General features: G+C 38.9%; 4 protein-coding genes across 6 annotated transcripts; 3 read left to right on the top strand and 1 right to left on the bottom strand.

The window, feature by feature from the left end:
- The first annotated feature begins 8,849 nt into the window (after positions 1-8,849).
- Positions 8,850-15,092, top strand: LOC117296421. 3 transcript variants are annotated; one of them, XM_033779328.1, is made up of 5 exons: positions 8,850-9,295; positions 10,685-10,815; positions 11,751-12,576; positions 12,791-12,929; positions 13,350-15,092. In XM_033779328.1, exons 2-5 carry the CDS (start codon positions 10,758-10,760, stop codon positions 13,701-13,703), a joined length of 1,377 nt encoding a protein of 458 aa, XP_033635219.1. In that variant the 5' UTR covers positions 8,850-9,295; positions 10,685-10,757; the 3' UTR covers positions 13,704-15,092. The 3 variants fall into 3 exon arrangements, with proteins under 3 accessions (XP_033635219.1, XP_033635218.1, XP_033635217.1); XM_033779327.1 differs by having other exon boundaries at positions 10,682-10,815; XM_033779326.1 differs by lacking the exon at positions 8,850-9,295 and having other exon boundaries at positions 10,513-10,815.
- On the bottom strand, positions 13,911-18,794 carry LOC117296419. Its single transcript, XM_033779325.1, has one exon. It carries the CDS (start codon positions 18,003-18,005, stop codon positions 15,906-15,908), a length of 2,100 nt encoding a protein of 699 aa, XP_033635216.1. The 5' UTR covers positions 18,006-18,794; the 3' UTR covers positions 13,911-15,905.
- Positions 18,795-42,154: 23,360 nt separating this feature from the next.
- LOC117296757 (dynein gamma chain, flagellar outer arm-like) lies at positions 42,155-52,115 on the top strand. The gene is made up of 7 exons (XM_033779801.1): positions 42,155-42,700; positions 44,991-45,142; positions 45,616-45,789; positions 46,291-46,495; positions 46,891-47,121; positions 47,733-47,904; positions 51,844-52,115. Exons 1-7 carry the CDS (start codon positions 42,155-42,157, stop codon positions 52,113-52,115), a joined length of 1,752 nt encoding a protein of 583 aa, XP_033635692.1.
- A 1,691-nt stretch (positions 52,116-53,806) lies between these two features.
- LOC117296409 (dynein heavy chain 5, axonemal-like) lies at positions 53,807-137,663 on the top strand. The gene is made up of 79 exons (XM_033779314.1): positions 53,807-54,029; positions 54,742-55,015; positions 55,229-55,349; positions 55,993-56,297; positions 57,091-57,175; positions 57,582-57,783; positions 58,464-58,591; positions 59,209-59,476; positions 59,662-59,971; positions 60,503-60,723; positions 61,363-61,655; positions 62,212-62,387; positions 63,129-63,285; positions 63,873-64,085; positions 64,559-64,672; positions 65,093-65,224; positions 66,106-66,215; positions 66,518-66,614; positions 67,058-67,232; positions 68,577-68,758; positions 69,218-69,417; positions 69,901-70,180; positions 70,704-70,838; positions 72,277-72,501; positions 72,947-73,055; positions 73,238-73,365; positions 81,050-81,217; positions 81,743-81,880; positions 82,368-82,591; positions 83,357-83,443; positions 85,468-85,619; positions 85,799-85,941; positions 86,448-86,652; positions 87,297-87,553; positions 88,741-88,935; positions 89,369-89,455; positions 89,725-89,789; positions 90,117-90,320; positions 90,773-90,926; positions 91,556-91,670; positions 92,430-92,528; positions 92,682-92,932; positions 93,609-93,854; positions 94,206-94,358; positions 94,554-94,667; positions 94,986-95,152; positions 95,659-95,845; positions 96,532-96,639; positions 97,450-97,589; positions 99,997-100,128; positions 100,620-100,821; positions 101,755-101,894; positions 102,435-102,688; positions 103,673-103,818; positions 104,320-104,563; positions 105,997-106,041; positions 108,884-109,093; positions 110,197-110,435; positions 113,645-113,850; positions 114,632-114,869; positions 115,717-115,899; positions 116,171-116,326; positions 117,439-117,648; positions 118,129-118,274; positions 118,696-118,881; positions 119,829-119,940; positions 121,355-121,528; positions 122,068-122,303; positions 124,459-124,681; positions 125,804-126,001; positions 126,401-126,595; positions 127,369-127,585; positions 128,635-128,765; positions 131,793-131,910; positions 132,658-132,821; positions 133,479-133,595; positions 134,164-134,379; positions 135,017-135,178; positions 135,734-137,663. Exons 1-79 carry the CDS (start codon positions 53,993-53,995, stop codon positions 136,058-136,060), a joined length of 13,863 nt encoding a protein of 4,620 aa, XP_033635205.1. The 5' UTR covers positions 53,807-53,992; the 3' UTR covers positions 136,061-137,663.
- The last annotated feature ends 987 nt before the right edge of the window (positions 137,664-138,650 follow it).

Here is a 138,650-nt window from a genome sequence, read left to right as displayed (position 1 = left end):
TCAAATCTCCTTCAAGATGGAGATAGGTGCATAAATGCTCGGGAATACTGTTCACCATTTTTGCATGTGGAACGACATTGGTTAAAACATGGGGGTACTTTGACTCCATTCCAAAAGGGGCTGGACTAATTATTGCCAGTGCATGGTCTTTATTTAAGGACACCTTCTCTGGCTGTCCATTTTTTTGGAATAATATCTTAAAATTACCATGTCTTATTCCACGCCTATTGATATTAGCTTCTAAGTTACCAACTAGGTCATCCAAGCTTAGCTCATCTGCATTTTGTGCTAACTTGTGAGAGAGCGACACAATGTTTTCAACCTCTAAAGTAATAAGTTTTTCCACGCATCTTGTGACCCAGTGCAATATACACGGGACAATGTTAAAACCTGCTAATTCTCACTCACAAACATATGACTCAGTTCTAAGCTTATTGCCTCATAAACCATTTCACACCATAAAGATGTTCAAAATTATTAGAGATAAATTATCTCAGAAAAAATTATTAACAAGTAGGCATACTTATAAATGATTTTGGAAACAATTGAACATATTTATTTAAACTGCTTGTCACAATAAAAAATGCGAAAAAAAACCCAACAAAAACATTGCTATGAGTTCATTGCATCTGGACTGTACTGTACTGTTGCGTTTCAACTCTGGTTTCACAAAAAAACATGCCCGGTAGGGAAAGTTATTTCAGAGTGTGAAATACTATAGGGTTGGCCTATACTCTATGCTATAATTAACAAAGACAAAGAGCTTAACTATTCTGATCACTTTATGGGGAATCTCTCCATGGTTATTAACTTTGGAGAACAATAGCTCCCTGATTATCAAAGTCTATATAACCATATAACCAACTATAAACAATAGGTTTTCTTGTTGTCAGTCATTTTTCAAGAAAAAAAGGCAGATCTACGTCTTCCTTTATTTGTGAGTATTTGTTTATGTTTTATTTTTCGAGAGGTCGCGGGTTCGAGTCAGGCACCAGCCAAATTTTCTTTGCTCATCCAAATTAATATATATACATATATATGTGGATATAAATTGGGGTGAGCAAAGAAATATATATATACATTTTTTTATTTTTTATAATTGAGACTGGTTTTTCAAAGTTGAAAACAGCAATTCGTAGCATGTAAAGATGTTGAAAAAGTTGGAAGGGTTGTAATTCATTGTTAAAAAGTAACCAAACAATATACTTATCGATATAGTTTAGACATAATATTAAATGGCAATAAACATCATGTGAAGTAATTTCATCGGAAGTGACCCCGTTTGTGAGAAAACCAAAAATTAAGTCTTCAGTGTAGAAGACTTTTACAATGAAAGTACTGCTCTGACAGTTGTTTGCTGTTTTCTCAGTACACCCATGGCCACATGTATTATAATTGTCTACGATATTATTTATTATATGTCTACAATATTCCTGGATATACAATTTATGTGGTCCATTTTATAGCCAAAACATGTTCAAATATCACTTGAGTGATTTTCAATTTGGAGGCTTTTTAACATTAACTGCAAAATCAAAATGCAAACATTTGATTAACATTAAAATGCAAAGGAGACACGATTCAAAACAGTAATGAAGACAAAAGAAAATAGAAAATAGAAAAACAAACAAACAGTAAAAAATAAAGGGAAAACAATTCATTCATTAAGAACAAAACTCAGTAAATGATTATTTACAAATTAGTGCCCTTATATACTAGGTGGCTATACTGGCTAGATATATTTACAATAGGCCTTTTCGTAGGTATTTGTTCTAAAGAATTATTATATAGATATTATACATTACTCACGTCTTCTCTGCTCCTCTATCGGTGGAACTGGATGCCGGATTTCCTGCCTATTGACCAATCGGTCCCAATCGGAGTTCCAACCCGGGAATACAACGAGAATTTCATTTTTGTCAAAGCCAATTTCTTTGACCTTGGCAGCCTCCCACCTCCCTTGTTCATCAATAGCCCGCACTCTACTTCCAATGATGATGTTTTCAACCATGATCAAACTTGGGTTTAGCAGCACACATTGGCAATTGTCAAGGGGAATGAAATTACAACTTGACAATGGAGATTTAGCCTATTTTAAGTCCAAGCACATCCCATGGTCCAGGGGGTGAAGCCCTGTCACACTTGGGCAAAAGTGTTCATACCTCACGAACTAAATAAAGCTTTTCACATTCAACACACAGTACTTGTGGGTTTTGTCAATCAAGACGCGCTTTTTCTACTTTGTATACAGACAATCATTAAAGTTTGACATGTAATTTTAATAAAATATGACCATTTAAAAAATGTAGGCCCAAGAAGCCATATCCCTACGCTGCCAGTGACGCCCAGAGGGCAGTGGGGGAAGACAGAACAACTTGTTTATAGTTCTAATTGAGCAACCAAAACATTTCCCCACCTAGAGGGCTTTTGTGGTCACAGGCTTTCGCTTGACTGCCCTTACAAAGGAGTACCGCATTAGGCTTGTTGTACCCCACTTGCTCTTTGGCAAGTGGGGTCGCCGACGCAAGTTTTTTAATGGGGTGTTCACGGCATCAATATAATATTCTATTTTTGTCATTCTGCTGATGAGTGCCCTGTGGTGCCAAACAGTATGTCCAGAAGAAAGATATGACAAAGTTTGATTAGCTTTTATTTTAATATGTTAAAGCTCTACATAAATGTATCGAGCACTGTGAATTATGATAAAATACGATATTCTTTAATCACAATAATATGTATAAATTAAGTTAAGGAGAGGGCATTTAGTTTTCGATCCAAACCGGACCTTCTTCAGAGGCATAAACAAGTACAAACAAAACTGCATCCTTTATAGCAAAATCTCAACTGTTACTAATACTCGTGTTTCTAAATTAATACTAAAAAAGAAATGTCCACACGGGAAAAATAATCCCCAACAGGAATGCACACTCTGGGAAGCGTTACGCGGTAACGTTTCTCAGATTAAATTTGTTTGAGCTTAACAACTATTGTCTTTTTACAAAATCACATTACTTCAAAGTGAAATGTTTCTCTTATTGTTTTATTCTATAAAACACTACTGTAGGCTTCATACCAAAGGTTTTTGTTACCATTCATTTTCAGGGTAATTATCAAACGTATGCCTTCCCTTTAAAGGCTTTGACTGGGTACTGCATTTCCAAAAGATGTGCAGAGACACAATAGTTTACCAATAGTAACCAAACTGTGACGTCATAGGTAGTTAGGTTGTATTAGGTTGTGTCTGTTGTATTATAATCGCTTATATTGCACTTTGCAAACAAGTTGCAAATCTGAATCATCGATAATTCACGTTCAATGATTAGAAAGCACTTTTCCTTCCGTCGGCCAGCCGTTGAATCTACCGCCCTCTACGTCATATCACTGATTGATAACTCACAGAGGCAATTATGACTGGTCTTGATGATATTTACCGTAGGGTATAAATGTGTAGGAAAACAAAGACTTTTGACAGACAGGAAATTGGAAACGTAAGAAGCAGTTTCATTTCAAACGGGTATTTTGTGGAATTGTGTTCATTCACAAGCCCAAACAAAAGACAGGCACATAGCACGTGGTTCAAATCAACACATTGAGATGCTCAAGGTTACGCAACTCTACAGACTACATCTAAACAAACCGAGTTACTTTTAATGCTTTATTAACGGTTATACTCTACTCATATTATTACAATTAATTTAACAATTAATTCTTACAAAACAAATATAGCCTTCATCAAATTATTTAGTATTTAATAGAATCATTCGCAAGCAGAACTAATAAAGTTTTTAACAAAATAACTAAAATACAACTTGGAAACGACACTGATCTAAATGCGGCAGAATCGCAAATTTTGAGGTCCGAAATCCATCATCTGAACAGTCTACCTGCAGTACACTAATCCCCATTGTTATTTATCTACAGAGATATGCGGCGTTTTTCATGCGTGACCTCGGTTTCAAACGAAACAGAATGGTTTTCTTGCACGGGTGATTGGCTGACTATGGCATCATCAACTGATAGGGCAGCATGCTGTTTTTCGTTGGCATGGTACCTTGACCACCAAGCCTAAGTTAGTCAATAACAAAAGCGCCCGTCTATACCATGGGCTGAATGATGAGCATTCAGCCCATGTAACAAAAGCGCCCGTCTATACCATGGGCTGAATGATGATTCAGCCCATGGTATAGACGGGCGCTTTTGTTATTGACTAACTTAGGCTTGGTGGTCAAGGTACCATGCCACCGAAAAACAGCATGCTGCCCTATCAAGGCCGGTTTGTAGTCGGTCGCGCGATGGTCGCCCGATGGAAATCTTGCGCGCAATCCTAAGACTGAGGCCTGAAAACTGTGTCTTTTTATGATCGCGCGTCAAGATTTCCATCGCGCGACCATCGCGCGACCGACTATAAACCGGCCTTCAGTCGATGATGTCATCGTCAGCCAATCACCCGTGCAAGAAAACCATTCTGTCTAATAGTTGACTTTTTCGTAATATGAGATTTGGATTAACGGTGGAAATCGCTGTATCCTGACTGGACTAGGAACGATCCGGTCTCGGTTTAAACATTTATAGGTAGAATATGAAATAATCTATCCATACATACTAATTGGGGACTGTTGCCGACATTCATAACATGAAAATTTTCCGTGTTTTGTGACTTGTTTTCTCTGTTTTTGAAGCCATTTTTTACGTACAAATTTCTCTTTTTAAAAATTGAGTTGCACCTAGTTTTTTAATACATAACGACAGATATGCTCTTTGTCTTAATTTACTGGTACATTATTTTGGTTGAGACTTTGTACTAATTAGTATTCAAACCGAGGTCACGCATGAAAGATCACGCCTACTCGCGCAGATAAATGACAAAGAAGGCTCATTAAATCGAGTGTTCTGCGGGTGGACTGTGAAAGCACATAATTCCGTGTGACAAGGGTGTTTTTTATTTTTTTATTATTATCTCGCAACTTCGACGACCAATTGAGCTTAAATTTCCACAGGTTTGTTATTTTATGCATATTTTGAGATATACCAAGTGAGAAGATTGGTCTTTGACAATTACCAATGGTGTCCACTGCCTTTAAAAATATCAAGTACTACGGTTAATTCAATTAACATTTATTGGTTATCCTAAATAAAAAAAATTCAAAGTTCAAAGTGACAAAATGCAAACTGGAAACCTAAGTTTCAGTAACGAAACAGATACAACATTAGAGTCAAAGAAATACATTTTGTAAGCTTATATCACATGTCACACATTTACTGTAGTTATTCACTTTCCCCATGCTTTTGTTAAACAATGGGTTGCGAGTTGTTCCAATACTATGTTGTTGTTGTTTTATTCTTTTACAATATGACGGTGTTTTCTCTAAGAAAAACAAGTTCTCAGTTATATTAAAATATAAACAAACACTTTTGCCTTAATATTATGTAAAGACGATTAAAAAAGTGGCAAACTAGAGGAAATAGCATTACTTTGATTTAATGAAACGTTGAGGGCGCTAGGCAAATGTAGCTTCACTTTGGTTGTCTGTCATTTGTTCCTAAGACCTTCATTTGAACAATGGATCGAAGTCATTGATACAAGGTTCAGTAAAATTCAATTGAATGTTGCCTGCAAAAGTAACAAACATATTGGTGTGATTTTGAGATTCGGTGTCAAAGGTTAAAGTATACTCTGGTATCCTCATCTGAAAGCGAACGTTATCGTACGTGATTATGACTGGTACCCCGATGCAGTTCACGCCATACTTATTCCGAGAGTTTACTTTGGAGCCAGATGCATAATAGGCGATTTCAACATAATCATCATGCAAACCTATATCCAAGTAGTTAAAAAATAATAAAAATATCATCAATTATTATTAGTGTTTAATCGATATCAAACTATGGTGGACAGGTCAGAGTGTGGGTTCGAATCCCGGTCATGACACGTGTGTCCCTGAGCAAGATACTTAACAATAATTGCTTCTCTCCACCCAGGGGTATATAATGGGTACCTGCGAGGGTAGAGGTTGATAATGTGAATGAACAAAGCTTTTGGAGCGCTATCTTGTTGCTCAGGTTTGTTCGATATGTTGTAAATGCTTTGATGTGTGTCACGTTTACTCACGGTATCGGTAATAATCGTTGTCGGTTCCAGGACCACTCGGGGAAAGATACAGGTTTGGTTCATCCTCCGTAACTGTAAACGCTAGTCGAAAGGGTGACGTCATCGGGAGCTGAAGCTCCATGCGACCTCTAAACCGATGCGTATTACTTTGAGGGCAGAAAGAAGGCCTCTCGGATGTTGTCCCTGAAATGAAGAGGGAGTTGAAGGCACTGTACACTATTGGTTTATTCCAAGTAAGTGTTAGCATACAAACTGAAAAACGACGTTCGTAACACACTGTGTACATTTTAAAGCCGGCCTAAGGTCGACCTACGATTTTCTTGCGCCCGCAACAAACCGTCGGCAACGCGCAGACAAAGTATGCTCAGTTCACAACAACTTAGAAATCGTACGCGTGCGACTGGTTCCCGACCGTCGGGATCTCGTCGTACAAGTTGAAATTGATCTACTCTTGCGACTGTTATTTTTTTTTCCTAGCGGCGACTGGTTCAGATTGTCTTAAAATCATCGCAGTTACGCTCAGGTCGTAAATAATCGCCGACTGAAAAGTTCCCGAAGGTCTTAGCTCAGGCGCAGTGTGATCCTGAAAAGTCAGTCGCCGACTGTTTTTTGTTGACGCAAGGTCGACCTGAGGAAACTGCAATTTAGTAGTCATTAATCTTGTGGCGTTTCTGTATTAAATATATTTATGATATTTTGGAGAAAGACATGAAAGAAAGCATGACTTACTATTTTTGGGTGACTCTCTGCGACAGCTTGATCTAAAATTGGAGACCGCTCTTTTCTGTAAAGCTGACAAGTTGTCCCCATGAACTGCAGAGGTCATTGTAGAACACATCTCTCCATTCATGGGCAGGACGTAGAAAACCACGGCCAAAGTGAGTGCCAGAATAAGGGAAACCATACTACGCGAAATTTGCTTCACCATTAATTCCACTAGAAGTCACTATAAGATCGAAGAAACAGTCATTCGCAATACACAAACACGAAGCGTGCAAGCGGTTTCCTTTATCTGATCTGTTTAGGATAGCTACGCTCTCAGTTGCCTACGGAAAAGAGTGCGGTGTCAATAGCAACCATTATAACATCACACTGGATTACACTTGGAGAAAATGCTGCAGCGTTAAGAAGGAGAGTGCTGCAGCGTTAAGAAGGAGAGTGGTGCATCAGGCCGCACGTTTTCTAATTTCTTAGCGGTAGAGCCACTAGACTTGAAAACGTGACCTTCACCGACAAAGCCGTGTCTGGTTGTCACCAACCTAAATTATTTCAATTAGTTTAGCAAAATACTCCATGACAGAATGACATAAGAAACCATGGGAACGTTACTGGGCCAAAAAAGGTGAGCTGGGGTTGTTAAGCGACGTATTAAAAACAGAGTCAAGGTTGCTGGCTTGTCAATTTGCTAATAGGTTGAAAACCTGGCAATTAGATCAGAACCAATTAACGAAGAGGTACTAGTCAGTGCGGCTTCCGCTAGCTTAACAGAATTTAATTAATTTCAGACAAAGCTCTGTTAAAGGACAAAATGAAACAATGGAAATGTTCGGCCGTGCCAGGAAAGGGAGAGTGTTTTTTTTTATTTAATAAGCCTCTATTTTAACTTTCTTTGAGGGATCGTCAAGGTTTAGTTGATACTTCAGGTTGCATAACGTCGCAATGGGAGACTTTGGAACGCTAGGTAGCAGCCGACCTACCATGTGCACATTACAGAGAACAATGGAACTTAGCAGGTAAGTCTGCTGCAACCAAGCGTCCCAAAAGTCTCCTATTATTGCCAGCACTAAAAGAAATTATTGTGTAAAACATACAAAATGGATATTCCATTATAAAAGAATGTACTTTGAATATTGTCCGTTTCTTAAATTGTCGCATCAGGAGATTAACTTGACAGTAATTCAGTTTACTCTTTTTGAAATCCATCAGAGGTGCTACTTTTCTATATTCTCTCAATTCAATTAATTTAATTCAATTCAATTTTTATTGGTCCTACCATGGAGGAAATTCATTTTGAATAAATGCAATACAGACAAAATTCATAAAGCACAATCAAAAATAAACTACTGAAAATACATAATATTATTGCCGATGTGTATGTATGATTTCTTTATCGTTTTTTTTTTGTACTTTGCTTTTTTACCTGTGAAATTAATAATAATAATAATAATAATAAAACAGTATTTATATAGCGCAATATGAATTGGCATTCCTCAAAGCGCTTAACAGCAAACTGAAAAGCATTACAAGGAAACAATACTTATAGGCCTAAATTCCCCAATAAATCCCAAAACAAATAATTAACAAATGAAAATGAAAAGTAAATGACAGAAAACCACAATGTTCTGTAATAACTCATCCTTTATAATCCATCGTAACATGGCGCCCCCTGTCACCCTTCCTGTAGTACAGCCCCCCCCCCCCCCGTGTTGCTACAACTTTTTGTCAATGGATAGACGCCCCACCCCACACCCCGTCCATCCCACAACCAGTAAACACTATGCTTTACCAGAGCTGTGTATTGAGAGCTTTGCGACATGGGGGGGGGACCAGTTTCCTTTGGTCACGTGGTTGCTGGACGCTTGTTGTCTCAAAATGCAGCACAACCTACTGGGCCGACTAGTCTGGCACCCCGCGTTCGCCCATGCGTTTCTTGTGGAACAAGATGGCATCTAACCGCGAGTTGTCGTAACTCTCCCAATAAACGGCTCCGTGCTTTACCACCACCCCCCCCCCCCTCACGCCCCTCACATCCCTTGGCAACCAATGAACATTAATCGTCAGTACTAGAACCTAACACAATACAGAGAGTGCAATTGGAGGGCATCAATTATGCCTCTATAGATGATGCGACTGGCCCCGGCTTTAGTAAAGCTACCAGAGCAAGGTCGTTTAAACATTGAATTACTAAAGAAAATTGTTGTATTAAGGGAGGAGTTGAATGCAAGCTTGATTTTCTAGACTACAGTGTTTCAAGGCATACCCAGGTCATCTTGGCATAGCTTCAATTGTACTTATAATGGGAGGAATTGAATGCAAGCTTGATTTTATAGTCTGCAGTGTTCAAGGCACCCATAAATACCCATGTCATCTAGGCATAGCTCCAACGCCTAGCCCGGTTGGATGTGCCTACATTCCTGATTTGACTTGGAGCCATGCATAGAGGACATCAGAGTGAATAATATTTGGGTGAGTCATAAGAATTGTTTATATTTACTAAGGAGAAGACATCATTTAGAAATGGCAAGACAGGATCAGGTATACGGGACTGCTTGAAATTATTAGCAATGCAGTGTAGATCAGACGTAACCTCTAAGTCTTGAATGGGATCTTAGATAATGGTTTGTTAGTCAATGATTTAACACATTCACATGAATTTGATGTATGGCATCATAACAAAAATAGTTATACTCAAATACAACACAATAAATACACAAGGGGAGGGAATTTGAGGTATTTTTAGTGACTGTTTGTAGAGGCAGGATATTATGTCCGTAAAAACAGGTTAGGAATGTGTGTGCAAAATGTAACACAGAAAATTGTAAATAATTATTGTGTTCATTGCTGGCATAATGAAGGAATCACTGGGTATTTTTGCACTGCAAATCATACCCATCCAATATACAATAACCATACTTAAAGAGCCATACCAAATATTCCCCTACTGGTAATTATGTTAATCACCGCCAATCAATTCTAACAGCTCGTCATATTAATTAGTCAATATATTCATTAAGTAGCTACACACATCACCAGTGTTTTTATATCGATTACCTGTGTAAATATTCACTCAATATCCACGTTGAAGGAAACACTTCAAGGTAATGTATGTAAAGGCTTAAAGGCACTGGACAATATTGGTAAACACTCAATTTGAAAATAATTGTTAGCATAAAAACTTACTTAGTAACGAGCAATGGATAGCTGTTATACAACCTTGTAAGAAACTGCTCCCTCCGAAGTAGTGTAGTTTTTAAGAAAGAGGTAATTTCTCACTCATATAATGAAAGACTTTTAGCTGAAGCCTTTTATTATGCATCTGAAAGCACACACAATAATGCATCCAGGGTGTCTTTTCTTTCAATATTTTCCTGCAAATTCGATGACCAATGGAGCTCAAACGTTCACAGATTTGCTATTTTATGCATATGTTGTGATTCACCAAGTGAGAAAACAGGTCCATGAAAATTACCAAACGTGTCCGGTGCCTTTAATTATTATTATGCAAATCAATGTCTATAGGCTATAGGTCGTCTGAGATTACATACTCAGTGGACGTCATTCTGATGCGGTTTGCCGAGTGGTATACATATAGGGCACTTTCTCACCACATAGTTCAATTCATAATGTATAATCATATGCTCAGCTACGTGAACAGACCAGAGGTCATGAATAATGTGTATAAACTGAGTCGATTCTATTCACACGTTAGTGGGGGCTTCATGATATGTAAATAATTGTTAAATATATGAATCAATCAAGTAAGAACGACAAACATGTGTTTTGGCATACCGGATTGATCAATAACTTGATAGGATTTGACAGGCGTTTATTTAATGATCAATGTGTTTTCAGGAGACTCAGTGACGGATTCGACTGATTGGAGAGTGGGAATTGAAGCCGATTTTGTTCAGCCAAGAGTAATATTGATATGGAAACTGAGAAGGCCTCAAACCCTCTGGCTGTACCGTATCCATGTTTAATAATTGGTAAGTAATCATTACATCATTTGCCATCATACAACGGGAGCAAGCATGTTGGTTGTACGCTTATCGGTGTGTATATAAGCACTGCATACTCAGTACTTTCCCGAGTTGTGAAAAAAAAATCACAGGCATGTTACTCGGATGGGGTTCAAACCCACGACCTTTGTCAAGTTAGAGGAGATGTCTTACAAATTAGACCACCGAGATTGCCCGGTAGCCGAGCTAAACAAAAGGGTGAAATTGTCTTGTCGTAGATAGTTAAATATACATTTTGTACAGGTCGTGCGTTCACTTACTAGTTCAGGTTTCCTGTGCGCTTTATTAATGAGTACTGGAATATTCTGCAGCAAGGGATCTGACTAGTTATCCCGTACAGCGTTTGCTTGGTTAATTTCGTCCAAGTGAAACTTGTTTTGTATAAAAATATGTTCTGTAATCTCTAAAATAAAATTAGGCTAAACAAAGACGATATGGTAACCTGGGGTGCGACCCCTTGCTATACAGCGGTTACGTTGAATGGCTTCTGACTGGTAGCCCAACAAAGCAGACCGCCAACATGCAAATTCCAGAGGTCGCTGGGTCAAGTCCACCTTTGGTTAATTCGTCTTTGTTAAACCCAAATAAATTTCAACATGTACCCAGTCAGTTTCCCATGTGGTTTATTACTTGTTCTCTATACGGGAAGCACCATTCGTCCTGCTTCTGAGTGATAATTATAGTAAAGGTTTGCGGTGTAGCATGTTATAATAATCTCCAATAATGAGTTGGGGTGGTTCTGAAAAGAACCGTTGGTTTCAACTCTTGGTTTTAACTGTTGAGCCACCCCAACTGATAGAGATTATCATTATTGTTACCTTAAACCTTTACTATATCGTATTTCCACCATGCAGAGTTTAAAATCCTACCTATGACTATTATTGTCTTATTCTTGTTCCAAGATGCAACATGGAGAGATGTCTTATCTTCAATGAAGTATCTCACAAGATCAGACAACCATCGAAATGAAAGCATTTCCAATCTCAGTCGAACATGGAACCCCGCCAACCAACCAAACCGTTTTATCCTACCTTGTCTTTGCGTCCGGTCAGCGTTTGATCTCTTCCTTCAAGCTCAGAACTATCCACCCGGCTCGGAGTTGATCATGACCGCCATAAACATCCCTCAAATGAAGGAAATTGCTGAAATCCACGGTCTCACCGTTGTTCCACTAGACGTTACCTCAGAAACTCTCGCACCTAAATTAAACATTCTACAAGAATTGATAAATGACAAGACAGTAGCTGTTCTGCTTGCACATATCTACGGCCGGTGGTCTGATATTGATGATGCTATCAACATTTGCAAGGAACATAATCTGACTGTTCTGGAAGACTGCGCCCAAGCTTTCTGCGGTCTTAAGAAAGTTGGACATCCCAAAGCAGATTTATCATTTTTTAGTTTTGGCAGCATTAAAACGAGTACAGCTTTTGGTGGTGCAATCGTCAGAATCAGAGACCGGTCTTTATTTCAAAAGATGAATCTATTACATAACATGTATCTTATTCAGCGCAGAACTGCCTACTTCAAGAAGATCTTGAATTGTTTCTTGGGGATTGTTGGCCTGAACTCTCCTTTAAGAATGAAATTCTTACTGAATGTCTTTCAGATGATGGGATGGGACCATCATAAGTTGGTGATTTCGATGCTGAGAGCATTTCCTATGAGCGATTTGAAGTTGCTTCGTCTTCAGCCTTCTACGGCTTTATTAAGCATGATGCTAAGAAGGTAGGAATCCGAAACAATGCTAAACAATAATTGCGCTAAATTTAATATCTACATTTATTTTAACATTCTATTAGGTGTTTACTGATAAGGAAAACAACTTCAAACTATATTTTAGGAAGTAAAGAAACTCTCCAAATTAATTAATTAAAATTATGGATCTGTAGTGATTGATTCGATTTTTATTCAAATTACCAATCTTTGTTATTTTTTTCAGGTTTCAAAACTTTGATGAAAAGAAGTTTGAGGATGGAATAAAGAAATGTGACTACGTCACGAATCGACTTCCTAAAGATGCAAAGATTGTGGGAAAGAAAGCAGAGATTAGGAACTACTGGTTGTTTCCTTTGATTGTGGTAAGGATCTTCTTAGGGGCGGGGCTAAGGGTTAGTAGGTATAATGGTGAAAGCTCCTTCAGTTTATTTATCTCACAGAAAAATAAATAAATTCGTAGGTCTTTTAAAATAGCTTAATCACAGGAGTCGCTTGAAGAGTATCTCAGTCCTCAAATTAAACCAGCACCAGTGTCCTCCTCTGTCCCACCTCGGCACAATCTTTGCCCCCCCCCCCCCCGCTTTGTTAATATTAGATAAAGAGGGGCTCCATCCAGTCTTAAATTCAAATTTGTAGCCCACTGATATTTCAACAGAGAGAATTCTGGACTTCATTCTATATGTTTAAGTTTAAAAAGGGTTTTGGGTTTATCCGCACATCGTTTAGTGTCATTCCCGATGCAGCTGTTACACAACTAATCATTTTCACTTTCCTTTTTTCAGGATGATCCAGAAAGAGTCTTGAAGGAGTTAAATAGGCGTGGCATTGATGGCTACCGAGGAGCAACTCAACTGACTTGTCTTAAGCCACGCCCTTGTCTTGAGCCACGCCCCAATTCTCCTGACGTTGATCACAGCGTATCGTCTCCTCCAATTGAGGCTCAGTATATATCTGATCACGTGATATACTTGCCAGTCCATAAGAAAGTGACGTATAACTATCTTGAGAAGATCTGTGTGATTCTTAAGGAGGTGATGAGGGAGATTACATCTTGCTCATTGACTAAGAATATCGAGACGGATGGTGAGATTACTTTGTTTGAAAACGAACGAGTCAAAACACAAAGTAAACTTTAACTGCTATTTCATGATTTCATTTTTGTTTTCTTTTTTGTTTTATGATTTTTCTATTAATTAATTTGTATGTTAAAATTATATTTATTTTATCTTATGTTTCCAATATTCAAACTGTTAATTTACCGTTGAGTTCGTACACATTTTTTTCGTTAAAAGCAAACTGAGACAAGGGAGAGGAAAACACAAATCGGATAACTGAAACAAAGATTATACGCAGATAAAACTCAAACAAATTCGAGCATTTTTGTATTATTGTTATTTATTTATTTGTCTGCTTACAAAAAGAAGGGCAAGTTACAACGTTCTGCGTAAAGACTATGATATTTGCCAATTACAATTTCCATTTCGGAAGTATTAAGAGGGGGCAACTCCTGCGAAAGCAGACGTCAAATGTTCATCTCATTCGCATTCACAGGAAGTATTATTCGGACTTATGTGTTCTGTGACAATACAAAAACAAAATGTTTATCCTATTCAATAATTGCTTTACTCTGACAGTGTCACAGCATTGTAGGTGGCAAAAAGGATGACACGTGACACACTTTCCACCCATTAATTTCAAGTATATGCGGGCGGTTTTGAACTGCTAATTACAAAATAATCCCTTCTGAGTTTACTGATTAAATACCGATATAATTAAGTTCTGCTACTCGATTCAAATTAAAACCCTATTAAAAAATTTTTACATTTTACCAAAAGCTGCATCCATTCTTCCGAATTGATAAATTTACATAACCATTTCATAAATATAACTTATTTAATAACGTTGAAGTTAAATTCCTTATAATTTGAGGGCTTTTTTGATTATGTTTTATCAGGTGATAAAGGTGACTGAATAAATGCAACTTTGTACTAAGTTTTAAAATTTTTGTTTTTAGTTTTGCGTTTGATATAACTGTGTGTAATAAAACTACCACGTCATTGTGAAAATCCGGTTTAGACCGGTTAGTCCGGTTTAGACCAAAAGCTGCATCCATTCTTCCAATTTGATAAACTTACATAACCATTTCGTAAATATAACTAATTTAATTTTGTACTAAAATATTTGTTTTGAGTTTTGCGTTTGATATAACTGTGTAGAAATACAAATGTATTTAAAGGATACATTTTCTTTTCCCCTCTCTGGTCTACCATTTTCGTAAGAATCTTGAAAACATTCTGTGATAAGATTAATAGAACTTTCTACATACACGTCCGAACATCTTGAACAGTTACACATAACACATTACTCAGTACAAAAGTATGTCAGACTGACATAAATAAAACAACAAATCGTCTTGGTTATTTTTGCAATTATTGTTATTTTATCACATGCACTTCCTGATTCAACATTATTCATAATTATATACATTCTGTGATTTATGTTCTGAATAAATAATGTCTATTCAAGATACTTTTCTGAAAAAGTGTCTTTACTTAATATTATTTACTATTTCCGGGTTCACATGTACTTCCAATGATCTGGAAATCTGTTTACGGTGCGTTTACAACACTCGTCACGATAATAAAAACATTAAGAATTTTTGTATTTTATTTACAGGGATCCTTTGGTTGTTTTGTAACAATATGGTTTGTAATGGTACAAATAATGAACCCCATGCAGCCTGCAAGTAAGACGATGATAAACTTTAAAAAAGCACTGAACAAATAGTCTTGAAATGAGCAAAACATGTTTGGTGGTGTTGTTTGCTTGGGTTTGTTGTTCGTTTCCTTTCTGTTTCTGGTTGTGTCTGTACTTTTCTGTGTGTTTCTTGCTGGCATTTTTGGGTTTGTTTTTTAGGGAATTTTGTTTTAACGTGTTTTTTTTTCTTTCTTAATATTGGTTAATCCCAAATAATTCAAATCTTGTATCGACACAATTTCACGGTTTAGTTGTCGGTGTGGGCGTGGCCTGTACCCCCCCCCCAGCTTACCCCACAGTCTAGTTCTTGTGTCCAATGTCATTATAAACCGTCTCCTCCTCCGTGTTGATGATTCTTGCCGATCCTTGCGATAGATTCAAGTCAGCGTAGATCAGACCTTCCACAATCCTCTGTCTTGGGTCATCCTTGACGAGACCGTCCTCGCCACGGTCTGCCGTCTGCTCTAGCCCGGCCTAGGCTTGGTGGATCATGGTGCTGGCTCGGCGTTTGGAGAGATGGTACGGAATGACGCGAGGGGGTTTCTGACCGGACGCGAAGCGTTCTGGTACCGGCAAAGCATTCACGGCGACGGTTGGTTTCTGACGCTCAGACGCGACGCGCCTGATACCGGCAAATCCTCAGAAGTGACGGTCAACTTCTGTTTGTCAATCCCGGTATTCATCTTCGATTCCCTCTCCCAAACTCCGGAAATGTTTAAAGAAGCTTCCACACTGACAATAGAGCCCATTGTCTTACCTCTGACGCGACCTTTATCCACCACAGCATACATGGACTCAAGATGAATCTGTTTATCTTTACGTTTCTCCACATCGTTGACTGGTCCAGCAGTTTCATCAGTGGACAGAGGTTTGTCCTGATCATGTAGTGACGAACTTTCACTGGAAATGGCGCCAAATGTCTTGCTTTTGGCGTGACTTTTATCCACCACAGCATACATTGACTCGGGTTGAATCTGTTTATCTATACGTTTCTCCCCATCCTTGACTGATCCACCGGTTCTAGTTGACTGTAGTTTGTCCACGATGTCCTGGTCATGACTTGCCTCTGTCTGTTCACTCTGTTGGTCTAAATCTGATGTTACTTCTATGATAACTGCTTCCACTGTGGTCTCAGGTGACCCTTCCTCTGAGCCTAGGGTCAAGTTATCTCCGGAAGGGGATATCTGACCGTGAAGTTCTGTTTCTTCTTCTCTAATATTGTCTTCTGCTTCGCGATTTGGTTGTCTACGAGTTTCCTTGCTAGTCTTAGACTTTGATTTAGTTTTCCCTCCAAACATAAAGAAGCAGAGGGAAGAGATGATAAGAAGAATGACGACAGTAATTAAAGCTGCCATGATTGGGATGATTACAGAACCATTAGAATCATCGTTAGGTATGACGTCATCAAAATCTAATTCTGAATCAAGGGAAGGTGTGCTGAAACTAAGATCTAAATCTGAATCATTGGATTCTGTGACGTCATCAGAATCTAAATCGTTATTCACTGTGACCGATAGAAGAAATGGTGTAGAAACAGTTCCAATGGAGTCGTTTGGTTGTGGGGAGATCGGGTCATGATTGTCTCTTGGTGAATATTTATCTACTGTGGATGAAACTTTAGTTTCTTGAGATGGGGTGGGTTCTGTGACGTCATCAAGATCTACATTCGTATTATCCGTGACGGATTTGGGAGATTGTGTAGAACCAGTTTCTATGGAATCGTTCGGTTGTGGAGAGATTGGTTCAAAATTGTCTCTTGGTGAATATTTATCTACTGTGGTTGAGCTTTGAGTTTCTTGAGATGGGGTTGACTCTGTGACGTCATCAAGATATGTTTGTGTATTCAACGTGGCCGATTGGGGAGATGGTGTAAAACCAGTTTCTATGGAGTCGTTCGGTTGTGGAGAGATTGGTTCAAAATTGTCTCTTGGTGGATGTTTATCTACTGTGGTTGAGCTTTGAGTTTCTTGAGATGTGTTGGGTTTAATGACGGCATCTGGTTGTGCGTTAACGATCAAATAACCTCCTTTACTGTACGTTGTGAAATATGACTTATTCCTGTACACTTTACACGCGTAATATGTTCCATTGTCACTTTGATTTAACTCCGAAATGGTGACCGCATTTCCAGTTGCAGATAAGTTACACCTTTCACTAGGTAGGCTGTTCCATGATTCATTTATATATCTAAACCAAAAGAATGTCATATTGGATATAGGTACTGGGTTTGTTCCGCAGGTAAAAGTAACCGATTGTCCTACTGTCTTTTGCTGATGGTCTGGTGTAACGGACGTATTAAATGATGAAACAATGGTAACTTTGGCCGAGTTGGAGAGCTCTGAGCAGGGTTGGTTTGTGTTAACTTTGTAGACGTAGCAGCTGTAGTATCCACTGTGTTTTGTTTGACTGTTTGCAATATGCAGAAACCATGTAAGATCGCTAGATGATACGGTGTACATGTCGTGTCCATCTCTTATCACCAAGTCAACTGAGTTAAATGCTTCAACATTGCTATAGATCCATACGAGGTTGTAGCTATTAATTGAGATGAAGTCTTTATTCTCGAGAGTGCAGTTTAATGTAATAGTTTGTCCTAGTATGGCGACGGTGTCTGATGGGTTGTCCTTGAAGAAACTGCGAGATCCACACACTGACACAATAAGAAGGAAAATGAGAAACATTGTAACTTTCTTCAAGTTACTCAATGGTGCTCCTTATTATGCTTCATCTGTGGAGCAGGCGACTACAAGCTTCTTCCAACTACGGCGATCTTGGGCAAGTGTTGAGCTTTGGATTGGTTGTATCATGCCTTCATCATTTTCAAACAGGCGTTGAACATTGTGTCAGGAATGATGCGCGATGTAAACAACAACAACACGTTGGGGGAAATTATTTTACAGTCTTCAAAAGTCTATGCTGTTAATTAAACTGCTGGAGTAGATGAAGTCACAAAAAAGACATCTTCGTAACTGCTGCTTCGGGTTGTTTTGAGGAAAGTCAGTAGTGAAATGATTCTGATTTCTGTCCGGTGTACTGGTTAAGGTTTCGTATGGTAACAGTCACTGGTCCCGTGCTTATAGGTGACATACATCTATTTCTATTTGAATTCTGCGATCTTTCTCCCTCGACCCCAGCGGAAATATCTGAACTAATATCCTGGTTTTGCTCATCTCCCAAGAAAATATTGCCTTAGCCCGGGGAAAACTGAATTTGGTTTTGATGCGTTTCTGGCAACATTTGGACACAAGCAGAAACCGGAAAATCCAGTTGTTTTAACTTTCTTAGATGGAGTATTTAGAAGTGGTGTTGTTTTTCAAGCTGTTATTTTTCCAATATTGTTTTCCTGTGTATTCTTGTTAAAGTGTTTTCATTTTACAACCATATCTCAATAACTCTTCAACAAAAACAAAAATATTACCAAAACGAGTAAGTTACCACATTTTAAACCCAACGAGGCTTGGTCCTTGATAATTTTACCGAGACGAAGTCGAGGTAAATTATCAAGAACCAGGCCTCGGCGGGTTTAAACCACTAGTAGAAAACCGATTCAACACACTTTGATTCCCATTCATTAATACCTTTTCGGTCAAAAACATCAACACTTTTGGTTAAAAAGGTAAAATAAATGCAAAACTTATAACTGTCCAATGATTTCTATCAACGCAAACTCCCCTCCAGATATGAAATGGTAAGACCCCCGGGTAAACATGGGAATGCATGGGAATATGGTAATGCTGTGCGCGTCGCGCGTATCACAACACTTTTACTGGTCATAAACAAAGGTTTATACACACCCACGTGACGCGCTCTCCACCATTAGGAATAGCGAAACTGTCTGAGGTTTTTATAAATACAACACAAATTTGTTCTTCCGACATAAAAAAAAAAAAAACATGAAACCATTTGGTGCAACAACAAATTACAGCAAAATAATGACATTTGATTTTGTTTCCCCGGTTGTGATTGACATTTGAAATGAAATAATAAAACAACCTTCCTTGTTCCGTATTTTACATCCTGTCTACTCTATTAAATAAATACTCCTGATTTATACTGGGTCTATTTTTAACATTTCTTGGATGATTTTACTTCTGGTTAATTACGTATTCATCAAATAAACAGTTTGATGTTTTGTTATCAATTGATTCAGGAGAGCGTAGTTTAGAAAATCAAGCTGAGTTTACACATCACAAACTTTAAGAAGACTGGGTATTATACGTCACAAGCTCAGAAGACTGTGTCACAAGCCATTAAAAGACTGGGTATAACCAATGCAAGCTCAGAAGACTGTGTCACAAGCCATTCAAAGACTGGGTATAACCAATGCAAGCTCAGAAGACTGTGTCACAAGCCAATAAAAGACTGGGTATAACCAATGCAAGCTCAGAAAACTGGGTATACACATCACAAACTTGGTACAGTGTCATCTTATTACTAACTGGGTATATACATCATAAACTCATGAAACTGGGTGTACCCTACATAAACTCATAATATGACTGGATTTATACTTCACAAACTAGGTACGGATAGGATCGTATTAGACTGGGTATATCCATCACAAACTGGGTACAAAGTAGGATCTTATCCGACTAGGTATACCCAACACAAACTCAGTACAGTAACGTCTTATCAATTGAAACATGTCAATATTTCATAAAGTATAGCATTTCAATATCATAAAATAATCAATTCCATACACAATTGGGAGGGGTTGTTAAAGAAAACTTCTCGAAATTACTTTCTTTCCCCATGGTCCATGACAACGTTTCTGTTAACAATCTGGTCGGATTCATCAATGTCTACTTTAAAATTTGTTTACACTTAAGTTTGTTTTGTGGACAGAAGTATTTAATGAGAAGTTTTCCCATCGCAAATTGTGTATGTGATCGCAGAAAGTGATTTTGATAGAGATATAACAATGGATGTGTTGTTTCAGCTGTTACTGATATTTTATCTCTATAGTTTGTATGAGGACTAGTAAACATCAGCCTCCCTAGGGGCGTGGTTTATGTACTCCCCTCTCCCAACCTTACCCTCGGTCTGCTACTTTTCAATATCAGCATAAGTCGTCTGCTCCTCTGGGTTGATGTTTCTTGCCGATCCTCGCGAAAGATCCAAGTTAGCGTAATGAAGACTGTCATCTGCGACGGTATCTTCCCCAACGCCGTCTTCATCCTGCTCTGGCGCGGCCTGGGCTGGGGTCTCGGTGCTGGCTTGGGTCTCGGTGCTGGCTTGGCGTTTGGAGAGATGATACGGAACGACGCGAGGGGGTTTCTGACCGGACGCGACACTTCCTGGTACCGGCAAACCCTCCACAGCGACGGTTGGTTTCTGACGCTCAGACGGACTGGAATAACCACTCGAGGTCTTAGAGGTGTCGGTTCCACGATTCAGCATCGATCCTTCCTTCCCACTTTTGAAGCCTTTCCAAGATGCCTTCTCAGTTGAAATGGCGCCAAGTGTCTTACTTTTGGCGCGACTTTTATCCACCACAGCATACATGGCCTCTGCCTGCCCGACGTTACCACTGCATACAGTAACTGTTTCCTTCGGGAACTCAACTGACCTCTCGCCTGCAGAGCTAGTGTGCTCATTTTCTTGATCACACCTCGGAGTGTCTCCGTGCAGTTGGGTTTCTGATATCCCGTCTGCATCACTTTCTCCTCCATCATCTTGAGGTGTGTGAGATTGACGTCTATCAATAGTCTTGGATTGAGATCGTCCTCTGAAGACAAGAAAGTACAGGAGGATTACAATGAGGAGAATGAACAAAACACCGGCTACCGGCCACCCTGCTAAGATGACGATAGAGTCTTGTGAAGATGACACTCTATCTTCAAGATGGGTTTTGATTGTACTTATTTGAGGAAGGTTCGTCGAGATTTCTGGCTCTTTGGATGGAGTTGGGCCTGATGACGTCACTATTTCTGGAGTGGCTTCCATGGCTTCCTCAGCTGGATGCACAAATAACCAGCCAATGGTGTATCTTGTACCTGTCAATGACAATGCTCCATTGTTCACTGAACATCGGACCATCGAACCATTCATCTCAATTCCCAACCTAGGCATTGTCAATTTATTGATATTTATGATATTGTTAAAGTCATTTCTAGCATTATATTCTAACAGTCGGTTCCAACTATAGCTTCCTTGAGTTTTCACATCCCAAGTGTAGCCCAGATGTCGTTGGTCGAGTGGTTGCGTGAGGCAACTGAAGTGGGCATTTTCACCAGCGTATATATCACTCCGCGACGGTGAGACTGTGGTGTGTTTTTGATCAACGATGGTCAAACTTGCTGCGTATGAAAACACATTGTTGATATAGCAACTGTAGTATTTTTCATCTAATGGTTCAACGTTCCAAATATTCAAAGTCCACGTACAGGCTATTACTGACACGGTGTATCTATCTTTACCGGTAAAGTTTCTACCATAATAGGTGCCGTTAAATATGGTTGTGTCAAGTGTCGGTGTACTTTTGGGCCCACGTTGCCAGTATAACATCAGATCTCCTCCACAAAATTCACTCTTTGGTGTACAAGTAAAGTGTACGCTTCCACCCAGCAATGCGATGGTGTCAACTGGGTGTGTCTGGAACAGTGTGGCCTGACCCAACCCCCAGATCGATGTCATAACAAGAATGAGCTGAAACATTGTGGCTGTTGATACGTGTAGAATGAGCGATGAAATAACAGCAAACTGCAGTCTCTTCAGTCTGAACTTATTTTATTCAAAGATTCTGAAATTCATTCACCAACTTAAAACAAACACTAAATCCGTAGTTACGTCTTGAGTGAACTACATATTTTATAATAAAACGAGTATTTTGAAGATTGCTTTTTATAAAAGATTTTTGTCTCTTCAACTTCCTCTTCCCTGTTTACCACAAAACCTTAAACTGATTTTTAAGGCTGATTGGTTGATGGAAAATAATGACGTAATGTTATACTTTTAATTCCCCATTTGACTATAAATCTATTATTTGGGAAACTTCACTTAACAAACAAGATTGGTTTCCTGTTAATTATTTGTCTGCGCAATTTCCTTATTGTTCTTACATTTCATTACGTCGAATATTAAAGGCAGTGGACACTGTTGGTAATATTACTCACAAAATTGTTAGCATAAAACCTTATTTGGTGTCGAGTAATGGGGACGGGTTGATAGTATAAAATATTGTGAGAAACGGCTCCCTCTGAAGTAACGTAGTTTTCGAGAAAGAAGTAATTTTGCACGAATTTGATTTCGAGACCTCAGATTAAGAATTTGAGGTTTTGAAATCAAGCTCATGAAAGCACACAAATTCACAGGTTTGTTATTTTATGCATATGTTGAGATACACCAAGTGAGAAGACTGGTCTTTGACAATTACCAATAGTGTCCAGTGTCTTTAAAGTGACTATTTTGTGTGAATCAATTTCAAATTAATTGTGCATCCTTGACGTAATTTTACCAGTGTGTTCGTCTCATGCTGGTTAAAGGATTGGACTGGCCGATCTTTAAAAAGAGCTAGGCCCTAAAATACCAGTTCTTGGTAGCTGGATGGTGATGTTTCTATATGGCCAGTAGAAGCAGCTTGCCCGTGTAGTTGGGTTTCCATTTCCTCATACGCCTCTGCATCTCCATATGGAGCTGTTTGAACTACACGGGTTGAATTAGGATCGGCTTTGGATCTTCTTTTCGTCAAGATAATGTACAGGAGTGACGCAATGAAGAGCAAGGTGGAGAAAGCAGCTAATGGCCATCCTACTAGGGTGACTGTAGAGTCCGTACATCCTGAAGAAGGGTTGTTACTGTCAGGATCGGGATCTTGCTTCTTGGTCGGTAGAGGGGATGGGGTCTGGGGTGTTGATTGGGTAAACTGTTGGTCTAGGACTGACGTAGTTTCCATGGCTTCCTCAGCTGGATGCACAAGCAACCAGCCGGTTTGTCTTGACCCTGTCAGTGACGATGCTCCATTGTTTACTGAACATTGAACCATTGAATTATTCATCTCTATTCCTAACCTAAGCATTGTCAGATTATTGATACTTTTGATGTTGTTGATGTTGTCTAAGTCAATTCTTGCATTATTTTCCAACAGTTCTTTCCACTCAAAGCTTCCTTGAGTTTTCACATACCAAGTGTATTCCACAAGATACTGGTCAAGTGGTCGCGTGTGGCAACTGAAGTAAGCATTTCCACCTGCTTTTATATCAATCCGCGATGGTGAGACAGTAGTGTTTACAGGATCAACAATTGCCAATCTTGCTACGTCGGAAAACCCATCGCTCGTGTAGCAACTGTAATATCTTTCATCTACTGTTTGTATGTAATGTATGCTTAAGGTTGATGTACAGTCCCTAAATGAAACATTATACCTCTCACTGCCAGTAAACCTTCTATGAATCACAGTGCCGTTAAATATGGTTGTATATAATGTCGGTGTCATTTCTGGACCACGTTGCCAGTACAAATATTCTCCATCACAGAATTCACAAGTAAAGTGTACGCTTCCTCCCAATATGGCGATGGTGTCAACTGGGTGTGTCTGGAAATCTGTAGCTTGACCCAACCCCCAGATCGAAGTCATAACAAGAATGAGCAGAAACATCGTAGCTGTTGATACGTGATGAATGAGCGATGAAATAACAGCAAACTATACAGTCCTCACATTGATAGGAAATCAAGTCTCAAAGTTGAACTTATTCAAAGATCGTAGAATAACGCCAAGCAACGTTAGATTTCGAATCAAATCGATTTCATTCAAACATTCTTCAATTCATTCGAAAACACTCAATCCGTAGTTACGTCTTGAATGCAGTACAGATTTTATAATAAAACAAGCCTTTTAAAGATTGCTTTTTATACAAGATTGTTTTCTTTTCAACTTCCTCTTCCCTTTTTTACAACAAAACCATCAACTGATTTTTAAGGCTGATTGGTTGATGGGAAATAATGACGTAATGTTAGACTTTTAATTCCCCATTTGACTATAAATTTATTATGCGGGAAACTTCACTTAACAAACAAGATCGGTTTCCTGTTAAATATTTGTCTGTGCAAGTTCCTTATTGTTCTTACATTTCATTACGTCGAATATTAAAGGCAGTGGACACTGTTGGTAATATTACTCAATAAATTGTTAGCATAAAACCTTATTTGGTGACGAGTAATGGAGAGAGGTTAATAGTATAAAATATTGTGAGAAACGGCTCCCTCTGAAGTGACATAGTTTTCGAGAAAGAAGTAATTTTGCACGAATTTGATTTCGAGACCTCAGATTTAGAATTTCAGGTTTTGAAATCAAGCTCATGAAAGCACACAACTTCGTGTGACAAGGGTGTTTTTTCTGTCATTATTATCTCGCAACTTCGGCGACCAGTTGAGCTCAAATTTTCACAGGTTTGTTACTTTATGCATATGTTGAGATACACCAAGTGAGAAGACTGGTCTGTGACAATTACCAATAGTGTCTTTAAGGTGACTATTTTGTGTGAATCAATTTCAAATTGTCTGTGCATCCTTGACGTAATTTTACCAGTGTGTTCGTCTCATGCTGGTTAAAGGATTGGACTGGCCGATCTTTAAAAAGAGCTAGGCCCTAAAATACAAGTTCTTGGTAGCTGGATGGTGATGTTTCGTTATGGCCAGTAGAAGCAGCTTGCCCGTGTAGTTGGGTTTCCATTTCCTCATTACGTATTTGCATCTTCATCTGGAGCTGTCTGAACTACACGGGTTGAATTAGGATTGGCTTTGGATCTTCTTTTGGTCACGATAATGTGCAGGAGTAATGCGAGGAAGAGCAGGGTGGAGATAGCAGCTAGAAACCATCCTACTAAGGTGACTGTAGAGTCCGTAGATCCTGAAGAAGGGTTCTTACTGTCTGGATCGGGATCTTGCTTCTTGGTCGGTAGAGGGGATGGGGTATGGGGTGTTGATGGGGTAGACTGTTGGTCTAGGACTGACGTAGTTTCCATGGCTTCCTCAGCTGGATGCACAAACAACCAACCAGTTTGTCTTGACCCTGTCAGTGACGATGCTCCATTGTTTACATCGGACCATCGAACCATTCATCTCTATTCCTAACCTAAGCATTGTCAGATTATTGATATCTTTGATGTTGTCAAAGTCAACTCGAGCATTATTTTCCAACAGTTCTTTCCATACAAGGCTTCCTTGTGTTTTCACGTACCACATGTATTCCACATTATACTGATCGAGTGACTGCGTGAGGCAACTGAAGTAAGCGTTTCCACCTGCTTTTATATCAATCCGCGATGCTGAGACAGTAGTGTTTACAGAATCAACAATTGCCAATCTTGCTACGTCGGAAAAACCATTGTTGATGAAACAACTGTAATATCTTTCATCTACTGTTTGTATGTAGTGTATGCTTAAGGTTGATGTACAGTCCCTAAATGAAACATTATACCTCCCACTGCCAATAAACCTTCTATGAATCTTGGTGCCGTTAAATATGGTTGTATCAAATATCGGTGTCATTTCGGGACCACGTTGCCAGTATAAATTCAGATTTCCTCCACAAAATTCACTTTTTGGTTTACAAGTAAAGTGTACGCTTCTACCCAGCAAGGCGAGGGTGTCAACTGGGTGAGTCTGGAAATCTGTGGCCTGACCCGACCCCCAGATTAATGTCATAATGAGAATGAGCAGAAACATTGTGGCTGTTGATACGTGTAGAATGAGCGATGAAATAACAGCAAACTGCAGTCTTTACATTGATATGAAAACCAGAGATACTTTCGACTCACTCGTCAACTTCAAATTAATTTGTATGAAAGATGGTCAGCTTAATAAAGACTTAATCCGGAAATAGTATCAAGTAAAATGAAATCTCAAGATGGCAGCCATTTTTTCCAAAAGTTTTTTATTATTATTTTTGAACTTCCCCTTCCTTTTCAACAAAATAATAAAGTTAAATATATTACCTCCAGAATTGTAACCAAGTTATTTAGTCAAGTCAAGTCAAGTTACAAGTAATCTTTCCACAAAGTGAAGTCAAGTCAAGTCAGAAGTAATTTTTGCTCAATGTTCTATTTCGAATTAATCCATTTGCGCCTCTCACAATAACAAGTGTCAAGCCATCCTAGATTATGAACAAGTCAAATTAATTGTTGTGAAAGCCATCAGATCAATCAGAGGCATTTAAACAATAGTGACAATCCTCATTTCAGACGAGTGCGTCACGTGACTGTTAAAGGAACACTTCGAAGTGGTAGAAAGAAATTATGTAATGTTCCTGTGTTATTTCTACTTATTCGGTTGAAATGCATCCAGACAAGCTTTTAGCTTTTAAGCAATTGTTCGGGCCTCCTAGTTATATTATTTTATATCTGAATAAATATATCTTGCTTGTAATAGGATCCGCTAAAGCTAAAACAATCACACAAAAAAGTAAGACATTTATAAATATTAATCACAATACTAATGTCATCTCAGTACGTCATCTAAAACGGATGGTTTAGTTATACAAATAATCGTTTAAGGAACCTCCGCTTGTTTTGTTTTTAAATTGATATTAAATTATATTAAAATTATACCAACTTACTCAAAACACAAAATAATCGTTGACAATAATGTCAAACATTAAGAAAAATTAATCACAACGTTAATGTCATCCGAGTACACCATTAAACATATTGTTTGGTTATTGAAACAATATCTTCTTTAACATACAATAAACTCACACAGGAGTAATTTGCCTGTTTGGGGTTATTTTTCACAATACTCGGGAAAGTACTTTTAGACCTTTATCATGTTGCCTTCATATTGGTCATGTTCCTCCTATCGAATAACAATAATGAATGCTAATAACCATTTTGTAATTAGGAACCAGACTATTTTGTTCCTTCAGCCTCGGTTTGGTAACATTGATATCCGGTTTAGACCAAAAGCTGCATCCATTCTTCCAATTTGATAAACTTACATAACCATTTCATAAATATAACGAATTTAATTTTGTACTAAAATATTTGTTTTTAGTTTTGCGTTTGATATAACTGTGTAGAAATACAAATGTATTTAAAGGATACATTTTCTTTTCCCCTCTCTGGTCTACAATTATCGTAAGAATCTTGCAAACATTCTGTGATAAGATTAATAGAACTTTCTACAGACACGTCCGAACATCGTGAACAGTTAAACATAACACATTACTCAGTACAAAAGTATGTCGGACTGATTTAAATAAAACAACAACAACTCGTCTTGGTTACTTTGGCAATTATCGTTATTTTATCACATGCACTTCCTGATTCAACATTATTCATAATTATATACATTCTGTGATTTATGTTCTGAATAAATAATGTCTATTCAAGATACTTTTCTGAAAAAGTGTCTTTGCTTAATATTATTTTCTATTTCCGGGTTCACATGTACTTCCAATGATCTGTAAATCTGTTTACGATGCGTTTACAACACTCGTCACGATAATAAAAACATTAAGAATTTTTGTATTTTATTTACAGGGATACTTTGGTTGTTTTGTAACAATATGGTTTGTAATGGTACAAATAATGAACCCCATGCAGCCTACAAGTAAGACGATGATAAACTTTACATAAGCACTGAACAGATAGTCTTGAAATGAGCAAAACATGTTTGGTGGTGTTGTTTGCTTGCTTGGGGTTGTTGTTCGTTTCCTTTCTGTTTCTGGTTGTTTCTGTACTTTTCTGTGTGTTTCTTGCTGGCATTTTTGGGTTTGTTTTTTAGGGAATTTTGTATTAACGTGTTTTTTTTTCTTTCTTAATATTGGTTAATCCCAAATAATTCAAATCTTGTATCGACACAATTTCACGGTTTAGTTGTCGGTGTGGGCGTGGCCTGTACCCCCCCCAGCTTACCCCACAGTCTAATTCTTGTGTCCAATGTCATTATAAACCGTCTCCTCCTCCGTGTTGATGATTCTTGCCGATCCTCGCCATAGATTCAAGTCAGCGTAGATCAGACCTTCCACATTCCTCTGTCTTGGGTCATCCTTGACGAGACCGTCCTCACCACGGTCTGCCGTCTGCGCTAGCCCGGCCTGGGCTTGGTGGGTCATGGTGCTGGCTCGGCGTTTGGAGAGATGGTACGGAATTACGCGAGGGGGTTTCTGACCGGACGCGACGCGTCCTGGTACCGGCAAATCCTTCACAGTGACGGTTGGTTTCTGACGCTCAGACTCGAGCCTGGTACCGGCAAATCCTCAGAAGTGACGGTCAACTTCTGTTTGTCAATCCCGGTATTCATCTTCGATTCCCTCTCCCAAACTCCGGAAATGTTTAAAGAAGCTTCCACACTGACAATGGAACCCATTGTCTTACCTCTGACGCGACCTTTATCCACCACAGCATACATGGACTCAAGATGAATCTGTTTATCTTTACGTTTCTCCACATCGTTGACTGGTCCAGCAGTTTCATCAGTGGACAGAGGTTTGTCCACATTGTCCTGATCAGGTTTTGATGAACTTTCAGTGGAAATGGCGCCTAATGTCTTGCTTTTGGCACGACTTTTGTCCACCACAGCATACATGGACTCGGGTTGAATCTGTTTATCTTTACGTTTCTCCCCATCCTTGACTGATCCACCGGTTCCAGTTGACTGTAGTTTGTCCACGATGTCCTGGTCATGACTTGCCTCTGTCTGTTCACTCTGTTGGTCTACATCTGATGTTACCTCTATGAAAACTGCTTCCACTGTGGTCTCAGGTGACCCTTCCTCTGAGCCTAGGGTCAAGTTATCTCCGGAAGGGGATATCTGACCGTGAAGTTCTGTTTCTTCTTCTCTAATATTGTCTTCTGCTTCGCGATTTGGTTGTCTACAAGTTTCCTTGCTAGTCTTAGACTTTGATTTAGTTTTCCCTCCAAACATAAAGAAGCAGAGGGAAGAGATGATGAGAAGAATGACGACAGTAATTAAAGCTGCCATGATTGGGGTGATTGGGATGATTACAGAACCATTAGAATCATCGTTAGGTATGACGTCATCAAAATCTAATTCTGAATCAAGGGAAGGTGTGCTGAGACTAAAATCTAAATCTGAATCATTGGATTCTGTGACGTCATCAGAATCTAAATCTTTATTCACTGTGACTGATGGAAGAAATGGTGTAGAAACAGTTCCAATGGAGTCGTTTGGTTGTGGGGAGATCGGGTCATGATTGTCTCTTGGTGAACATTTATCTACTGTGGATGAAAGTTTAGTTTCTTGAGATGGGGTGGGTGCTGTGACATCATCATCAAGATCTATATTTGTATCATCCGTGACGGGTTGGGGAGAGGGTGTAGAATCAGTTTCTATGAAGTCGTTCGGTTGTGGAGAGATTGGTTCAAAATTGTCTCTTGGTGAATATTTATCTACTGTGGTTGAGCTTTGAGTCTCTTGAGATGGGGTTGACTCTGTGACGTCATCAAGATATGTTTGTGTATTCAACGTGGCCGATGGGGGAGATGGTGTAGAACCAGTTTCTATGGAGTCGTTCGGTTGTGGAGAGATTGGTTCAAAATTGTCTCTTGGTGAATATTTATCTACTGTGGGTGAGCTTTGAGTTTCTTGAGATGTGTTGGGCATAATGACGGCATCTGGTTGTGCGTTAACAATCAAATAACCCCCTTTACTGTACGTTGTGAAATATGACTTATTTCTGTACACTTTACACGCGTAATATGTTCCATTGTCACTTTGATTTAACTCCGAAATGGTGACCGCATTTCCAGTTGCAGATAAGTTAAACCTTTCACTAGGTAGGCTGTTCCATGATTCATTTATATATCTAAACCAAAAGAATGTCATATTGGATATAGGTACTGGGTTTGTTCCGCAGGTAAAAGTAACCGATTGTCCTACTGTCTTTTGCTGGTGATCTGGTGTAACGGACGTATTAAATGATGAAACAATGGTAACTTTGGCTGAGTTGGAGAGCTCTGAGCAGGGTTGGTTTGTGTTAACTTTGTACACGTAGCAGCTGTAGTATCCACTGTGTTTCATTTGACTGTTCGCAATATGCAGAAACCATGTAAGTCCGGTAGATGAGACGGTGTACATGTCGGTTCCATCTCTAATTACCAAGTCAACTGAGTTAAATGCTTCGACATTGCTATAGATCCATACGAGGTTGTAGCTATTAATTGAGATGAAGTCTTTATTCTCGAGAGTGCAGTTTAATGTAATATTTTGTCCTAGTATGGCAACGGTGTCTGATGGGTTGTCCTTGAAGAAACTGCGAGATCCACACACTGACACAATAAGAAGGAAAATGAGAAACATTGTAACTTTCTTCAAATTACTCAACGGTGCTCCTTATTATGCTTCATCTGTGGAGCAGGCGACTACAAGCTTCTTCCAACTGCGGCGATCTTGGGCAAGTGTTGAGCTTTGGATTGGTTGTATCATGCCTTCATCATTTTCGAACAGGCGTTGAACATTGTGTCAGGAATGATGTGCGATGTAAACAACAACAACACGTTTGGGGAAATTATTTTACAGTCTTCAAAAGTCTATGCTGTTAATTAAACTGCTGGAGTAGATGAAGTCATGAAAAAGACATCTTCATAACTGCTGCTTCGGGTTGTTTTGAGGAAGGTCAGTAGTGAAATGATTCTGATTTCTGTCCGGTGTAGTTCTTGTTAAGGTTTCGTATGGTAACAGTCACTGGTCCCATGCTTATAGGTGACATACATCTATTTCTATTTGAAACCTGCGATCTTTCTCCCTCGACCCCACCGGAAATATCTGAACTAATATGCTGGTTCTGCTCATCTCCCAAGAAAATATTGCCTTAGCCCAGGGAAAACTGAATTTGGTTTTGATGCGTTTCTGGCAAGATTTGGACACAAGCAGAAACCGGAAAATCCAGTTGTTTTAACTTTCTTAGATGGAGTATTTAGAAGTGGTTTTGTTCTTTCAAGCTGTTATTTTTCCAATATTGTTTTCCTGTGTATTCTTGGTAAACTGTTTTCATTTTACAACCATATCTCAATAACTCTTCAACAACAACAAAAATATTACCAAAACGAGTAAATTACCACATTTTAAACCCAACGAGGCCTGGTCCTTGATAATTTTACCGAGACGAAGTCGAGGTAAATTATCAAGAACCAGGCCTCGGCGGGTTTAAACCACTAGTTGAAAACCGATTCAACACACTTTGATTCCCATTCATAAATACCTTTTCGGTCAAAAACATCATCACTTTTGGTTAAAAAGGTAAAATAAATGCAAAACTTATAACTGTTCAATGATTTCTATCAACGCAAACACCCCTCCAGCTATGAAATGGTATGACCCCCGGGTAAACATGGGAATGCATAGACCTTTTCGCAAATACCGGGGCGCGCGCGTAAAGCTTGGAATTAGGTGCATTGTTGTCCAGCTGGTATCCAAATTTGATCCATAACTATCCCACAATGCACCTCATTCAACAGTCTGCGCTTGCGCATTGGTATTTGCGATAAGGTCTATGGGCATATGGGAATGCTGTGCGCGTCGCGCGTATCGCGTGATGTGTCACAACTGTTTCAGCCGTTGCTTTAGACCAATAGGAATGAAGAAACTGTCGCCCATGTTTTCAACACTTTTACTGGTCATAAACAAAGGTTTATACACACCCACGAGGCGCGCTCTCCACCAATAGGAATAGCGAAACTGTCTGAGGTTTTTATAAATACAACACAAATTTGTTCTTCCGACATAAAAAAAAAAAAACATGAAACCATTTGGTGCAACAACAAATTACAGCAAAATAATGACATTTGATTTTGTTTCCCCGGTTGTGATTGACATTTGAAATGAAATAATAAAACAACCTTCCTTGTTCCGTATTTTACATCCTGTCTACTCTATTAAACAAATACTCCTGATTTATACTGGTACTATTTTTAACATTTCTTGGATGATTTTACTTCTGGTTAATTACGTATTCATCAAATAAACAGTTTGATGTTTTGTTATCAATTGATTCAGGAGAGCGTAGTTTAGAATATCAAACTGTGTTAACACATCACAAACTTTAAGAAGACTGGGTATTACACGTTACAAGCTCAGAAGACTGTCACAAGCCATTAAAAGACTGGGTATAACCAATGCAAGCTCAGAAGACTGTGTCACAAGCCATTAAAAGACTGGGTATAACCAATGCAAGCTCAGAAGACTGTGTCACAAGCCATTAAAAGACTGGGTATTACACGTCACAAGCTCAGAAGACTGTGTTACAAGCCATTAAAAGACTGGGTATAACCAATGCAAGCTCAGAAGACTGTGTCACAAGCCATTAAAAGACTGGGTATAACCAATGCAAGCTCAGAAGACTGTGTCACAAGCCATTAAAAGACTGGGTATAACCAATGCAAGCGCAGAAGACTGTGTCACAAGCCATTAAAAGACTGGGTATAACCAATGCAAGCTCAGAAGACTGTTTCACAAGCCATTAAAAGACTGGGTATAACCAATGCAAGCTCCGAAAACTGGGTATACACATCACAAACTTGGTACAGTGTCATCTTATTACTAACTGGGTATATACATCATAAACTCATAAAACTGGGTGTACCCTACATAAACTCATAATATGACTGGATTTATACTTCACAAACTAGGTACAGATAGGATCGTATTAGACTGGGTATATCCATCACAAACTGGGTACAAAGTAGGATCTTATCCGACTAGGTATACCCAACACAAACTCAGTACAGTAACATCTTATCAATTGAAACATGTCAATATTTCATAAAGTATAGCATTTCAATATCATAAAATAATCAATTCCATACACAATTGGGAGGGGTTGTTAAAGAAAACTTCTCGAAATTACTTTCTTTCCCCATGGTCCATGACAACGTTTCTGTTAACAATCTGGTCGGATTCATCAATGTCTACTTTAAAATTTGTTTACACTTAAGTTTGTTTTGTGGACAGAAGTATTTAATGAGAAGTTTTCCATCGCAAATTGTGTATGTGATCGCAGAAAGTGATTTTGATAGAGATATAACAATGGATGTGTTGTTTCAGCTCTTACTGATATTTTATCTCTATAGTTTGTATGAGGACTAGTAAACATCCGCCTCCATAAGGGCGTGGTTTATGTACTCCCCTCCTCAACCTTACCTCAGTCTGCTACTTTTCAATGTCAGCATAAGTCGTCTGCTCCTCTGGGTTCATGTTTCTTGCCGATCCTCGCAAAAGATCCAAGTTAGCGTAATGAAGACTGTCATCTGCGACGGTATCTTCCCCAACGCCGTCTTCATCCTGCTCTGGCGCGGCTAGGCTGGGGTCTCGGTGCTGGCTTGGGTCATGGTGCTTGCTCGGCGTTTGGAGAGATGATACGGAACGACGCGAGGGGGTTTCTGACCGGACGCGACACTTCCTGGTACCGGCAAACCCTCCACAGCGACGGTTGGTTTTTGACGCTCAGACGGACTGGAATAACCACTCGAGGTCTTAGAGGTGTCGGTTCCACGATTCAGCATCGATCCATCCTTCCCACTTTTGAAGCCTTTCCAAGATGCCTTCTCAGTTGAAATGGCGCCAAGCGTCTTACTTTTGGCGCGACTTTTATCCACCACAGCATACATGGCCTCTGCCTGCTCGATGTTACCACTGCATACAGTAACCGTTTCCTTCGGGGACTCAACTGATCTCTCGCCTGCAGAGCTAGTGTGCTCATTTTCTTGATCACACCTCGGAGTGTCTCCGTGCAGTTGGGTTTCTGATATCCCGTCTGCATCACTTTCTCCTCCGTCATCTTGAGTTGTGTGAGATTGACGTCTATCAATAGTCTTGGATTGAGATCGTCCTCTGAAGACAAGAAAGTACAGGAGGATTACAATGAGGAGAATGAGCAAAACACCGGCTACCGGCCACCCTGCTAAGATGACGATAGAGTCTTGTGAAGATGGCGCTCTATCTTCAAGATGGGTTTTGATGGGTGTTGGAGGAGGGTCCGTTGGAACTTCTGGACCTCGAGATGTTACTGGGCCTGACGTAGTTTCCATGGCTTCCTCAGCTAGATGCACAAACAACCTACCAGTTTGTCCTGACCCTGTCAGTGACGATGCTCCATTGTTTACTGAACATTGTATCATGGAACCATTCATCTCTATTCCTAACCTAAGCATTGTCAGATTATTGATATCTTTGATAATGTCAAAGTCAATTCGAGCATTATTCTCCAACAGTTCTGTCACGTACCAAATGTATTCCACATTATACTGATCGAGTGACTGCGTTAGGCAACTGAAGTAAGCGTTTCCACCTGCTTTTATATCAATCCGCGATGGTGAGACAGTAGTGTTTACAGGATCAACAATTGCCAATCTTGCTACGTCGGAAAACCCATCGCTCATGTAGCAACTGTAATACCTTTCATCTACTGTTTGTATGTAATGTATGCTTAAGGTTGATGTACAGTCCCTAAATGAAACACTATACCTCTCACTGCCAGTAAACCTTCTATGAATCATAGTGCCGTTAAATATGGTTTTGTTAAATGTCGGTGTCATTTCGGGACCACGTTGCCAGTATAAGTTAAGATTTCGTCCAGCACATAGTGCTCTTATTGGTCTACAGCTGAATGATACACTTCCTCCCAATATGGCGATGGTGTCAACTGGGTGTGTCTGGAAATCTGTAGCTTGACCCAACCCCCAGATCGAAGTCATAACAAGAATGAGCAGAAACATCGTAGCTGTTGATACGTGATGAATGAGCGATGAAATAACAGCAAACTATACAGTCCTCACATTGATAGGAAATCAAGTCTCAAAGTTGAACTTATTCAAAGATCGTAGAATAACGCCAAGCAACGTTAGATTTCGAATCAAATCGATTTCATTCAAACATTCTTCAATTCATTCGAAAACACTCAATCCGTAGTTACGTCTTGAATGCAGTACAGATTTTATAATAAAACAAGCCTTTTGGAGATTGCTTTTCATACAAGATTTTTTTCTTTTCAACTTCCTCTTCCCTTTTTTACCGCAAAACCATAAACTGATTTTTAAGGCTGATTGGTTGATGGGAAATAATGACGTAATGTTATACTTTTAATTCCCCATTTGACTATAAATCTATTATGCGGGAAACTTCACTTAACAAACAAGATTGGTTTCCTGTTAATAATTTGTTTGTGCAAGTTCCTTATTGTTCTTACATTTCATTACGTCGAATATTAAAGGCAGTGGACACTGTTGGTAATATTACTCAATAAATTGTTAGCATAAAACCTTACTTGGTGACGAGTAATGGGGAGAGGTTGGTGGTATAATACATTGTGAGAAACGGCTCCCTCTGAAGTGCCATAGTTTTCGAGAAAGAAGTAATTTTCCACGAATTTGATTTCGAGACCTCAGATTTAGAATTTCAGGTTTTGAAATCAAGCATCTGAAAGCACACAAATTCGTGTGACAAGGGTGTTTTTTCTGTCATTATTATCTCGCAACTTCGGCGACCAGTTGAGCTCAAATTTTTACAGGTTTGTTATTTTATGCATATGTTGAGATACACCAAGTGAGAAGACTGGTCTTTGACAATTACCAGTAGTGTCCAGTGTCTTCAAGGTGACTATTTTGTGTGAATCAATTTCAAATTAATTGTGCACCTTTGACGTAATTTTACCAGTGTGTTCGTCTCATGCTGATTAAAGGATTGGACTGGCCGATTTTTAAAAAGAGCTAGGCCCTAAAATACCAGTTCTTGGTAGCTGGATGGTGATGTTTCTTTCGTGCCAGTAGAAGCAGCTTGCCCGTGTAGTTGGGTTTCCATTTCCTCATACGCCTCTGCATCTTCATCTGGAGCTGTCTGAACTACGTATACACGGGTTGAATTAGGATTGGCTTTGGATCTTCTTTTGGTCACGATAATGTACATGAGTAATGCGAGGAAGAGCAAAGTGGAGACAACAGCTAGAAACCATCCTACTAAGGTGACTGTAGAGTCTGTACATCCTGAAGAAGGGTTGTTACTGTCAGGATCGGGATCTTGCTTCTTGGTCGGTAGAGGGGATGGGGTCTGGTGTGTTGATGGGGTAGACTGTTGGTCTAGGAGTGACGTAGTTGCCATGGCTTCCTCAGCTGGATGCACAAACAACCAACCAGTTTGTCTTGACCCTGTCAGTGACGATGCTCCATTGTTTACTGAACATTGAACCATTGAATTATTCATCTCTATTCCTAACCTAAGCATTGTCAGATTATTGATATCTTTGATGTTGTCAAAGTCAACTCGAGCATTATTCTCCAACAGTTCTTTCCATTCATAGCTTCCTTGTGTTTTCATGTACCAAGTGTATTCCACATTATACTGATCGAGTGACTGCGTGAGGCAACTGAAGTAAGCGTTTCCACCTGCTTTGATATCAATTCGCGATGGTGAGACAGTAGTGCTTACAGGATCAACAATTGTCAATCTTGCTACGTCGGAAAAACCATTGTTGATGAAACAACTGTAATATCTTTCATCTACTGTTGTTATGTTCTGTATGCTTAAGGTTGATGTACAGTCCCTAAATGAAACATTATACCTCTCACTGCCAGTAAACTTTCTATGAATCATAGTGCCGTTAAATATGGTTGTATCAAATATCGGTGTCATTTCGGGACCACGTTGCCAGTATAAATTCAGATTTCCTCCACAAAATTCACTTGTTGGTTTACAAGTAAAGTGTGCGCTTCGACCCAGCAAGGCGAGGGTGTCAACTGGGTGAGTCTGGAAATCTGTGGCCTGACCCGACCCCCAGATTAATGTCATAATGAGAATGAGCAGAAACATTGTGGCTGTTGATACGTGTAGAATGAGCGATGAAATAACAGCAAACTGCAGTCTTTACATTGATATGAAAACCAGAGATACTTTCGACTCACTCGTCAACTTCAAATTAATTTATATGAAAGATGCTCAGCTTAATAAAGACTTAATCCGGAAATAGTATCAAGTAAAATGAAATCTCAAGATGGCAGCCAGTTTTTCCAAAGGTTTTTTATTATTATTTTTGAACTTCCCCTTCCTTTTCAACAAAATAATAAAGTTAAATATATTACATCCAGAATTGTAACCAAGTTATTTAGTCAAGTCAAGTCAAGTTACAAGTAATCTTTCCACAAAGTGAAGTCAAGTCAGAAGTAATTTTTGCTCAATGTTCTATTTCGAATTAATCCATTTGCGCCTCTCACAATAACAAGTGTCAAGCCATCCTAGATTATGAACAAGTCAAATTAATTGTTGTGAAAGCCATCAGATCAATCAGAGGCATTTAAACAATAGTGACAAGCCTCATTTCAGACGAGTGTGTCACGTGACTGTTAAAGGAACACTTCGAATTGGTAGAAAGAAATTATGTAATGTCCCTGTGTTATTTCTACTTATGCGGTTGAAATGCATCCAGACAAGCTTTTAGCTTTTAAGCAATTCTTCGGGCCTCCTAGTTATATTATTTTATATCTGAATAAGTATAACTTGCTTGTAATAGGATCCGCTAAAGCTAAAACAATCACACAAAAAAGTAAGACATTTATAAATATTAATCACAATACTAATGTCATCTTAGTACGTCATCTAAAACGGATGGTTTAGTTATACGAATAATTGTTTAAGGAACGTCCGCTTGTTTTTTTTAAAATTGATGATATATATATTACGATTATACCAACTTACTTAAAGGTAGTGGACACTTTTGGTAATTACTCAAAATAATTATCATCATAAAACCTTTCTTGGTTACGAGTATGGGTAGAGGTTGATAGTATAAAACATTGTGAGAAACAGCTCCCTCGGAAGTGCCATATGTATTCGAGAAAGAAGTAATTTTCAACGAATTTGATTTCGGGACCTCAAGTTTAGAATTTGAGGTCTCGAAATCAAGCTCATGAAAGCACACAACTTCGTATGACAAGAGTGTTTTTTCTTTCATTGTTATCTCGCAACTTCGATGACCAATTGAGCTCAAATTTTCACAGGCTTGTTATTTTATGCATATGTTGAGAAACACCAAGTGAGAAGACTGGTCTTTGACAATTACCAATAGTGTCCACTGCCTTTAAAACAAACAAAATAATCATTGACAACAATGTAAAACATTAAGAAAAATTAATCACAACGTTAATGTCATCTGAGTACACCATCAAACATATAATTGAAACAATATCTTCTTTAACATAAACATACATTAAACTCACACAGGATTTATTTGCCTGTTTTGGTTTTTTTTTTTCACAATACTCGGGAAAGTACCGAGTATAGACCTTTATCATGTTGCCTTCATATTGGTCATGTTCCTCCTATCGGATAACAATAATGAATGCTAATAATCATTTTGTAATTAAGAACCAGACTATTTTGTTCTTTCAGCCTCGGTTTGGTAACATTGATATTAATGAGTAACATTCAAGATGGCTGCACCGTGATAAAGGTCTATAGAGTGCTTTATACACATTAGTATATGAGTAAAACCGAATAACTTTAACTTCTTGACCTATATGCGACGTATTAGATCATGTGTATGTATTCTGTATAAACAGACATCTGGAATATTTATTAATTTCAATTTGTTTTAATATTTGTATTACCGACCATTCCTTGATGGATAATCGAATCGAGAAAGACATTATTCAAATAAATGATAACTCATTAATGTTGATTTCTCATTACTCATTGATTTCTTACATACATTCTTAATAAACCAAAAGAGCGAGGCATGTTTTCATGAAAGCTTTCACACAAAGTTTGATTGCATTTTAGTAATGTTTTAACTTTCTTTATTTTTTCTTTGAGACAAGTTTATGACGTTTCAGACAAACAAAAACTCGCACTTTCAAATTATTCAAGTTGGGATAAGAAATAACTTTTCAGCTGTATGTATACTTCCAGTTAATGTTCAATTAAGTTGGTTAATAGTTAATATTATGGTGGAATAGTCAACCTAGCCTGTGACTTCTTAAAGGGCGTGGCATGAAGTCCCTCTCCAACTTACCTACAGTCTTCTTTCTTCAGATGTCAGCATAAACCGTCTGCTCCTCCGTGTTGATGATTCTTGCCGATCCTCGCGATAGATTCAAGTCAGCGTAGATCAGACCTTCCACATTCCTCAGTCTTGGGTCATCCTTGACGAGACCGTCCTCACCACGGTCTGCCGTCTGCTCTGCCCCGGCCTGGGCTTGGTGGGTCATGGTGCTGGCTTGGCGTTTGGAGAGATGGTACGGAATGACGCGAGGGGGTTTCTGACCGGACGCGACGCGTCCTGGTACCGGCAAAGCCATCACAGCGACGGTTGGTTTCTGACGCTCAGACGCGACGCGTCCTGGTACCGGCAAAGCCATCACATCGACGGTTGGTTTCTGACGCTCAGACGGACTGGAGTAACCACTCGAGGACTGAGCGGTGTCTGTTTCACGATTCAGCATCGACCCATTCTTCCCACCTTTAAAGCCTTTCCAAGATGCCTTCTCAGTTGAAATGGCGCCAAGTGTCTTACTTTTGGCGCGACTTTTATCCACCACAGCATACATGGCCTCTGCCTGCCCGACGTTACCACTGCATACAGTAACCGTTTCCTTCGGGGACTCAACTGATCTCTCGCCTGCAGAGCTAGTGTGCTCATTTTCTTGATCACACCTCGGAGTGTCTCCGTGCAGTTGGGTTTCTGATATCCCGTCTGCATCACTTTCTTCTCCATCATCTTGAGGTGCGTGAGATTGACGTCTATCAATAGTCTTGGGTTGAGATCGTCCTCTGAAGACAAGAAAGTACAGGAGGATAACAATGAGGAGAACTAAGAAACCAGCTCCTACAGCTCCTCCTATGATGACTGTAGAGTCCGTAGATCCTGAAGAAGGGTTCTTACTGTCAGGATCTGGATCTTGCTTCTTGGTCGGTGGAAGGAATGGGGTCTGGGGTGCAGGTGGGCTAGAGTTTCGATCTAATGGATCACTTCTTTGAGATGTTGTCATCTCACTTGTGGTGGTTTCCATGGTAACTTCGTCCTGATGCACAAGTAGCAATCCACTGGTAGTCTCACCAGTAACTGACATGGCTCCGCTGAACACCATACATTTCACTGCAGTGCCGTTGTCTCTCATTGTCAATCTCAGCATTTTCATTAATCTGTTTTCATCACGAAATAAAATGATGTTATCTTCCATCGAAACGTTTTGCCAATAGCGACCTTGATTTTTATACCAGGTGTATGTAAGTTTGTTTTTAATCACTGGTTGCGTTCGGCAACGAAATGTTGCATTCTGACCCACGTTTCTCTCAATCCGAGACGGTATGACGGTAGTGTCTATCGGATCGACTATAGTCAGTCTCGCTGCATTAGTGTCTTCTGTGGGTAGCGACGGAGTTTTGTACTTGTAGTTGTAGATATAGCATTTGTAATATCCCTCGTCATTTGCACCGACGTTCTGTATGTGTAAAGTCCACGTACAACCGCTTAATGCGACGTTGTACCTCGTGAAGGAATGATTATACAGAGTGATGCCGTCTGAAATGTGCAATAGCGATTGAAATGTAACAGTTCTTGAGTATTCCCAATACAAACGATATGTTTGATCACCGTAATCATTGCATGCTAGTGCGTGCTGTAGTTTGCAACTAAATGTCACATTTTTTCCAGTCATGGCGAGGGTGTCAGCTGGATGCCTCTTAAAATATGACATCCCACGTGACCCCCAGATCAATGTCATAACAAGAATGAGCAGAAACATTGTAGCTGTAGAATGAGCGATGAAATAACAGCAAACTGCAGTCTTCACATTAATATGAAAACCAGGTATCCTTACGATCACTCGTCAACTTCAACTAAATTTATATGAAAGATGCTTCGCTAAATAAAACCTCAACCAAGGAAATAATGTGAAGTAAGACATCAAGATTAGACAGACAGTCATTATTTCAGATGATTTTTATTTTGTTTGCAATTTCCCCTTCCTTTTCAACAAGATCAAAATCTATTATTACATCCTCTACAAAATAAAATGACTTTTGCCTAAATTTATTCACACATTATATACGGTGACTATTATTATATCCACAAAACGGGTATGCTGGTCACTTGATATTTGATCCATCCAAACCTTAACCTAAAGGTTGGGAAACTAAATAATTTGATTGATATACATAACTATCTCGACATGGAATCTTATTATGTTTTGGCTAGTATTTAACAATTATTTGGCGAATCCTAGAACTGGACTAATTAGATATTTATTTATTGATGTATTTCTTTATCCTTAAAACCTTCATCAGATTAAGAAGTTCCCCCCTGGGGCCCAGCCTGTGGTCACATGTAAGATATATATATTTCATAGCAGGACTACATTAACAAAACACCAAAATAATAGAACTACCCCTAAAAATCCAGCATAAAATACTACATGTTGTCTAACTATAGGCGGCGCCCTAACTAAAGTCATTGTGGTGTATGCCGTTATTTTAAGACTGCAATGTCCTTGATCAAAACTTGAGGAAGTATTTTGTCACCATTCTAGTTCCTTTTTGTTTTGATAAACATCTCCATTTGAAGAAAATAAAGCATCAGTAAACTGTTATCCGACTGTCTAAATAATACGCTTAACCTACGCCAGCCTTTTCCAGTTAATTGATTGGACAAAACGTCAAGGGTCCTGGGCGTACTGGTACTCGGCTTGTGTTAACTAACGAAGTGAATGTACAGCGAACCAGTGAACGAACGTTGAACCGCTAAACATCCGGGAACTTCGTAGTTCCTGACGACCGCCATCCAAAATGGCAGCCTACTGTAAACAAAATCGCGGGCTCGTTTTGTAGCTGTTACAAAAAACGTCTTATTTAACATGAAATTAAGCTTATGAGCTGAAGAAAAATAGTCACAATGGATGAGAGACATTGGTGGATAGCCACGAAGATCCAGGAATCGTTCCACATCGGCGGTTTTCATGATAACCCAACATTGTTGGAAGATTTCCTGTGCGAGTCACAAACACTCGAATTAATAAACCAATTTTTGGGTACAGGCGGACCGAATAAACTATTCTTCTACTCCGACCGACCACAGACAAGCACCTTGTTCCCGAGTGGTCTTCAAAGCACACGGCAGCTCCATGTTGTCAGCTCTTTAGCTACTCTAAAAGAGGTGAACATCGAAGAAACAACATGTCTGTATTTCCTCCGCCATCATGTCAACCACGATGTGGACCCGGTTCACATGGAGAAGGACATCTTCTGCGGAGAGTTGCGACACAGTGTGTTGGACAACCTCAATACTTTACTTTCGGACATTTATCTTCCTCTGCTACGAAGTCAGAAAGATTGGGGTAAATGTACCGATGAGAATGTTTCACAGTGTTTGAATAGTTTGGAGAAATATGCGGCTGCTTTGTCTGAAACCGTCAACGTACCTGCATCAGGGAGGCAGCAGGTAATGGAAATAAAACTGCAAAAAACAACAACAGAAGTTCAATATTCATCAATTAAATTGTCCAAGTTTTAGGAGCCTACTGTTAATTTGAATTTGATATTAAATGTTGTTTTAATAAACCTGTCAATCTTCTGTGATAAACTTTCCATGTCCTGCCATCATTTTGTCACTCATTGATTATGATTTTTTTTTTCTTCTAATTTACTCAAATGATATGTTTTTTTTTGCAAAAATGAGTGAATGAAAAGGTGGTGGCAGGATACAGAAACATTCCATTTGAAAAATGTTGTTTATTAGTTGCCATAATTGGAACATGGTATTCAACATCCAAAGGGTGCAAGCGTCAATAAGTTATTAACAGGACGGATAAAAGCATGTAATGTTATAAAACAACTGGAATGTGAGATGATTTTACTTTGAAAATTTCAATAAACAAATGAATACTTTCCCAAATGAGTTTCTCGAATCTTGGTCTAAATCATAATATTGTCTCTGATTATAAATTAATCAGTATCAAGTGTAGCTCCATCTCGGGGCCAAAAGAAAGAGATTGAAATTCATGTAAAGAAAAAAATAAGTAACTAACATTCGTTACATTTATTACAGGTAAACTATGACGTGGTATTTTTTAGGCTACCACCAATGCATCAATTTTTAGCTAGTCAGCATTGGAAGAATTTATAATAAAAAAATTGTATGGCATGCAAAGTCTTTTAAAAAAACTACTACCCATTGACATTTTGCTAACCAATTCCAACAACACAGAAACGGCGTCGACGAGTTCCAGTTGATTTGGTGAGGTCATATTTCCCAATTCATGCATGCATTGTCACTCATCTCATTGTCATATTGGTATGTGTGTATCATGTGTGATTTGTGACACTCTGTCCCCTGTTCTGTCCCAGGTCAACTGAGTGCAGGCTCTTCATATTATGGTAGGCCATAGTTGCGATAACGTAACCCTTGCCGTCGAGAGGAGGGTAGCGCTATCGCAACTCTATTGGCCACAACAATTTAGCGCGAAACTATTAGTTTCCTTGAATTTGTGAAAATTTACAAAGTGACTGGCAGTGAATCCTGGTTTCCCAACTCCCCGCTGCCCGAAAGCTCATCTCCAAGTAGCAGAGCCTCGGTGCCAAATTATCTGGCTCTGCTACCGGCAGGTTTGGGGGATAGGGTTTGAGAAGAGGGGAGTTGGATGGGAAAGGAGGATTGTTTGGGGCTGGGATCCGGGAGGGGATCCTCTGGTCAGGGGGTGTGGCAAACTTTTGAATGATAAGTCCCTGTACGATACATTTTGGAGTCTTAGGTTTTTTTTTTGTCATTAGTTGACAAGGTTGATGTTGGTTGTTAGAATACTATTCTATCTAGATTTAGATACCTGTAGATCATAGAGCATGAATCAATATTGACAAACAAATAAGGTGCATGCATTATATATCATGTGGAAGGCATTGTTCAGATTTGTAAAAGATAAGATCTCTCAGCGTTATTGTGAAGTTCCTATAAGTTTCCAAGATGGGTAAATTACTTCCTTGTGCAATGTGTTTATGAATGCATGGCTTGATGTTGGTGCATGTATTGGCCAGTGACTACATGTATCTTCTGACAATACTGTTATATTATGCGTGAATGTGAACATAAATATTACCGATTATACATGTATCTCCAACTAAAATATTAGGCTCTTTAAGTATTGATGACATTGCAGATCAAATGCTGTTTAATGTTCATTGAAGTTTTTATCACTTTGATGCAATTTCATGAAGCTGTTTTCATTTATTAAGCAGAATTTATTTGCAAAGCAAGGTGCATGAAACCAGCTCACAGTAAGTGTGTATTTTTGCTGGTAACCAATTCTGCTTAGCAATAACTTTCTGTTCTGAGTATGTTTTTTGACTTGAAAGCTTTATGAAATAGTCCTTTGAGTTTGATTAGATTGTTGAGAATCAGTATTTTTAGATTTGCTGTAACCATGGTGATACATGTAATTATAAAGTCTCATATGCACCCATGTTACCGTGAGTCATTCAACAAGTTCAAAATTCCAGTTTGTTGTATTTTATCGTACTGTAAATATATTATTTAATGTTTGTTTGCTTGGATGATTATTGCTTACTATTGCCTTGAGACCCCAGGACCCCTTTGTATTCGATTGAATGGTACAAGTTGAGAACCTGCAACCCCAACTAAGACCACCCTCAAGTAACATTGTGACATCTACATCTACTACTGATGATCTGAAAATATATTTTGTTAAGTTTGATTACATTTTGTTTTTAATTATCAGGTTCTGAGACGTCCTGATAACATGGTGAGTCAGGAGTTTAGTAAACATCGGACGACCTCTTATGATCACAGTATCATCTCAGAATATGAAGCTCTCGTATCAGAATGGATTGCAACGATTGATAACGCACTAGCGGACGGGGGAGACGAGAGGTAAGAATAAAAAATAAATAAATAAGCTGGCATAGCGCCTTTTCCAGAGGTTGCAGAGCCCTTTGATATCTCCGACACAGATCAACCCAAATTTAAAACAAAGATGGCCCGAAATAAAAATCACTCACTGTCGATGAACAATGAAACAATTGGGTCTTCAGCAGTTTCTTGAAAGAATGCAAATTTATGCAAATGATGGAAGAATGCCAAACGGACCTTGCAACCAAACAGGGCCCGATTTTATAAAGCATGTGTGGAGGTGCTATGTAAAGCACATAAAGCAACTAAGCACAAAACAATGTTGTTTACCAAAATAAGGTTACCGGCCAAACCATGACACATGAACAATTTGTGACTGGTGTCCTTCTAAATTTCTGATTAAGCAGCTCTATGAATTGGGCACAGGTCTCTCGTTGCAGGGTTTTAAAATGGCACCATTGAAACTAATCTATTTTCCTCTTTATTGCCTTAAGATTCATGGATCCAACGTCTGGTCCGATGAGTGAGTTAGAAAGATGGAGAAGACGTCAGCGGATGCTAGCAAACATCATGGAGCAACTCAAAGGCAAAGAATGTAAGACAGTGATTGGCGTTCTCATCACATCCAAGTCAAAGGTTCTTAAGAAATGGAAAGCCATTGATGCAAGGTTTGTAACTAATAATAATAGTAATAATAGTTTAATATAGTTCTTTTCACACCCAAGGGGAATCTCAAAGCGCTTCCAAGATTATTACCCCTTGTCACTGTGCCATTTAATTCATTCCTTAAACCTTCTCAACGCCTTTGGAAGTATACAACATGTGCAACAAATGTGCGCTACTCGGCTAAACCAGTCACAGAACCATCTCTGCCCTCTCAAGTACCCACTTACTCCTGGGTGGAGAGAAGCAGTTTTAAGTATCTTGCTCAAGGACACAAGTGTCACGACTGCAACTCAAACCCACACTCTGCTGAACAGAAACACCAGCGTATGTATAGTCTGTAAAAAGTAGTCGAACAATAAGCAAGGCCACTTACCGATGAACAAAATCTACACAGAGGGCATGAAGGCCATGCCTCTGTTGCCCTGATCTTTGCCTTGGTGCCCCTTAAGGAGTGAAGGCCAAGGCCTGAAATGAAATTCAATTGCCTCTCACTCTTCTTTCAGCATAACGGATGCAGCTAATGAAACAAAGGATAAAGTGAAATATCTAGAAGCGCTACGTCGTCATTTTGAGCATCTCTATCACGGCGCCTCACCCTCAGAGATTATCAACACAGCTCTTCCTGCCTTAGCAAACAGCGTCAAACAGATGGACTCTATTTCTAGATTCTATGCACGCAGCGGCTACTTAGGTCTGCTCTTCACTAAGGTAAGGGATCAAGTCTTGTGAATGTAAACAACTTGCTGCACTCATTCATTTTAAACTGCTGGTAAAACCAGAAGAAGCAACAATTTTCTTCAAGAACTCGATGTTCTGGCGTGTCGTGGCTGAGTGGACAAGAACACCACACTCGAGCCCTGGTGTTTCTGATCAGCAGAGTGTGGGTTCGAGTCCTAGTCTTGGCACTTTTGTCCTTAAGCAAGACACTCTCCTTTACTGCTGCTTCCTTCGGGTGGGGCGAAAAGCCATTAGTCCTGTGTATTGTGTAATGCACTTAAACGAACCCAGTGTAAACACTTTCATTTTTGCTTATTAATTTGCTAAGCTTGGTGGTAAGCCTGTTTTCATAACTGAAATTGAAAATTTTTCTTTCGTTCGTTTAGATTACCAATCAACTGGTAAATGCCTGCAAGGAATACATCACAGCAGAAACAATAACCCCCTCCCAAGATGACTTACTGTGGCCCAAGTTCTATGAAGAGATAGAGAGTCGGGTCAATTCCACTGATCAGCAGGGGAGAACAACTCGGGCTGGAAGACGGAAGGGGAAAGATCAGAAAGTTGAGGAGGATGAGACGCTGATTGGACGACTGAAGGCGTGTCTTCACCTCAATGTGAGTTTAAGGATGAATTTTATGATTATTTGTAATTTTGTTTATTTTAAAGTGTTATTTATTTTAATTTGATTTTTTTTTTTTCCTTTAATTTCTTATTTTTTTATTTATTGACCTAAACAACAAACAAGCAGCAATTTACAGGAAAACAATTACAATCATTTAAACATTTGAAAATGATAAATAACACTTATTATAAGCAATTAAAAATGACATACAGGAAATTGTGGCATAAGATGGTCGAGTGGCCAAGCGACTGAAATCAAGGTCTGGTGTTTCTGATCAGCAAAGTAGGGATTCAAGTCCTGGTCTTGACACTTGTGTCATTAAGTAAGACACTTAACTATTACCTACGTAAAGCCGTAGGTTTCATAAATTGTATATATGCACATCAAAGAACCCATTGCAACTATTGTAAGAGTATGGGGTTCGCCTCAGTGGGTTTGTTTTGAATGGTTAGTAGAGATAGAATAAAGGAGTCTCTATTGGACAACTTTGGTTTGGACAAAGGGAAATAGAAATAGAACATTTGTAAATGCAAATTTTGTACGACATCTTATGAAGGCAATAATTGACCAAATACTATGATTGTATTTTGATTTTATTTACAGAGTGTTTATCGAGACACGATTCGTACTCTACGAGACAGTCTAGGTGGAGCTCATACCTTGATGCAATTCCCATCCATCAGTTCCTTGGGTGCTCCTACGTCAAGAGTCCGAGCTCATTCCAGAGGTACCTTGACATTGATGGGGAAGGCTTCTAAGACACCATCAGTTGCTGGTAAGATTTTTTTATGTTTCCTCTTTTCTTGACTTGGCCTGGTAGATAAGAGCACCGAGCTCAGGCTCTTGTTTTATCTGATCAGCAGAGTTTGGGTTCGAGTCCTGGTCGTGACACTTGTATCCTTATGCAAGACAACTAACCATTATTGCTGCGTCCTTCGGTTTAAACATAAAGCAGTAGGTCCCATAATTTTTTATTTTTTTTTAAATTGTTATTACCAAATGTGTTCTTGCCAACTGTGATTTGCCATTTCTTTATTTTTTTGCCATGTAGCGACTCCTAGTCTCATAAGTAATCATTGCTGTAACTTTAATGACAATTATATTGGTTTTTCTAAGTGAGCGATGGTTGGTTTTCTAATCTTATCAAATTGTTTTTGTGCTCTTTTTAAGTTTATACATTAATATTTTTAATAGTAATGTTTTTCAATGACTTTTTTGTAAACTGTGCATTTCGGCTTTTTAGCCGCTGTATTGCAGTGTTTTAATAAATAAACCATGAATAATAATAATAATAATAAATGAACCCAGTGCGCTTAACTGCCACTTCCAGTCACGGTTGGTAAGAATAATAATAATAGAGTCTTGTAATGTGCACATATCCAGCCGTCGATTTCACAAAACTCTTTCTAACTTAGGACTAATCTTAGGACTTAGAACGAGTCCCAACCCCGCACTGTAGCATGCAGACCTTAAGATTGATCCTAAGTTAGGACGAGTTACTCGTCCTAACGGGAGATAAGACGAGTCCTAACTCTTTGTGAAATCGACCCTAGGGAGGGTAAACTTGAAGTAGTTCCCAGATGCAGTGGGGAGCCTTCCTGTTAAGTGCTTTGTGGACAATGAGCATCAGCTTGAAGATGATTCGTTGAGAGATAGGGAGCCAGTGTAGTTGTTTTAGAATGGGGGTTGATAGAACAGGATTTTCCAGACATTGTCACGATCAGGGATAGGGAGCCAGTGTAGTTGTTTTAGAATGGGGGTTGATAGAACAGGATTTTCTAGACATTGTCACGATCAGGGATAGGGAGCCAGTGTAGTTGTTTTAGAATGGGGGTGATAGAACAGGATATTCTAGACATTGTCACGATCAGGGATAGGGAGCCAGTGTAGTTGTTTTAGAATGGGGGTTGATAGAACAGGATATTCCAGACATTGTCACGATCGGGGATAGGGAGCCAGTGTAGTTGTTTCAGAACGGGGGTTGATAGAACAGGATATTCTAGACATTGTCACGATCAGGGATAGGGAGCCAGTGTAGTTGTTTCAGAACGGGGGTTGATAGAACAGGATATTCTAGACATTGTCACGATCAGGGATAGGGAGCCAGTGTAGTTGTTTTAGAATGGGGGTTGATAGAACAGGATATTCTAGACATTGTCACGATCAGGGATAGGGAGCCAGTGTAGTTGTTTCAGAACGGGGGTTGATAGAACAGGATGTTCTAGACATTGTCACGATCAGGGATAGGGAGCCAGTGTAGTTGTTTTAGAATGGGGGTTGATAGAACAGGATAATCTAGACTTTGTCACGATCAGGGATAGGGAGCCAGTGTAGTTGTTTCAGAACGGGGGTTGATAGAACAGGATATTCTAGACATTGTCACGATCAGGGATAGGGAGCCAGTGTAGTTGTTTTAGAATGGGGGTTGATAGAACAGGATATTCTAGACATTGTCACGATCAGGGATAGGGAGCCAGTGTAGTTGTTTTAGAATGGGGGTTGATAGAACAGGATATTCTAGACATTGTCACGATCAGGGATAGGGAGCCAGTGTAGTTGTTTTAGAATGGGGGTGATAGAACAGGATATTCTAGACATTGTCACGATCAGGGATAGGGAGCCAGTGTAGTTGTTTTAGAATGGGGGTTGATAGAACAGGATATTCTAGACATTGTCACGATCAGGGATAGGGAGCCAGTGTAGTTGTTTTAGAATGGGGGTTGATAGAACAGGATATTCTAGACATTGTCACGATCAGGGATAGGGAGCCAGTGTAGTTGTTTTAGAATGGGGGTTGATAGAACAGGATATTCTAGACATTGTCACGATCAGGGATAGGGAGCCAGTGTAGTTGTTTTAGAATGGGGGTTGATAGAACAGGATATTCTAGACATTGTCACGATCAGGGATAGGGAGCCAGTGTAGTTGTTTTAGAATGGGGGTTGATAGAACAGGATATTCTAGACATTGTCACGATCAGGGATAGGGAGCCAGTGTAGTTGTTTTAGAATGGGGGTTGATAGAACAGGATATTCTAGACATTGTCACGATCAGGGATAGGGAGCCAGTGTAGTTGTTTTAGAATGGGGGTTGATAGAACAGGATATTCTAGACATTGTCACGATCAGGGATAGGGAGCCAGTGTAGTTGTTTTAGAATGGGGGTTGATAGAACAGGATATTCTAGACATTGTCACGATCAGGGATAGGGAGCCAGTGTAGTTGTTTTAGAATGGGGGTTGATAGAACAGGATATTCCAGACATTGTCACGATCGGGGATAGGGAGCCAGTGTAGTTGTTTTAGAACGGGGGTTGATAGAACAGGATATTCTAGACATTGTCACGATCAGGGATAGGGAGCCAGTGTAGTTGTTTTAGAATGGGGGTTGATAGAACAGGATATTCTAGACATTGTCACGATCAGGGATAGGGAGCCAGTGTAGTTGTTTTAGAATGGGGGTTGATAGAACAGGATATTCTAGACATTGTCACGATCAGGGATAGGGAGCCAGTGTAGTTGTTTTAGAATGGGGGTTGATAGAACAGGATATTCTAGACATTGTCACGATCAGGGATAGGGAGCCAGTGTAGTTGTTTCAGAACGGGGGTTGATAGAACAGGATATTCTAGACATTGTCACGATCAGGGATAGGGAGCCAGTGTAGTTGTTTTAGAATGGGGGTTGATAGAACAGGATATTCTAGACATTGTCACGATCAGGGATAGGGAGCCAGTGTAGTTGTTTTAGAATGGGGGTTGATAGAACAGGATATTCTAGACATTGTCACGATCAGGGATAGGGAGCCAGTGTAGTTGTTTTAGAATGGGGGTTGATAGAACAGGATATTCTAGACATTGTCACGATCAGGGATAGGGAGCCAGTGTAGTTGTTTCAGAACGGGGGTTGATAGAACAGGATATTCTAGACATTGTCACGATCAGGGATAGGGAGCCAGTGTAGTTGTTTCAGAACGGGGGTTGATAGAACAGGATATTCCAGACATTGTCACGATCAGGGACAGGGAGCCAGTGTAGTTGTTTTAGAATGGGGGTTGATAGAACAGGATATTCTAGACATTGTCACGATCAGGGATAGGGAGCCAGTGTAGTTGTTTTAGAATGGGGGTTGATAGAACAGGATATTCTAGACATTGTCACGATCAGGGATAGGGAGCCAGTGTAGTTGTTTTAGAATGGGGGTTGATAGAACAGGATATTCTAGACATTGTCACGATCAGGGATAGGGAGCCAGTGTAGTTGTTTTAGAATGGGGGTTGATAGAACAGGATATTCTAGACATTGTCACGATCAGGGATAGGGAGCCAGTGTAGTTGTTTTAGAATGGGGGTTGATAGAACAGGATATTCTAGACATTGTCACGATCAGGGATAGGGAGCCAGTGTAGTTGTTTTAGAATGGGGGTTGATAGAACAGGATATTCTAGACATTGTCACGATCAGGGATAGGGAGCCAGTGTAGTTGTTTTAGAATGGGGGTTGATAGAACAGGATATTCTAGACATTGTCACGATCAGGGATAGGGAGCCAGTGTAGTTGTTTTAGAATGGGGGTTGATAGAACAGGATATTCTAGACATTGTCACGATCGGGCTGATTCATTTTAACCACACCCCTTATTTCCTCTTTTAATCTTTTGTTTTTCCACTTAATTAATGTGTCAAGTATCTGATTATTGGATTGTTTTTGTTTCTTCAGGTGATTCTGAGCACGGTCACGGTGTCCCATTCACTGATGAGGAATCCATCTTTGGTCACATGGATTCATTCTGTGCTCGTATCAGACAAGTCATTGACGCTGTGTATACCTTAGTGCAATACAGCAAGCTAGGACTGAGCACAGAAGGACTGCCACGCCCTAGGAGGGAAGATCTGTTGGTTGAAGATGATGCTACGGAAGATGGGATGGAGATTGCAGCACTAGGAGGAGGAGGAGGAGGTGGTAACCAGTCTGAGAATAGTAGTAAGTAATGATAAGATGCAGATTAAAGGCACTGGGGTGGATTTCACAAAGGTAGTCCTAAATTAGGACTAGTCCTAGGCAATGCTAAGAGATAGGACCAGTCCTAAGTTAGGATGAGTTACTGGTCCTAACTTAGGACCAGTCCTATCTCTTAGCATTGCCTAGGACTAGTCCTTAGTTAGGACTACCTTTGTGAAATCCACCCCTGGACACTCTTGGTACTAACTCAAAATAAATGTTAGCTTAAAAACTTACTTTGTAACGAGTAATGGAGAGCTGATGATAGTATAAAACATTGTGTGAAACGGCTTCCTCTGAAGTAACAGGCTCCTAGTGGATGATACCCATGCCTACATCCTTACGGACTGTAAAGGGGGTAACCCTGTTTCAGCTCCAGGAGTAGGTGGCTCCTAGTGGATGATACCCATGCCTATATCCTTATAGACTGTGAAGGGGTAACCCTGTTTCAGCCCCAGGAGTAGGTGGCTCCTAGTGGATGATACCCAAGCCTACATCTTTATGGACTGTGAAGGGGGTAACCCTGTTTCAGCTCCAGGAGTAGGTGGCTCCTAGTGGATGATACCCATGCCTATAGCCTTACAGACTGTGAAGGGGGTTACCCTGTTTCAGCTCCAGGAGTAGGTGGCTCCTAGTGGATGATACCCATGCCTACATCCTTATGGACTGTGAAGGGGGTTACCCTGTTTCAGCCCCAGGAGTAGGTGGCTCCTAGTGGATGGTACCCATGCCTATATCCTTATAGACTGTGAAGGGGTAACCCTGTGTCAGCCCAGGGAGTAGGTGGCTCCTAGTGGATGATACCCATGCCTACATCTTTATGGACTGTGAAGGGGGTAACCCTGTTTCAGCTCCAGGAGTAGGTGGCTCCTAGTGGATGATACCCATGCCTATAGCCTTACAGACTGTGAAGGGGGTTACCCTGTTTCAGCTCCAGGAGTAGGTGGCTCCTAGTGGATGATACCCATGCCTACATCCTTATGGACTGTGAAGGGGGTTACCCTGTTTCAGCCCCAGGAGTAGGTGGCTCCTAGTGGATGGTACCCATGCCTATATCCTTATAGACTGTGAAGGGGTAACCCTGTGTCAGCCCAGGGAGTAGGTGGCTCCTAGTGGATGGTACCCATGCCTATATCCTTATAGACTGTGAAGGGGTAACCCTGTTTCAGCCCAGGGAGTAGGTGGCTCCTAGTGGATGATACCCATGCCTACATCTTTATGGACTGTGAAGAGGGTTACCCTGTTTCAGCCCCATTAGGTGGAATGTGCCTCTGGTGACAGTCGAGGTCTGGCCTTTTAATGTAAGGCAATCTCTCATAAAATATTTATTTTCAAGCTGGTTGTCTTTGATAATAATAACCAATTTTTATGAAGCGCTTGTCTCAAGTGCTTCTGACATTATTACCCCTGGTCACTGGGCCATTTAATTCATTCCTCAAACCATCTCAGAACCATCTCTGCCCTCACAGGTACCCATTTACCCCTGGGTGGAGAGAAGCAAATAATTATTGTTAAGTGTCTTGCTCAGGGACACAAGTGTCTCGACCGGGACTCAAACCCACACCCTGCGGATCAGAAACACCAGAGCTTGAGTTCGTTGCTCTTATCCGCTCGGCCACGACACTCTATTTAACTTTGGTGTATTTCTGCAGGTACCCCAACCCTAGAGTCTCCACTCAAGCCAGTCAGTCCCACCAAGACCCCCTACCCGCATCCTCCAGGCATCCTTCCCATCGTTGAAGAAGAAGAGAATGCTCTTGGTGAAGACGAGGAGGAGACTAAGGAAAGTAAAGATCATCCTCCTGAGGAGCTTCTAGGAAGTGAAGTTCCATCCAATGCAGATGAAGTTCATGATATTATTATTGGAATGTCTGGAATTACTTCACATAATGCTGCTCTGCTTAGTAAGTCATCTTAGATGTCTGTCTGGATTAATGAACTTATTGCCTCATTGATGTGCTCCTTGTAGTAGAGCTATGAAGGATTTCAAACTTTACATGGTGCAAAAATAATCTTAGAAGTTAAGGTTTGACAATTATAATAAACCTTGTTTCAAATACCACACCTGATATAGGTCGCAGGGCAATTCCCCCAATGTTCCAATATTTTAGGAAAATATTTTCCACTTGTACAGAAGTACCCCCCCCCCCCCTACAAAAATCCTCATACACCAAGTCCCATACTGCGCACCACATTTTATTTCAAGATGCAGACTTTTCCAGTTTGTTTTAATCGAAGCGAGGTTTAAAGGAAAATATTAAGTCTGTTTTTTGTTGTCTAATAAACATTTGGATTTTGACACAAATATGGCTTATAATCAATTGAGATTGTTGATATCGTTCTTACTTGAGAAATGACTAAGATGATCATCATTTAATAGATAGAAATTTGCATTGATTATAAAGAATATTATTTGGTTTTTTACCCATATACATGTACACTGATGCGTGTTAGCACTGTATACTCAGTACTTTCCCGAGCTCTGTGAACAAAGTCACAGGCATGTTACTCCGGTGGGATTCAAACCCACGACCCTTGCAATTCTAGAGCAGTGTCTTACAACTAGACCACTGAGATCATTATGACTTAAACCACTGTTTATTCTTTCCATCTTAGGGAAGTTGTACAACATGGAGGATTTCAGCGATGAAGGACCAAGCATCTCCTCCATCGTCAAGGATCACATCTCAACGATGAAGAAACTTCTCTCATCTCACATCAATACTTCGGTCATGCTGGATGTAGAAGGGAAAGAGAAGGAGAAGTTTGGTGAGACGTACGAGGAATTCTTAAACACGGTTCAGCAGATTGAGATGTATCTGTGCGCTTATCTTCAAGCTGTGTTTCTAAGACGGATGAAGACGCATGAAGCCTTGGATGTCATCACACGGTAAGATCAGCTTTCTCTTTATAGACCATTCCATTTTAGCCCGCACTAGCAAGTGCTGTATGCTGCGCCCATCATTGCTGGGATGCTGGCAGATCAGTGTCTTTTGAAAACTTGAAATACTAAAACTTCTAAAAAATACCTTCTATAGTTGATGTTTTGTTTCCCTTTTTTGGGAAATCTCGCCATAAATCCATTCTCTGTCTGTTTGATCAGATTTACTCCAGTGGCTTACCGTCAAGGAATGAAGAGATCCATCGCTGAGAAGTACATCGACATCTTCAATTGGTATGAAGCAGATCTTGAAGAAGTCAAGAATATTTATGAGAAGTTTAAGGTAGGTACAGACTTTATGTCACTATTTCTTTATTTTGTTTCAAATATTTCTGGTAAAAAAAAATAGAGCTCCTCCAAAGTACCTCGCACAGCAACCCAGATGCCTGAAGATACCTGTGTAGAGAAGATAATAAGGAATAAACAATTATAGATGTGGGAGGAAAACCGGAAATTGTTAAAACCCATGTCATTAGGTAGGACTGAAAACATGTGAGGCTCCATCCATGGTGGGATTTGAACCAGGGACCACAGAGGTGACCATGTTTCAACACTTCACAATGTGCTTTATATTCATTGCTTTATACCACATTATTTAAACATGACTATGTGATCTCTCATCTAATCACAATGGATAAACTGTCCCATGTATTTATGAATAAAAATGTTTAAACTCTTAAAGTTTTACTTGAAGCTTTTTGCTCAATACTTCATGAATCTAGTGAAATGCTGTATGAAGTCTTTGATTTAATAGATGTTATTTTGTTTGCATCAAGGATAAAGAACAGAAATTGTTTTCACACTGATGTGTGAGTAATCAGTACTTTTTTTCACAGAACTCGGGAAAGTACTGAGTATACAGTGCTTTATACACATTGGTTAAAGGTTAAAAGCACATTTATAAGTGTTTCTTTTTATCTTTATAGGAAGAGCCATCTATGATCCGCAATGCTCCACCAGTAGCTGGAGCAATCTCCTGGTCCCGTCAGCTTCTTCAGCGAATCGAAGACCCTATGAAAGTCTTCCGAGATAACCGTGCAGTGACACACCTACGTGACTTCTCACGTATCGTTAGATTCTACAACCGTGTCGCTACAGCATTGGTGACATTTGAGAGTCTGTGGTTAGCCCAGTGGAGGGCTCATATTGAGAATGCTAAGGCGGGACTTAGAGCTACTCTACTTATTAATCATCCAGAGACTGGAATGATTGTAGTCAATGCTGACGAAGGGTAAGTTTAAATAAAACATTTTTTTAAGGGATTAAGGGAACTCGGCGAAATCCCATGAGCGGATTATAATCACAAAGCTGGCAAAAGCCAATCTCACTCTTCCAATAATTGGCTTAGATGATCTTCCCATTAAGGGAACTCGGCAAACTCCCACAAGGGTACATAAACACCAATACAATCATTGGTTTAGTGTCTCTGATTATGAATCGAACATATCAAGAAATTGTGAATACTTATTCCAGTCATTGTGAAATCATAGGTTAGCTTAGGGGATTCGAACCCACAACCTTGTGCTTGCAAGACCTGCTGTCTAACCACTGAACCCTGTGACATTCAAGTATGACTATTGGCGGAAAAATGAGTGGGATACAATCATGACAATATAATAATAATAAGAAGAAGAACACTTATGATGCGCCGGTATCCACTACAAGTGATGCTAATGGCGCAAGGAAGAAACAACAAAATTAATGAAAAAAACTGTGAAAAAGTGGGTTTTGGGGGCCTCTTTGAACTTATGAATAGAAGACATGTTACGGATATTAAGAGGCAGATTATTCCAAAGTAAAGGACCAGCCTGAGAAAAAGCCCTGTCACCCCAATTGTTGTGGGTTTGGGGAACAACCAGTAACGATATACCACTCCCAGATGGTACGTGTGACATTGTAGTTTAGCTGATAACCTTATTCTGAAGCATAATTTTGTTCTGGCGAGCTACTTTTTGTCTTTTTGACCTATTGATGAATTTGCAGTTGACTTAATTATCTGCAATTTATATCTTTCTTATTTACAGTGTACTGCAGTTGATTCAGGAGTGTCGCTGGTTAAAGAGACTTGGAATTGATATACCAGACTCAGCGCAAATGGTTCTCAAACAGGTATGCCCTAGACGTTAATTAATTGTTCAATTTCCAACCATGGCGCATGTACCAGAAAAAAGCAAATCTAGAAAATAAACAAGCTTAAAAGAGAACATGCTGTAAATTGTACAGAATCAAAGTCCAAAATGTCAACAAAGGTATGCCCAAACATTTCATGATCCAACGATGGCAACGTATGCAATGGGTGTCTCCTATTGGTTAGTCATTTCGTCACAAGCATCCATACCTAATCAACAACCAAAGGTTTGGCTACTTCTACATCTGTTTCTGCACCAAGGGCATCAAGGCCAAGACCAGGGCAAACTGAGGACATGGCCTGTGTGGCATTCAAGTAATTCCAGGCCTAGCTATAGTTTCAATAATGAAATCAACATAATCTGCTTCGTGTTTTCTTTCACTCCAGGAGCAGAGATTCAAGAACTACTTCAACCATCTTCAGTTATGTCTGAAGGAGTTTCATGACATCATTGGATCCATCCAAGCACCGGTCCGTAGCTTGTTTAGACCTCACATCAATAACGTTACAGTGACCCTACAGCCTGGGTTAACAACACTAGCCTGGAACTCTATGAATATTGATGCCTTCTTGCACCAAGTCCATACCGGTAAGTACAGCTCAGGCTATCTAATATCAGAACATCCAAGCACCGGTCCGTAGCTTGTTTAGACCCCACATCAATAATGTTACAGTGACCCTACAGCCTGGGTTAACAACACTAGCCTGGAACTCTATGAATATTGATGCCTTCTTGCACCAAGTCCATACCGGTAAGTTGAGCTCAGGCTATCTTATCAGAACATGCTGAACTATTTACCAACTTTTAAACTTGAATGCTTCAATTCAACAAAGGTTTAATATGTGTAAAAAGAAAAATCACCCCTGCCAACTATCTATAATCCAATTTCAATTTATTTTTAAGCCATCAAGAAAGACTCTGCTAGGGTCAAAACGTCTAGACATTGATTATTTGTTTGCATTAATACAAAAGAACTTTTTGGTTGGTAGGCAGTTTGCAAAATCAAATTAAATTTTCCTAATTTCTTTTTTGTTACTCATTCTGCACTAAATACAATATAGATACTGTCTTTTATGTTTTGATTGTCTAAGACTATTGCTAAGCTGAAGATATCCGTTAATCTAGTCCCATTTCTTCTTCATCTCTTTTTAGCCAATGCCAAACTGAAGCACAAGGTGGACAGTGTTAATCATGTCATTGATACTAAGATTAATGCTAAGCTTAAAAGGATCTTTTAATCTAATCCCTATTCTTTAATCTCCTTTTAGCCAATGCCAAACTGAAGCACAAGGTAGACAGTGTTAATCACGTGATTGATACTAAGATTAACGCTAAGCTGAAGATGATCAGCGAGCTTTTCCTCTTTGATACAGACTTGGCATTCAGTAGATCATGGGTAAGAATGATTATAAAATCGTTTGTCAACTTCAACAACAAGTGCCCAATTTCATAGAGCTGCTTAAGCACGATAAAGGAGCTAAGCACAACAAAATTATGCTTACCAGATTAAGGTTACCAGCCAAACAACTATGTCACATGTACAACTTCTGACTTGTATCCTGCTCACTTCTGCTTAGCAAAATATTGTGTCTGCTTTAGCAGCTCTATAAAATGTGGCCCTGTTCTTAAAGGAACGCTACAGAATTGGTAAGAAACAAAAATTGTTAAGATCACAGATTTACATAATTTTTCACTATTCTCTCGTGACCGAGATGGCCGATCGATCTCAAACTTCTACAGGTTTGTCAGTTCATGTAGATGGTGGATTACATAACGCGCTAACACTGCCAGCTACGTTTTGTTAACAAAAACCAATTCTGTAATGTTCCTTTAAACATGCCTAAATGTGTCTATAAAGTTAATACTCCCTATAAACATGATAAAAGGAATCCTATTTTCTGCATATGTTGGAATACATCAAGTGAGAGTTCTGATCTTTGACAATTACCAAACGTGTCCAGTGCCTTTATTTTGAATTTCTTATCCAAATCTTTCATAAATGTCTTATCTCAGCCACCATCTGAGTTCACCGAAGCAATGCTAGACAGTGTCAGTTCTCGTAGTTCACAACTTCATGAGTTCACTGTCCAGATTGAAGAAGCCGTTCATGATCTGATCAGCATCCTCCTGGGGCACACCAAGAGTCCACCTCACAGTCCTCATCCGAGCCTGTCCGCTGGCTCAAGGCGTCATTCAGGAAAACAGACGATGAATCTTACACCAAGGACTGAAGCATCTAGCGGGGATACGAGTGATGATATGATGATTGGGGATATATTATGTAAGTTTATTAATAATTATAACAAAGTTTTATAGAGCGCGCAAATCCACTAAAGGTGTTCATAGTTTATTTACTCCGTAACATTTGAGAACCAACACTACTCAAAAAAGTTTATCACATGGTGCTACCGCAAACCTCACCATGCAAAGTTATTTATTTTTTTAAATTATTTATTTTATTTCCAGATCACTACTCCGAGCGAGTCTACCAAGCCGTGATGTCATCAATCTGTCGTACTCTAATAACCCTCGCTGAAGCAGCGGGTTGTGAAGGAATCATTGAAGCAATTAGTCGTGAGCTTGCGACGTCACCGCTCCCTAACGACGGCCGACTAGACGACCCTAGTCTACCTGTAACACCAGGGAGGAATAGAAGTCGACCTGGTACAGGGTATAGCAGAGCTAGTACAGCTATGAGCAGAGCTACGTCATCAATGTCGTTTCTATCAGATATGTCTTGGACGTCTGAAAAGACGCATGAGATCACGTATCTTAGGTAAGTCTTGAAACTTGTTTTTTATTTTTCTAAGTGTAAACATAAAACCCAAATCAAAGCATATCAGAAAAGACTCAAAGGATCATGTATCTTAGGTTAGTCTTAAAACTTGATCAACATTCTTCTACTTTATTATCAAACTAAAGGATAACATCAACAGTTTAAACTAGAAGATTACACCAAGTCATTTACCAACATACCAACATACTCAACTATTGATTAAAATAAGTTCCTCTATAGCGCATTTCACAATAACTGTCTCACTGCGCTTTACATGAGTGCTCTGGTCGTTGGGGCAATAAACATCCCTTCAATCTTTCTCAGCTTCGTGTGAAGTATACAGCCCTGAGCTGCCGTGGCGCTCCCAAGGCTTTTTTATACACAGTATCAACCTTTACCCTCGCAGGTACCATTTTATACCCCTGGATACAATTTTATTGTTTTTATCAATAATACTGTATTTGAAACGGTTTAAGTTTAGAGATCTGTTTCATCAAACCATTCTCTTACTTTCTATGTGACCATTTCTAGATTTGAAGTAGCGGTGAAATTCTCGATTCCTAACATCATCATTGAACCCACCTTGGATGCAATCAAGACGTCCTTAGCCCGCATCGCTGAAGTTGTTCTTAATACATCAGATAAGATATGCTGGTGGGCTGGTGAAGATATCGGAGAACCATTTCTTACTGAGGTTGTTCAAGAACCTGCTATTGAGAGTACGATGAGGAGTTTAGATGGAGTTGTTGAAGGTATTCTAATTTGTCTTAGAAGGTTTAATAATCTCTTCCTCAGAAAAATGATGACTGAGGGAGAGGGTTTAGAGAGAAGCCTTTCTGAAAAAAAAAACTGTTATCGTGTCGTGGCTGAGCGATTAAAAGAACCAAAATTAATGCTCTGGTTTTTTTGAGCAGCAGAGTGTGTGTTCGTAGAACTTGCATCATTGAGCAAGAACGTTTACCATGATTGCTTTGTCCTTTTGTTTGGACATTGAGCTGTAGGTCCCATGTACTGGAATTAGTAATGCACAATAATAAAATAAAAAACAGAACAGGTGTGCGAGCTACAGTGATTGAGCTGACTTGTTAGGCATGCTTAGTTTCATGACATCAAATATATAAAAATAAAGTTATAAGAGTTTTTGTTTTACCCTTACACCAGTGAAACAAAATAACAGGCATATTAGTCAGATGGGATTGGAACCCACGACCCTTGCAATTCTAGAGCAGTGTCATACCAACTAGGCAACTGAGACTGCCCGGTAGCTAGAGTCAGTGTGAATCCTATATTTTAGGAGCGGGTGTTGGTATAACCCAAATGAATCTACGTTATCCCCAGTGCATCTTTAACATCTATTCAATAACAAATATTTCATTTTTTCTTGTTTCTAGATCTTCAGCGAGTGATCGACAAACATCTCTACCATTTCAAGTTCTATGACTTCTTATGGAAAGATGACATGTATGCCGCTTACTACGAATTCATTGATAATGACCCCGGAACATTCGCTGTTAAGAAGGAAGTAGAACGTCTTCTACACATTGAAGAGAAGATTCAAGCTGTTCCTGGCATCTTACCAGTTGGCTCGGTGTGTCTTGAGACGAGTCCAATCACTGATGCTCTGTATGGGTTTGCTGTTCAATGGAAGACGCAATATGCTCAGGTGTTGCATGAAGAAGCCAAGGTAAGAGGACTTAGTGTTCCCTGCCACATCTCAAACTTGTAAAGTCAGTCTTTTGAAGGGTGTCATGACCTTTGCGGTCCATCAGAGCATCAAATGGTGGTGGTTAAGTTATCAGAGTGTGGGTTCGAATCCCAGTCATGACACTTGTGTCCTTGAGCAAGATGCTTTACTATAATTGCTTCCCTTCACCCAGGGGTATGGGGTACCTCCGATGGTAGAGGTTGAAATCTTTGGAGCACCACGGCAGCTCAGGGCTGTATACTGCCCAGGAATCTGAATAAAATTAAGTAAATGTTATTGGCCCAATTCCTGGGGCACTAATGTGAAGCACATTGATACGTTGTTGTGAAATGGTCTATATAAGAAGTAGTTATTATTATAATATTCAAGAGAGCCTCCTATCAGTCCCACCTGATTGCATACATCTACATTTATAAAGTATTAAAGCAATTGAATGGTTCAAGAAACCAAAGGTATACGTTCCCTTTAAGCGCAAGCTCAGTTGCAATTTTCATGCTTTTTTTAATGCAGACTTTTCCATACATTCTTTCTCCAGAGGAGACTTGATCAAGCCATCTTGTACCGTAATAACGTCAAGACTCGTCTGATGGCCGAAGTAGTCACCCTTGACCAGCTGAACGGGACGCTGAATTGGCTGGAGGAAGTACGAGATATGGAGAATAAAGTAGACAAGATATATCTCCCTATTGAGACTATGTATGCTGACCTCAGGTAGGTCAAGGGTCATTCGAGTTCAAACTTCTCTGAATATTGTTTGAAACGTTATTGAAACGTTGAGTTGTCAACCACCGGTTCTTTTCAGAACCATCGCTACTCAAAAGAGATTTACACACGGGGCTACTGCAAACCCACCTGTTTATACTCCCTACATGCAAAGCTTCAAAATCCTACTTAAATTTGTCTAGTTATTAAGTCGCAATTTGAATCAAAGAAGTGCAATTCATAACCATAGATGTATCTATGCTTGGTGTTCATATCCCCTTGTGGGAGTTTGCCAAGTTCCCTTAAAGCCATTGGACACTTTCGGTAAACAGTATTGTCCAATGCCCACACTTCGTGTATCACAACTTCTATATAAAATAATAAACCTATGAAAATTTAGGTTCAATAGGTCATCGGAGGCGGGAGAAAATAATGGGAAAACCCACCCTTGTTTCCGCACGTTTCGCCGTGCCATGACATGTGTTTAAAATAAATCTGTACTTCTCGATATCGAGTAAAGCATTTCATTGAATAATATTTCAAGAGAAGTCTTTCACCATTACCTTCTTTTAAACCTGTAAGTTATTTGTAAACCTGTGAACATTTAATTTTTTTTCTGTACCAAAAGTGTCCAATGGCTTTTATGGGAAGATCATCTAATCAAACAAACCATAACCAAAACCAAATCAGTGTTTGAAACAATCTTTAAGGATGATGATTTCTTCAACTCATCTCTTTCTTTCTTTCTAGGAGTTACAAGCTGAGATTGCCTCGTTCTGAAGTCGAGGAAGTAGAGAAACTACGAGATAATTGGCAAGAGGTCATTGACCTTGCTGAGCAATGTCGGGTCAAGTTACTGAAAGAAAGACGAGGAGCGTTTGAACAGGAACTAGACAAGCAAGTCAAGGTAAGGGGTGAAAATCACATGGTTAGAATTGCTCAGGTTGTGTTTTCAGTGATGTGGTCAGGGAGAGATAAGAGCACACTGGTCTCAAGCTCTGGTGTTTCTGATCAGCAGAGTCTGGGTTTGAGTCCCGGACACTTGTGTTCTTTAGCAAGACACTTTACCTTGATGCTTCGTCCTTTGCATGGGACGTAAAGCCGTTGGTCCCATGTGTTGTGTATCACACATAGAAGAACCCAGGACACTTATTGTAAAGAGAAGGGGTTGCCCTGGGGTTCCTGGTTTGATTGGCTGCATATTGCACGACAGCACCTTGTAAACCATTACATGGTGCTATAAAGGAATAGGTCTCATACTTCACAATGTAGCTCCACATACCTTGCAGAAGAAAAGTACTGAGCACTTTGATGATACGCCCCTCGGGGTGTGAAAAGTGCTTTATTTAAGAACCCTGTATCAGGCCTGACACTTCACAGAAGCAACGAGGGCGATTGCCTCCATTCCCCCCTGGCTATACAAGAACCAGTATTAATATCAACATTCTACTCTTGATATCATTTTCTGATTTATTTGACTTGATTTCTTGACAGCTGTTTGTGGTTGAGGTGATTCAATTCCGGAATAGTTTTGATTCTCAAGGACCAGCAGTACCGGGAGTCCAACCAGCCGAAGCCGTTTCAAGACTTCATGAATTCCAAGAAATCTTCAAGTTATACGACTCTAAGAGGAAGACGCTTGACTCCGTCTCAAGACTCTTTGGTATCATCTGTAAACCCTTCCCTGAGCTCGATAAAACTGGAGAGGTAAAATTTGTCCAAGAGTTAAATTTTGTGTTGGAATATACTTAAAATGTCAAGGCAAGAAGCCTGATACAAAATCACAAAAGTTTCATTACTGTGCAAAGTGGAACATGCTTTAAATTTAGCGTGAAACCAGGCCTTCTGATGGTTCTCACCCATACCATAGCTTTGCTGCGATGATGAACAACAAAAAACATGCCAACAGTTTTATTCCATGTAATGCATCTCTTTGAAACTCCTTTTTTGCCTGGTGCATGTTTCCCTCCGTCCTACAATCTAGGATGTTTTGAGAGAATATCAATACCTACCTTCGGTAAGCTCCTCTAAGTTACTTTCATCTGACATTTTTTCCTGTTGTCGCCCCTTCACCAAGAGTGGTTTTTAGCCTTGTTTGGGGTTAGCTTGCATTGAACAAAATTGTTTGTATTGAGAAGATTTGAGGCAATTATAACTGATTTGTTTTTGATTCTTTATAGGAATTGGATCTGCTAGGTTTACTCTACGGACTGTTCCAGAAGTTTATTGCATTTGATGCTCAGTTTAGAGATAAACTTTGGGCAGATGTAGACCTTGAACAAGCCAACAGGGAGGTAAGAGTTTGTTTTTCTTTCAGAAAGTTACTCTATTTTTCAGAATCAAGGTTTGATCCTGTGCTCTGTAACAACAGTTTGAATTTTTGACTATTGATTGTGCATAATTTTGGGACACACTTGAATGTAACAGTAATTAGTGCATTTGTGATTTATACTGAAATTTAGATTTGTTTTCTAAAGTTGAGGGTGCCACTATCAACAGGGAAGTTTTTTCCCAACATGTTTAAACGTGTTAGCACAGATTTTGAATTTCAGAACTGAGCTTATGTTCGCCTTAGATCACACCTCACTCCCTCCTTTTCTGGCAGTAAACAGGAGTCAAAATTAGCGATTTAAAATTAATTTTGATAAAAAAACTTATGATATCACGTTATATTTGTTCTGATTTTTGTTTTGTTTTGTTGATTTCTTGTTAAGGTTGAGAATTACTGGGATGAATGTCAGAATCTTCCGGATAAACTCAAGGATTGGGATGCTTACAATGAGATGAAAAGCTCCATCAAGTTCTACCTGGATGTATTCCCGATATTACACAAACTGGCTTCAAAGGTAACATTCAAATATAATAATGACCATCATTGGCCCTAGGGTTTAACTGGATGTATTCTTGATATTACACAAACTGGCTTCAAAGGTAACATTCAAATATAATAATGACCATCATTGGCCCTAGGGTTTAACTGGATGTATTCCCGATATTACACAAACTGGCTTCAAAGGTAACATTCAAATATAATAATGACCATCATTGACCCTAGGGTTTAACTGGATGTATTCCCGATATTACACAAACTGGCATCAAAGGTAACATTCAAATATAATAATAATACCTTATTGCATACTCGGTAGGTGCGCATTAGATGTGGTCTAGCTAGTATGCTGGTCTGTCTAACGATCAAGTTTGTTCGCTAGTTAGACCAGCATTCACCGCATTCAACAGTTGGCGCTTTTGGATGTCTTTCCGATACTACACAAACTGGCTTCAAAGTTAACATTCAAATATACATTCATTGGTAATGGGTGGTCGGGTTGACATAGTGGTGTCTTGCCTCGCCTTCTACCTCTGGGACCCTGGTTCAAATCCCACCGAGGGCACTATGTGGATTGGGTTTTCAGTTCATACTTTACTCCGTGGGTTTTCCCTGGAAAAATATTCTGGGGTTGCTTCCAACATCTAACAATCAAACATCCCCTTTGTAACAGCGCCATGAGCTCTTTTTGGTGGATTTGCGTGCTTTACAAGGCTTTGTTATTATTTAAAAGGAGAGGTATACCTTTTAAGTAAAACGGTTCTTTCTCAATTCATTACTGCCAAACAGTACATTTACAGTATCCACTTTGGAGTGAGTTTCTTGCACATTGTGCTGAACTCGTAGTTTGATTCCTACATGTGAGTAAGCCAAATCTTTCTATGTTAATTGAATTTTCAGGAGATTCGTAATCGTCATTGGCTTCAAGTGATGTCAGTAACAGGAAGTTCCTTCCAACTAGAAGCAAACGTCTTCAAGTTACTTCATATCTTAGATATCGGACTGATTGTGTAAGTCATTCGTTAATATCCTTAACAAATTTCATTCAATATTTTGAGACTTTACCTCTCAAGTTGGACGTCTCATTGTTTTGTCAATACTGCTTAGCAAATTTCTCTGCTGAGCAAAAAATGAGTGGGGCACCAGTCACAACGATGTAAACTTTATGGACTATTGGCTGGTCACCAGTTTCTGCTATTAAATATTTTTCTGTGCTTAGAAAGTTTTTGAGCTTACAGTCTACAGTAAATTGGGCCTATTTCCTAGAGCTGAATGTTGGCTAATGTGTATGAATTTTGTTTTCTTTATTCAGACATCAGACAGAGATTGAGGATATTTGTCGTTGTGCGAGCAAGGAGCAAGAATTAGAAGTCAAACTTCGTATCACTGAAGAAGAATGGACAGAACAGGTAAACTCATTGGCACATTAAAGTTTTATCGAGCATCGAAGAAAAACTCATTTATCCTCGGCAAATAGTGATCCGGTTCGCTAGGCCTCATTGTCTCCTTGTTTAGGAGACACACGGTCTGGACCAATCATGGGCGGGCTTCAAAGGTTCTATCAATTTGAAGGACCAATCACAACCGGCGTAGGTCGATAACACTTCGGTAATTATTGTTGCAGTTCACTCTCTGTCTCGGCACAAAAAAGAGGGTCAAAATAATTTATCTTTAATCAATTGTTTGTGAGATATCAGTTAAATCCTGTGTACATCACCAGCAGCCGATTACACGAAAGGATTAATCCTATTTGAGTTTAAATAAATCACTTTTTTTCTTTTCTTTTTTTTAAACAATCACCACTCATAGAATACAATTAAATAAATCACATCGTATTGTTGATTTTTTGTAGGTATTATCATTTGAAGAATATAAGAAGAGAGGACCAATCTACCTAGAGAAGGATAATTCTGAACATCTGTTGGAACAATTAGAGAATGCTCAAGCATTGTTAGCTACTATGTTAACATCGAGATATATCGGACCATTAAGAGAGGAGGCAGCTGGCTGGGCAGAGAAACTAAAAGGTATTTTTTAGGTAGTCATGTGATCAATCACATGATCAAGTAGATTGAGTCACTGAGCATGGTGGGAGCTGTATGATATTCTAGATCATGTGTTAGTTTGTATAACATTTATTTTTAATTTTTATGATCACAGAAGGCCATTATAAGAATATTTCAGTTCTGTTTCTCTTTTTATTAATAAACTTTATTTATATTCTATTCCTTCTACCAAAATTAGCTTAGTTGCGTAGTTTGATCAAAATCTCAGAACAACACATAAACACTTGAGAAATCATATACAATGAATTACCTAAATAACATTGTTCGTTATTTATGATCTTCCTGTTTGAATGATTATTAATTATTAACTAACATCATCATCTTTGTTTATTTCTCTCAATCATAATCTGAAGTCATCTTGTCTCATTGGTAAACAACATCATCATCTATTCATTCTTTATGTCGTACATTATATGTAGTAATCTTTTGTTTTGTACATCACCTCCTCATTTCATTTGTTTTTTATTTATTCAATTTCAATGGGTGATTTTGGGACACTAGGTGGCAGCAGACTTACCAGGGCCCAATTTCATAAAGCATGTAAGCATGAAAATTTGTTAGCATGAAGCTTCTTCCTTAATAAAAACAGGATTACCAACCAAATTTCCAGGATAAGCAAACAACAGCTGAATACCATTAACAAGCAACAAGCAACAAATGGAAATTTGGTTGGTAAGCCTGTTTTTATCAAGGAAGACATTTCATGCTACGCAAATTTCGCGGAAACTCTCCACTGTGAAGTGATATTGTGTTTCCGTTTTATATATTGTTATAGTTTTCCCAGATACAACTTGTGTAACCTTTTAGTGTACCCTTTTTAAAGGGAAGGTACCGGTTCACATTTGGTAATTACTCAAAACAAATATTAACTTAAAAACTGACTTGGTAACGAGCATTGGCGAGTTGTTGATAGTATAAAACATTGTGAGAAACGACTCCCTCTGAAGTAACGTAGTTTTTGAGAAAGAGGTAATTTCTCACTAAAATAATAAAAGACTTCTAGCTAGAAGTCTTTTAAAGAAGTATTTTATTCCTATCTGAAATCACAGAAATTCGTCCAACAAGGGTGTTTTTTCTGTCATCATTTTCTCGCAACTTTGATGACCGATTGAGCCCAAATTTTCACAGGCTTGTTATTTTATGCTTATGATGGGATACACCAAGTGAGAACACTGGTCTTTGACAATTACCAATCGTGTACAATGCCTTTAAGTGTAATGTGCTTGTAAACTATATTTGATGGAAAAAACCTTAGTTGTTTGAATCGTGTTACTAATAAATGATTATTTGATGATTGATTTTTAGGAGTGGCTGAAGTGTTGGAGCAGTGGCTTGAGGTACAGGATTTATGGCAGTATCTAGAAGCCGTCTTCAGCGTGGGGCGGACAGCGAAGGAGCTACCTCAAGAAGCTAAGAGGTTTAATCGCATCGATAAAAGCTGGACTAAGATTATGAAGAGGGCTTATGACACAAGGAATGTCTTACAGGTTGGTTGTTGTCTTAACATTCAGTGATTTGATTTGGTTTGATTTAATTTGATTTTATTTGAAATTGTTTATTTACTTTTCACCATCGCAGCCAACAGCTTAATTGTGGCCAGACTACATTCAACAAAATAATTCAAAAGTGAACAAAACCCTCTAATCAAATGTACATGTTTTGGGTTTTTCAGGATACAAATGCCTTTCACCCTACTCATAATAAAAGTATGAACTAATTTGGAAGTAAAATGGAACAAAGACACAAAAGAGCAATGCCAATAAAAAAACAAAAAGGAGAGCAAACAAAAATGGGTTTTTATGTTGCATTTAAAAGAGGCATGTTTCTGTTAGCTTTAAATACAGGTTTCTTTATGACTGCCATACCTTTGGAATTCAAAATTTGAAATTTGTGTTTATTTCATTCTTGTATTTGATGACGTCTTATTTCTTTTCTTTCCTCTTTAGTGCACCTATGGTGGTGAAGTTCCAAAAGGCGTGGTCTTAAGACATATATTTGAAGAGCTTGAGATTTGCTTCAAGTCTCTGATGGGATACTTAGATAAGAAGAGACAAGGATTCCCAAGATTCTATTTCTTATCGGATCCAGTGCTCCTCGCCATCTTAAGTCGTCCGTTTGATCTGGAGTCAGTCAGGCCTCATCTCAGGTAAATCTTTGCAAAAGTTAAGGGGGAAAAAATAGAAATTTAGTGTCACAAGAAACTAATCTTAATGGAATTACAACACAATACATGTAAATAACAATAAACACCATAATTTCTGACCTGCAAGACCTTAAGTTAATTTACATCCATATTGAAATTTATATTTTATTTATTGTAGCTTGAATATCAGTTCAAGTTTTGATATATTGCAAACCAAGTTTTCAAAACATTCAAAGTTTACAATCGGTGTAGACAATAATTTACATAGCAAAATGTACCAAGATTCGATTTGAAACAGTTATCAGTATTCATCATGTGGTATTCAACCTTAGCAGTAACTTTCTACCCGATTAAGGTTTCCCGCTTAAACACCATATATCTCATGTACAATGTGACTGGTTTCCTGCAAAATATTGTTAAGCATCATTATGAAATTGGGCCATGGTTTAATAATTCTACAACTCATCTTTCTGTTTATCTTCCTAGGTGTATCTTCAACAGCGTTTACGACATCCGTCTAGAGCAGCTACCTCTCTCCTTCCTTCCTCAGAGTGCTACATCCTCTCCTGAGAAGTCTTACCACAGCGGACGAGAGAGACACTCCCCGATGAGATCGGATTCCTCAGCGGCTCATATGTCTCATCAACAATCTCGGATGACTCTAGGAGAGAGTATGATCGGAGGAGGCGGGATACAGTCAGAGTATTTGATGCAAGCTGTCGCTGTTATCTCTAAGGAGACGGAAGTCTTACAGCTTGATGAAGAGGTTAGTGCTTGATCTGGAATAAGTCTTAATCTCAGTGTAATATAAAGTGGCTTCTTATGTAGCATTCATATCCGTCACTCAGTGATGCTCAAGGCGCTTCAACATTGTGTTTTCCTCCAAGGTGTTGTAGAGTTACATATCTGAAGACCTAATCAAACCAGAAACACTGGGGCGATATCCCTTCTCTTTACAATAGGTGCACTGGGTGGGTTCTTTTACATGCGTTACACAACACACAGGACCATCGGCTTATGTCCAATCCAAAAGATGCAGTAATAATTGAGTTTGGTGCTTAAGAACACCAGTGTCGTTACTGGTATTCCAACCCAAACTGCTGATCAGAAACATCAGAGCTTGAGTCATGCCATGCTTAGACTATTTTGTCTGAGAAACAAAATTTGTAGACTTTGTTAATAGGGCCAAACATTTTATCACCCATGAGACTTGCACAATCTATGCAAAGCATTTATCATCAATTTTGTTTCCATTTGTACTAGTTTTGTTGTTTTGTGAATCTTGCTAGGTATCATTGAAGGATAGCGTTGAGATCTGGTTACATGCCTTGAAGGAATCCATCAGTAAGACGATGTATTCTAACGTCTGTAAGATGATTGAAGAAGTAGAAGCAGGTCTTCCTATCGAGGAACTGGCTAACAAGGTAAGATCGTAGACTCTAACAACCGTTTCAGACAAGCGCTCCAGAGTCGCGCCAAGCCAAAGTCTGAATTAAATACATGAAAAGTTTGATATCTGAAACAATGAGGAGTGACTGGACTCACAAGAAGTCGAAAGATGGACTGTTGCAGTCGTTCGGAACGACTCTGGAGCGCATTGGTTTCAGACGTCGATCTTGTCATGAGCCGAGCCAGTATAAATGTTATGTTAAGTTAAGTCGAACTAGAGTTACTCCTAATCTTTTTGGTTCGGTGGGCCTGTCTATACAGGTTTTAGTTATGTAAAAACTATATTTAGTTTATGATGTGAGATCAACACTTAATATCCCTGTGATTGTTTTTAATAGTTATTTTTATTATTGAAGACTTCTTAACCCTTGCAATACCATTGTCGAGTTTACTCGACCGCGCAGTGCAAGTGCTTCCTTACCATTGTCGAGAAAACTCGACTGTGCGTTGTGTAGTCGCTCCGTCCCAATGTCGAGAAAACTTGACAGAAAAAAGCCTTGCCTTTGAGAGATTGTATTTATTTTGTTTGGAGCCCTCTGTTGTTAGGTTTTATATAGACGGGTTGCTTGTTTACCAAGCATTGCAATGGTATGTATTGTATAGGGGGTCGCCATCATGATTTTCCGAGAAAAGTATGTTTGAAGATTTCACGCTTCCGTTTTTTTTTGACAAAAATCACCATCATGTCTCCTCATTGCACGAAGGTTTTGGCTTATATGTTTGCCTATAGTGACTCTATAAAAAGACTTGGGAAGTTCTGAGAGAGAATCTAGTGAACATTTGGCAGCCAATCGTGGTATTTCGTCGCCAGACATGCAGTCAGATGATGACAAAACCGGACTATATAACAACGGTAGCTAACTGGACCGAGCACGTCACCCGTTCAACGCCGTGGGCTTGGGCGTGCATATTAGATTTTTCAGCAAAATAGGTTCCGATTTTGGTACAAATGGAAATAGAAGCTTATAATAAAAACGATTATATTTTCTGAGTAGTTTTTACAAACTTTTCTTGAGGAAAATTAGGTTGAAAATCTTGTCGTTTTTCTTGAGACAGAAATCCTGAATAAAAATAGAAGTAATTCGTTTTAGCTAGAAATCTTGCAAACAAAATTAAGATAATAAATATACAAATTTGACATCGTAGGAAAGGTCATTTCATATGCTACAAATTGCATGCACAAAGTTTTTCCAAAAAATAATGTCTTCCCACAGAAATTCAAGATTGAAAACAGTACACACTGCAAATTGCGTTATATATTTTTTAGTGTGAAAAAATACGGTACACAGCATTGTGACCTTTGTCAACAATGCGGTATCCGGTTGGGCGCTTGCAATAAACAATGTGGTATTGAAGACTTCTTAAACCATTTATATTAATCAAGTTTTATTGAACTTTGACCCCCTATTATAGTTTCCAATGCAAGTGGCTGGCTTAGGTCTCTTGATGTACTGGACCAAGGAATGTGAACTTGGAATCTTAGAGATAAGGAACGATCGTAAAGCGATCTCAAATGCAGCTAAGAAGTTTGGTACAACGATGAGCCGGCTGTCGACTGCGCTGACTAGAGGAACATGGAAGACGTTAGATGAGCACATGACACCTCTACAAAGACTCAGATTGGAAAGTCTGGTCGCTGTGAGTAATCAGTTCATTCCGGCCTGGAATTCTGTGCATGCCATGGCCTCCACGGCACCTGGTCTTGGCCTTGGTGCCTCTTCAAAAGTTTCCAATTGACTTTAAGATTTGCAAATGGAAGTGCCCTTTGCAAAATGAAAATGGCCTTGCCCTTTTACATGTTTTATAGATAAAATTCCAGGCCTGTCATTTCTTATGACTTAATAGTAGTGAAGTTAACTTCGGGTAATAAGAAAGCAGGATAGTTCTTTTTGTAAAGCCTGTTATCCCAAACATTTGCTGATTTTGCTTTGAAAAAATGGGTTACCAACCAGAACACTATACAGTTACCATTGCTGCAACTGGTACAATTCCGTCTTGTTATCTTTGCAGTCGTCATAATTTTGCAAACAACATACTTTAATTTTACTTTTATTTGTAAATTTTCTGTTGTTATTTTTTGTAGCAATCTCTGTATCTCCGAGACACCTTGGAACATATGAGCAATCGTAAACTCCGAGAGATTGGTGACTTTGAATGGAGAAGATGTATTCGATTTTATCATCACTTCACTGGTAGGTAGAGAGGACCATTGAGGGCTAGAGATGGGGAGATATTTGCAGTAGGCGCATCTTTTCTTTGTGATTTTCACAAGATTGTAATTCTTGACCACTATTTTCAAAAAGACCTGGTCTATCTGTTTAATTTTCTTATGATTGTACTTCTCTCACAAATATTAATTTGTAACTCTTTACAGCTGGTCGTGTTCAGCCCCAGATCTACATTCTAGATGATCGTTTTACCTACGGGACTGAGTTCTATGGCGGTCAATCATCGTTGGTTCTGACACCTGTTACTGAGAGGTGCTTCTTGTCTCTGGCACTGGTAAGATCTGCTTCAATCCTAAACTGTTTCCATGGTAACATCTTAATGGTCTTTTCTTTTATTTAGCTTACTTATAAACTATAAATTAAACAAGGAACATTTTGTCATTGTCAACTCTATTTGAGATGATGTTCAGACAGTTTAGGAGTGACATCCTTTTAGAAACCCTTTTTTCCAAGCAGGTCACTTACTAGGTCTTTACTCGGTATTCTAAACCTATGAGAAGTTCAAAACTTACTGTAGAAGTAGGGATTAAGAAGTCAGGAGAACCCAGGCTCTTTAGTGTTATAGTTGAGCTCAACAAAAGAAGCAATTGAATAGCGCTAAACAGTGGTGGTGCTCTTGACAATTAGAAGCTACCACAGTGGCTGGGGAGATTGGGCATGTGGTTACTTCCCCTGGCTGGCTCAGCTGCATCTCTCTATTGTTAAGGGACTAGTTGTTGACAAATATCTTTGTACCACTTGCTTAGCAGATGAGTTAAGCAGATGTTTTATAGTTGAGCTTTACAATTGAATAGCGCTAAACAGTGGTGGTGCTCTTGACAATTAGAAGCTACCACAGTGGCTGGGGAGATTGGGCATGTGGTTACTTCCCCTGGCTGGCTCAGCTGCATCTCTCTATTGTTAAGGGACTAGTTGTTGACAAATATCTTTGTACCACTTGCTTAGCAGATGAGTTAAGCAGATGTTTTATAGTTGAGCTTTACAATTGAATAGCGCTAAACAGTGGTGGTGCTCTTGACAATTAGAAGCTACCACAGTGGCTGGGGAGATTGGGCATGTGGTTACTTCCCCTGGCTGGCTCAGCTGCATCTCTCTATTGTTAAGGGACTAGTTGTTGACAAATATCTTTGTACCACTTGCTTAGCAGATGAGTTAAGCAGATGTTTTATAGTTGAGCTTTACAATTGAATAGCGCTAATCAGTGGTGGTGCTCTTGACAATTAGAAGCTACCACAGTGGCTGGGGAGATTGGGCATGTGGTTACTTCCCCTGGCTGGCTCAGCTGCATCTCTCTATTGTTAAGGGACTAGTTGTTGACAAATATCTTTGTACCACTTGCTTAGCAGATGAGTTAAGCAGATGTTTTATAGTTGAGCTTTACAATTGAATAGCGCTAAACAGTGGTGGTGCTCTTGACAATTAGAAGCTACCACAGTGGCTGGGGAGATTGGGCATGTGGTTACTTCCCCTGGCTGGCTCAGCTGCATCTCTCTATTGTTAAGGGACTAGTTGAGCTTTACAATTGAATAGCGCTAAACAGTGGTGGTGCTCTTGACAATTAGAAGCTACCACAGTGGCTGGGGAGATTGGGCATGTGGTTACTTCCCCTGGCTGGCTCAGCTGCATCTCTCTATTGTTAAGGGACTAGTTGTTGACAAATATCTTTGTACCACTTGCTTAGCAGATGAGTTAAGCAGATGTTTTATAGTTGAGCTTTACAATTGAATAGCGCTAATCAGTGGTGGTGCTCTTGACAATTAGAAGCTACCACAGTGGCTGGGGAGATTGGGCATGTGGTTACTTCCCCTGGCTGGCTCAGCTGCATCTCTCTATTGTTAAGGGACTAGTTGTTGACAAATATCTTTGTACCACTTGCTTAGCAGATGAGTTAAGCAGATGTTTTATAGTTGAGCTTTACAATTGAATAGCGCTAAACAGTGGTGGTGCTCTTGACAATTAGAAGCTACCACAGTGGCTGGGGAGATTGGGCATGTGGTTACTTCCCCTGGCTGGCTCAGCTGCATCTCTCTATTGTTAAGGGACTAGTTGTTGACAAATATCTTTGTACCACTTGCTTAGCAGATGAGTTAAGCAGATGTTTAATAGTTGAGCTTTACAATTGAATAGCGCTAAACAGTGGTGGTGCTCTTGACAATTAGAAGCTACCACAGTGGCTGGAGAGATTGGGCATGTGGTTACTTCCCCTGGCTGGCTCAGCTGCATCTCTCTATTGTTAAGGGACTAGTTGTTGACAAATATCTTTGTACCACTTGCTTAGCAGATGAGTTAAGCAGATGTTTTATAGTTGAGCTTTACAATTGAATAGCGCTAATCAGTGGTGGTGCTCTTGACAATTAGAAGCTACCACAGTAGCTGGGGAGATTGGGCATGTGGTTACTTCCCCTGGCTGGCTCAGCTGCATCTCTCTATTGTTAAGGGACTAGTTGTTGACAAATATCTTTGTACCACTTGCTTAGCAGATGAGTTAAGCAGATGTTTTATAGTTGAGCTTTACAATTGAATAGCGCTAATCAGTGGTGGTGCTCTTGACAATTAGAAGCTACCACAGTGGCTGGGGAGATTGGGCATGTGGTTACTTCCCCTGGCTGGCTCAGCTGCATCTCTCTATTGTTAAGGGACTAGTTGTTGACAAATATCTTTGTACCACTTGCTTAGCAGATGAGTTAAGCAGATGTTTTATAGTTGAGCTTTACAATTGAATAGCGCTAATCAGTGGTGGTGCTCTTGACAATTAGAAGCTACCACAGTAGCTGGGGAGATTGGGCATGTGGTTACTTCCCCTGGCTGGCTCAGCTGCATCTCTCTATTGTTAAGGGACTAGTTGTTGACAAATATCTTTGTACCACTTGCTTAGCAGATGAGTTAAGCAGATGTTTTATAGTTGAGCTTTACAATTGAATAGCGCTAATCAGTGGTGGTGCTCTTGACAATTAGAAGCTACCACAGTGGCTGGGGAGATTGGGCATGTGGTTACTTCCCCTGGCTGGCTCAGCTGCATCTCTCTATTGTTAAGGGACTAGTTGTTGACAAATATCTTTGTACCACTTGCTTAGCAGATGAGTTAAGCAGATGTTTTATAGTTGAGCTTTACAATTGAATAGCGCTAATCAGTGGTGGTGCTCTTGACAATAGAAGCTACCACAGTGGCTGGGGAGATTGGGCATGTGGTTACTTCCCCTGGCTGGCTCAGCTGCATCTCTCTATTGTTAAGGGACTAGTTGTTGACAAATATCTTTGTACCACTTGCTTAGCAGATGAGTTAAGCAGATGTTTTATAGTTGAGCTTTACAATTGAATAGCGCTAATCAGTGGTGGTGCTCTTGACAATAGAAGCTACCACAGTGGCTGGGGAGATTGGGCATGTGGTTACTTCCCCTGGCTGGCTCAGCTGCATCTCTCTATTGTTAAGGGACTAGTTGTTGACAAATATCTTTGTACCACTTGCTTAGCAGATGAGTTAAGCAGATGTTTTATAGTTGAGCTTTACAATTGAATAGCGCTAATCAGTGGTGGTGCTCTTGACAATAGAAGCTACCACAGTGGCTGGGGAGATTGGGCATGTGGTTACTTCCCCTGGCTGGCTCAGCTGCATCTCTCTATTGTTAAGGGACTAGTTGTTGACAAATATCTTTGTACCACTTGCTTAGCAGATGAGTTAAGCAGATGTTTTATAGTTGAGCTTTACAATTGAATAGCGCTAATCAGTGGTGGTGCTCTTGACAATAGAAGCTACCACAGTGGCTGGGGAGATTGGGCATGTGGTTACTTCCCCTGGCTGGCTCAGCTGCATCTCTCTATTGTTAAGGGACTAGTTGTTGACAAATATCTTTGTACCACTTGCTTAGCAGATGAGTTAAGCAGATGTTTTATAGTTGAGCTTTACAATTGAATAGCGCTAATCAGTGGTGGTGCTCTTGACAATTAGAAGCTACCACAGTGGCTGGGGAGATTGGGCATGTGGTTACTTCCCCTGGCTGGCTCAGCTGCATCTCTCTATTGTTAAGGGACTAGTTGTTGACAAATATCTTTGTACCACTTGCTTAGCAGATACTTAAGCAGATGTTTTATAGTTGAGCTTTACAATTGAATAGCGCTAATCAGTGGTGGTGCTCTTGACAATTAGAAGCTACCACAGTGGCTGGGGAGATTGGGCATGTGGTTACTTCCCCTGGCTGGCTCAGCTGCATCTCTCTATTGTTAAGGGACTAGTTGTTGACAAATATCTTTGTACCACTTGCTTAGCAGATGAGTTAAGCAGATGTTTTATAGTTGAGCTTTACAATTGAATAGCGCTAATCAGTGGTGGTGCTCTTGACAATAGAAGCTACCACAGTTGGCTGTTGTGATTAGGCATGTGGTTTCTTCTTCTGGCTGTCTGGATCTCTCTATTGTTAAGGGACTAGTTGTTGACAAATATCTTTGTACCACTTGCTTAGCAGATACTTAAGCAGATGTTTTATAGTTGAGCTTTACAATTGAATAGCGCTAATCAGTGGTGGTGCTCTTGACAATTAGAAGCTACCACAGTGGCTGGAGAGATTGGGCATGTGGTTACTTCCCCTGGCTGGCTCAGCTGCATCTCTCTATTGTTAAGGGACTAGTTGTTGACAAATATCTTTGTACCACTTGCTTAGCAGATGAGTTAAGCAGATGTTTTATAGTTGAGCTTTACAATTGAATAGCGCTAATCAGTGGTGGTGCTCTTGACAATAGAAGCTACCACAGTTGGCTGTTGTGATTAGGCATGTGGTTTCTTCTTCTGGCTGTCTGGATCTCTCTATTGTTAAGGGACTAGTTGTTGACAAATATCTTTGTACCACTTGCTTAGCAGATACTTAAGCAGATGTTTTATAGTTGAGCTTTACAATTGAATAGCACTAATCAGTGGTGGTGCTCTTGACAGAAGAAGCTACCACAGTGGCTGTTGTGATTAGGCATGTGGTTTCTTCTTCTGGCTGTCTGGATCTCTCTATTGTTAAGGGACTAGTTGTTGACAAATATCTTTGTACCACTTGCTTAGCAGATACTTAAGCAGATGTTTTATAGTTGAGCTTTACAATTGAATAGCACTAATCAGTGGTGGTGCTCTTGACAATAGAATCTACCACAGTGGCTGTAGTGATTAGGCATGTGGTTTCTTCTTCTGGATGTCTGGATCTCTCTATTGTTAAGGGACTAGTTGTTGACAAATATCTTTGTACCACTTGCTTAGCAGATGAGTTAAGCAGATGTTTTATAGTTGAGCTTTACAACTGAATAGCGCTAACCAGTGGTGGTGCTCTTGACAATAGAAGCTACCACAGTTGGCTGTTGTGATAAGCCATGTGGTTTCTTCTTCTGGCTGTCTGGATCTCTCTATTATTAAGGGAATAGTTGTTGACAAATATCTTTGTACCTCTTGCTTAGAAGATACTTAAGCAGATGTTTTATAGTTGAGCTTTACAATTGAATAGCACTAATCAGTGGTGGTGCTCTTGACAATAGAATCTACCACAGTGGCTGTAGTGATTAGGCATGTGGTTTCTTCTTCTGGCTGTCTGGATCTCTCTATTGTTAAGGGACTAGTTGTTGACAAATATCTTTGTACCACTTGCTTAGCAGATGAGTTAAGCAGATGTTTTATAGTTGAGCTTTACAATTGAATAGCGCTAAACAGTGGTGGTGCTCTTGACAATTAGAAGCTACCACAGTGGCTGGAGAGATTGGGCATGTGGTTACTTCCCCTGGCTGGCTCAGCTGCATCTCTCTATTGTTAAGGGACTAGTTGTTGACAAATATCTTTGTACCACTTGCTTAGCAGATGAGTTAAGCAGATGTTTTATAGTTGAGCTTTACAATTGAATAGCGCTAATCAGTGGTGGTGCTCTTGACAATAGAAGCTACCACAGTTGGCTGTTGTGATTAGGCATGTGGTTTCTTCTTCTGGCTGTCTGGATCTCTCTATTGTTAAGGGACTAGTTGTTGACAAATATCTTTGTACCACTTGCTTAGCAGATACTTAAGCAGATGTTTTATAGTTGAGCTTTACAATTGAATAGCACTAATCAGTGGTGGTGCTCTTGACAGAAGAAGCTACCACAGTGGCTGTTGTGATTAGGCATGTGGTTTCTTCTTCTGGCTGTCTGGATCTCTCTATTGTTAAGGGACTAGTTGTTGACAAATATCTTTGTACCACTTGCTTAGCAGATACTTAAGCAGATGTTTTATAGTTGAGCTTTACAATTGAATAGCACTAATCAGTGGTGGTGCTCTTGACAATAGAATCTACCACAGTGGCTGTAGTGATTAGGCATGTGGTTTCTTCTTCTGGATGTCTGGATCTCTCTATTGTTAAGGGACTAGTTGTTGACAAATATCTTTGTACCACTTGCTTAGCAGATGAGTTAAGCAGATGTTTTATAGTTGAGCTTTACAACTGAATAGCGCTAACCAGTGGTGGTGCTCTTGACAATAGAAGCTACCACAGTTGGCTGTTGTGATAAGCCATGTGGTTTCTTCTTCTGGCTGTCTGGATCTCTCTATTATTAAGGGAATAGTTGTTGACAAATATCTTTGTACCTCTTGCTTAGAAGATACTTAAGCAGATGTTTTATAGTTGAGCTTTACAATTGAATAGCACTAATCAGTGGTGGTGCTCTTGACAATAGAATCTACCACAGTGGCTGTAGTGATTAGGCATGTGGTTTCTTCTTCTGGCTGTCTGGATCTCTCTATTGTTAAGGGACTAGTTGTTGACAAATATCTTTGTACCACTTGCTTAGCAGATGAGTTAAGCAGATGTTTTATAGTTGAGCTTTACAACTGAATAGCGCTAACCAGTGGTGGTGCTCTTGACAATAGAAGCTACCACAGTTGGCTGTAGTGATTAGGCATGTGGTTTCTTCTTCTGGCTGTCTGGATCTCTTTATTGTTAAGGGACTAGTTGTTGACAAATATCTTTGTACCACTTGCTTAGCAGATGAGTTAAGCAGATGTTTTATAGTTGAGCTTTACAACTGAATAGCGCTAATCAGTGGTGGTGCTCTTGACAGAAGAAGCTACCACAGTTGGCTGTTGTGATTAGGCATGTGGTTTCTTCTTCTGGCTGTCTGGATCTCTCTATTGTTAAGGGACTAGTTGTTGACAAATATCTTTGTACCACTTGCTTAGCAGATGAGTTAAGCAGATGTTTTATAGTTGAGCTTTACAACTGAATAGCGCTAATCAGTGGCACTGCTCTTGACAATAGAAGCTACCACAGTGGCTGCTGAGATGGGTGTGTGGTGTCTTCTTCTGGCTTGCTGGATCGCTCCTATTGTTAAGTGATATGCTTCACTGACCAAAGCAACTTCAGGACAAAACTAGGGGAATGTTGTACTGGACACTGAGCTTCTTTGGGGGCTGGGTTTAAAAGGATGTCCTGCAGTAATAGAACAATGGTTTACTCGTTTTTTTTTATTCGGTTGATTGCCTCTAGGCCACCAAGAAATCTTGGTGGTCAAAGGCAAAGGTCATGGGTTCGAATCCCACGTGAGAAATATCCCTGTGCATTTGTTTTATGGGACTTAGGGAAAGTACTTAGTATACAGTGCTTTACACATATCAGCTTATGACCAAAACTAACTAATATTCATTCATTCATTCATTCATTCATGGTTTATTAAAAATCTATTTAATTCACTGCCAGCAGCAGAATTACATGAACAGTTACTTAGTTAAAAATTTGGAGTAAAACATGACATTGCTATTTAAAATGGCCTAAATCTTACACAGAAAAACAGAGAGGGAGAAGAACTGAATTTATATTTTATTTATCTAAGAAATTGAGTTTGTTGTGTTCTAAGTTAAAAAGAAACATAAAAGAAATTGAGATTTACGTGCGAACTTGACTGTTTAAAAAAGGATTGTTGACTTCTTGTGTTTATGAACTAAAGGGAATTTATTTCTTTTCTCCTCAGGCGATGAAGCAATATAAGAATTGTGCAATTACAGGAGGAACTGGTGTGGGTAAGACAGAGACGACTAAAGGATTTGCGTGCATGCTTGGTCAGTACTTGGCTATGTTTGCATGCTCAGCACAAAGTGATCCTGGAGCATTAGGAAAGATTCTACAAGGATTAGCAATGGTAAGAATCATATAGGATTGGAATAAAACATTCTTTGCAGTTATATTAGCGCTAGTGGACGTTAAACCAATGTTTGTTTGAGAGAGATTGCAGTTGCCAGCTTGGTGTTTATATCCCCTAATGGGAGTTTGCCGAGTTCCCTTGATGGGATGATCATCTCAACAAACAAACAAACCAGTGGAGTTGATGAAATAAAGGGCTTCTGTGTCTCCTATCCAATGATGCCGAAGGTCCAGTTGGATATGAGATGCAGTTCTTCTTTCCAAGAGCGTGCAGGATATAACGATTTTGTCTTCAAACAAACTTGATGCGCAGATGGAAGCAATACATGGTGTTGGATTCAGCTGTACGTTTTGTATATACTTTAGCTTGAAATAGCTGAGTAAACAGAGCTAGAATATATTGCAATACACAGGGTGTGGTCTGGGCCATGTGATTATACAACAGAACTTGTAAGATACACCTAATAGGAACAGCTCATCTTAATTTGTCGATTAATCCTGATTTTTCGTAAACATTTTTTAGGATGGTTGCTGGGGATGTTTTGATGAATTCCAGCTTCTTCAAACGGATGCCATTGCCATGGTACTAGACCACGTCCACGCCATCACAACCGCTCTAAGATCAAGAAGCAAGTACTGCATTCTGGGAGATGGAGAGGAGGTAAAAATTGACCAATCAGAGAGTGATGACTTTGCCTGGGCAACTAGTGAAACTTATTACTCGACTAGTCGTATCTCAATTTAGTTGCAGCTTTGACGGTAGTTGCGACTAATTTTTAATTCTTAAGAAGAATTGTGGCACATTTTTTTCCACAGGTGCAATATAGTAAAATTTGTGCTGAAAGGATTGAAGGATTGTTTCACTGATGTCTGATTGTGTTTTGTAATTAAATAATGTTGTCAAGAAATGTTTTCAGCAACACAATTGGTTCACCAAGCAGGAAGTCAGGACTTTTATTGTAATAGTCAGGGCGGCATGATTAATTGAGTAGTTAAAAAAAGTAGTTGCAATTCGCCTAAAGCAATTAATAGTTGCGACTTCGACACTATGCTTAGTGATGACCTCATGCTACCTTGCTTAACTAGACAATTCCTTCTTGATGGTTTGATCAATAACAAAGCTGTCTGTGTTCTTTATTTGTCTCCAGGTTGCGTTGAAGAGCGGCGTTGCTCTTTTCATCACAGTGAACAACGAAACCGCTCCATCTGGAGGGATTCCTATCGATATTAAACTACTCTTCCGAACTGTCGCTGTAGTCATGCCGGACTTCTCAACCATCTTGAAGGCTAGATGTGCTGCTTATGGATTCAGATCACCGAGGATGCTTGCTGATCGACTTAAGATGGTTGCCCAACAGTGCAAGGAACAACTGTAAGTTTATTTCTCTACTAAACATAAATTAATAACCTCAGGAAATGTATTTACCAACTAATTTATCTTAAACTCACTTACTCACGTAATTTAAAACTTAATTACTTTCTTTTTTATATTTTTATCATTGTTGAACTTTCTTTTTTTAGTTCCATGGATGTTTTTTGTTGGAAATCATTTAAAAGTTATTTGACTAAGTTTGTTATTTGTTTTTAAAAGATTTGTTATTTGTTTAAAATTCCATGTTTTGTCAAGTTTTTTCTTTGGACTCATATATTTAACATTTAAATTTGTTTACCCCAGTTTCATGGCTCTGCCTATCTTCAAATTCTGCGCTTGCTATCACCGTTCTCCGCTTATGTGCAATTGCGTAAATTTTCTGCCCTAGATGTGTAAGCATAGAATGCCTAGACACGGTGCAACGTACACGCACAAGCAGAAATTCACTGCTTACCTGTGAAATACGCTTGACGTAAGCACTGAATTCATTGCTTCCGTAAGTACCAATTACTTGCTTAACGGTAAGCAGAGTCATGCAATTAGGCCCTGGGGTGGGTTTCACAAAGAGTTAAGACTAGTCTTGTCTCGAGTTAGGACCAGTTACTCGTCCTAGCTTGGGACTAGCCTCAACTCCTAGGACTAGTCCTAAGTCAGGACCACCTTTGTGAAATGGACCCACAGATAATTTTTGGCATGATTGTTACGGTTGACTGACTTATTTAATTTGATTGCATGCTTCACTGGACCCTTTCAACCCTTTCTTAGGTCATCGGACGATCACCAAGTGTTTAACATGAAAAATATGATCAGCGTCTTATTACATGCCGTAGGAACGTGGCGAGATGTGGAAGGGTACGCCTTGTTTACCATGGTTACGCAAAACACAATTTGACGTGTTGTGATTTAAGAGCCTTTTAAACTCTGCTACTTAAACATTTTGCATTTTGAAAATTTTCAATTTGGGAACTTCCATGTTTAAAATTTTAAATGTTCTATTTTGAATATTGTTTTGAGGAAGTTTTCATTTTGAAAGTATTCAATATGAATGTAGATTTCAATGTACACCTTTAACGTAACCATTTCAGTATTTGAAATTTACAAAGGTGCTCTGCCAAGCTGTGTGTCAGTGATTCTTATTGGCTCTTTATTATTTGATTGCAGAATTCTAACCAATGACAAGGCTTCTTATGTTAAGCTTGTGCATCAAGAAATAATCATCTACCTTTTAGAATTGATTTTATGTATCTACATTGTATTTGTATTTTTATGGAAGTTGTTTTTGCTGTAAACTTGAACAGCATTTTGCATACAAACCATTATAATTATTTTAAAGCAGCAAACGCATGCTACAGTAGATTCTGTCAAATCTTCCTTTTTCTGCAAAATATTTTTAAAAAGCTCCTAAACCAACACTTTTGATTAGCTAAAGATGACCATGTGTCTGCAAAGAGACTATTCTATTGGCTGGCAGTGCCCCTCTGTAGTTCCTGCAATTTCTCAGATTTTGTAACCAGCCACTGCACAATTGCACTTCACTAATCTACAATTGCACTTCACTAACAGCTCGCACAATTCACTTATCCTCATGAAAACAGTGTAATCACTTATATCAACTCCATCACTTTAGCACATGCTTACAACATTAATCACTTAACCAGGGTCACTAAACAGCATTAACTGCTTAACCAGGATTAGTCGCTACACCAGCATTAACCACTTTATTAACCAGGCATTTGACCACCTGTAGGATTTTATAGTATTACATGTATGTGATCAGTCAGAACATATACAAAGACCCATTGCTCAAAGCACGGTGTACTTATAAAAACCCACCTGTACGCCATTTCACAGTCAATATGTACACAAAGGAAAATTTGCAGAAAAAATTCCCAAAATTGTAGAAATGGTAGGCATTCACTGTACGTGAGTCACATACATTACATGAACATGTAAGGCACTACACATAACATTATTGCACTTTTTCTAGTTTGAACTAATTGCCGTGTATGAATGGGTAAGCCTTTTAAGCTGTGAAACTGATTGAACGATGTTTGATTTCTGCTTACAAGTTCTTTTGATGCTGTGGTTTGAAATATTTTGAATGAGCTCTTAACATCACGTCTTGATTGAGTGGCTCTGTCTTTGGATTGATATGACTTGCTGTGACTTTGTCATGATTGGCTATGGCTGACAGCTGTAGCCATTCAATTAGACTTGGCTAAGATGCTTCAACTCTGAAGTTCCTGTGGAAAACTGAACATGAGATTATTTGATGTGGCAAGATAATCCTAAGTACTGGGAAAACAACAAATAGTTGGACATCAGCAAATCAGATACATGTAGGTTTCATTTCAATGATTCCATTTTCACAGTAATCATCATTCTTTGCGATGAAAGTTTATCATTTTGAAACTTCCTAAGCTCTGCAGGGAAAACACCCCAAGCGACCTCTGTTGGAGCTCTAAGCTATTAGTTTGTTGGTAAACTGCAGCTCAAATTGATAAATTTTAATCAGAGTTTCACAGAGTATTCTTTGATTTCCTGAGCTCTGCAAGGAAAACAACAAAAGCTTCTAAGATTGGATTTGAAGCTAAAGATTGCTGTTAACTATTGAAATAAAAACATAGAGTAAAAAATAAGCTGTACATGGCAGCATGCAAATCATATTATCCTCAATTGAAAGCTTTCGGCTAAAACAATGCTCAGCTTAATGCAAAATTACATAAAGCAAGACACAAAGCAAGCAACTCTTTCCAATCAATCGTAGCTAAGCTAGCCCCAGAATTGAAGGCATGAGATTTTCCCACATCCACCTCCTGCAAACATCTTAAGATTCTTCTTATTCATCTTAATTCTCTTTCTCCGTCTCCTGATAGATCCAAGGAATATCATCAACTCTTTAGTATCGGAGGGTTATCATCGGCCGTTCATCACGCTCACCTTGGCCGTAAACTCACCAAGGAAGAACGGATGGAGCTGTCAAGAGCAAGCTCTCAAGGATCTATTGTACAACCGGGGAGCGCAATGCGTAAGATCTGTAGTTTCTTATAATAGTGGCTTCTTATTAATATAACTTGGGAGTGCAATGCAAGAGTATAAGATGTGCAAAAAAGATTTTAACATTGAGAACTGATTTTAACTTGTGAGTAATGAATATTATAGGACATTGTAATCAAATCATTACTTATTGATTTTATACACTTTTAGCATCTGCGGCTATGTTAAAGACTGTTGAGAAACAACCCCGTAAGATCGGAGCCCCTAACCCCATGACCCCAGCAGCTAGAGCTGAGCACGCTGTGGTCGCTCAAGCGTTACATCATGTCATTGGACCACGACTCAAACCAGATGTAAGTCAAAAAACTAAAAACAAAAGAAAGAGCTGTTCCAGTTTGCTGATCAACCAAACTGAAATGTAGGATTCAAACTTGCAACCTTGTGATTGCATGTCCCGCAGTCTAACCAACGGACCATGGTCACATTGTTGTTTATTTGGTGTTTTCAAAGATGGTGGGAGTGAAATCTACTCTTTCTAATAATGAATCTTACATTGAATTGAACATCTTTGGCTATTGCTATGGCTTAAGGAGGCGAATGGCTGACTATGAGCAGACAGTAGCCGTGTGTGCATCATCAGTGCCGGAGATCAAGAGTCAAGAGAAAAGAAAAAAAAAACAAGCGTTTGACACAGCATAAATTTTATTTTCAGAAAATATACTTAAATACAAAATTATTTCCAATCCGCTGTGTTGGAAAAATAGTAAGTTTTGTTTTCTGTTTATATTGTCATTTGGTTTGACATTTTTTATAAAACCGTCAGATAATTATTCTCCCGACTTCTGTTTCCCGTGTCCAGGCTCTATACATCTTCAACAGCGTCGTCAAGGACATGTTCACAGCCATGGGTAGTCCTCCTACTCCTCAATCTAGTCGAGCAAGGAGAAATCGTCTCAACGTTGAACACATGGTCGTTGAGAAAGCACAGGAGAATGGATTCATGCCACATACTAACTGGGTTAACAAAGTCATGCAACTCTACTCTGTGTCTCTGGTTAACCATGGTAAGAAACTAGTAGGTCGTAGGTTAACCATGGTTAAATTACGTTGAGCAAATGGTCGTCAATAAAACAGTTTTTAAAGTTATGTGTGATTAACAAGGTTGTCCAACTCTACGTTATAAAAAAAAAACAATCAATTTTTGTTATCGCGTTTTACACACATGAAGTGCGTCGCAAAGCACTTCCAACATTATTACCCCTGGGCACTGGGCCTTAATTCATTCCTCATGTTCCTTAAACCATCTCAGCTCCCTTGGGAGTTTACTTTTAACATTTTAAAACCCTAAAAGCTCAGAACAACTTGATTAAAAAAAAAGGTGGGGTATAAAGGGCACTGACGGTGGTAGAAAAAATAAGCAAAGAGAGGGCTTATCAACTTGAGGTAGAAAAAATAAGTAAAGAGAGGGCTAATCAACTTGAGGTAGAAAAAATAAGTAAAGAGAGGGCTAATCAACTTGAGGTAGAAAAAATAAGCAAAGAGAGGGCTTATCAACTTGAGGTAGAAAAAATAAGTAAAGAGAGGGCTAATCAACTTGAGGTAGAAAAAATAAGTAAAGAGAGGGCTAATCAACTTGAGGAAGCATGACCATTTTATAACAACAACATGAGCGGTAAATAATCACTTTGTTCTTTTGTTTTGGTTGTAGGTATCATCGTAGCTGGGGGTCCAGGGTCTGGTAAATCCAGTGCCATTCAGATGTTAGTAGAGGCTCTGTCAGCGATAGCGCCGGCTCAATCACGCCAATCTCGTAGCAGTGTGTCTAGCATCACTGCCATCAGTCACAAACTACAGAGAATTAACCCACTAGTAGTGGACGATCTCTCACTCATGTTTGGTTATTTAAATCAGAATCATGATTGGATTGATGGAGTGTTTACTAACGTATGGAGGAAAGCAAACAGAGTAAGTATCAAACAAATCAACAACAATTGGTCGTTGTATGTTTAGGTTATCTCGGTTGTGACCACTAAATGATGGTGATGATGTTTAGGTATATTGGTAATAAAAATAAAAAGGTGTTTTTATATAGCGCATAACCCTTAAAGGCAGTGGACACTATTGGTAATTACTCAAAATAATTATTAGCATAAAACCTTTCTTGATTATGAGTAATGGGGAGAGGTTGTTAGTATAAAACATTGTGAGAAACAGCTCCCTCTGACGTAGTTTTCGAGAAAGAAGTAATTTTCCACAAATTTGATTTCAAGACCTCAGATTTAGAATTTGAGGTCTCGAAATCAAGCATCTAAAAGCACACAACTTTGTGTGACAAGGGTGTTTTTTCTTTCATTATTATCTCGCAACTTCGACAACCAACTGAGCTCAAATTTTCACAGGTTTGTTATTTTATGCATATGTTGAGATACACCAAGTGAGAAGACGTGTCTTTGACAATTACCAATAGTGTCCTGTGTCTTTAAGGTTTTTCAACAGAGCAGAGCCATGTTTTGAATTATGAGACCCTTCATGTACATGTAGCACCTTCTTATGGTTTACCGAGTGCTGGGAAGCATTCAGCAGCCACTGCCAGGAACATAGAACTATTACATGGTTGTACAAGTGGGTTGGTATTGGAACAAAGCAACTACAACAAGCCACTTAAAGGATTTGGGTACCTTTTCAAAATGTCCATAGATTTACATTAAACTTACAGGATTTGAAGATAATGATAGTGGAAAGCTTCCCTTCAAATATTACGTACTGAGGTGCTGTAGTTTTTGAGAAATGAGTAAAACAATGTCATGAAAATACGTTTGTAAATGATTAAAATAATTTTCGGCTCATGAGACGAAAATTATTTTTATGACATTGTTTTACTCACTTCCCAAAAACTACAGCACCTCAGTACGTAATATTTTCAGGGAAGCTTTCTATTATCATAATCTTCAAACTGTGTAAGTTTAGTGTAAATCTGTGGACATTGTGTTTTTTGTCCTACAAAAGTTACATACACCCTTTAACATGCCGAACATTGGAAACCAACAATTAACAAAACAAACAAAATATTATGATTTATAATTTATTCTTATCCTTCACACCATGCAAAGCTTCAAACATGACTGACGTTACCACCTTACTTGTTTCCTTAGAATGTTAGCACCACCTGGCTGTGTTTAGATGGTCCTCTCACCCCAAGCTGGGCCGATAACTTCAATAGTGTCTTAGACAATGACAAGGTGCTTCATCTTCATAATGGAGATCGTCTCTTCATCAGCGATAACGTCAAGTTAGTCTTTGAGACGAGTGATCTAAACACTGCATCACCTGCGACCGTCACCAGAGCTGTAAGTTATTGTTATTTATTTTATTTTTTTTTATTTTTAATGCAATTCGCCAGACACACAAGGCCTGCGGGCCACTTCAAGGTCTGGACTACAATCCTTTTCCAGGGGCCGTTGCCACCTGCTCCTTTAACTTATGTTTCATGTTTAACTGCTTTTATAGTAATTAAGAAGCAATTATAATAAAGCATCTTGCTCAAGGACACAAGTTTCATGACAGGGATTCGAACCCACACTCCGATGACTTAACCACAAGAACTTGAATTCGATGCTCTTAACCACTAATCATGACACCCTAGCGAGCTTTACATGTAGTGATTGAGATGATTAAACATGTGTGTACATGGATAACGTTATCTATTTCAATCTAATTTATCCTAATCTAATCTAATCTAATGTACTTATTGCATTTTTATTTTCTTTTATTTCTTCTCAGGGAATTGTGTACATGGATAAGGATGTGTTAGGCTGGCGCCCCATTGCACAGGCATGGATGGAGAATAGGAACCAACAAGAAGTACATGTAAGTCTGGTACCCTGTACCCAGAATCACAGTCAGTGTAAAATTCAAACTAGTTTCTCTATTTCTCATACAAACTATTGATGTGCCATTGCTAGTTTTTCTATTTCTCCTACAAACTATTGATGTGCCATTGCTGTTTGGTACATGCTCTACATTATTATTAAATATGTTTTTTTACTTGCAAGGTGTTAAATATTTGTACCATATATTGATTATTTGTCTTATTTCTTACACCGGGTATTGATTTTTTTGTCTTGTTTTTTTTTCAGTGTTTACAGAAAGCGTTCAATAAGACGATGGATGCAGTGGTCAACTTTGTTCTGTATGAAACGAGGTATTTATTAGCCAAATTATGTTATAGTTGCATGGTAGTAATACTCAAACAAAGTGCAGCATATTTAATCTCTATATGTAGCAACATGTCTGTCAGATTGTATATTCCAAGTACTGGTAATTTGTCCTGTGCGGACATTATTGCTTCGGATTTTTTGAGATTAAAATGTTAAAAATGCGACCGTCTTTTTAGAGTAAAATTTTCCAGTTCAGTTTTGGTGTATATATTCAAACGGTTCCTAAAAAATCAAATGGTTTTAAAAACTAAAGGTCTAATTTCCCTTTATGGTTTGAGCTATTAATACTGATGTTTGTTTTCCTTCTTCAGACCGTTGGTGCAAGTTTGTGAAGTTGGTCTCTTCAAGATGTGCTTGGGTCTCCTAACAGCGATGTTGAACGAGCATGTAGAGATCGGAGGAGAACTTCATATCGAACGATTATTTCTCTTCTGTCTTATTTGGTCATTTGGAGGATTGCTCGAAGGAAATGATAGAAAGAACTTCAGTGACCTCCTCAGGACTCTAACATCAGCGTAAGTTATCTGTAAATGGCAAGACGAACGCTTACAAATTATTTGTAGTTTTTAAAAAAATTTTTTTTGGTTTTTCCAACAAAAATGCATTTTACTCTCATACGATAATTAGAGGAGTGCAACTACTGAGCTGCTGTGCGATTTGCTTTTCATGCTTAGTTCAATAGAAAACTGGAAATCACTTGTCAATGTGTTGTGGGTGCAAATTTCTCTTTTTTTGGGCGATACTAAAGTTACATAATTGATAATCATTGCTCTTAGTTTCTACAAAATAATTATAGCTCTTCAATACTTCTTGGGCATCTGCTGAGTGAAGGGCATTGTTTATCATTACCAGTGCATTAAGAAAAATCCCATTTTAAAAAGATTTACGTTTTTGTATCTTCATAATTTATAAGTTTTTGTTGCTTCTGCATTTTGATATTTAATTTTTTCTTTGATTTTCTATTTAGACTTCCTGACTATGACCATGATATTTCCGTCTTTGACTACTACGTGGATGAATCAGGAGAATGGGATCCTTGGCTCTCTAGAGTTCCTGAAGTTGCCTACACCCCGGATACACATGACTTGCTTGGAGAAATCTTTGTAGACACTGTAGATACGGTATGAGCACTCTAACCCAAATAGAGCAGTTTGTGGTTGCACCATGTGAATAATTACCACTTTTTAGTTGTCTTGGTTCTGTGTAGGGCTGGCGGTTGATCCTCCTGAAAACAACCAGAGCATACTGATCGAAACTTTGAGTTGTCAACAACCGGTTCTTCTCAGAACCAACACGTGGTGCTACTACACAAGCCTCTCTTACATGTAGTTATATACTTCCACCATGCAAAGTTTCAAATCCTACTTTAACCCATCCAACAAGGTTCCCTTGGTCACCTACTTTTAAAACTTGATTTGGTTTGTTAAGAATTTACGACAATCATATTTAGCTTGGGAAAATAGCATCTGGATACCCTACCATTAACTAGATAAATTGTGTCCTTCTAAATAACCTACCCTTAACTAGTTAAGTTCCATCCAAGTACAATGTAAATAACCTACCCTTAACTAGTTAAGTTCCATCCAAGTACAATGTAGAGACCCTACTCATAGCTAGTTAAACTGTACAGATTTATTAAGCCCCCCTTCTTGTGACTTTTACCCCCATCTTCAGATTGCTTTTTATTTACTGAAAGATCTGGAACTTCAACTTGACATGTCTCTTCTGCTTTGTGATTTATTTTTTCCAGATTCGTTGTCGTGTCATCTTAGAGTTTGCCAATCTCTCCAATATGCATGTACTCCTTGTTGGCCCTCCTGGATCAGGCAAGACTGCTATGATGAATGACTTCATTAATACACTAGGTAAGAACAAGTCAAGGCTGGATCACACCAAACTAGTTCCCAAAATGTCCGAACTCGTCCTAAAAAAAACGTAAAATTGGTTAGGTCTTTTTAAGTGTCAAATACTTTACCTGGTTATCATTTTTTATACCATAAGGGATTGTCCCCATTTAATTTGCTACACCAAAAGTGGTAAGGTTTATTATTGTAACGAAGTAAACAAGTAGAAAAGTAGATGTTGTTCCTCATCGTTAAAATCACATGTTGATCTTAAGCTTTCTATAGACCCATTGCGTATGACGTCACACTTTCAAAAAGGAGGCAGATCATTTGACAATAGCTATTCTCTTTGCATAAAAACGTGCGCGAGACCTCGGCGTACCTGTAGCATTTTACGTTATGCAAGGGGGAGCTATTGATTTCTTACACAATACAGAACGCTCCTTGAAAAGTGTGCATGATTTTGGTTGTCTACTCTCTATTGTGCATGTTTGTATTCGATTGTGACACCCAAAATGACACCCAGGATAGGCACATGTGAGTATGCTGGGCGTATTGCAAGGGGTCTATAATGAGATCTTGCTTTAAACAGTTTGATATTTCAATCTTCAAGTGTGCATCATTTTCCTCTCTTGATCTTAAACTGAAATGCCTTACGTCTCTTCTCTCCATTGGGTTCTTGGCTAGTACAGTGATTAAGTTTCCTTTTTCTGAGAGTCCTTGCATGGTTTCACAACCAGAATAAATGTAAAGTCTATGAATAATTTATCATTCCTTTAGATCCATCTTACCAAGTCACTAAGCGTCTCGTCTTCTCTGGAGCATCAACTGCATCTCAACTGCAGCAGTTTGTTGAAACAAACATCCATCATCGAAGAGGTTGGTTTTATTAATTTAACTGTTTTGTTATGTTACGGTTTGAGCAATGAATTAAGGATCTTCTGGTTTGTTTTAATTTAAGAAGCCCCATTTCCTTGCTAAGGGTCAAAAACCGTTATCAGTTAACTAACTTTTCATTTTCTTTGGTTCCAGGTTTTGTTTACGGAGCTCGTGATAACAAACGTTTCCAGCTCTTCATCGATGATTTAAATCTCCCTCCTGGTGATGAACACGGTGTTCAACGCTGTAATGAACTCTTACGTCAACTTCTTGATGATCGTGTCTTAGTGACTTTACAGAAGCCATTTGAATGGCGGACGATTCAAGATCTAGTTATCTTATCTGCTCACACAAGGAATGTTTATCCGAGCGTTGGTAACAAGAAGATGCCAGACAGGCTGCTGGTAAGTCCTCAGTGTTGGTTCGTAGTCATGATTATTTTCTCAATTGTGGTTTGAACAAATAAAAGTTTACCAGAGTAATAGAGCTAGCAAATGAGCTATCTAGTCATATAGACCTTTCTTTGTGCGGGGAAAAAAACATTTGCAATTTTAAGATCTATTGAATTGTTGCAGTACCATAAAGGTATCAAAATGCCTCTAGCTACCGGGCAATGTGAGTGGTCTAGTTGGTGAGACATCTGCACTAGATTGGCAAATGTCTACATGGTCTATGGTTTGAATCCCACCTGAGTAATGTTCCTGTGGTTTTGTTTACACTTTACATAGGTGTAAGGTTAACCCCATATAGTATTCTTTATCCCGATGCAAATTTAACATCTATTCATAAATACCTCAGACAGTTTCGCTATTCCTATTGGTGGAGAGTGCGTCACGTGGGTGTGTATAAACCTTTGTTTATGACCAGTAAAAAGTGTTGAAAAACATGGGCGTGACACGCGAGTTTGCATCTGTGCTTATAAGACAGTTTCTTCATTCCTGATAATTTACCTCGACTTCGTCTCGGTAAAATTATCAAGAACCAGGCCTCGTTGGGATTAAACCACTAGTTGAAAACCTCTTCACCACACATTGATTCCCTTTTTAAAAACTCTGATGAAATTTGGTTTGATTTCTACAGAGACACTTTGCAGTGATCAGCCTTCCTGAACCAAGAGACTCTGCTCTGAGTGGTATCGTTGATGCAATACTAGACGGTAACATGCACAAGAATAACGGACAGAGCTTAGCACAGGAGCTTCATGAGTCCATCGTCAATGCTTCCTGCCAGCTACTGACCAAGGTCCAGAGTGTCTTACGACCTTCAATGATGCCTGGAAGATATCATTACATGTTCACTCTCAGAGATCTGACGAAAGCATTTCAGGTACAGTTGATAAAAAGGCTCTAATAGAAGCTTAGAGCAAAGTCTGTACTTACGGGCGACTGTTAGCAAGAAACTATTTGTAAGTGATTGTTGTTGGAAATTCTTTGATTGGCATTCAACTTTGACTTGCCTAAAGTTTGTCATGAAAAAATGAAAAATCATGCCTGGACCAACCTTTACTTTCTTAGAAGAAAGTTTGTACCGTCACTGATCTATGTCGTTAGTATTTCATGCTGGGTTATTCGTTCTTTGCCTAGACCAACCTTTTCTTTCTTAGAAGGAAGTTTGTATCTCCAGCGATTGAACTGAAGTATTTCATGTTTGGTTATTGGTTGTTGTTTTTATTTACAGTGTCTTGTACGTCTTTCTGAAGAGGCTCGGGGCGAGATCAGCATGGTTACATCGCTGTGGCAACATGAAATCAGACGTATCATGCAAGATAGACTGTGTCGTACGGCAGACATTAATTGGTTTCATCAAACGTTGACAGACGTCGTCAAAACGGTAATAGAGTCATCCAGCTTTTCATTTTACTCTCTGTCAATTGGAATCCTTCTTTAATTCTGCCCTAAGAATGTATTTCCACTCTTTAGAAACCCTTTAAAATATGTCTATCACTAAGAAATTGTCCTGCAAGGACCTTGAAAAGTTGAAAATGTTTCTTCATTTTTGTTGTCATTATTTTGTTTTTTCCTTCAGCATTTTCCTGAGACACCAGAGGGCGATATTCTTTATGATGATTTTGTGACATTTCCGATTGAACCAAGAACCTACGTCCGACCAGTCACATCACTCTCACAGAAGTCTGTTAGGGTAAGTCAAGAGTAAGATACGAAAAGAAAAATGTACAAAATGATAGTTTCATTTGTGGTGGTTAAGTCGCCGGAGTGTGGGTTCAAATGCCGGTCATGACACTTGTGTCCTTGAGCAAGATACTTTACTATAATTGCTTCTCTTCACCCAGGGGTATAAATGGGTACTTGCGAGGGTAGAGGTTGATTATGTATGACAAAGCCACCGGAGCACCAGGACACCAAGAACAATATTGGCCCAGTGTCAAGGGCACTTTTGCAATCAAAACATGCCCTAATGAAATGTAAGATATGAAAGTTTTCTTGCTTTATTTCTTAGGTTGTTCTGCAGCCAGTAGAGGGCCTAGACAAGGTCCATCAGTGTGTCCATTCACATCTGACTCGCTATAACGAGGAGTTTGGTAACGTCACGATAAACATCATGCTGTCTGATGATGTCATACATCATGTGATCAGGATTCATCGAGTACTAAGCTTCCATCATGGGTAAGATTTATTCTTATTTTGTACCCCACTATTGGAAACTTCCTTCAAAGAAAGAGGCTAAATTGAAACATCGTTTTCATATGCCAACTAACACCTGTTATCTCTCTGTAATTCCTTGTCCAACCATTTGTTCGGATCATGCACAAACCAGCAGTGCTGCTGACTGCCCCATGCAGTTTAACATGACTTGAGTAATTCAATGTTAACATACCCACTCTGTGAAAAGGATGTATAGTTTCCAAGTTTTTGTAGTCAAGCTCGCAAATCATCTTATATGGACCTTTCTTGTAACCCCGTTTTCCGAATATTCTTGGTACACCTTTATTGTTTTCAGTTGCAGTTGTATCACGTGTATTGCCTTGATCATTGTGATATGAATGCTTCATTGGGCTTTTAAATAATAGTAATAAAAGTGTTTGTGCTTTGGTTACAACTGCAAAAGGCTTCTACTTCAATGACAGAGAGTTGATAAAATGTTAATAGAGAATTGTTTTTTTTCTTTGCAGTGGTAACCTATTTATGATCGGTGCTATCGGTAGTCATCTTACTACCCTCGTCAATCTTGCCTTACATGTTGCTGATATGCCAATCCATCCAATGGACTCGTCAAGGAAAAATAACTTCTTCGATGGTTTACGCTCGGCGGTTAGACTCGCTGGAACTGAAGGAAAGATGCTGACTCTTATGTTTACTGTAAGAATGTAGAAGAGTGTCTTAAGAAAAAGGAAAGGGAGGGTTGAGAAACATCGTCTCAATGTCTTGAGAAATTTAGGATGAGTGCAATTGAGAATTATCTTAAGTTATCAATACAGCTTTGGGCCTTGAATTTCGTTCTTGAAAGGGTGAGGGGCACTTCTATAAGGAAAATCTTAATATATTGGAACTTTGCAAAGGGCACCACAGCAACCACAGCATAAAATCTTAATACTGTATATATTGGAACTTTGCAAAGGGAACCACAGCAAACACAGCATAAAATCTTAATACTGTATATATTGGAACTTTGCAAGGGGAACCACAGCAACCACAGCATAAAATCTTAATACTGTATATATTGGAACTTTGCAAAGGGAACCACAGCAAACACAGCATAAAATCTTAATACTGTATATATTGGAACTTTGCAAAGGGAACCACAGCAACCACAGCATAAAATCTTAATACTGTGTATATTGGAACTTTGCAAAGGGAACCACAGCAAACACAGCATAAAATCTTAATACTGTATATATTGGAACTTTGCAAAGGGAACCACAGCATTTTCTGTGGGTGCTGTGGGTTATTTCGCGGCTTGATTTTGTACTCCTCTAATTTTCTTAATGTGGAGGTATGCAGACTCTGTCAAAACATTTATGTTGATACTTTCTTTTTCTTTGAAGGCTCGTGACTTGAAGGACGAGGTTTATCTTGATGCCATTAATAGTTTGCTTGTTTGTGGCGAGTACCCACCGCTTTTCTCCAATGATGAACTAGACGGGCTTCTACAGGTAACATAACAAACTTCAGTTGCTGAATCCTTGACATGCTTTTATGTTTACTGTATTTATGTATTTCTGGTAATGAAACCAAGGATGTCTTGTATGAAAGTGTCGTGGCCGAGCGGTTAAGAGCATCAAATTCAAACTCTGGTGTTTCTGATCAGCAGAGTGTGGGTTCGAATCCCCAGCCGTGACACTTGTGTCCTTAAGCAAGACACTTAACCATTGCTTCGTCTTTAGGATGGGACGTGAAACCATTGGTCCCATGTGTTGTGTAACGCATGTAAAAGAACCCAGTGCACTTATCGAAAAGAGAAGGGGTTCGCCCCGGTGTTCCTTGTTGTGGCTGCTTTTAAAATGCGCTGTAGCACCTTGTAAACCCTTATAAGGTGCTAAACAATTGGGTCTCAGCGCCTTGAGTACCTTGTTTGGTAGATACATGCACTATATAAGACTTCGATATTATTATTATTGTTATTATGAACTTAATCATTGTAGCTCAGAAGCCCGGGTACCTGTAACAGAGCACATACCCTTTACCCATGATGCCAAGGGGCATGATGTCTTATTTCCTTTAGCGACCGTTAAAGCTTCGAGGTATTTCCTTTCGCTTTTAAAAGTTTTTCCTTAAAAAGTGGTACATCTACTAACTTTTAGTTGACTTAGAACATTGCTGTATTGTTCAGTCTACCAGGTGTAGACTTTCTGACACTAATTTTAAGAGGTAAAATTTCCTACTTAATTGTTAGTTGCTTATTACATGAGTTAAATGGAGTTTCTCTTGTTCTTTAACTGGACTGTACTTTTATTTTCTTACAGGCTCTAGGCCCAGCGATGAAGAGACATTTTCCAAATGTCTTGATTGAACCCATGAAGTTCTTTGTGTCCCGAGTCAAGACCAATCTTCACATCATCATCTGCGTTCCTCCAACTCATGAACTCCTTCGTATTGCTCCGAGGTAAGAATGGACTCTCAGACTCAATCCAGCTAGTCCACTTTAAGCCTGGTTCATACTTCCTGTGAATGCGAATGCAATATGAATTTCGACGTCCATTTGTGCAACTAATAACTCGCAGTTGAATTGTGTTCAACTCCTGCAAAATATTTTATGCGAACACAGCCATGTGACATAAAAACTTGCTTCGCATTCGCAGGAAGTATGAACCAGGCTTTAGACTCAAATGATGAAATCACTGTTTTTCAGATGTTATTGAATCATTAAATCATCTCCTATATTCGTTTCTGTTCCCAATGAAATTCTGAGATAATTTTGATTCAAGAAAGTAAAGCACTCACTTAATGTGTGTCAATGATTTGTGAAACCATTTCAATTGTCGTGTCATAAGAAGTAATCAAAGAAGACCAGGGCCCAGTTTCATAGAGCTGCTAAGCATGAAAATTTGCTTAGCATGAAATTTCTTCCTTGATAAAAAGGATTACCAACCAAATTTCCATTTTGTTGCATTTCCTAGTTACTGGTATTCAGCTGTTGTATGGTTATCTTGAAAATCACATAGAAATTTCGTTGGGACATCCTGTCTTTATCAAGGCAAACATTTCATGCTCAGCAAATTTTTGTGCTTAGCAGCTCTACGAAATTGGACCCAGCTCAAGGGAATTTCCAATATGGACAAATAAACGTTCCTAGTAGTGGGGCATTATAAACTCATAGTTCAAACAGTTTTTGGGAGCTGAAAGGGTAAGTTGAGAAGTGGTGTTTACTAGCCCATAGTAGTTTGTACTAGACAATGTACGCTGGACCTTTCTAATCAGTCTATTTGACATTCTTTGTTTCCTTGTATGACCTAATAGTGAGTACCCTGGTCTAGTGACTGGTGGTGTTTAGTAGCCCGTAGTAGTTTGTACTAGACAATGTACATGGGCTAATCTCATCTTTCATTCTTTCTCTCTGTATGACCAAACAGTGAGTACCCTGGTCTAGTGACTGGTGGTGTTTACTAGCCCATAGTAGTTTGTACTAGACAGTGTACGCTGGACCTTTCTAATCAGTCTATTTAACATTCTTTGTTTCTTTGTATGACCAAACAGTGAGTACACTGGTCTAGTGACTGGTGGTGTTTACTAGCCCATAGTAGTTTGTACTAGACAATGTATGCTGGACCTTTCTAATCAGTCTATTTGACATTCTTTGTTTCTTTGTATGACCTAACAGTGAGTACCCTGGTCTAGTGACTGCTGGTGGTGTTTACTAGCCCATAGTAGTTTGTACTAGACAGTGTACGCTGGACCTTTCTAATCAGTCTATTTGACATTCTTTGTTTCTTTGTATGACCAAACAGTGAGTACCCTGGTCTAGTGACTGGTGGTGTTTACTAGCCCATTGTAGTTTGTACTAGACAATGTACGCTGGACCTTTCTAATCAGTCTATTTTGCATTCTTTGTTTCCTTGTATGACTTAACAGTGAGTACCCTGGTCTAGTGACTGGTGGTGTTTAGTAGCCCATAGTAGTTTGTACTAGACAATGTACGCTGGACCTTTCTAATCAGTCTATTTGACATTCTTTGTTTCCTTGTATGACTTAACAGTGAGTACCCTGGTCTAGTGACTGGTGGTGTTTAGTAGCCCATAGTAGTTTGTACTAGCTGGACCTTTCTAATCAGTCTATTTGACATTCTTTGTTTCTTTGTATGACCTAACAGTGAGTACCCTGGTCTAGTGACTGGTGGTGTTTAGTAGCCCATAGTAGTTTGTACTAGACAATGTACGCTGGACCTTTCTAATCAGTCTATTTGACATTCTTTGTTTCCTTGTATGACTTAACAGTGAGTACCCTGGTCTAGTGACTGGTGGTGTTTAGTAGCCCATAGTAGTTTGTACTAGCTGGACCTTTCTAATCAGTCTATTTGACATTCTTTGTTTCCTTGTATGACTTAACAGTGAGTACCCTGGTCTAGTGACTGGTGGTGTTTAGTAGCCCATAGTAGTTTGTACTAGCTGGACCTTTCTAATCAGTCTATTTGACATTCTTTGTTTCTTTGTATGACCTAACAGTGAGTACCCTGGTCTAGTGACTGGTGGTGTTTACTAGCCCATAGTAGTTTGTACTAGACAATGTATGCTGGACCTTTCTAATCAGTCTATTTGACATTCTTTGTTTCTTTGTATGACCAAACAGTGAGTACCCTGGTCTAGTGACTGGTGGTGTTTACTAGCCCATAGTAGTTTGTACTAGACAATGTACATGGGCTAATCTCATCTTTCATTCTTTCTCTCTGTATGACCAAACAGTGAGTACCCTGGTCTAGTGACTGGTGGTGTTTACTAGCCCATAGTAGTTTGTACTAGCTGAACCTTTCTAATCGGTCAATTTGACATTGATTGTTTCTTTGTATGACCAAACAGTGAGTACCCTGGTCTAGTAACTGGTATGCAGATAAACTGGATGTGTGATTGGTCCGAGAGTGCACTGTTGGGTGAAGCTAATTACTTCATTCATAAACACAGCTTGGGTAGAGATAGCTCTGCAGACACAAGGTAAGTCTCAACCAGTCATGTATTCAAATTATTGTTTAGGTTTAAGGACAAATTAAGAACTATGTGTGAACAATTATGCACGGTTTTGCACTAATTTTTCCTGCCTCACTCACACAACAGAATTAGGCAAATTCCCACAGGTGTGGTCTTTCATGTAGATGGTTGATCACACAAAACATAAACAATGTCTGCGACTGTTTTGTCAGCTCTACTAATCCTGTATAATACCTTAATAATATTTGTTTCTGCTTGAAGTGAACTTTAATTATATCAGTTACAAGCAATAAATTAGTGACTTAAGAAGGGTTTATTATAATGCCTCGTGGATCCCTGGGTCAACACCCTGTTTAGCAAGCAATAAGTCAAAATGGCCTCGTTTTCAAGTCTACCAAAGTGTTTCTAAAAGGCAATTTTTTGTTTTCAAAAAAAATGATAGATGTAACTATTTTAGATATATTTTGTAATAAGATACTATTTGTGCTTAAATTCAGGGAGAATTTGGTGTCTTGCTTGTCGAACATTCATAGCTTCATCCTTCATGACTGCAACCAGATCCCATGGGCTGGAAGTACTGAAGAAACGGTGCAGATAACAACCCTCAAAATCCATGGCAAGAAAGAATCCATCAAAGTGCAGACGTTGGACGTACCTAATCTGCCGTATACTAAGCTCATCATGAAAGAACGTATTAATGTACGTATTACTAGTCTACCTGACATGCCTGAGTGTCTGGCTGTCAGGCCGTCTCTCTATCTGTAGATTGATATTTTGAACAATGTACCATGCAAATCTTGCACATTCAAACAATCACGACAACCTTTGTATCCAACGCACAATAGCTAATGTAAATGTGTCGGTAACAAAAACACACTACAACATGGCCCAATGTGTCGGGTAACTAAAACACACTACAGCATGGCCCAATGTTCAAATTGTAAATGTGTCGGGTAACAAGAACACACTACAACATGGCCCAATGTGTCGGGTAACAAAAACACACTACAACATGGCCCAATGTTCAAATTGTAAATGTGTCGGGTAACAAGAACACACTACAACATGGCCCAATGTTCAAATTGTAAATGTGGCGGGTAACAAAAACACACACCAACATGGCCCAATGTTCAAATTGTAAATGTGTCGGGTAACAAAAACGAACTACAACATGGCCCAATGTTCAAATTGTAAATGTGTCGGGTAACAAAAACACACAACAACATGGCCCAATGTGTCGGGTAACAAAAACACACTACAACATGGCCCAATGTTCAAATTGTAAATGTGTCGGGTAACAAAAACACACAACAACATGGCCCAATGTGTCGGGTAACAAAAACACACTACAACATGGCCCAATGTTCAAATTCGCCCAAAATCATACACTCAAATTTGGCCCAGAGTTCAAATATCCACAAAATGTTACAATCTAATAAGGCCCAACATTCAAATACAAACCAAAATCTGCAACGCTTCCTTTTCTATATTTCAAGCCCCAATCTTCTAAAAAAGGTCCGGTTTGGATCGGAAGCTAAGGCCATCTACCCTACTCATCATCAAGCCCCAATCTTTATATCTGTAGCTATTCAACCTCTTTTGATATGTAAATATTTCTTTCTTTACCTGCAGCTGAATCATTGCGATCCCGCTATGCCAGGCAAACATGAGATCTTTATTGGCCCACGGACATTCCGTCGATTCCTGGATGCTTTCCGTTACATCTACAGCACAAAGAGCAAAGAAAATACAGCTAGAGTTGGACAGCTGAGGTAATAGTTAAAAATTAAATACCAATCATTTATTAGGTGCTATACAATGAACAGAGCGCTTAACAACTGGAGAGAAACAAATTAAATAAAAAGAAATACAAAAACAATCAAACGACTAGCCAAGAAAAAAGAAAAAAGCAGAACATTTTAGGATGGTTGTGGGAACAGAAGTGTTGCGCTTGAGCACAGCCAATGACGCTGCTTCTCCTAGACATGTAGGTAGCATTGCCACATGCGCAAAGCAGCAACTGTGAAGGCACTGTCAACAGCTTTCTTTTAAGATCTAGGAATGAAACGGCAGGTCAAGTCATTTTTAGATCATCACTTTGAAGGATAATAACATTTTAAGTTTTTAGTACTTTCTTTTGGGCTTCACCAAACAGAAACGAAAAAAGACAGAAACAAGATAGTGAAGACAAAACTAAGGCAATCTTTGATTAATAAATAACAAAGGCAAAACAAAGTGTTTCAGTAAACGAACAATTAACCATGAAACATCCTATCAACGCTTTGTTTAATCCGTTTTGGTTAACCCTACAGGAAAGCTCTTGCCTGCCTCGCTCGTACTCAACAAGACACCCAAGCCAAGAAACAAGACATCAAACGTCTTCAAGTAGACTATGAAGACGCCAGTAAGAAGGTTGCTGCTCTTCTTGAAAGCTTGACACTTCGGGCAACCGTCTTGGAGAAGACTAAAGCTCAATTTACTGAAGCTAGTAATAGTTTGAGTGCATTCTTACAGATGCATGAGGTTGAAAGTGATGAAGAAATTGAAGATGAGTTACTTCAAGCAGGTGAGTTCAAGACATCCAAGATTTCTTATTTAAGTTTAAGAGACTTTCTCCTGACGATGAGTAGAGTATTATAATAATAATTAAAAGGTATTTATACAGCGCCTTATGCTAGGCCTTCAAGCGCAAAACATTAAATGAAAATAAAATTACGTAAAAAGCAACACGTAATACAGAAAGTACAATTAAAAACTTAGTATATAGTTCGAAACGTCACGACCAAACCGGCTGTTTTCAGAGCCAACACTCCCTCAAAAGAGAATTATTACATGGTTGTACAGGCTGCAAGTTTGGTATTATTTATAGTTAATTTATAGGGGGCAAGGAGTGACTGTGGGGGCAGAGATGGTTCTTGTGATTGATTTAGCCAAGTAGCACATATTTGTTGCACAGGCTGTATACTCCCCAGGGAGCTGAAATGGTTTATGGAATGAATTCAACGACCCAGTGACCAGGGCTAACGATGTAGCACTTTGAGAAGCCTTCGGGTGTGTAAAGCGTGACATAAAAAACAACTATTATTAAGCAACTTCCAACACACCGATCCAGAAAATTTGAGGTGCTGTAAAATCCAAAGCGTTCTTGTAAGCCTATTATAGATATATGTAACTTTCAAATCACGAAGATCTAAATCAGTGATTTCTGATTGGTTTATTAAACAGAAGAGAGAGATGAATATGTGATTGATTTAGCCAAGTAGCACATATTTGTTGCACAGGCTGTGTACTCCCCAGGGAGCTGAAATGGTTTATGGAATGAATTCAACGACCCAGTGACCAGGGCTAACGATGTAGCACTTTGAGAAGCCTTCGGGTGTGTAAAGCGTGACATAAAAAACAACTATTATTAAGCAACTTCCAACACACCGATCCAGAAAATTTGAGGTGCTGTAAAATCCAAAGCGTTCTTGTAAGCCTATTATAGATATATGTAACTTTCAAATCACGAAGATCTAAATCAGTGATTTCTGATTGGTTTATTAAACAGAAGAGAGAGATGAATATGACAAGGAGTTTGAACGGATGAGACAAGAGAATCTTCAATCTCGTAAGATGGCCATTGAGGAGGAGCTTGAGATTGCTATTAAGAAAGTCGCAGATTGCAGAGGTGTCTTACAAAAAGCTAGAGATCAGGTTAGTTGTAAAAAGCAGCAAAGGCTATGTTCAATTGTCCCATATTGATTTGAATCAATGACCTCCGGATTAACGTGCAGGTGCTCTGCCAACTGAGCTATCTAGCCTCATGTTGGCGGTCTTCCTATTTTGTCAATATGTTTGTTCGTGGTGCCAATCAGAGGCCATTCAACCTATTAATGTCGATTAACCAGAGATCACACCCCAGTTTACGATACAACTTGGGTAGTGGCATCAGATGGATCACCTTAAGGGGATATGACATTATATTTTTAAATATCGAGAAATAAAGCACAAGTGCTTAAATAATTTCTGGTTAACAAACAAAAAAAATTGTGAAAGTGGGGACTTAAACCTGCAACCTCCTGATTACTGTGCCTGTTATATAACAATGTAGTTAACATACATACATAAATCACTACATTTCATTGGCTGTTTACTCTGTACACATTTTCATTCTTAGAACAATGACTAATTAATTGACGGCTTATCTTACCACAGGTTCTTCACTGGTGTGAAAAAGTTGACCGTTCCTGCATTGAGCGTCTCAAGTCATTCCAGAATCCTCCTCCGATCGTTCAACAAGTGATGGAGATGGTCATGGCGCTCCTTGGCAAGAATAAACCTCTTGGGCAACATCCAGAGCGGAGTGAAAGGATACCTAATGAAGATGCTTCTGTCTTATCTGGAAGACATTCCTCAACTTCTTCACCGAGTCCAAAGAGTCCTACGAAGAGAGTGCCAAGTAAGTCAATCGGATAATCAAAATTGAGACCCCTCTTTTAGTGAGTGGATTTGAGATCCCACTGCTGGTGAGTGGGATTAGTCTATCTTTATGAGACCCAAGCTCTGACTTGCCGTACTGTTTCTCTTGCTCTCTTTTTCTTTGATGAGAGCATATATTTTCTTAAGCCTGGTTCATATTTCCTGTGAATGCTTCGTGCATAGCAAATTTCCTTGTGCCACAATTGGAACGGGAGCGCGTACCGATTATTTGCTTCGCATTCGCAGGAAGTGTGAACTGAGCTTTAGTCATCTTTCTTTGTTTGACAGATTTTTTTTCTGATGATTTTCTTTTTAAATCCTGTTTTACTTCTATTTGTTCCATCATGTGGACAAGTCATTTATATTTGTCGCGGTAGTAGCCGAGTCATGATATTAATGCTCTACGCGATCGAAAACTGCTCTCGCGAAATCAATTCTCTCGCCCAAAACTTCTGGCTCCCGTAGCTACAAAAGCAGTAGGGTATGTGGGGGGACAGCAATCTTGCAAAAACTTCACCAATGTCGCGAGAATCACGCAGAGAGCCAAAACACTTATCATCGCGGCAAACACTTAACGACTTGTCCACAAGTCTGATTTGATTCTAGAATGATTCTTATATTCGTATCTTTCGTGAAAAGATCTTCTTTCACATCTGCACAAAGTGATGCACAGTTCTATTCTAAGGCATGATGAGTGAAGTGTTGCATGCTTCGTTCACAATCTCTTGACTCTTGAACTATTCACAAGAATAAATATAATTTGGAGCCTGTACTGTAGATCTTTGGTGATAAGTTTGCACTCAATCAGTTTAGAAGTGACATCAACTTATTAGACAAAGTTTATTACAACAAGAGAAATTTCTATAAATATTGCTGTTTTATACAATGTAGTTGAAAGTAATATCCTATATGAAGCAACAATGAAAGTAATATCCTATATGAAGCAACAATGAAAGTAATATCCTATATGAAGCAACAATGAAAGTAATATCCTATATGAAGCAACAATGAAAGTAATATCCTATATGAAGCAACAATGAAAGTAATATCCTATATGAAGCAACAATGAAAGTAATATCCTATATGAAGCAACAATGAAAGTAATATCCTATATGAAGCAACAATGAAAGTAATATCCTATATGAAGCAACAATGAAAGTAATATCCTATATGAAGCAACAATGAAAGTAATATCCTATATGAAGCAACAATGAAAGTAATATCCTATATGAAGCAACAATGAAAGTAATATCCTATATGAAGCAACAATGAAAGTAATATCCTATATGAAGCAACAATGAAAGTAATATCCTATATGAAGCAACAATGAAAGTAATATCCTATATGAAGCAACAATGAAAGTAATATCCTATATGAAGCAACAATGTGATGACCAAAGTCTTGTTCTTACAGGAAAATCCCGTGTACATCCTCCAAAGTTCTTGAGCTACGCCTCAGGTAGAAAGAAAACACCTCCCATACGCCCACAAATTCCCATCATACATGTACACAGTCAAATCCCTCATAATCATTCACATCAGAGCTGTAATCATGAACATAATTCATAATGCATAGTCTTAGTGCAAGGCGTTCTTATCGAGTAGGGCCTACGTACGTACACTCAACACTACAGCGGGGGATCGCGATAGTCAAGTGATAATGAACAACAATGCCTTGTACCAAGACTACAGAAACCCTGCACGTGCAACTGATGTGCATGCATTTTATGTAATGACTTACAGACAGGATACATGTAGCTGTATGGAAATAGGCGAGCCTTAAACTTTGCTCTTAAAGGGGCACAGCGAAGGGGCACAGCGAAGGGGCACAGCGAAGGGGCACAGCGGAGGGGCACAGCGAAGGGGCACAGCGAAGGGGCACAGCGAAGGGGCACAGCGAAGGGGCACAGCGAAGGGGCACAGCGATTTTCCACTGGTTAGGGGCACTGTGAGAAAAATGTTAATTTGTATTGGAACTTTGCAACGGCTCAACAGCAAAAGCAAAGGGCACCACAGCAATTGTTGTGCTGAACCGGCCTGGTACATAAGTACATCGCTTACACATACATCAGTTACATTCATTTTCATCATGAGTCATTTTGACATGTTTGAGAACATTCATGTATTGTGCATGGTGTTATTTGAAGTGCTGGATCCATTGCTTTAATCAAGTAAAAGTAGCTGGCTAACCTGAGGCTGAATCTGAATTGTCGGCTACAGCCACAAGCTGTTATTATTGTAATTGTAATGCTATGGATGCTTTAACACATCATCATGCTGTGAGGTTTGATTGCAGTTATATGTATAGTTAATACACCAGACAGGAATCCAACAAGTTTAGTTTTTACAACAAAGGATTTAGTGGGTAGCGAACACAAAGTTTTGGAGACATATTGCGTGTTAATGAAATAGATACAAAAAGCATGTATATACATGTAGCGCTCTTACAAAGCTGTATGACAGCACTCAACAAACAGAAAACAGAATAACAAAAATAAGGGATACAAAATTAGGAGTCAAATAAATGGGTTTAACAGTTTAAAAGCTTTCACGATGGTACAAAAGACTTTGGTCTCAAAAGAGTAACAGACATTTGTATTTTTAATTGTGCCTCAAAACCACCTTACAGGGCACTCTCTCTGTAAAGTTGGTAAAGTTTGATATTTTGGTATTATGTCTGACATTGTTATCTTTAACTTTAAACCTTCATGTTCACCTGCTAGTGCATGTAAACCATCCATCTGTACATACATAGTTTAGTGTCATACTATGGTGACCGGATTTGCACTTTGCATGGCAAATTTTGCAATTGTAATGTTCACATATTTTTTATCATTGCCTGATCATAATCTAATTTGTTTTCTGTTCTCATTTTTTTCTCCTTATCCCTTTCCATCACTCTACTTTCATTGTCCTCATTTTACACCTGATGTTTTTGGTTTTCGTAATGTATTTCTTGTCTCTTTTTGCCTGCTTCCTAACTCTTCATCTCTACTTATACTCTCTATCTGGTTAAACTCTCTTCTACTCCTTGTCTCTTCCCTGCTCCCTCATTCTTCCTTTCTTTGTCTTATTTGGTTTGACTCGTCTGTAATTCTTCTATATGTGTTATCCATCTTCATTTCGTCGCTCTACTCCTTCACTCTTCCATCCTCCATCTTGTATTTGGTTTGACACTCCTGTATGTCTTGCCTCTTTCCTGCTCCATCTACCCTCATCTTTATTCTTCATCATCCCCTTCTTCCTTGCTCCCCAACCCTCATGTCTTGATCACTCTTCCTTGCTCCGTCTTGTACTTTGTTTGACTCTCCTGATGTCTTGTCTCTTCCTTGCTCCATCTACCCTCATGTCTTGATCACTCTTCCTTGCTCCGTCTTGTACTTTGTTTGACTCTCCTGATGTCTTGTCTCTTCCTTGCTCCATCTACCCTCATGTCTTGATCACTTTTCCATGCTCGGTATTTTGGTTTGATTCTCCTGTGCACCGTCTGATCACTGTGGCACACCCATCTCTGCATGATTGTCTTGTATCTTGTATCAACGTCTCAGGAGAAAGCGTGGTCTCAAAATCCAGTAAGTTTTTTAGATTGCACTCTCTTTAGATATTACTTCTCCAAGACACACATTTCCTTGTAGATGTTTCTACTAAGATTACCTGCTTTCCATTCAGTTTCTAAATTTGTTTTATTTATGCACTTCCTCTTTGAAACCTTTTTTCCCTTTGATAGTTGACACAAGAAAGTTTATTTATTTTACTTTAGGTAAATATTTTTTTCGGATTTGTTTGCGAATCTTAATTGTTTCAGGTATCTTACCAAAGCCCGGTCCATACTTCCTGCGAATGCGAAAATATGAATTTTGACATCACAAACTCGCAACGAACAAGTTGTATCATTTTTCCCCATATTTTTTTAAGTGCAAGCACTTCTTTTTTCATACTTATGCACTCACATCAAACAACAAACATACACAAAAATAGAGGACAAAACATAGAAAAGTTGTAACAGTTGACTTTTGCTCAACTTCTGTGAAACATCATTGCGAAAACAGCCGTGTGACGTCAGAATAATTGCTTTGCATTTGCAGGAAGTATGAACCAGGCTTTACCCTGGTTTGCCTCAAACAATCTTAAGATATCTGACTGGATGACCAAAGATTTTAGCATTTTGTTGGTTCTTTCTTTAAATCGGTTGAAGTACAGTAATTATAAAACCCTTCGTACAGATTAAATAATTTATTGTATTGAATGAATTACATTCTCTCTTGTTAACACCTGTTGTGTACATCTCTCTCTTCACACAGAATCCAAAGATCAGCTGAACGATAAACAGAGATGGAAACATATGCAGAATATGCTGAATGACTCCACTAAGTTTGTCGAGATACTTCAAGGCATAGACTGGGAGAACGGACTTGACACTAACATTAGGCTGAATGTTGAGCATTACCTACCCAAGCCCAAGGGTGACGGAGAGGGGGTGACTGGAGAAGGGTCCTTGCTAGAGGTACCTGGTAAGTCCCTTGGTTGGGTTTTGTCTTTCTATCTGTTAGTTGTTACTCTGGTAGACCACCCTACCCAAGCCCAAGGGTGACGGAGAGGGGGTGACTGGAGAAGGGTCACTGCTAGAGGTACCTGGTAAGTCCCTTGGTTGGGTTTTGTCTTTCTATCTGTTAGTTGTTACTCTGTTAGACCACCCTACCCAAGCCCAAGGGTGACGGAGAGGGGGTGACTGGAGAAGGGTCACTGCTAGAGGTACCTGGTAAGTCCCTTGGTTGGGTTTTGTCTTTCTATCTGTTAGTTGTTACTCTGGTAGACCACCCTACCCAAGCCCAAGGGTGACGGAGAGGGGGTGACTGGAGAAGGGTCACTGCTAGAGGTACCTGGTAAGTCTCTTGGTTAGGTTTTGTCTGTCTATCTGTTAGTTGTTACTCTGTTAGACCACCCTACCCAAGCCCAAGGGTGACGGAGAGGGGGTGACTGGAGAAGGGTCACTGCTAGAGGTCCCTGGTAAGTCTCTTGGTTAGGTTTTGTCTGTCTGTCTGTTTGTCAGTTGGCCTAGTGGTTAGGAGCACCGGACTCAAGCTCTGGTGTCTCTGATTAGCATAGTGTGGGTTCGAGTTCCAGTCGTGACACTTGTGTCCTTATGCAAGACACTTAACCATGATGCTTCGTCCTTTGGATGGGACGTAAAAAAGCCGTTGGTCCCGTGTGTTGTGTAACGCACGTAAAAGAACCCAGTGCACTTATTGAAAAAGAGAAGGGATTTGCCCTAGTGTTCCTGGTTTGATTGCCAGTATATTGCACCACAGCACCTCGTAAACCATGGTGCTGTGTGAAAGGAGTAGGTCTCATAATTCAAACAAAGTCCCACACACCTTGCAGAAAATACTGAATGTTTCAGCATCTTGAGTGTCACTGAGTGACGGATATGCGTGCTATAAAAGAAGCCGTTATTATTATTTTGTTTGCGCTCACAAGTTAACTACTTACAAAATCTTAAACACCACTGTCCTCACTTTATAGTTTGAAATACCCAAACTGTATAACGAGTTCACAACCAAAAGCTGTACTAGTGAGACTCAGTGATAATGTTTTTCTGCTTTCTTGATCTCAGGAGGAGCGAAGTTACCCGCCTCATCCAGACGTAGTCCATCTTCAATGGAATCAGGAGGTATCACTATAGCTGCAGTACGCTATAGCTCAGAAGATGCTGGAAATCTTGTAGCTTACATCTGCTCCTTGGTGGAATACTCACATCAATGCGGGCCTCTTAGACAAGCCTTGGAGAAACAAACGGAGCTTGAGAAAGAGAAAGTAGAGAATGAACGACTTCAGAAGGAGCAAGATGAAAGGGTAAGATGACATTTAAGAATTCTTCCCGAGTAAATGCCTTTAGTTTTGTTCACAGAACTCAGGAAAGTACTGAGTTTACAGTGCTAACACACATCAGTTTATAAGGATAAACATGATAAAAGCAATATTAATATTCTTTACCGCGGTGCAAATTTTCATCTATGATAATATATTGTCTTAAATTCTTCAGAATTGATTTGGGATATCAAGTTCATCTCTGTACCTACACCTTTAATAAAAACAGCTATAACAAAATGATGACACTATAGGACTGACAAGTCTATTTAGACAAACCTTCCTTTAATAAAAACAGCTATAACAAAATGATGACACTATAGGACTGACAAGTCTATTTAGACAAACCTTCCTTTAATAAAAACAGCTATAACAAAATGATGATACTATAGGACTGACAAGTCTATTTAGACAAACCTTCCTTTAATAAAAACAGCTATAACAAAATGATGACACTATAGGACTGACAAGTCTATTTAGACAAACCTTCCTTTAATAAAAACAGCTATAACAAAATGATGACACTATAGGACTGACAAGTCTATTTAGACAAACCTTCCTTTAATAAAAACAGCTATAACAAAATGATGATACTATAGGAATGACCAGTCTATTTAGACAAACCTTCCTTTAATAAAAACAGCTATAACAAAATGAAGATACTTTAGGAATGACAAGTCTATTTAGACAAACCTTCCTTTAATAAAAACATCTATAACAAAATGATGATACTATAGGAATGACCAGTCTATTTAGACAAACCTTCCTTTAATAAAAACATCTATAACAAAATGATGATACTATAGGAATGACCAGTCTATTTAGACAAACCTTCCTTTGTCAGTGTTCTACAATGTATGGCCTTCATTTCCTTTGAAAAACAAACTACTGGCAAAATGTTTCTTTGTTTCATCTATTTCAACTTCGATCTTGGTCCAAATGTTGTACTCAAATACTTATGAACCAGCCATTACTGGGCATTCTCAAAATTTGTCTTCAGCTTTTTTCAAAATGAAAAACGGGTTTTAAAACATATTTTCTTTTGTTTCCAGTATATCAAGATTATTTGTAATGTTTTAACGATATTGATCAAGATGTGAATTGTTTGTGAGGTCTTTTTTTGTGAAATGTTATGTTCGGTGTTATTCCATAATACTTGTCAATAGTTTGTGTTTGACAGAAACAAATATTTTGAAAACCCTCCTTTGGTGTCACAAAGTTTATGTGAGAGTTTGTGATAATTTCTAACATGTTTCAATTGTGTTTTACATTTCTGCCCATCTTAAAACTTTGGGTGTGTTTTGACTGTGACTTTACACAAGGCTGGTAATGCGGTACGTAAAGATGTGTGGACAATATCTCCCCACCCTCTCCCCCACTATCTCCCCCACCCTGTGTGTCATTGCTCTAAGCTTCTATTAATGCTTGCTTGGATGCCTTGTTGAGATCATGCATGTTTACCTTAGCATGAAGGTTGTTACGTTTTGCTGCAGTTATTCTGTTTGTACGTGTAACATCAAATAAAAACAAAAACGTATGATTTATAAAGCTCATTTTCTAATGATACAATGCGCTGGTAAAGAATGTTACAAAATGGACAGTTTATGGGCGTGAAGAGAAAAGATGAGGTTTGAACTTAGATTTGAAAGTCTGTAAGTTGCACTGACTGCACACAAACAGACTACAATTACCATGTGAATTTATTGAGCTGGTATTTTTGTTTGAGAATTTATTTATGCATGAACAAAAAGGTTTTGAGTGGTTTGGGGTTCTTATGACCAGCTTTTTAACTGGAAGTTGGCAGTTACCTGTGCATGTAGATTGTGCATGAACAAAAGAGGTTTATGCCTTTTTTTTCTCAGCTTTTGAGCTGGAAATGGCCTGTGTACAGCTTAGGGAAGGCGTTCTGTGGTAGAGCTAGAAGTAGGTTTAAGTTGTTATGTAATATCAGCGGGATATGAGTTGAAGGATTATTTTAGAGGTTTGTTTGATAGAATTTTGATTGTGTCTTAGTTTTGGTTTTGTGTTGTAGTTTCTTTGTGGTAGCATGGATTAGCGTGAATTGTACCTTTATTGCATTGTTGTGAGATTCCTCTATATTTCTGTCTTATTATTTGGGTTTGAAATCAAGCATGCCTAGAATTGCGCAGAGACCACGGAGACAATGGTTTACGTTGCCCCTGATCTTACTTGGTGCCCCTTCAAAAGTTTCCCATTGACTTTAAGATTTTCAAATTGAAGTGCCCTTTGCAAAATGAAAAATGGCCTTGCCCCACTCAAAGATGAAATTCGAGGCCTGTCAAGGGAGTTAGATTATTGTCCAATTTTTAATATTTCATTTGGTGAACATTCTTACAATATAGACCCTTTCATTACATTTTGTATTTATTTTTTATTTCTTTCAAAAATGTTTCAACTGCATGGTGTTTTAAAATGGCAATGATGTGATCTTATGTGCTAATCAATTTAATTTTACAATTACCAACAGTTTTTTTAATTTTAAATACTTGTAAGCTTGGCATGTTATTAATCATAATAATTTGTGAAGAATTTTGCATGAATTATAACAAAAATTACATTTAAAACCATTCTGAAAAAAAAAAAATTGATATGAATTTTGAAAGACTTATAGTTATGAAGTGAACAGTCCTTTGGACTTGTCTTTCTTTGGCAATAATAAGGAAAAAAAATACTTGCATCATAACCAGGGATTCTTTCTCAAAAATGCTTCTTCATCAGTAAACAACAACAAAATATTTAAAAATACATTGCGATTGTAGGCTACTACTATTCAAACAATTTGCTTTACAGTTTTCCAAACTCTGCCAGAAAAGGAGAGATTTGAATAGCATGAAGACAAATTAAAGACAAGAACTGAACAGCACAAAACTAAAAACTTTTTTAATAATATAATAATAATATTGAAGTCTTATATGGCACACGAATCAAGGCGCATAGTATCTACATTTTTACAGAAATAGAGGTTATTGAAAGTTATGAATTCTGAGAGCCAATTATGAAGCACCTTATAAACACCTATTAAGCTATTATCTGATCGAAAAGGACAGATGTAAAAAGCATTTCCAAGATTGTATTTAAAGCATGCTTACTAATACTCCAAATTCTATACTTCTTTATCAACAGCTTCAATAATTCTAACATTTTTACATCCTTCTACACATGATGTCTTATAGGAAGCAAGAGAAGCCTTAGCAAGAGAAGAACAAGACGATCCTGAAGATGAAGCTGTTTATACCGAAGCAGACATCCCAGGTCTTCAAGACGCTGTGACCGATCTACAGAAGGAGTTTGATGCAGCTGTTGTCATCAAACACGCCTTGGAGATTGAACTACAAGCAAGTAATGAGAGACTTAAAGCTGCGACTAATATGATGAAGAGGTAAGGGTCTTTGTGTCTTCAACTTTAAAAGCACAAGGGTCAATTTCTTGAAGAGTTAGACCTAACTCAGGCATGCAACTCTTCCGCGTTTTCGCGGAATTCCGCGTTTTTTTTTTTTTTTTTTTTAAACCTAATATATGCCTTGAATTAACAGTGTACAACTACAATCATGTAAATAAGCCTAGTACATGCTAACAATGCACCTAAGAGCATAATACACCTCAACATTTTCTAGGCCAACTTTGTGGGTATCATGTCCCATGGCGTTTCGGCTGCCTCGCTCCGCACTTGCCTTGTGCCTTTGTAAATTTTCCTTTTTTTTTTTCAACGGGCAGTTGCATGCCTGCTATTTTAGGACTAGTCCTAGGAGATTTATAAAACTTAAGTTAGGACGAGTAACTTGAGATGAGACTAGTCTTTATTCTCTGGGAAATCCACCCCTGGACACATTTGGTAATTGTCAAAGACTAGTATGGTCACCTGGTGTAACCCGCATGCATCAAATAACAACTGTTCAAATTTTGAACTTATTTGGTCATCAAATTTGCAAGAGAATATTGAAAGAAAAAACACCCTTGTTGCATAAATTAAAAAGGCTTAAGGCCTAAAGTTTTAGAATTTTAGTGAGAAATTACCTCTATCTCAAAAACCAATGTTTGTCACTTCAGAGGGAGCAGTTTCTCACAATGTTTTATACTATCAACAGCTCCCCACTGCTCAATACCCCCAAACAAATTTGTTTACTGCAGCAGGATTCTTATCTATTGATTGTTTCTTTTAGCTTGCAGCAAGAATTGAAACGTTGGCAAGCTTACGTTGATGACAATGCAGTCAATGAATGGTTGCTCAGTACATGCGTAGCTGCAGCAGGTTTCTTGACGTACTCCGGTGGTATGGACCCAGACTCCCGCATACGATTATCAGAGTATTTCAATGTGATGTGTGAGAGGCACGGACTACCAATGCCGAAGAAGAAACTCTTCAAAGATGTTCCTCTCATTAGATTTCTCTACTCAGAGGTAAAATTCGTTTTTTTGTATAAAGTTGTTGGGTTGAACAAAGAAAAACTGACTAGAGTAGGACTTGAACCTTTAGCCTCCATTTTAACATGAAGGCGCTCTACCAACTGAGCTATCTATAGACCTGTATTGGTGGCGTTCGATCTCCCTATTTTGTGATTATCTTTGTTTGAGGTGCTAGTCGGAAGTCATTCAACCTTGAAATGACATTCCTTTTTGTAAAAAGCTCTGTCTTCAAACCTTTAACACGATTTGAAAATAATGATAGTAGAGAGCTTCCCTTAAAATATAATTTCTGAGGTGCTGTAGTCTTTAAGAAATTAGTAAAATAATGCCACAAAATTAATTTTTGTCTCGGAAGACAAACATTATTTTAGCATGTACAACGTATTTATGTGACTCTACTGAAAACATTGCTCAGTGGTTTCACTGTTTTCTCAAAAACTTGACGACTAATGAAGCTGAAACTTCTACAGGTAAATTTAATTACATACATGTTCATTCACAGTGAGTAGGGATTCACGACATGGCCAAAAACTTGATCTAGAAATGGTATCAAAACCCTTTAACCACTTAGGAAAATAAACCTTGATGCACTACCTAACTAAATGAAAATTGGCAATTTGTTGCCTTGTTTTTTTCTGATTTTGTTCCTGGTGGTATAGAGTGCTGTTGGTGCTTTTGTGGGGGTTGTTTTTTATTCATACTGTGTATTTGTTTATCTCTTGTTCTGTGTTTTGCTTTTCCTACAGGGCCCCCAGGGGGAACAGTGTTATTTCACACTGATGGACTACCCTGTATAAATAATACTTAATAATAATTATAATAATTGTTTGACTGATTTCAGGTTGAGATTGAATCACTCCGTATTCTGAATCTACCATCCACTCCAAACTCGTTGAACAATGCATGTTTTATAATGCAAGAGTTAAGCAGTACGGCCTGGTCGTTACTTTGTGATCCTACGAGCCGTGTTATTGATTGGTTGAAATGCTACCTCAGTGGGAGCGTTGTACTGGTCAAATATCATGTAAGTAATTCACATTTCAAGACATTTATTTCCATTCCAACAAATAATCAAAATACATGTATTAATAACAATGAGCAGTATTGAGGAGAATTAGAAATGGGGGCCAAAGCTTGTGGTAGGCGTGTCATGGCAGAGCGGTAAAGAGCACCGGATTCAAGCTCTTGTTCTTAAAATTTGTAATTAATTTTTTTTATTGAAACTAAAAGTGGCATACAGATTAACAATTTTGAAAGATGAAGTGATTGATGTGTGTTGTTGGTTGGATTTCCAGGAGCTCCGTTCTCAGCTTGAGACCTGTCTGACTGAAGGTACACCTCTAGTCATCATGGATTGTGATGCGACGGCTCTCGCTCATGATCAGAGATTCACGCGACTTCTTAGAGGTCGTCTTGCCTTCATGAATGCTAAGACACCTTTTAAGATGATGGTAAGTTTGTATCAAACTTCATTATCGTTAGTTTAAGACTGCTAATGGCTCTCGCTCATGATCAAAGATTCACTCGACTCCTACGAGGACATCTTCCCTTCATGAATCCTAAGACACCTTTTAAGATGATGATAAGATCACAAGAAACTTGATCATTTCTGGTCTAAAGCTGTCTTCCCATTGGGGTTTTTTTGTTTACGTACCACAACTTTTTTCTGTAGAATGATCTGATGGGGAGGCATGATAAACTGACCTCCCTGTCAACTTACCGTGACTGTCTTGAACATAAAAATTAGTTTAACCATTTTGTTTTGAACTTAGTTCAACGCGCCGTATTTTTGACCGCATGAGGATGCTCTCAAAAGTATATTTATCACTTCCGGGGGTATATGCGATGCGTCCTGCACAGTTGTAATCGGCGTTCTGTCACTTTTCTTGCGCCATAGTTTTAAAGGTGGATTATAACAGCTCCTTTAAAAGTCTTTATGTCGTGATGGATATGATTTCTGTGGTGGTAATGTGTTCCAGTCTTTAATAACTGTTTTGGGAATATAATAATAATAATATTTTGAGTTTATATAGCGCTTTTTCACTCGGTACCATTGGTCCCTGGGCCTTAATTCACTCCTTAAACCATCTCAGCTCCCTGGTGAGTATACAGCCTCGTGCAACAAATGCGCTACTCGGCTAAATCAATATGTTTGAGAGCGCCCTCACGCGGCCGAAAGAAAACGGCGCATTGAAGGTTATGAATTGAGAAGTATTAAAGCCATGTGAACTGTATTAACATAAGTCTTAGCCATGTGAACTGTATTAACATAAGTCTTAGCCATGTGAACTGTATTAACATAAGTCTTAGCCATGTGAACTGTATTAACATAAGTCTTAGCCATGTGAACTGTATTAACATAAGTCTTAGCCATGTGAACTGTATTAACATAAGTCTTAGCCATGTGAACTGTATTAACATAAGTCTTAGCCATGTGAACTGTATTAACATAAGTCTTAGCCATGTGAACTGTATTAACATAAGTCTTAGCCATGTGAACTGTATTAACATAAGTCTTAGCCATGTGAACTGTATTAACATAAGTCTGTTTTTCCAACCACAGGTTGCAGATCATGAAGTTGAATGCCATCCAAATTTCCGTGTATTCCTACACACGACAGAGATTCCACAATGTATTCCACATAGCCTAGCAGCTTACACCAGCATTATGAACTTCTATCAAACAAGAGACGATTGTGAAGAGGAATTACTCGATCGATTTATGGCTCTGGAGAAAGCTAGATTAGATGAAGATGGAACAATGGCTAACAAGGTACACCCAAATTAATACAATCAAGGTTTCTGTGGATCCTTAAAAAGAATTATAAATTCCTAAATTGAACTATCCAATTTAAGACATTAGGAAGTTTAAAAAGTATTGAATTCAGTTATTACAGGTCTTAAAACAAGGATGAAGCAATAAGATTTTCTTTCAAATTGTAAAGAACTGAATTATGCTGGGTGTAAAAAAGTGTGAGCGGGTATAGTTGTTTCCCCCCTGCTTTATTCCCTTATTTTGGGGCTTAAATTTTGTTAAGTGAAGCATTTAAAGGGTGTTAAAAAGTCTCAAATTTGACTTTGTAAGTGTGCAGATACCTAGTAGTAGCTGTTTCTGTGTATTTGAGTTAACTCTAGGGTTAAAAACATTGTGTATTATCTGGAGATATGCAGTAAGTGTGAAGCGAAAATGTTATATTGTTGGTGGAAATTTCCTGAAATTTGTATGAAGTTTGTATTATTATTATTTTAACAGGAGAAGATCTTTAATATGAAGCGTCTGGATGAGTTAGAGCAACAGATGTTGGATTGTTTGGCCTCGGATACCAGACTACTCAATGATTTAGCAACGACAAAGAAACTTGCTGAGTTGAAGAAACATTACGATGAGACGTTGGAAAGGTCAGCTATTTGCCAGTCCTAGATCTTTAAAAACACTTCTAAAAAACACTTCTTAAAATTATTTGTTTTGCTTAGATTGGTTAGCTTCTATTAAAGATTACTAAATGATTAAGCAACTACAAAGAGACTCGCACTATTGAAGACATTAGAAATTAGAAAAGTCCACTGTTAAATTCTTAAATTAACTTCTCTTTTCTTGAAAGATTTTTATTTGTTTGGAGTGTTGCGGCCAGACTTGTGGATTTAGGGGTGTCATCCACTAAGATTCCACAGTTATTTTGTTCATGCAAAAAAATATTTTTAACACTAGATGTTGTGTCTTCTTTTACTGTACAAATTGTGCTTGCAGAAAGTAATGGGTGTTTCTAGTGTTAAAACATGGATGTCACAGTTGCCAATGTAAATTTGTTTTGATCAATAGCCAAGAAAGAGTTCAAATGTCGAAGAAGGCCATTCATAATGCACGGGAAGGCTACAGGTCAATAGCTAAACGTGGAGCTGTGTGCTTCGACGTCGCTCGATCATTGGTTGAAATTAATGCAATGTATCAAACGTCTTGGCAACAGTTCCTGGATGTATACGATGCTTCAATTAAACATTCTGAGAGGTAAGACTTAATTAATTTATATTTTTTAATTTGTCTGCTCAGAACTATAAGTTCATTAGTGCAGTTTGTATCTGTTATGCAAAACTGCTTTTGCAAATTTCTGAGCTCCTGTTAAATGGGGTTTATTGATCAAGAGTGGTAATCAAAGTGTTTATGTGGCAAAAAGAAACATTGGTTTTTAAAATAAAATGTTCACATATTTTTTTCTTCATTTGAGCACCTTTTGATTGTTACGTAAATATATGAATTTCCATTGAGAAAGCCTTATATTGTCAAAACGTCAGACCATTAACTATTTTTAACATAACAACTATTATCATTCTAATAGATGTTAAATTTGCATCGGGGATAACGAATATCATTTGTTTTACCCATACATTGTTTCTGATAATTTTATTTGGACTCATTGAACTCATTCTTCATGCATGCTTTCTTTTTACCCTGTCCTTAAACCCTCTCAGGACGTAAGTACACCTCGCTTGATTCTATTTTATTCTGTCTTTTCTTTGCACAAACCACTACTTTCAATATGATCTAACAATTGACTTGCTGTGATCTATGTATGTAATTCCAGCGTAAACCATGCCCACTTATCACACATACTGGCTCCTACGTATGTTGAACAGAAGTCCATACAAAAATGCATTTTGCTAGTTTTCTGTTTTGCTTGTTGTCAACTTTGACCTCTAAGCAAAATAATTAAAAGCAAATTTGTAAATTTTAACTATTTCATTCTTAAGATAACTAGCCACAGATGTTGTTACGACTGACATGTTTGTTCCATTTGTACTATGAATCCAAAGTTTACCAGACAGTTCAATTAGCCTTTTTGTATGGAGGATGCTTTAGTATTGAAATGTTTGGTTTGAGTGTCTACAGACAAATTTCCCCAAACCTGCAAAATGGCTTATATTTATGACCTTTTTAATGAATTATTTGTAAAACAGAGCGGCAGTGAAAGCAGTTGTTGAACGTCTGACTTACAATGCATTCCAAGGAACAGCAAGATCACTACTTGAGACAGATCGAATGATTCATGCATTACTGCTAGCAATGGAGGTAAAGTACTGTAATAGTGATAATAATAATGGTGGCTTCTTATATCGCTCCCATATCTGTCACTTAGTGACGCTCAGGGCGCTTCAACATTCAGTATTTTCCTGCGAGGTATGTGGGACTACGTTTGAAGCATGAGACCTCCTTTTACATAGCACCATGTAATGGTTTACAAGTTGCTGTGGCACAATATGCTGCCCAAACCAGGAACACCGGTGCGAACTACTTACATAGCACCATGTAATGGTTTACAAGGTGCTGTGGCGCAATATGCTGCCCAAACCAGGAACACCGGTGCGAACTACTTACATAGCACCATGTAATGGTTTACAAGGTGCTGTGGCGCAATATGCTGCCCAAACCAGGAACACCGGTGCGAACTACTTACATAGCACCATGTAATGGTTTACAAGGTGCTGTGGCGCAATATGCTGCCCAAACCAGGAACACCGGTGCGAACTACTTACATAGCACCATGTAATGGTTTACAAGGTGCTGTGGCGCAATATGCAGCCAATCAAACCAGGAACACCGGTGCGAACTACTTACATAGCACCATGTAATGGTTCCCAAGGTGCTGTGGCACAATATGCTGCCCAAACCAGGAACACCGAGGCGAACTACTTACATAGCACCATGTAATGGTTCCCAAGGTGCTGTGGCACAATATGCTGCCCAAACCAGGAACACCGAGGCGAACTACTTACATAGCACCATGTAATGGTTCCCAAGGTGCTGTGGCACAATATGCTGCCCAAACCAGGAACACCGAGGCGAACTACTTACATAGCACCATGTAATGGTTCCCAAGGTGCTGTGGCACAATATGCTGCCCAAACCAGGAACACCGAGGCAAACCCCCTCTTTTTGATAAGTGCACTGGGGTGGATTTCACAAAGGTAGTCCTAACTTAGGACTAGTCCCAGGCAATGCTAAGAGATAGGACTTTTCTTAAGTTAGGACCAGTAACTCATCCTAACTTAGGACTGGTCATATCTCTTAGCATTGCCTAGGACTAGTCCTAAGTTAGGACTACCTTTGTGAAATCCACCCCAGGGTTCTTTTACGTGCGTTACACAACACATAAGATATGGTCCATCAATGCTGAAGTGCATTCTGGGGATATCTGTGCTGGGCAGCACAGTGTTTTTTTGCTCAGAGTGCTGGGTATTTTTTTTAGGTCTGCCGCTGATCTTACAAAACCTTTCCTAACTTAAGATTAATCTTAGGACTTTAGGATGAGTCCCAACCCTGCACTGTAGCATGCATACCTTAAGATTAATCCTAACTTAGTCCTAACTCGAGATAAGACGAGTCCTAACTCTTTGTAAAATCAACGGCGGGGCAGGCCCCCCTGGCTAACACTGGTCATTGTCTTTGTTAATTAATAGTTTGTAATCGTTTCTTACAAATTTAGGTTGAAGATTCTCTGGGTAATGTTGGACCAGGTGAGCGTGAGTTTGTGATCTCACCCCAGCTTGGTTCGTCCCTCATGACCAATCTTGGGCACATCGTACCATCTGATCACCGCATAGCCCAGGCTAAGAAACCATTTGATTGGATGCTGGATGAACAGTTCCATAACTTACAGGTAATGACCCGCAGTTAACTAGAATTGCTTGTCTGATCTTTATTTCATTCATGTCAAATGATTATTTGAAACTTTGAGGACACTATTGAACTGCATCTATCTCCTGCCCCCCCCCCCGCCCTTTTAGGACACCTTTGGTAAATTGTCAAAGACCAGTATTCTCACTTGGTGTGTCCCAACTCATGCATAAAATAACAAACCTGTAAACATTTTTACTCTATTGGTCATTGAAGTTGCAAGAGGCAAGAGAATAATGACAGAAAAAAAAACTTTGTTGTACAAATTAGTTTGCTTTCAGGTGCCTAATATAAAGGCTTCAGTCCTGAAGTTTTTTAACATGTTAAATATTTGAGTGAGAAATTACCACTTTTTCAAAATTTACATTTCTTCAGAGGGAGCTGTTCTCACAATATGTTATACTATCAACAGCTCTCCATTGCTCGTTATAAAGTAATTTTTTAAGCCAAGAGTTATTTTTTAGTAATAACCAATAGTTTCCAGTGCCTTAAGTTGATTTTCACAATTTCTATTTGTTACAGTCTCTAGCCATACACTATGAATGGTTCCAGGAGATGTTTGATCGAATGCCTAAAGATGGTCGAGAGACTCAATGGCGAACCTTAGGAGAGCACGACACTCCAGAGACAGCTCCTCTACCAGAGAAGATGGATGAAGTTTATAATCCAATCCAGAGATTGCTGGTCCTTAGGGCGTTTAGACCGGATCGTATAATGCAGGCTGGAACTGTCTTCGTTAACGCTGTACTAGGAAAGAAGTAAGTAGACATTGAGAGGTCGTAACTAATTCATGTGATTTTGTTTTACTGATATTGCACCTACCAAAATCCATCATCTATTTCATCTAACATTTTTAAATCCTCCAAAATCCCCTTCATGAAATTGTTTGACTTTGTAGAACGTGTCCAGCCGCCGATTTCCAAAACTCTTCCTTACTTAGGATTAACTCTTAGGACCTAGGACGAGTTCAGTTCCGTATTCAAAGACATTAGGACGAATTGAATCCATGCTAATTTAGGACGGGCTTCTCTTCCTAAGTCAAGATAGGGTTAATCCTATGAAATCGGCTGCAGTGCCTTTATGGATTAAGCTTAACACTATTTGGTAACTTGAATCATATAATAAGCCACTATATCTAAATGGCTTTGACTGTCACAGCCAATACACTTTAACATTTAGAGACCATAGCAACTACAAGTGACTTGTACCAAAATGCTGCACAATTTCACTGAGTCCTTTTACCCAAAATGTCACAGTAAGGGTTGTACAATATCTCATATTTTCCATAATTTCAAAATGATAACTAAAAGCTCAGCACAATAATACTCTCTCTAAATGGTTTATGATTGTCGCATCAGCAAATGTTCTTAGCATTTTATAAATGTTTTTTTTTCGTAACACAAAACCACAAGTACTTTTATTAATCATGCATATTCTCATCATCATTACTGTTATCCTAACATTCTGCAAATTTCAAGAATCAAAAAACTAGTTTCAGAGAACTTTTTATAGATTTTAAACTTTCCTATTTATTAATTAAAAAAAACATATAACTTGTGTTTGTTGGGATGTATTGGGTTTTTGTTTGGTCTCTTTGTTGTGGGTGGGGGTTGCTTTGTTTTGAATGGGTATTATGTGGTCATGGAAAATTTTCCGTATCCTGCCACCACTTTTTTATTCGCTATGAAGTAAATTAGTGTCTAATTTTCTCAAATGAGATATTCCTTTTGGTAAAATAAAAGTGAAAAATTGGTCGCTGGATACGGAAATCTTTAAACTTTAAATTTGATTTAATTTTTAAAAGAACTTACTTTTTTTTCAAATGATAACTTTATAATCATAACATGCCATCGTTATTTATGCTTGCTTTTTGTTATTCTTGTTGTTCTTTTGTTGTTAATTTTCCATTGTTTTTGTTCACAATGCATCCTTTTTGCTGCCCATTGTCTTCAATTCCACCTCACAGAACCAGAGGAACTTCTTCAAGGTATTCAAAACCATTTCATTTCAAAAAAATGCACTCATGCACTATTTTATCATAAATGCATTTCATGCACTGCACTAAGAATCAAGAAATGCACAACTAAAGGTGTTGGTTAGGATTGGTAGAGCTGAAAAAAAAAATCACAAATAGTGTTTCATGTTTTGTGAGATCAGCCATTCATGAAATATCAAAAATGTGAAAATTTGGGCTTATACTGTTGTATAAGTCAGGGGATTTTTTTTATATAAATATGAACAACATGTTCACTTATTGTCCTTCAATTTGGATGTGACATTCAAAATCAGCTGTTGTGATAAAGTTCAGTTTTCCTTTCAGATAAATATGACTTAATTCAGAGGGAAATATTTCGCACATAAAACAAGTTTTAAAAGGAAGGTTATAACCAGACAGCTTACAGACTAAAACTAAACAACAATGTTTTCCCTGCTTACCAGTCCTGTATAGTACCTTTCCAAGCTATAAATTGTTACACGCTGAATTAAGTTTGAAACAACTTTTCCGTCTGGCAGGATTGACAGTCTGACACATTTTTGGAAAATGAACTATCTTAAGACTTTGAACACAACTCTTTTAAGAATTTTAGTTTTTCAAGGATTTCAGTTTTGTTCTGATGTTCTGTTATTTCCTTTTTTAACACGATGTGTGATCAAATAATTTAATGTTATAACTGGTATCTGCTCTGAATGTAACTATTAAAAGTGTTCCTGTTAAAAGTAAAGCTAAGTTAATAACTTAATAACTTGTACTACTTCCATTAATAAAACTTTTAAAAACACCTTTTTTGGGGGGGGGGGGTCATATGTCTTGAAGAAGTAAAATTTGCCTTTATAAATAAGCAACTACCTGGTGTAGTTTGTCTCTTCTTGATTTCTTTTCTCTGATTACTCATTTATTGAATGTCTATATAGATACATCGGTGAGGTAGCCCTAGATCTTCCTGGTGTAGTACGTCAGAGCACTCCACTTACACCAATCTTACTCCTCTATACCAAAGAAGGAGATCTGGCTGAGAGAATGTTTCATGAATACGCCGCTAAGAAACAATGTAAGACTCTGGTCGTACCGCTGTGTAACTCAGAACAGAATGAAGAAAGATCTACCAGAAGAGCTATACAGACAGCTATGCAAGAGGTATGTTTAGTTTAAAGACATTTGTTCAAACATCCTTTCTAAATCAGTGTCAAGTTTTCTTTTAATTGTAACTATTCATTTTCTCTTTTTGCGCCTTTGGTGTCTTTATTGACAGATTTGTGCAAGGAATAAATTTACATTTACTATATACTCCAGAAATATCCTCTTTGCTTGAAAAGTTTAGGTTGAACTATTGAGGCCATCTTTAACTAACCCCCATTTTCCGCTGTAAACCGCCAGATCCCGGGGATTTTAACTCAGTGAACACTTACAAAAGGATTGCATAAATCATGAATATGCCAGCACCCAAGAGGTCATTCTCTGGCCAAAGGGCTCATTAAAACCCCAGTCCCAGGGGGATTAACATCTGAGTAAGCAACTGGACAACAAAAGAAGTTTGGGAGGTGTTGGGCTATTGTATACAGCGGATTAGGGCTTGTCAGGTGAAGCGGGCAGCCATAACAAAGCGGAGCAATCAAAGTGTTGTGTATCAATGTCTAAAAGATCTCTGCAGAAAGGTGCCAGTAATTGGTCCCTTTGTTGAAGCCACTGCCCCAGCCTGTTTGAGTAGACGTACCTCATGCATATTCGTGTGACCTAGTTTAGCTTTGTGAATTGACCTGTAGATAATAAGCTCATTGAAGTGGTGAAAGAAAAACCGCCAGGATCCGGGGTTTACGGAGGTAAATGGGGGTTAGTTAAAGACGGCCTCCCTAAGACAAATTTGTTAGAGCAGGACTTGAACCTCCAGATTAACAGTAAGGCAATCTACAAATATGGAGTTAGAAAGCTCAGTTGGTAGAGCATGGCCATGTTAATACAGAGGTTGTTGGTGCGAATCCTGCTCTGGTCAATTTGTCTTTAAACAAAATAATACTTGGTGACAGAATTTGGTAAATACTGCTATGGGATTAAACAAAATTTACCTGGCAAGTAGACACTTACATGGTGTTGCCGCTAACCAAAGATGTAAATGTTGCTGCTAACCAAAGATGTAAATGTTGCTAAGTCATTATTTTCTAGTTTGTATTTTGTTCCACCCCATGAGCGTCAAAATTTGAAGTATACCTAGGCATGTTATAAGTGTTTTTATTATTAATATTATTATATTTGTTATTTAAGGGTACGTGGGTGTTACTACAGAATGGTCATAACTCCAGTCACATGCTGAACAGCTTAGAGACCATCTTACAAGAGAGTAACAACAAACATCAGATGGGAGAATCAAACTTCCGTCTTTGGATCTCAGCTCAGATGAGTCTACGTATCCCAGTTAGATTATTGCAGTTTGCCATCAAGGTTGTCGTGGATTCACCAAGGGTAAGTATTAATTAGAAAATTCCAATCAAAGTCAATTATTATTGATAGAATAAAACATTTTGAGAAACGACTCCCTCTGTTTGAGTTTATGAGAAAGAGGTAATATTTCTCACTTAAATTTTTGAATCTGAGAAAAACTTAAGGCCTGAAGCTTTTCTCAGGCATCTGAAAGCACACAGATTTGTGCGACAAGGAAGTTTTTCATTCAATATAACTTGCAACTTCGATGACCAATTGAGCCAAAATGTTCACAGATTTATTTTTGATGCATATGCTAATAGGATGCACCAAGTGAGAATACTTGTAAATGACAATTATCAAATGTGTTCAGTGCCTATAATCAACTGATGAAGCCGTTTTAAAGAAGTCATGTTTTTGTTGTTGTTTTCTATTCTTCAGATAATCAAAGATAATTTACTCCGTTCCATGTCGCTGGTTGATACCGATTTGCTGAAACTGAGCTCACGTGTTGAATGGCCGCCCCTTCTTCATAACCTAGCGATGCTTCATGCTACGATCCGTCTTCGTGGTCGTTTCAATCGAGCTGGCTGGAATCATCCTGAGACCATGGACTTTGGATATAATGAGATTAATGTAAGTAAAAAAAGGTTTCTTTAATTCTATTACTCAAGCCCAGTTTATACTTCCTGCGTATGCGAATGCGATATGACTTTTGATGACACAAATGCGCAACGAAAAACTCACAACAGACGAGATGTGATCACCTCCTACAAAACATTCCCAGCGAAAACAGAGCTGTGACGTCAGGAGATATGAACTCACTCTACTGCATAGACAGCTGAGATCAGTCGGGCTGATCTCCTACCTGTATGTCCACGCTTCGTAGCTAGGTTCCAGAGTATGTCAACCTGGCTTGATGGACCCAGTTGCTCGATCCAAGATGTCCACAAACTGCCTCTAGATCGTGACCAACCAGGTGCCGGTGGGATTCTGCCTCTGCAGTTAATGGTCATAAGCTGGGATGCTGTCAGCAATATGGGCAACATGGCCAAAAAGGACATCTCTGCGGCGACGGATTAAGGCACAACTTCATAAAGCTGTTAAGCAGAAAATACTGCTGGACAAATTGCTTTTTGCTAAGCAAAATTTGAGTTGGGTACAGTCACACCAATGTAAACTTAAAATAATTGTGGCTGGTAACCAGTTTCTGCTAAGCAATACCATTCTTTGCCTAGCAAGTTTTTGTACTTACAGACTTTATGAAGTTTGGCCTAGGTGGTCAATAGTGGCGAGCTTGGCTCTTTGCACCAATTCATATGGAACACAGGAAAGACACTTTGCCATAAAGAAAATATGTCGTGATAATTTTTAACATTTTGTTTTTTGTCATTCTTGTCTCTCATCAGGAGTCGATGCAAGTAGCGGCTACTCCCTTCAAGGATTACTCAGTCTTAGATGGAGAGAATCTCAAAGGAATCTCTTGGATTGGTTTACGTTACGTGATTACTGAGTTGATTTATGGTAGCTACATCGTTGATGAGTACGACCAGACGAATCTATCAGCAATAGTGGATTACTGGGTTGGACCCAACGCAGTAAAGAAGGATTACGAAGCAACTAAATGTAAGGCTTGAATTCTTGTAATAAATTATTGAGAACAGACATGTGGCGTGTCATGGTCGAGCGGTTAAGAGCACCGGATTCAAGCTCCGGTGTTTGATCAGCAGAGTGTGGGTTAGAATCCCGGTCGTGACACTTGCTACATAAAATTGGGGAAGTAGTGCTTTCTGCTCTACCGGCCAGGCTTCGAATTGATGATACCCAAGCCTACATCTGTATGGACTGTGAAAGGGGTAACCCTGTTTCAGCCCTAGGAGTAGGTGGCAACGGCCTCTGGAAAAAAATAATTGTAGCCCACACCTTGAAGTGGCCTTCAGGCCTTGTGTGTTTGGCGACTTGCATAGAAAAAAACTTTAAAAAACAAACTTTGGGTTCTTTGGTGTAGAGTCAACAATCAAACAGTTTTATGGTTTACACTAAAATGATTTGTTATGTCACACCTTTTCACCTGAAGTGGCCTTCAGGCCTTGTGTGTCTGGCGACTTGCATTAAAAAGGAATTTCTTATAAGAAAAGGTATCTATCTGGTAGTCATTAAAAATAATGGAAATATCAACCTTTGGTTGGCAGCCTACAGCAGCTTTTAATAGTATAAAGCATTTTGAGATACATTTTACACTCTGAAGTTATTTGGTATAAATATATAAACATATAAGTTTTTATGACCCAAAGTACAAATTTTTGTATTCTTCCTGCATGGACATCTTCACTTCGGATTTCCTGCAATATCTCAAAAACACGAAAACCTTTTGAAATTACATTTTCACATAGTTTTATTGTATAAATCTACATTTAAATGGGATTAAATCAATCAAAATGTTCCACTAAAACCAATTATCTTCAAGTACGCACTAATCCGCCAATCAGATTTGCAGAATGGAGTGGTGATAAACCTATATTGCACGGCTAATATCACTACCATGCGTATTGTATTTTTTTGTCACGCGCCAAGTTTGCTTCAAGATAAATACGTTATGTGAAAATATAGCTTGTGTGATAACTTATAATGCATACTGCGCCTTTAAATATATACCTACATGTTTTTTTACTCAGTGCGTTACAAGCTGCCAGCCTCCTTCTTCAGTAACAATGTGCGTCTGTCGGCCATCATGCAGTCTTTAGAATCTATAACGAATCATAGTCTAGATGTACCTGAAGCATGTAATATACATACATCTACTGAGGTAAGAGAATCAATTCATTACCACTACACCAAGGGTGGATTTCACAAAGAGTTAAGACTAGTCTTATCTCAACTTAGGACGAGTTACTCCTCCTAATTTTAGGACTAGCCTTAAGTTTTTAATATCTCCTAGGATTAGTCCTAAGTTTCCTAGGACTAGTCCTAAGTTTCCTAGGACTAGTTTTAAGTTAGGACTAGTCCTAACTCTTTGTGAAATCGACCCCTGTACATGTATCGTCAGAGACAGGTTTCTTATTAGTACGAACCATTAAACCAATGATCACCAACTTCAAACTTTGTTAAAGGGACACGTTGCCTTGGATCGGGCAAGTTGATCCATGAAAAGCGGTTAAAACCGTTCGTCATAAAATGCATATGGTTAGAAAGATGTTTTAAAGTAGGGTATATTGATCCACACAAGCTTGCCTCTAAATTGCGCGGTTTTCATTTTACTTTGCAAACTAACTCAGTCCGCAATGAGTCAAAAATTTGACGAAAAAAATGCTGTGCCGTTTTAGTTCATGATGTAAAAGGAAAACCACGCAATTTAGAGGCATATTTGTGTGGTTCAGAAATTAATCATCCAAACACCAGTTCCAATTTCTAACGATACGTTTTGCATTTACAGATCTTTGACTTGATGATGACTAAAAGCTTAACCATTGCACCATCTTTCAAAAAGCACCATTCTAAATAACAATTAACCATACTTAATTATTCCAAGTAAATAATCCATTTATTAATTGTCTTGATACGCTGCTCGATGTGTTAATAGTCGACTGTAAATTGATTTTTCATTCTGCATTTTTATTTCATTTAAAGCGCAACCCTTCCAACGCTGTGATTCTGTTTTCTTAAAATGTAAAGGCATGTTACATTGTTGGTTTATGGAAAACTTAAATAAACCATCTTAAATCTTTAAGCTGTTATGATAAAACTTCATTGAAAGAAAAGATGTTGCTTTTACAAAATAAGACACACACAAAATTATTTTACATTCATGCTGTTTCTTCACCTGTCACGTTTAAAGACAATGCCTTGATTTCCTTTAGTATTCTAATAACCTCAGCTATACCATGCCCTCCTTAAAGTCTAGTTCATACTTCCTGCGAATGCTAATGCAAATGCGATACGAATGTTGACATCACATAATCGCAACAAATAATTTGCATCAGTTTACTTGTGCTGAACTCATGCAAAACTTTCGCTGCGAAAACAGCCGTGTGACGTTGATATACAAATGGCATTCGCATTCACAGGTAGTATGAACCAGGCTTTGCTGCATGTTGTTACTTTTCATCTTTTCATCTAATAAGTTACTTTTCATCTAATAAGTATTTTGTTGATTATTTTTTTGCTCTGCTTTCTCATTGGTTTTGTATATGAATAGGATGATGGCAGATTAATGGTAAGGATGTCATGATGGTTGTAACAAGTGGCGAATTCATGGGCTTTCCCTGTCCCCATCCTACCCCTCTCACCTGCCCCTCCACCCTGCCCCTCAAAAAAGCACTACAGAAATAGACAGCGAATTTGGTTAAATCAAAGATACCATAGCTGCCAAAAAGTAGCCGGTACGCCACAAATGGCCACAAGATTTGACCTGCTTCCATACACACCAAGAGGTCAAGATTTGACCTGCTTCCATACACACCAAGAGGTCAAAGTAAAGGTGGAGTCAAGAAATCACATTTTCAAAATGTTCTTTTATTAGTATAGTATCTCAATTTTGTAAAACAGCAACATTTCAGTTTAATGTTTTTGGGGGTATTTTCCTTCACTTTTTTACCAACTTTCTTTGTTCAACCTTGAATTAAATAGATTTGCCAGGACAGTTTCCCTTGTGATTTACTACTTAATACATCTTATGCGATACATACCCTCTACATCAAAGAGAACCTTGTGGTCATTTGTGCCACTCTGAAGAAGCGATATTATTTGCAACTGGAAAAGGTCAAAGTTCACCCCTCCCCAGCTTGAAGTCCTGAATCCGCCTCTAATAACAAACATGCTGAGTGTGTGGTGATGATTTACTTAACAGTGTGCTGTGATATTTAATTGATGTTAAGATTCAACAAGATTTATTTGAGGTTCAGATGAAATGAGAAAGTATCGTTTTGGTTTCCAGCTTTTTATTTATTTATTTATTTGTTTATTTTTTGCATGCTGCGTGTGTTTGAAATGTGTTTACAAAAAGTTATAATACATGTACCAAGTGTACATTACATGTCACTAAAACTTGTAAATACTGCTTGTCATTTATTTGTAAAGTTTCCTTTGTTTTTTCCTTCATATGTTGTCAGAGTTGAACACTTTCAGACTTTGATCTGAAAGTTAAATTCTGATATTTATATTTTGTTGTGTTATTTTCATCAGATATGAAGAAATCTATGATATATGGGGATACTTATCCTAAAACCTCTCTGGAAATTAATGGTTTGATTTCTAAAACGATTTGATCGAGAGATGGTTTCTTGTTAAAGGCAGTGGACACTATTGGTAATTTCTCAAAATAATTATTAGCATAAAACCTTACCTTATGCACATGTTGAGATACATTGAGTGAGAAGACTAGTCTTTGACAATTACCAATAGTGTCCTCTGTCGTTAAGATGGCTGGACTTGAGTAGATGTCAGTAGTTTTGTTTACAATGTCTGATATTTTGAAGGTTTTTCATTTTGCAGTGAATGTTCATGCTAAGCTAAAGTCATAGGTTTCAGTATACACTTGGGATGCTAAAATATATCATTCTGACTTCTCGAGTCTTTATAAACTGTTGTTAAACTCAAGCTACTGCTACTTCCCACTGCTTAAGCCATCAAGTGTGACCCTATTTTATTTCTAGCTTGATTGATGCATTACACAAACTGTGGTGTGTGATTTGTGTTTCATGTTACAAGCACTTTAGTCATGTAGCTTTATGAGTGTTGAAGTGAAAACTATTCAAGATGAATTAATGTAAGTTTTTAGAATTAATTGCGAAGTGATAACTCAGCATTCACTTGAGTCTTTCTTTCTCCTTCATAGACCCAGCTTGGTGATGATCAATACGTCTTCACTCGCCTTAATGCTATCTTAGATTCTATGCCAACATCTAAGACATTAAGCCATGCACTTCAACCTAGTCCTGTAACTCCCTTCAAAGGTAACAATTAAACTTCATTATTTATTGATTTCCATGCAAGCACCAATTTGAGGGTAAATAGAAATCAAGAAGAATTTCTTATCAAGTTTAAGATGTGGTGGAAAATCCCTAATGGGAAAACCTATGCAAAACATCCATATAGGTTCGATCCAGAAAATGGCTTGCACCAAAACGCCCTGAAAAAATGTAAGATCTAATCTACTTTGATCAACCAAAAAGTTCAAAGTATAGTTCATGACTTAAATTTAAAATTTCCAATATTTTATATGTCAACATAGTATCTTTGTTTCTGAAACAAAACCAAGTTGTTTTTTAGGGGGATTTTTTCTGTTTTTTTTTTTCAGACTCTTTAACCAGAGAAAATGGTGTCAAACACTCAACATTATTTGCCATTTTGTTTTGGCGCAGCACTGTTTGGGGTACGGTGATGAAACAGAAATGAATGGCCTCTTAATAAATAAATATAACATTTTTGGGCATGTTGATCTTTCTGTTTTAAACTGATGTCCATTTTTTGGCTTGCAAAATACTGTTGTTAAACAGCCTCTACAATAGGCTATACCATATTGTTCAGCGCCTGTATCAAATTGTGTGCTTGACTTTAAGTCATGATCTTGTAAATATTGATATAAAAATGTCTTGTCGTAGAATCAATTGAATAAAATTGATGACTTTATTACAGGTGCATCTATTTTTTTGTGTAAATGTTTTTTTTTAATACTAATTGATTGTATGACTTTTTAACAGGTGCATCTGTTGCCAGTGTGAATGGTGGTGTTATGTATCCTAATATAGCTGATATGGGAATCTATGCCAGTGCTAGCATCTCAGCAGTACATAGTAGAAAGGAAACTGAGATATGGGAAGTCTGTCACACTATGCTGAATAAGGTCCCTAGAGGATGGAATAGGGTAAGTATCTGGTCTATTTCAAATTTTACTGCAAATCTCATCATCACATCGAGCGAACTTGGGAATTTTTAGGGTGTCATGGCCGTGTGGTTCAGAGCATGGAATTCAAGTACTGATGGTTAAGTCAGCAGAGTGTGGGTTCGAATCCCAGTCATGACACTTGTGTCCTTGAGCAAGATGCTTTACTATAATTGCTTCTCTTCACCCAAAGGTATACATATATGGGTACCTCAAGGGTAGAGGTTGATATTGTGTATAAAAAAGCCACTGAAACGCTAACGTTGCCCAGGTTGCTCGCTTGGGAGCTGAGAAAGGTTAACAGAATGTTATTGGCCCGATGATCGGGGCAATAACAGAATGTTATTGGCCCGATGATCGGGGCAATAACATAATGTTATTGGCCCGATGATCGGGGCAATAACAGAATGTTATTGGCCCGATGATCGGGGCACTATTATTGTGCAATGTGCTGTATAAGAACTTGTATAAACAAAATAAAAGCAAACCCATGAAACTACAACCAACTTAGAGGAGTCCTAGAAGGAGGAAAGAAAGAAGAACCGTTTACCTCACTGTAAAACACTTCAAGATTAGAGACAATGTGTGAAATTGACTTAAAATAATTAAATATAATGAATATTCATGTTGTTATTTTAGGAGTATGTAACTGAGCGTGTGCGTAAGACAGGTGGAGACACGCCCTTCAATCGGTTCATCTTACGAGAGATCGATTTGATGTTGAAGCTTCTTCAAGATATAAAGTCATCTCTACAGGTAAGACGAAGATGGTTCAGTTTTCTTATTGTACAAAACAGGGGCATTGAATGGTGGGGTTTTAATATATATTTGGTTTGTGGTAACACCATGTGTGTATCTACTTGCCAGGTAGAGTTTGTTCTGTAGAGAACTGTCTTGCTATATATTCTACTACCACGGAGTCGGGAGACTTCTCAGTTCTGAAAAGAACTGTCCTGCTTATCAACTACTACTTGGGCAGAAGGTACATGTAGGAAATCAGTTGGGACTACTACTTTAGCTTTTAGTGGATCGATTTCTTTACAACTGCGGAGTGAGTTCTTATTTGGTCTAGATGTGTAGACGGTTCAGTTTCTTATTGTACTAACAAAACAAGTGATGTATTTTGTTAAAATCCAAACCATGTCACTTTTTGTCAGAGACAGTGTCCTTGTACGTTCCAGTACATTTCTTGGCAGGCAAAATACTACACTATATTTAAATATTGTAATTGACAAAGTCTGCAAGCGTCTCATCAGCGGTTAAATTGTTCAAACATTATTTATTTAAATTAACTTTAATTGCAATATCTTTTTTCCTTTTCTAGAAATTGAAATCTTTGACTGAAAAGCCGACAGAAGTCTTTGGTGATCAGATGTCTGAGACCTTAATCGCGATAGCAGACGATATTTATCACCATCGTATACCGGCTCATTGGTGTGAACTCGCTGGGGAATCTATGCCTCCTACTAACTGGGCTTTGGGTCAGTTCCTGAACGACCTCTCACTACGATGTCAACATCTGGAACGGATTATTATACAGGTGAGTTAGGTTAATCAACTACATGTAGGTTGAAGCTACTAATCTGATTAGTAAACTTACCCAGGTTACAGACCTAGATGTGCCAAACCAAATAGATTAGGAGCGACTCTAGGTCGACTAAGTAAACTTTTGTTTCAGACAGGTGAACTTAACATAACATTTACATTGGCTTGGCTCATCGACAGGATCAACATCTGAAACAAAGGCGCTTCGTTAATAGTCAATCGTTCGACTTCACGCTCGTCCAGTTGATCCTACTGTTTCAGAAGTCAAATTTTTCATGTACTAAATTCATAATTTGGTCGAGCGCTACTCTGGAGCGCCTGTCTGTAACGGGTGTTAGCATGTGAAAGTTCTCTTGGTATAATCCTGATAAATTTCTAGAGTCTTACTTGGTGAATATTTTCTTGTTAGAGCCATGATAAGTTTGTTGAACCTTAATTTGTGAATGTTCTCTTGGTAGGGTTTTAAGTTTCTAGAACATAACTTTGTAATGGTATGTTTTCGTGGTGAAGTTTCTAGAACTTTACAAATAATTGTCTTATATGAAATTTGTGTGACCTTACCCTCTCAATGTTCCCATTGTAGGGTTGTGATAAGCTTGTTGAACCTTAACTTGTGAACTTTCTCTTTTCAGGGTCGTGATAAGTTCCCAGCCTACTGGCTTGGAGCATTCTTCCATCCTAAGAATCTCTTAGCACTCCTTCGCCAAGACGCTATCAGGACCTATGGGAATAACACAACCCAGATTGAGCCGTTTGTATTCCAGACCGAGATTACTGCAAGGGATAAGGATCATGTAAGTAGAATTGCTTTAAGTTTAGTTTTGACCTAAAGATGGGGTATATTTGGTTATTGGCAAAAAAACCTGAATCTTTGATCCAGTACTATCAAAGATTGAGTTGCTTCTCCTCGAGGAAGTCTCGACATTCCTTGGGTAACAGCTGCACCACGCTTCTGGAACTCTCTACCACTTAATCTTAGATCTTGTATTTGTACCACAAAACTCGAGACTTATCTTATGTCACAGGTTTTGAAGGACCAATTTAGTTATATCTGTTTTCTTTTGTTTGTTTGTGGTCTACTGCATCTTGAGCACCCAGCAGGGTGGATTTGTGCACATTAAGAAACATTTACTAATAATAACTCATTAGGTAATGGCTTGTGAGTTTTTGGATTTGTAATCGCAAACGTTTATTTTGGAATACGCCAGTTGCTGTGTGTCACCAAGGATTACATGTACTTGTTTCATGGCTTTTGTGTCTTCAATAAAAGCCAGTCCATGTATAGAGCTCAAAAATCAAATCCAAGTATATTAGTGACGATTAATTAATTATCTCACTTTTGGTTACAGGTGCGAGACCCTCCACAAGAAGGTATGTTCATCTATGGCATCTACATTTGGGGCTGTACATGGGAGAAGACTACAGGTGAACTTCAAGACACGCCTCCACGCCATGGCCCCACCCCTCTTCCTATCGTTCATATCATGTGTATGCCACAGAGCGAGAAGCCTGCCCTCAACGATCCTCAGAAAGCAGTGGAGACGTTTAACTGCCCTGTGTATCCAACGCGTGTCAGCGCTAGAGATCCTGTATTTACTATGGATGTGAGACATGATAATGTATCAGCTACTAAGTGGGCACTTAGAGGTATGGCTGCCACTATTAGACCGTACTAGGAGAGCTGTCTGGTTGTAGAAAGATAATTATTTGTATCTAAGACCTGATAATGTATCGGCTACTAAGTGGGCACTTAGAGGTATGGCTGCCACTATTAGACCGTACTAGGAGAGCTGTCTGGTTGTAGAAAGATAATTATTTGTATCTAAGACCTGATAATGTATCGACTACTAAGTGGGCACTTAGAGGTATGGCTGCCACTATTAGACCGTACTAGGAGAGCTGTCTGGTTGTAGAAAGATAATTATTTGTATCTAAGACATGATAATGTATCAGCTACTAAGTGGGCACTTAGAGGTATGGCTGCCACTATTAGACCGTACTAGGAGAGCTGTCTGGTTGTAGAAAGATAATTATTTGTATCTAAGACCTGATAATGTATCGACTACTAAGTGGGCACTTAGAGGTATGGCTGCCACTATTGGACCGTACTAGGAGAGCTGTCTGGTTGTATAAAGATAATTATTTGTATCCAAGACCTGATAATGTATCAGCTACTAAGTGGGCACTTAGAGGTATGGCTGCCACTATTAGACCGTACTAGGAGAGCTGTCTGGTTGTATAAAGATAATTATTTGTATCCAAGACCTGATAATGTATCGGCTACTAAGTGGGCACTTAGAGGTATGGCTGCCACTATTAGACCGTACTAGGAGAGCTGTCTGGTTGTAGAAAGATAATTATTTGTATCCAAGACCTGATAATGTATCGGCTACTAAGTGGGCACTTAGAGGTATGGCTGCCACTATTAGACCGTTCTAGGAGAGCTGTCTGGTTGTAGAAAGATAATTATTTGTATCCAAGACCTGATAATGTATCAGCTACTAAGTGGGCACTTAGAGGTATGGCTGCCACTATTAGACCGTACTAGGAGAGCTGTCTGGTTGTAGAAAGATAATTATTTGTATCTAAGACATGATAATGTATCGGCTACTAAGTGGGCACTTAGAGGTATGGCTGCCACTATTGGACCGTACTAGGAGAGCTGTCTGGTTGTAGAAAGATAATTATTTGTATCTAAGACATGATAATGTATCAGCTACTAAGTGGGCACTTAGAGGTATGGCTGCCACTATTAGACCGTACTAGGAGAGCTGTCTGGTTGTAGAAAGATAATTATTTGTATCTAAGACCTGATAATGTATCGGCTACTAAGTGGGCACTTAGAGGTATGGCTGCCACTATTAGACCGTACTAGGAGAGCTGTCTGGTTGTAGAAAGATAATTATTTGTATCTAAGACCTGATAATGTATCGACTACTAAGTGGGCACTTAGAGGTATGGCTGCCACTATTAGACCGTACTAGGAGAGCTGTTTAGTTAATATAGGGATGTACGGTTAGGTTCGCATAGGGGTTTCATTTCATGCCTTCCACCTCTGGAACCCTGGTTCGAATCCCATCGAGGGCATTAAGTGGTTTGGGTTTTCTTAGATGTTTGGTGACCACTTGTCAGTTCATGAAACTGAAATGATTTTACTGGCCTTGAATGTTGTTCTTGAAGGGGCACAGCAATTTTCATCTTAAGGGGCACTTCTTAGAAGGGGGTTTTATGTTTGTTTTGGAACCATGTAGAGGGCATCACAGCAAAAGCACAGGGCACCACGGCAATTGCTGTGGGTGCCTTGTGTGTTTGTTTTGGAACCATGTAGAGGGCATCACAGCAAAAGCACAGGGCACCACGGCAATTGCTGTGGGTGCCTTGTGTGTTTGTTTTGGAACCTTGTAGAGGGCATCACAGCAAAAGCACAGGGCACCACGGCAATTGCTGTGGGTGCCTTGTGTGTTTGTTTTGGAACCATGTAGAGGGCATCACAGCAAAAGCACAGGGCACCACGGCAATTGCTGTGGGTGCCTTGTGTGTTTGTTTTGGAACCTTGCAGAGGGCATCACAGCAAAAGCACAGGGCACCACAGCAATTGCTGTGGGTGCCTTGTGTGTTTGTTTTGGAACCTTGCAGAGGGCATCACAGCAAAAGCACAGGGCACCACGGCAATTGCTGTGGGAGCCTTGTGTGTTTGTTTTGGAACCTTGCAGAGGGCATCACAGCAAAAGCACAGGGCACCACGGCAATTGCTGTGGGTGCCTTGTGTGTTTTTGTTGGAACCTTGTAGAGGGCATCACAGCAAAAGCACAGGGCACCACGGCAATTGCTGTGGGTGCCTTGTGTTATTTTGAGGCCTGATTTTAATAATAAGCTCTTGCATTACAGTTGTTTTCAATCTTTAGACATTCCTTGCAATCAGATGAGGAGTTGTTTTATAAAAGACAAGATTGCAAAACCTAAATCCATTTGACCTCTCCCTTTCACATTGATGTTTTATCCGAATGACAAATTGTTTGACATGAAGAACTACAAACGACTTTGTAGAATGAAAAAATTAGGATAAGTTTGATTTTAAACAAATATAGGGATTATTTTGTGATTTGTAAATGCTGGATTTAAAAATATTCCTTGTGCCATAATCAGGTCTGTAAGCAGCAGGCCTACCCAATGGACCTTTGGGTAGAAAATGGTTCCTGTATTTGATGGAAACTTTGGTGCAAATTTTTGATGAGTTCTTGTTAATTTACATTTTACAGTGTTTGT

The sequence above is a fragment of the Asterias rubens genome, chromosome 11, assembly GCF_902459465.1.
Source record: "Asterias rubens chromosome 11, eAstRub1.3, whole genome shotgun sequence".
NCBI lineage: Eukaryota > Metazoa > Echinodermata > Asteroidea > Forcipulatida > Asteriidae > Asterias > Asterias rubens.
The sequence above is the reverse complement of the archived record's forward strand: the minus strand, read 5'-3'. Positions and strand labels throughout refer to the sequence as shown.

Excerpts from the sequence above, each read along its gene's own strand:
- LOC117296409 (XM_033779314.1), top strand. The coding sequence starts at position 53,993 with ATGTCTGGAATTACTTCACATAATGCTGCTCTGCTTA. Across the intron at positions 87,554-88,740 it reads TATGGAGGAAAGCAAACAGA|AATGTTAGCACCACCTGGCT; the intron begins GTAAGTATCAAA and ends TTGTTTCCTTAG. Across the intron at positions 135,179-135,733 it reads CTGCAAGGGATAAGGATCAT|GTGCGAGACCCTCCACAAGA; the intron begins GTAAGTAGAATT and ends TTTTGGTTACAG.
- LOC117296757 (XM_033779801.1), top strand. The coding sequence starts at position 42,155 with ATGGATGAGAGACATTGGTGGATAGCCACGAAGATCCAGGAATCGTTC. Across the intron at positions 45,143-45,615 it reads GCGGACGGGGGAGACGAGAG|ATTCATGGATCCAACGTCTG; the intron begins GTAAGAATAAAA and ends TATTGCCTTAAG. Across the intron at positions 47,905-51,843 it reads TAAGACACCATCAGTTGCTG|GTGATTCTGAGCACGGTCAC; the intron begins GTAAGATTTTTT and ends TTGTTTCTTCAG.
- LOC117296421 (XM_033779328.1), top strand. The coding sequence starts at position 10,758 with ATGGAAACTGAGAAGGCCTCAAACCCTCTGGCTGTACCGTATCCATGT. Across the intron at positions 12,577-12,790 it reads TTAAGCATGATGCTAAGAAG|GTTTCAAAACTTTGATGAAA; the intron begins GTAGGAATCCGA and ends TATTTTTTTCAG. Across the intron at positions 12,930-13,349 it reads GGTTGTTTCCTTTGATTGTG|GATGATCCAGAAAGAGTCTT; the intron begins GTAAGGATCTTC and ends TCCTTTTTTCAG.
- LOC117296419 (XM_033779325.1), bottom strand. The coding sequence starts at position 18,005 with ATGTTTCTCATTTTCCTTCTTATTGTGTCAGTGTGTGGATCTCGCAGT.